This window comes from Mytilus galloprovincialis, chromosome 9, assembly GCF_965363235.1.
Source record: "Mytilus galloprovincialis chromosome 9, xbMytGall1.hap1.1, whole genome shotgun sequence".
Lineage (NCBI taxonomy): Eukaryota > Metazoa > Mollusca > Bivalvia > Mytilida > Mytilidae > Mytilus > Mytilus galloprovincialis.
In genome coordinates, this window is record NC_134846.1 from 67733771 (window position 1) to 67877949 (window position 144179).

The 144179-nt window shown below is 32.6% G+C and overlaps 2 protein-coding genes across 3 annotated transcripts; one reads left to right on the forward strand and one right to left on the reverse strand.

Annotated features, from left to right (window-relative positions):
* Positions 1-23324: 23324 nt before the first annotated feature.
* Positions 23325-76784, forward strand: LOC143045735 (UPAR/Ly6 domain-containing protein bou-like). 2 transcript variants are annotated; one of them, XM_076218450.1, is made up of 4 exons: positions 23325-23462; positions 23596-23786; positions 49885-50046; positions 73724-76784. In XM_076218450.1, exons 2-4 carry the CDS (start codon positions 23729-23731, stop codon positions 73945-73947), a joined length of 444 nt encoding a protein of 147 aa, XP_076074565.1. In that variant the 5' UTR covers positions 23325-23462; positions 23596-23728; the 3' UTR covers positions 73948-76784. The 2 variants fall into 2 exon arrangements, with proteins under 2 accessions (XP_076074565.1, XP_076074563.1); XM_076218448.1 differs by having other exon boundaries at positions 23325-23786.
* A 30394-nt stretch (positions 76785-107178) lies between these two features.
* LOC143045736 (uncharacterized) lies at positions 107179-118446 on the reverse strand. The gene is made up of 6 exons (XM_076218451.1): positions 118015-118446; positions 115827-115853; positions 114466-114603; positions 112942-113077; positions 111553-111804; positions 107179-108884 (listed from the first exon to the last, which is right to left on the reverse strand). The coding sequence occupies exons 1-6, from the start codon at positions 118437-118439 to the stop codon at positions 108708-108710; spliced, it is 1155 nt and encodes a 384-aa protein (XP_076074566.1). The 5' UTR covers positions 118440-118446; the 3' UTR covers positions 107179-108707.
* Between the last annotated feature and the right edge of the window lie 25733 nt (positions 118447-144179).

Sequence of the window (144179 nt, forward strand, 5' to 3'; positions counted from 1 at the left end):
GAATGGGATCACCATACAAAGTCTATAAGAAATGCCCAAAGATAATTAGAAAACTATGACAGCTATTCCGAACACTCTGACAAAAAGGAACCATTCCAGAAAGCTGACAGAAAGGTGCTGTGTGTCAAAGGAAAAACAATCAAAAGATATTTCACAGTTTAGGTCAATTTCATTGTTGAGCGTAGAGGACACATTTATTTCCCTGTATTGGCGAACAGGATGACGCAAATATACGGTAGAGAATAGCAATATCAATACATCTATGCAAAAAGAGGCATTGCAGGTTTTTCATGGTGTGAAGAACATACACGTGTTCTTAGCGAACTCATACATGAGGCGAAGAGTTAAAAGAAGAACCTGGCAGTTTTATGGTTAGACCTGGAAAACACATATGAATCAGTACCACACAAATTGATAAAGATGGCAATGGATCACTACCACATTCCAGATCACACCAAGAAGATAGTTCAAACGTATGTTGGTGGATTACAAATGTGATTTACTGTAGATAAGAAGACAACTGGATAGCAGAAGTTAGAGAAAGGAATAGTTACGGTTTGTACCATTTCACCGATACTTTTCATTATGAGTATGAATATCATCATGAAGGCAGCAGAAAGAGAAATAAAATCAACAGTAGTATACCGCTGTTCAAAACTCGTAAATCTATGGACAAAAAACAAAATCCGGGTAACAAACCAAAACTGAGGGAAACGCATTAAATATAAGAGGAGAACAACGACACAATATTAAAATGTAACACACACAGACACGGACTAAGCATTAAACAAAATCCGATGAGAATAACAAATATAACATCAAAACCAAATACATGAATTTGGGATAGAAAAGTACCGTGACACGTCTTATAGTAATATGAATTCACACTAAAATATAAGAGAAAACAAACGACACAACGGAAACACAACGTAAAAATGTACACACACAGAAACGAACTATGATATAACAATGGCAATTTTCCTGACTTGGTACAGGACATTTTTAAAGAAAAAAAATGGTGGATTGAACCTGGTTTTGTGGCATGCCAAACCTCGCACTTTAATGGCAATGTTAAATATAACATTAAAATGACAACATAATATTACAGGACTATAACACAAATAAATATGAGAACGTATTAGGCAAAGAAACACATGAATAATAGATAACAAAAGGCATCAGGTTTAAAATTCAATACGACAAAAACGCGCCCGTCCACACAAGACTTACCAATGACGCCCAGATATATAAGTTCGAAAGTCAAAAAAAGTACAAAATTGTACAGTACTGAGGATTAAAAGTTGAAAAAGGTTGTGCCAAATACGGCTAGGGTTTCTGCTTGTGATAAGAACATCCTTATTATTTAGAACAATTTATGCTATTGCAAAAAGTAAATTTTATCAAATGAATATAAAAGATATACATGATAAAACTGAAGTCTTAACTCATTACAGAAAACAAAACCCGAATACATAATACAAAGACCAAAAAATACAGAAAATAGACACACCCGACTTAGTCCAGGCCTCAACGCAAAAAGTCATAAAAATGACGTCACATACGAAGTGGTGAAAAGGCACATAAAATTACGTCACATTTGAATTTCTGAAGTAGCACACAAATGACGTCACCTTTGAAAAACTATATCTCAAAAATAAGATAGATATGGATTGATTTAAGATTATAATAGAACTAAATACTGATATTACATTTAAACACAATGCACATTGCAATACTTATTAATAGCAATTAACTATATTATATATATTTCCGGTTTGTTTTGAAGAAGGTCCAAAGAAAGATTCAGGGATTTATCTACCAATAACAAGAGGGTGCATGGATTACTTTACAGTGACAACATCATCCATATTCAAGCAAAATGGACGCAGTTAGCACTTGAACAGGTAGTAACTCAGGCCATGGTGAAATTTAAGCCAAAGAAGTCAAAATCAATGATACTGAGAAAGGGTCACATAACAACGAAGTTCAAGCTTAAGATCCAAGGGGACGAAATACCAACAATAATAGTTAATCCTAAGAGGAATACAAGGTATCAAAGAGCAGACTTCGTATGACTCTCAGGGACTCAAAGGATAGCAAGATCAGTAAGGCTGGAATTCAGACATGAACTTGGCGAAAATGGTCAGTAGATCAAGTAGAAAGTATTCTTCATCACAAAGACATAGTGGGCACTGGTAGACAAGGCTTAGGAATGACACATTTCAAACAATTGTCAAAGGCAACACAAAAAAGAGATTAGCAGCATGGTGCAGTCAGAAATAAGACAAGTAGAAGAAGAATTAAGCAGGGAAACATCAGTAGACCTCAGCTGTCAAGGAGCATGGATGAAGTGGAACTTGCCAGAAAGAATTACATTTGCAGAGTTATGGAGGATGGAACCAATCAGAATTTCATTCATGCTTAGGTCCGTTTTCAAACTTACACCAATTAGGACCGATAGAAGAACCAAGCTGAAAGTTTTGTGGTGAAAGAGGCACTATGGCACATATAATTTCAGGCTGCAAGGAAGCACTGACACAGGGAAGATGTCGCTGACGGCACGACAAGATCCTAAAACATCTGGCAGAGATCCTTAATATTGCAAGAGGGAAGTTTATCAACAACAGAGGCAAAGCCGATCAGATTCGTCAGAGAGGAAGATACTGGCCATGTAACAAAATCGCAACAGCACTTCATGTTGGACAATGGCAGTGAATGGAACATGAGAGTTGACATTGGAAAGAAATTTGTTCCCTGAATGCGTACAGACAACCTTACACATTGTAGTTTGGTCACAATCGCCAAAGATGATAGTAGCAATAGAACTGAAAGTTCCTTGGGAAGAAGGAAAAGTACCCATAGTTGATGACAACATGTAGAAAGAGAGCGGTTGGAAAGCATGGCTATTTTTATCAGAAGCAGGCTGCAGATGTTTTCCTGCACATTCAGTATGGAGGATGCTACAGGCAATAGGAATGGTCGGAAAGGCAAAGAAGACAGCAGTAAGACAGCTAGGGGAAACAGCAGGACGTTCATCATGCATTATGGCATCGACAAGATGATCTGAACTGGAGGTCAAGTGCTGATCACCTCTACTGACATACCCATCAGAGGATGTAATGCTATAGGGTCGAAACATCTGGTGAAGATTGGAACCATTTAAAGACATTAAAACACCAGCAGAGAGCGACAGGGATTTAAAGAGGACAGAAGATTATCAGTTAAGGGTACGTGGTAGCAGAAAAGCAGAATACCACCATCTGTAAGTAAATAATCAAAAGATCATAATGATCTAGAAATAACTGGATAAGATGTCTTTACTTTCGCCTATCAATAAACATGAAAGGACATTTGAACATTATACCTGAACACTTGTTTTGTGTAGATATTAAAGCTTGTAAGCTCTGGTGACCACTGTTATAAAAACTGCTCCGTCAAGGTTATGTTCAACCTAAATCAATATCATCACTCCAAAAATCACGAATTTATCGATTGTAATTTATCAGATCAGCGTGTCATCATTAATTGCAAAGATTTGGAACCGAATGTTTCATGTATGGTTACATATTTTGACCATTATATATTTGTTCATTTCCGCCTTTGATTGTATTGGTTATAAACAAAATAATAAAAGGAGAATAACCTGATCCCTGTGGAGATCCTGATATCTGATACTCATAAATCGACAATAAACTGACAACGTCATGGCAAAAAATGAAAAGGACAAACAGACAAACAATAGTACGCATAACACAACATAGAAAACTGAAGAATAAACAACGCGAACCCCACCAAAACTTAGGGTGATCGCAGGTGCTCCGGAAGGGTAAGCAGATCCTGCTCCACATGTGGCACCCGTCGTGTTGCTTATGAGGTATTCTTTAGAACATTTACAGTTTAAAGCGGTTTAAGGTCCAAATGAGCAATCCATTACCAATCTGTTTGATTTTTTTTTTATTTCAGTATCAGATATTTTGAAGATCTCTTTCAATTCAAATTGAAGTAATCATACACTTTTCAGATATCTAGAGACAACATGAAGTTGAAGTTTATAATCAAGAGTCAACGTAATTTAGTAGATCTGACGTCTTTTTCTTGAAATCAACAATGAAAGTCATCAAATGCGCGATGATTGTTTACGCGCTCCTTTAATTTTTCTCAAATATAAATATACAATCTGTTATAAACTCCTTTAGTGGAGTGACCAAGCCAACAATTTTTCAACTTTAATGGACCACCCTACCTGCAGGCTAAATTATGACCTTTTGGAAAGAGAAATGTTTATTCTTTAATTTTTGCCTGGTCGTAGATTTGAAATATGGTGCATTTTTTTTTTAAATAAGGTCAAAGGTTAATGATTGAGTTTTTTACTATTGTCATTTTTTTTTTCACAAGAGGTTATAAAAAGTCTCCAAATAATATCTGAATTGTTACTAAACAAGAAATTCATTATGAAACAAACTGTGACACTTCATTTTCAACTTAATTTGAAAATTATGAAACCACCAAATGCACATTTTAAAGGGAATTCAGACAAGCAACAAAATAGAAGATGGACCACCGAATTTTAATTCATTTTCTTTTACATCACATGTACTTCTAAAGTTTTACGGCATTTATAAGAAGAATCGAAGTCAATTTGGTTTTTGTTTTGATGCATTTTTATTGCCAGTCACATATATTTCACAAGGCAATAAAATCAAATGAGTTTAATGATGGGCTTAAGTTTCAGCGTATATTCTAGATCAATCAACTTTTAAGGTTTTATGTGCCTTTGCCTTACAAAAGCACACATTGGCCCCTTAGAAAGAGTGGTTGTATGGGGTATTTTAACAAACAAAGGACATGACAACTTTCGAAAACCTGACAGAAGTCATCGTTTTCATCGTCGTTTTCTTTCAATATTGCTCGGTGAGTAAAATAATTTCTACAACCATCAGACCCTTCACATGAACAAATATTGGTATATGCGGATTTCTGTTGGTTGCATACGCAGTTGTTGTTGCAAGCTGTTTTCCCTTGTCCGTATACGTACAAACAAGGTCTTGATGGAAATCTACTGACAAAAGTCCCTCAAAGAAAACCGAGAGCAAACCGTTTCTACCCTCTTACTAACCAGAGTCATTGGAAATATGATCATTGGTTTAGCAATATAAGAGTTTATCCAAACTTGCGTTTGAAGCATTGCAACATGGGATATGCTGTAAAACGTGCTTTCACATGGGAGAATTTTCACAAGGCCGGCATCCTCTGTGGCGTCAAACTCATCATTAGCTTGTTTAGATCATCATGAAGATATCCGAACTTTCCCTTCGGATCATACAATGAGGCGATAAATGCACTTCCAATGTTAACGGTGATTCCTAATATCCCGTTTAAAAACTTATCGGACACAACTTTTTGGAATTTTTGTCCTCAATGCTCTTCAACTTTACTTGTTTTGCTTTCTATCTATTTTGATCTGAGCGTCACTGATGAGTCTTATGTCTCACGTTATAAGCCTGGTACCTTTGATAAATATTATCATAGCTTGGACGATTGAAAGAAGAGCAAATTTCAGCTTCAAGGAGATGAATTATATCACATTTACAACATTTCCACATGGTACCATCATCATGGTACAGAGTTGAAAGTATGGGACCAATAGGATATGCCAATATCCTGACTATAGTTTCATTCTCACGAACATTAGCAAGAACTAAAGCACGACGATCTATTTTTACTGGGTTTATATGTGCCTTAACAAAGTCACCTGATTTACACTTGAGTTTTGAGGTATTGGTCGTATCATCAAAAGTATTGAGAGGAGACCTCGGCATAGGACTGTAGACGACCTGGGGTTCAGACTCATTAGAGCAGCCTTCCATAAAAGATTTAACCATCTGGTTGCCACGTTCAAGAGATTTAAGAAGAGAATCATGCACATTTTTGTTGCTTTCATTTCTGTAGAAATACTAGTATTTTATCAATGGCTAAGGATAATCGGCAACGTTAAATGGATCTGTCATATTTGAATGCATATACCCTCTCAAATCAGAGACATTCTTCTTGTCTCGTGTCATTGTCGGTGGCTTGTTTTCTTCGTATTCAATTTCTGCATCTGTGGCTAAACCCGACCTTGATCTCATTTCAGAACTTAAATGCGCAAGGATGCATGTGTCTTGTAAGCATCCATCACAGTACAGCGGTTGTTTCCTTGTCAGTCCTATATAATGCATCTACTACCTTTAGAATCTTTAATAATAGTTTTCTCTGTAGCCATATCACTCCAGATACTATTTAAGGCTCCATGTTTATGTCTGATTTAAAACTCACCTGACATAAAGACGGATTTTACCGTTTCAGACAGATTCAACACATCCAATTTGTAGGCTGGTGTCCACCTAGCATACTTCGTTCGATTGGTAATGAAAAAGCATCGCAACATTGCAGCTACCATTTTCAAATGTAAAAGCCTTCCGTTCAGCCCTAATGTTCTGTAACAATATCTCAACTGCACGAAGAAACATATCCCAAAATGCGAAGGTTGATGATAGTTTACAAGAGTGTATTCTGCATTCTTCAAACAATGGCAACATATGTTCTTTGTAATTACAAAAAAAAACAAACTGTGCAATACCTTCAGCGCTTTTGGGTGTTTCAGCAAATGAACTGTGACATACATTTGGTTCAATATTAATTAACGATTTTCGTCTTAACACAAATTAAAGAATGCTTAAACAGTTGTTGGCATGACACGGGTTATGTTCTTCTCATATATGTTATGATGGTATGATACTAAACCCCTAACGGGAAGGATTGTGCCTGATGTTCATATGATGAAATCATAATCTTTCAGTCAGTTTAATTGAAGTCTGGAGCTGGCATGTCAGTTAACTGCTAGTAGTCTGTTGTTATTTATGTATTATTGTCATTTTGTTTATTTTCTTTGGTTACATCTTCTGACATCAGACTCGGATTTCTCTTGAACTGAATTTTAATGTGCGTATTGTTATGCGTTTACTTTACTACATTGGTTAGAGGTATAGGGGGAGGGTTGATCTCACAAACATGTTTAACCCCGCCGCATTTTTGCGCCTGTCCCAAGTCAGGAGCCTCTGGCCTTTGTTAGTCTTGTATTATTTTAATTTTAGTTTCTTGTGTACAATTTGGAAATTAGTATGGCGTTCATTATCACTGGAATAGTATATATTTGTTTAGGGGCCAGCTGAAGGACGCCTCCGGGTGCGGGAATTTCTCGCTACATTGAAGACCTGTTGGTGACCCTCTGCTGTTGTTTTTTATTTGGTGGGGTTGTTGTCTCTTTGACACATTCCCCATTTCCATTCTCAATTTTATTTTGAATTAAACAAAAGAACCATGATAGCTAGCCTCATATACCAAAGCTCATCCTCGAACACGTCTGGAATAAAATTGAGAATGGAAATGGGGAATGTGTCAAAGAGACAACAACCCGACCATAGAGAAGACAACAGCAGAGGCATCCTTTAGTTGGCCCCTAAACAAATATATATACTTGTCCAGTGATAATGAACGCCATACTAAACTCCAAATTGTACACAAGAAACTAAAATTCAAAATAATACAAGACTAACAAAGGCGAGAGGCTCCTGACTTGGGACAGGCTCAAAAATACGGCGGAGTTAAACATTTTTATGAGATCTCAACCCTCCCCCTATACCTCTAGCCAATGCAGAAAAGTAAACGCATAACAATACGCACATTAAAATTCAGTTCAAGAGAAGTCCGAGTCTCATGTCAGACGATATAACAAAGAAAATAAAGAAAATAACAATAATACATAAATAACATCAGACTACTAGCAGTTAACTGACATGCCAGCTCCAGACTTCAATTAAACTGATTAAAAGATTATGTCTTCATCAAATGAATATTAAACACAATCCTTCCCGTGAGGGGTTTAGTATCATACCATCATAACATATATGAGAAGAACATAACCCGTGTCATGCCAACAACTGGTTTTTAAATAAATGTGTTTAGTTCCGATGCAAAGACCCTATAAGTGAATCAATATTAACGCCAACATATGCAATCTTTAATGACCTGACAACAGTATCGTAACTATATCCCTTCTTAATAAGTATAGTTTAAGGTTTTGTTAGCTTCTTAAGTGAATACTGACATTTTTGTGCTTTATAAAGAATGTTTCCATAAAATATTGGATGTGAAATACCTGAACGTATAAGAAGTATGCATGGTGAGCTATATTTACGAATGATGTCCTTATACCGATGATAAAATTTAGTAAATGTTTTGACTAGTTTGTGATATCGAAAACCCTGGTGTAATAATTTTTCAGTAATTCTCTCGTTAAAATCTAAAACAGTTTTACATACACGAGCGAATCGTACAAGTTGAGATATATAAACACCGTAAGATGGTGACAAGGGAACGTCACCATCTAAAAATGGGATAATTAACGATAGGAAATGAGAAATCATCTCTTTTATCATAAATAGTATTAAGCTTTCCGTTAATGATATAGATATCACGATCGAGGAAAGGGCAGTGGTCATTGTTAGTATTAGCTTTATTTAAAGTAAGTTCAACAGGATACATTTCTTTAGTATACATACTGAAGTCGTCATTATTGAGAGCCAAAATATCATCAAAATATCTAAAAGTATTATTAAATTTGTTGTTTCGATGGGTGTTTGCTGATTTTTGTCATAAATTGTAACTCATAGCAATACAAAAACAGGTCTACAAGAAGTGGTGCATAGTTAGTCCCCATTGGCATTCCGATAGCCTGACGATATACGGAAACTCCAAAGCGAACAAAAATGTTATCTAGTAAAAATTCAAGGGCAGATATAGTATCAAAGCATGTCCAATTGACAGTTTTTGTTTGTTTATTGCTACTAAAAAATGACCTAAAAGAGTTTGAACATATATATTCACATTCTGACTTTTTAAATGCCCATTTAATTAGGTACGTGATTTTTTTCTTAATGAGAATGTGAGGCAATGTGGTATATAGGGTAGAAAAATCAAAACTGAATAGATTTAAAATCACCAATATAAGCATGCAATTTATCAAGTACTTCGAACGAGTTTTTGACACTCCAAAAGTAATTAGTTCCACTATTTTCGAAGGCCCTATTTGAACAATTTATTATCAGGTTTTTGATTGTACCAAGTGTACTGGTAAGAAGAATAGATAATTTAGTATTGGAACAATGGCTTGAAGACGAAATAAATCTATATTTGTAAGGTGTTTTGTGTAGCTTCGGAAGCCAATACATAGTTGGGACTTTCATTGTTTTGGTTCTGCTTGTAAAGCGGTAGCTAAAAGTTTATGTTTGTTACAGATGTCGTTTTCTGAAAATTGAGTTTTTTACATACATTTTACATACATACAGCATACAATTAATTGTCAAATGTTTGCAGAGCACGGTTTGACATATCTAAACATTGTTTCATAGTTGTAAATACTATCGCCATGTCGAGGCTTGTCAACTATAACCGGAGCATAGGCTACAGACGAAATTTCAGATTTAGCCCTTTGTAAGAACCAAAATGGAACAATTTGTTCAGTGCTTTCTGTAGAAAATGGAATCGAATCTACGTTTTGTCTCGAAAGGAGTCGCAGAAATACCAAAGACAGGACAGATATATCTCGGTTTTCGATGAAACAACACACCATCTTCCCATAAACATTAGAATAACGAGGAGGTCCATACCGTTTTGTTGTCTTGTCGAAAGGTAAACATGCTATAAGGTTGGTATCCGAATCATTCACGTCAAAGATCTTTCTAGTCCTCATTTAACCTTAATGGAACTCATGTGGGCGTTTGATGATTCGTTTTGATACTGAAATACAACTCTAGCCATGGAGTCAATATGTTTTTACCATCGATTGTTTCCGCATTTAAGTCAATATTTTCTGCTTACTCCTGTATAATACGAGCACCTTTTCTAAATACAGCAATACCAATATGTGCATAGGACATGTCTTGGATTCTGTCTATTTTCAAATTTGCTAAACTAGTCCGATATCAACGTACTTTAGAATAGGATGCACAAAAACCATGACAGTTTGGATTTTCAATAAATAAAAATAGAGCCAAACTCTAAAACTAACTGTAATGCCAAAGCAAGATGAAATGGGGTTAACATGTTTATGTTTTAAGCAAGTATGCATTCTGTTATTGCAAGGACTTTTCGCAATTTGTCGACAGGAAGTTTAGAAAGATTACTGCAATCTTTCAATGGGCATCAGAATAACGAGGAGGTCCATATCATATTCATTGAACTATAATGCAAAGTTAAAAATCCTCATTACCAAGTTAATTTGACAGGAATACTGACTAAGAATGGCTTCGAAACTTTACAATAGAAAGTTTAAAACATTTTAATTCGGAAAATCATTAAATTATCAATGTAATCTAAATTTACAAATGTTGTTACCACTTCCTTAAAATAATGCAGAGTGTGCTTTCGCTAAACTGAGTGAAAATGAACAAAATTTAGTATAAAATGCAAAATCATATGTCAAAAGACAACAAAAAAGTTTTTTTTTTTTCCATCTTGAAATTTGAAAAAAAAAATCCAAATGTCTCTTTTCTGTCCATTTTATAAAAAACTGCACCGCATGAAACGCTACGACCGAGTAAAAAAGTAACCTTTAGGTATTGGCTTTGCAAAAAATCGTTTTTAGTCTGCAGGTATTCCGGTCCAATAAAGTCGTAAAATAAGCACCTTTTTCTTTATCTGTCAACGTTTATCAACTGATATGATTTGTTTAAGCTAATACTCAATACTAGTTATTTTTATAAAAAAATCTACCTAAATATCAATTCACATGGTAATAAAAAGGTAAGTCTAAATGATTACTATTAAATTAGGTCAACATCATTTTTCTTTAAAGCAAGTTCAAAATAATTACTCTTTAAGATAAGTCAAAATGTTTTCTCCATAAGTAGTTAAGTCCAATTGATTCCTATATAAGTCAAGTCTACATTATTACATTATAATTCAAGTCTAAATGATTACTCTATGAGTTAAGTCTTAATGAATACCCTATAAGTTACGTCTTAATGATATCTCTATAAGTTAAATCTAAATGATTACTCTATAAGTTAAATCTAAATGATTACTTTATCAGTTAAATCTAAATGATAACTCTATCAGTTAAATCCAAATGATTGCTCTTAAAGGTAGGTCTTAATGAATACTCTTTACTTTAAACCTAAATGACAACTCTATAAGTTTAGTTTAAATGATTACGCTATTAGTTAAGTCTTAATGATTATTCTTAAAGATATCAAAATGATTACACTTTAAGGTAAGTCAAATTGATTACTCTTTAAGATAAGTCTTAATGATTACATTATAGGTTAAATTTGAACGATTACTCTTAAAAGTAAGTCTTAATGATTATTCCTGAAGTTAAGTCTGAATGATTACTCTTTAAGTTAAGTATAAATGATTACTTTATAAATTAAGTCTAAATAATAACTCTAAGTTAAGTGTAATTGATTGCTCTATAAGTGAAGTCTAAATTGATACTCTATAAGTTCAGTCTAAATGATAACTATTAAAGGCTAAATGATAACTCTTTTATAAAAGTCTAAATGATTTCTTTCTAAGATAAGTCTTAATAATTAATTTCAAAGGTAAATGCATAATTACTCCTAGAAGTAAGTGAAAACGATTACTCTATCAGGTAAATCTAAATGATTACTCTTAATAGTAACTTCAAGTTATTTTAAGGTACGTTAAAATGATTTCTCATTATGGTAAGTCTAAATGATTACTCTTTCATGTAAGTCTAAATAATTACTTAATACTCTTGATAGTAAGTCTAAATGATTACGTTATAAGGTAATCATCAATGCATTGGTAAAAGGCAAAGTGTTGCAGCTTGAAGTTCTTAAGCTCCTGTACAGACTTTCGGTGAAATAAGGTTTTTCTAGAAACACTTGTTACACCCACAGCTATTAGATGATTGTCATTTTTACCGAAGACATTATCTCCGCGTCAATTTCTACATACCCATTTCAGTGTTCTTTGTCAGTTATTGTACAAGTGATGTGTCACTGTGAAGTAAGTAAATCAACAACACAGAGCTTAAAGGTATCTAGACATAACCGGCTGTTCGTGTTTTTTGAATTGCACTTGACATTTATATGATATTGTGATCGCAAAAAAGGTTGTGTAATCACATTAACTGTACCAATTTTACTACACAGATGTGCTTTTCGAGAATTAATGTCTTTTCAGTGATGCTCGAGGCCAAGCATGGCGTAAGATGCTTGTCTTGCAGATGTTTATGGTTTCAGTTCAGGCTTTTCTCTCTTATTCGTTCATTAGATTTTCCAAGGACTTATATTGCAGCTAGCTAGCAACGATAAACAGTTTTTATAATAAATTTAATAAGGAGCAAAACGTATCGTTTTATTTTGTTTCTTATATTAGTTTGATGTTGCTTTATGAGATATAGCAGTAAGGTGCCCTATATTTTATCCAAGAGGAAAGCAAATAAGGTTGTTTCAGCTCCATTTTCAGTAGCGCAGTATCTTTGTATCTTTCTAAATTTCCCACTAACAGTGGCCTATAAAGTGATAAACTCATTATAGATGTAGATACCAGGATTAAAATTTGGTATGCCAGACAGACCCACCAGCTCGAACAAAAAAGTTAATAGAGCAAAAAAAGAGGTACGAAGTTTAAAGCTGATGATGGAAAAAGCTATCAAAGATCTTTTCAAGGACATTTGATTTGCGTCGACTATTAGTAGAATTGTTTTAATATTTATATGTTTACAGCAGAAGACGTGTTAAGATTTTCGTTCTCTGACAATAACGGTTATCGGAATGGACATTTTGCGTGTATTATTTCTAATTAAACAATAAATGAGACACATATATATGGTTCGTTTGTAGCATTGTGGCGGTAAACAGGAGTAGTGACCAACGTACGATACATTTATTATCAGACATTACTGTTTAATTATTAATAATTTAATTTTGGATGTAACGTGTCTTCTGATTTGCTGACGTTATTTTGTTATCAGGGTTGGCAATGAGTTCAATTTCGTAGCAGCTACGTAGCGCTACGTAGATTTTGACTATTGAACGTGGAGCTATATACTAGTTGCTACATAGATATTGATAGCAGCTACGTAGCGGCTACGATATTGAACTCAACCCTGCCCATAGACATAATTAAGTCATGTGACCGTCATCAACGTTTTTTCATGGTTTTCTACGGTTTAAGGATGTTTGCTCCTCTATTTTTTGAATTTTTGACAGATTTTCGGAATCCTCTGGTTTTATCCATGTATTGTCATTAAAATAATTGCCCACTAACCCCTATTTTTCTGTTCATAATTTTAAAACATAAAGTTTAAAAAGCCATATTTCAAAATCTTATAAAATCCTTGTTATTTTTTCATCGTTTTTGAAACAAAAAAGGTGCCAATGTTAAATGTAAGAAAAATCTAGAGAAAATTATTTCCGCCAAATTTCCAATGGCTTATATCTTGAAAACAAGCACACGGACCCTCTATTTTTTTCTACTTTTTAGTTTCTTAATTTATATGCTATCAATATAACAGTCTTTCAAAAAGCTTGTTATTTTTAAACAGAGTAGCGAACATCCTTAAAATGGAATTGAGAATTAAATTATAAGGAATGACTAATTTTTTTTCTGTCTATTCGAAATAACATAAAAAATGTGGAGCACACTGTTAAATAACCAGCTACGCGCGTTATTCAGTGTGCACCAATTTTTTTATTTTATTTCTTCATAGACAGAAAAAAATATTACAGTTATTCCTTAAATATTATCCTAATGACTGCTGAATAGGTCTGTAACTATATTTGTGTTAGGAGAGTTTTCACGCAATGAAGATTTTTTGTTCTAAAAGGGATGAATATGAATATATTTCTAAAGAAAGATAAAATATACAGAAAAACACCTTTAAAAAATTAAAAAAAAATAATTTTATTGTAAGCTATTTTCTGGTAACAGTATATCCTGGATATCTGTCAAATGAATGTTCCCGTGTCACACTTAAAATAATCTTTTTTATCAAGAAATTTTGAAATCAATCATATCGAAATATCACCAAAGAAAAGAACAGAAACATCAGAGATTCTGCATGAAAATATTAATATAATCTAGGAAGTCTTACTATACAAATCCTTGATTTGATGCAACATTTCCATACACATCATCCGCCATTTTGAAAAATCCCGAAAAATTCCCTTTTTTTAATCGATGTTTGACAGACTTTGACTTGAAATTAAACTGTTTTAATTAGTATTCTTCGCCAGATATATGTTTAAATATACTTAATCGATTTGCAAAGTTTGATATTTATGTACGGAATTTCTTTATTTGTTGTACAAGTAGACATGGGTATCGGTAATTTAGCATGGAGGCAACGGAGAAATGACGACAAAAGTGCATGTTTTTACAAGTCTAAAATGACAGACTTTAATAAAAAATTAAACTGTTAGGAACAACATTGTTTGATAGAACTATGTTTAAATATCAAGGATTGATTTGCAAAACTTAGAAAACGTGTCAGGTTTATGAGAAAATTAAGCTTTATTGAAGCATCTATGCATTTTATAAGGGGAAATATAACACAAAATGGCGGCTAGAATACGTCACAAAAGTCACGTGATGTCTAACTTAGTTGGATATGGTCACTTATGTCTTCTTTCGACCGTCATTCTGGTATTTATGAGGATTTTATTGGCTGTACGGGATGTTCAAGAACTCTGCAAATTCTGGTCAGAATTGAGACGATATAACTTCGACGCCTCATGTAGAGAGAGTGCCATGCTTTCTGCACGTTTAAAAGAACTCATGCAACACATATTGTAAGAGGCCTGTATGTGGCATGTTGCAAGGCAAAAACTCAGTCTCTATCCAGTATACCGCGCATATTCCATTGTCATTCCAAATTGTTCCTGACTTCATTCATGTTGACATATATTACATGGCCTATCTATTGTTTTTATTGTTAAACTTTATTTGTCTGAACATGCATGATATAGGCTACTCGAAGCTAGGCAACAATCTATTGACCAATCGATTTCGTGTTTTTTTCCAATTATTTTGTCGGTTTCTCATCGACTTAAGAGTTTTGATTCTCTCTTTGGCAGATTTTACACGATATTGAGATGTTGCGTCAAAGTTATGATCAAACAACTGAAGAAAATACTTGAAATAAGTTTGTTTTTTTCACCTTTACCTCATGGTTGCAGTAAAAAGTAAGGATACTAGTTTTTTTAGTTTAGTATGGTGTTCATTATCACTGAACTAGTATATATTTGTTTAGGGGCCAACTGAAGGACGCCTCCGGGTGCGAGAATTTCTCGTTGCATTGAAAACCTGTTGGTGACCTTCTGCTGTTGTCTGCTCTATGGTCGGGTTGTTGTCTCTTTGACACATTCCCCATTTCCATTCTCAATTTTATAGTATATCAATGTTTGTAAAATCGTTTAGCATGCAAGAGCTTATTTGGTTTAACTGAGACACCTTTTTAAGTTAATAAGAGGGAAACTGAAAAACTGTGCTGGTTATATATTCTAATTTTGAGTTGTCGTGTATCAGTTTTAATTTTCAGTAGAAAAATCATTTAGCTCGTATTGTTGTCTATGTGATATCCACAAGTTTTAGTTCAATTGTATAAACAAATATACGCGAAATATTCGCTTTTACATAACTAAATGAAAATAACACTATATAAATGTTGTGTGTCCAAAGCGTTTTTCTTGATTTATAATTATTAGAAATCTTAAAACAGAAACATTTGAAAACCAGGGATGTAAAAGAACTAGAAACGTATTGGTGCATATGACCGAAAGGGACCGAAAAATAAAAGCCAAATACAATGTACATCTAAGGTCAACTTTGCAAGAGGAAGATTCGTATAAATGTTAGGTTTTATTCAACGGGAAAATTTAGATTTTGTTCATGCTGATGATACCGCTAGAGACTCTTAGTCCTCCAGCAGCATAATTGACTTAGACTTAGTAAATGAAAAAAAAAAAAACCACACACACATTAAAATAGGCAATGGAGTGGATAATACATCTGAAAGTGATTTTGTGTGATGTTTTTACTGTTTTTATATGAAAACGAGAACACTGAAATCATCTTAGTAACTATCGAAATACAAACAATTTGTTGGATCAATTATCTTCTATGATCCACATTTAAAATATATCTGCGTCAACTCGAGATCACCTCCAGTCGTGTTGCTAAGTCTTTAGTTTTCTATGTTGTGTTTTGTGTGGTATTGTTTGTCTGTTTGTCTGTTTGTCTTTTCCTGTTTTAGCCTTGACGTTGTCAGTTTATTTTCGACTTATGAGTTTGAATTCCCTCTGGTATCTTTTGTCTTTCTTTTTCAACATAATGATATTTGCTACTGCCTAGGAATCAATGTAGCACTTAACAAATTTATTTTTTTCGACTTCGACAATCATAGATATGTTTTCATTATTTGCCATTTATCTACACATATTATTGAGAAAGTGAAGACGAGTCATATGCATAGAGTAAAAAAATGTGAACATTGATAAATGTCGAAAGTTTTGCTTTATTCTCACATTTTCGATGAACGAGATTTAAGTCAAACCTTTGAATTTTTAAGAAATAGGAATAAATGTAAAACTCGACATTCAAGAATATTATATCATAATCATTATAAGTCCATTAATGTAATGTTCGTTAAACCAGAATGTTTGTTCGCTGCTTGGAAATAATTTTAAACAAAATTACTCTTCTGTACTTTGTAACAATCAGCTCAGCCTGTGTTTCGAACTCAACCATTATAATTCCGTAAAACGATTCACTTAAATTCGATACTTCTACGCCTCAATCATGTTATTGTCTATACACATCAACTTGTGTGATGTGTTTTTCCTTTTCTAATGTTTAAATGTTGGAATAACTAGACATTTTTTGTCAGTAAGTCAATCATCTAGAATTTTCTTATGGAAAACACACATTTTGAAATTACTTTCACGTATTTTATTTTGACACCATGAATGAGAATTTTAAAATCGTGCAATAGAACTCTTATCAAACTGAATACTATTAATTTGCTTAAGTGGAGGTTGTGATTTGGTCCCTTAAATTACAAACTAACAGTCAAAACGACTATACTTCTTTCAATTTAAACTAACCGTTTATTTTTGTTTTGATAACTGATGATATGATTTTAAATGTTTTCTGGTCACTATTGTATAGAAATGAAGACAGACTACACACTGAGACGGATGTTAACGTGCTAGTTTAAAGGGATGTCCACAGTAAGACATATCACACTATCCGAATATATTGGCTACTGATCTTGTCTTACAATACTGCAAGATAGAACGTGCATAGCGAAAAATCAGAACATACCAATTTTCGAATTGTTAGTAAATGTTTTATAGTTTCTTTGAAATCACTGATGAGTCTTTTGTATACGAAACGCGCGTCTGGCGTTTATACAAAATTTAATCCTGATATCTATGATGAGTTTATATACGACCACTAGACCGATGCCACTGCTGGTGGAGTTTTAATTCCCCGAGGGTATCACCAGCCCAGTAGTCAGCACTTCTGTACTGACATGAATTATCATTGATATGGTCATATTTATAAATTTTCTGTTTTCAAAACTTTTAAATATTTGTAATACTAAGGCTTTTCTACCTCAGGCATATATCACCTTAGCTGTTTTTGACAAAACTTGTAGGAATTACGGTCCTCAATACTCTTCAACTTCGTACTTTATTTGGCCCTTTTAAACTTTTTTGGATTCGAGCGTCACTGATGTGTCTTTTGTAGACGAAACGCGCGTTAAATACAAAATTTAATCCTGATATCTATGATGTATTTATTTATTTATTTACATCGTTTTAACATTCGCATTCATTTAGAGCCCGAATAAACACATACATCTAATGATAAAAGACATATGTCCTTCTCTATATATCATACTATGTCCGTCGGTGATGTCTCAGTTGAAATCCATTTATTTTCATCAAAAAGATTTTTTTTTTTTTTTGGCATTTCAGACTACCTGTTGTAAATCAGATTTTGAGAATTATGTACCCTTGTGTTGATTCAATGCTAAACATGGAAAATCCACAGCCTTTATCCTTGTACTCTCATATTTGTCAATTTGATAACTGATAGATATAGGATTATTGCATGCAGTGCTAGCATTGATTTTCCTTAAAACAAATTTATTAATGTAGTTATTGGTAAAAACAGATAAAAATATGGACAAAATCGAGTACACCTTTTAAAGTGCGCTCTACTTTAGTGACTCAGCACGAGGCTTTTTGTAATTTACAGGTTAGTTAGAACTTTTTGTAAAAAATAAACACTAGCACATCATAGAAAAGCAAGTAAGTAATCTATGTTTCAAGTTTTATAACAAAATTCTCTGTATTAAAGGCTGTGGATTTTCTATAAAAATCTTGGTTTATTCGCCACAAAGTACTCTTTTTCTATTAAATGCAATGACATAGTAAATAATAATGCTTTGCATCAAGTTTATCCTTGGTGTATGTACAAAATGGCCTATCTCTATTATACATTTATCTGTAGTTTTGATACAATTGAAGTTCGAAAAGTTCGTACACAAATGGCCACAGAAGGGGTCATAAACCTTAACTAAATCTTTAATGGAATATAAAAATAAGAAGATGTGGTATGATTGTCTATGGGATAACTCTCTATTAGAGACCACAATGACGTAGAAGTCGGCAACTAGAAGTCTATATATGTATCTGATTCTTCAATTGTATATTTCTTACTTTAGTTTATACAAAAAAATATTGTTCTTGTTTCTTAGTCTTTTCAATAAGCTTCCTGTGAAGAGTTTTGTAGGTTTTCATGTCTTTCATCGTATTTTTTTGCTATGGTATTTTTTTTTTGCTAGGTATTGTAAGGTATTCTTTAAATTGACTTTTGTTTGCCCTTTTCGTATCTTATCCCTCTCTTTTCTATTAACTATCTATAAGCAGTGTTATTTTGTTGCAGTTTACTTTCGAATGATCCTTTAAGACGTTCTGTATAGATAATGCGTACTACACACTGTAAACTTTATATGAAAGAAACCTAACAGATACTTTTACAAACTGTAAACTTTGTATTTACGAAAGCTAACAGATATTGTGTTATATCAATATCTATAGCCAGAGTTATTGTAGGTAACAGTTGTGTTTTATATGTTTATGTTGCAGTTCATCTGTATCAACAATTACTGTAAGTTTATTTTGTGAGTAGGATATTTGTTATCATTTGGTATTTACGTTTCTACCCCCTGGATACGTCTGGTAGATGTCAACAAGCAACCTTTGGTAATTTTGTGAAACATTTATTTTCTGTGTTATATTTTTGCCACTGATTGTTTATCTTTCAGACATAGCTGATTGAGAAAGGTGATTGTAAGGTTCAATTTGGAACTATATACTTCTCCAATATAAAGAATATATTCTAAAGTAGAATTTTTCTGAATAGAAATTAAAGTTTAAGACAAATATTACCACAAAAAAAAAAAAAAACCACACTTGTTTGTGTCATTTGGCTCTTATGAAGAGCAGTTAGCGGGTTTGTACTAACATGAACAAATAGACGGATGCAACATCTGCCTACCCTCCTAGAGCACCTGATCGAGAGAACTCCAAGTTTTAATTAAGTGGGGTTCATGTTGATCAGTCTTTTGTTTTCTTTGTTGTGTTTTGTGTACTTATCTGTCTGTTTGTCCTTTTCTTTTTTAGCAATGGCGTTATCAGTTTATTTTCGACTTTTTGGATGTCTTTATGGTATCTTTCGCCTCTCATTTTAAAGCTTACACTTTGTTTTCAATTTATCAATTGCTGCAAATTGGGATAATATTTCAAAAAATATATCTACGATTCAAAGGAATCAATGTTTATTGTTGCCAATATCTGAAGTCTGGTTTAAAAGTTAATTTCCACAAGCTTCTATGATGGTTTAAAAAGGAAAAGACTGTGGCAATCTTATAATCTTTAGATAACGGTAATTTGAGTTTCTATTTTACTTATTTTTGTCAAATGATAATGCAGCATCATATTTACAATTAATTATAACCTTTATGCTCCTCCATTGACGATCTATAGAAACAACTATATACACTTAACCTAACTATGCAGCAAGCTCTGTTCGCTTCTTTTTTAAATAAAAACCAAAACATGTTATTGGCAAAATTTGTGCCACCATTTGTGGCGCTTTTTTATTTCTACTGTAATTCTAAATTTATTTACAACAACTATAATGATAAGCGAAGGTGGGGACCAAACATTTGCCCCTTCACATAAACATAAAAGAAACAGATTTAAAATAAACATTATAACAATATAAAACTAAAATACATTCTACTCAAGATGTAATAGCTAACAAAGTAACATAATGTCATGAGTCTTCTAAATACAATGCTTTCATAAACTTTCTCAAACTTTCTCCTGAGTTTTATTAGTTTAACAGGAGGTGGTTGGGGACGAGGCGGAAATCAATAAAATGAAAATTAATTGATTAATCCTTTGATCAAAATTTTCAATTAGTTCAAGATCAGCAAGAAATGCGTGCGCATCAAACTAATCAATATTCATGAGCAATCAATTTTAGACAATAGCCGAAACAACATCGGGTTGGACATTACACAAATGCTCTGTTCTTCGCATAAATGTGTTATTTATTTTATTCATAACCCTATTTTATGCTCCTCCATTGACGATCTATAGAAACAACTATATACACTTAACCTAACTATGCAGCAAGCTCTGTTCGCTTCTTTTTTAAATAAAAACCAAAACATGTTATTGGCAAAATTTGTGCCACCATTTGTGGCGCTATTTTATTTCTACTGTAATTCTAAATTTATTTACAACAACTATAATGATAAGCGAAGGTGGGGACCAAACATTTGCCACCGAATTGTGTCACAATTCCTAACCTTAACTACATTAAAGAAGTTATTAGTCAGGTTGACTGCTGTTTAGGTTATGAAATATATTTGAATATTAGAAGATACTAAAATTACAAGTACATCTAGATGGACTAGATGTGCACACAACTACTACGTAATACTCGTTTCATTTGTTTGCTACCTTGACCTATAATAGTTTACTTTTATATACTGTGACTTGAATGGAGAGTTGTCTCACTGGCGCTCATACCACATCTTCTTAAATCTATATATCGTTTACTATGAACTCTAACTATGATAACGTTGTAACCTAAACAAACTAATAACATCCTGCCAAAGCAAACTTACCAGGAGGATGTTGCAACATTCACAAAAGAGCCAAATTCTGCAAAAGTCAACGTTACCTGAGGATATTGTTACAACGTTATACAATGGTCTTTTGATAGGTTGGTAATATTTATAGGGAAATCCTGATTTAATGTTTCTGTTTTTAAGGAAACTACTGAACCAGGGTTTCCAAATGGTAAAACCTGATCTTGGTAAAACTGACGTCATCTCTTTGAAAGTTATAGGACGCCATCATGATTGGGTTAACCCTTTTGGAATGTCTATGTAACAGATAATTATGGGTTTAACAATAACCCCAGTTTAGTACTTCTTTCATCGTTTATGACAATAATATCGAATGGTATTTGTAACCGGAGATTTATGCGACTGGCATGACGACTGCAGCTAGCAATCAGGAGAAACTAAGTTTCGCCGCTTGTTTTTGGGGGAATTAATTTTTCGTCTACATATGACTTATAATTGGTGCTAGAATTAAAACAAGTTGAAGGAAACATCAAATACGAATTTGGAGGTCTTTCAAAGCCATTATTATATCGCCAAGGGAAACTATTCCTGGAAGTAGCTAACCATAATATTTTTGAATAATTTGGCATTTGTATGCAGTTAAACAATCATAAGGTACGCCCCAGACAATTTCATATGTGTGATTATAATTTATAAAACATTTGTTATCATCAAAACAAAAGTGCTTAATAAAACTGCAAATTTGAAATCCTACCAAAGTCAACTTTCATTAAGAACGTTGTAATCTTAACAAATAAAGGCAACAGTAATTTACCGTTGTTCAAAAGTCATAAATAGATTTAGAGAAAACAAATCGGGGTCAAAAACTAAAACATCTACTATGAGAAGAAAACAAAGGAATCGTGAACAGGAACCCTGACGTGCAACAAAAACAAACGCCAACATACATAGAAAAACAGTCAAACTAAACCAAAGCTAACCTTTTTGGAGGACGTTGTAACCTTTAAAAACAGTAAAATCCTGCAGAAAGTAATTTTTTCTGAAAGACGTTCTTGCCATAACAGAACATCAAAATTTTTCAAAGCCAACTTTTCATGAGACCTATGTTACCTTATTAAAACAGTCACAAAACAGCCAAATCCTGCCAAAGTCAACATTACCGGAGGTCATTGTTACCTGATTCATGTAAGACATTTAAATAAATAAAGGTGTGTAATGTTTTGAGGACTGTTGTTTGATTGTTTTGGCGAAAATGTTGTCTGTGTTTTTTTAAGACTATGTTTCTGATTGTCGTTTTTTCTCTTTTGTTGTAATGAGTAAATTAGTTTCAATTAGCAATGTAATTACTCCTTTAAAAATAATTACACTGCTAAATAAGAATTTTGTTTTGCATTTTGTCATGCCGTGACCTTTAATAGCTTGCTATGTGGTATTTAATTTGATACCTTTTGAAGGACGTAGGGTAACCTATAGTTGCTATAATTTACGTCATTTGGTCTCTGTTTGTTGTTTCATTGGCTATCATACCACATCTTCATATTTGTATAAACAAACTATTACGTAATAAACGCTCTGTTTTATATCAATTTTTGACTTTTTAATTTTGTGCTTTCCTTTTAAACACATAATTAGTGCAATGTTTGTTATAATATCATATGTTGCGATTCCAGACCTAAACACGATGTGACATTTCTAAGCAAACAATAGTGGCATGTCTTAATATAAAGTAGAAACTAATCATTGCACCTGCTGATTCTCCTATTGAAATGACTTCTATAATATTCTCATTTGTTCAGCTTCTGATTAATGTTTGATAATAACATGCAAGCATGTAGATAAGTTCATCCTGTTGACTTTTCCGCTGTCAGGCTAATATTGACAAACGTAATTATTGTTCAATATATAGAAAATTAATGCCTGTTTTCTACCGAAAATGATATTTTGATATAGGAATAAATGAAATACTGACATTTAAGTTACATTATCATAGAACTCATATCAATAAATTTATTTAAGGACATGCGACAACCATTATTAGTAGGTTGCAATTGATTAAATGTGCATTGATGAAGTCTCGTGATATTCTCGTTACCAAGCTGACAAATTCATTGTTATATAATTATCATTGATGAATGATTCGGTTCGATAAGATTTATTATTTATTTCGATAACTCTGATTATAAAACGCAAATTGTGAAAAGCAACATCAGTTCAGGTGAGTGGTGGATACAGTAAGACAAGAAAGGGATCAATAACGCGGGGTTATTTCTTAACTGAGATTGATTGTCTCTGGTCATGTGACAAGTTTTTAATGCTGTTCTATAAATTGAATTTTTGTGTTGTTTTAGATCTTGCTGTGCTGGAATTGGTATCTGAATTTAGATGATAGTGATATGGATTAAAAATATTACGAACTATGTTTAGTACATACTAACTGTATTATGACTATTGGATAATTGTTCGTTACTTATACAATGCAGAATGAAAGTCTACTCCTGCTACTTAGCTCAGATTTTATTATTTTTATTCTATGACACTGGTAAGTTCTTAATAACATATAATTATAATGTCTACTTTTTAAAGAAAATGTGAGCCTCCAATCGAGAATTATGAAAATTATATCAGGAATATGACAGTTGTCTCACGTTTGATTTTGTTTGGTTTTATGAACTTCCCAATTTGAATTAACACTGGAATTAGATATAATTGTTTATAGTTGTTCAAATATAGATAATATTAACATTATGCTCACAAATCTGTATCGTTTTTATATTATGTGCTTCACTGTTGAACCAATATAGCGAAACACTATTTTTTTCCCTTCATGGTATGCATTTTCTTTTTTGTTCTTTTTTGTTATGATTCTTCAAAACAAAACCTTTAAAACTACATTTGATTTGTGTACTCTACCACAACTTATAGTTCTAGCTTAAAGGAAAACAATGTTTTTGAAAGTCACTTTACTACGTTGTTCCTTTATAGAACGGCTTTATTTCGAATTGTACTATTGGCAAAAATGGACTTCGATGGATTTGGAGATTTTTTATGTCCTTTTTGTTTTATAGACCTAAACGTCGTCGGTCCTTATACATCATTGGCTTTCAAATATTCGGCTTTGAGCGTTTCTGTTGAAGGTAAATCCAGAAAAGCGTTTCGAACGCATGAAATTTAGAACGTGTTGTTTGAATTTTTTGCAAGTATAAATACATTTGTATTTATTTTCTATGTTTTATTTTGTTTCGAACATCCTTGTGATTGTTGTTAGCATATTTTTCATAATTAATGATACGAAAAGATACTCAAGACAAAATGATTCAAGAGTAAGGGCCATTTGCAGAGAAGAGCTAATTGCTTATTTTGATAACGATCGTGCTATTAATTGAGTGCATGAAAAGTTAAGATTACAGAGAATAATTCAAAATTACAAAATATATTTAACAACAGAAATATAGTGAGCTTTTCGTACAGCAAAATATGATCTAATGCGACACACGCATTGTTATACAGTTATGAAGACTTGTTATGGTTCTGCTACATCCTGTCGATACTTTTATTTTGTAATTGCTCAATGTCTAGCTTTTCTATTATTGTTTAAGATGTTTAGAATAGTTAAATAGAAACGTGGAATGTTTCACAAAGACAACCACACCAAAGAGCAGAAAACAGCTAAAGGGCCTCAACGGATCTTTAGTACATCGAGAAAATTATACACCCAGAGGCCGGCTTTAGCTGGCCCTTGAACAATAATGTATACTAGTTCAGCGTAATGAACGCCATACTAAACTCAGAAACATACAAATGAACCAATTTGAAAAAAAATATTTAAAAAAAATGATTTTAACCATTTTGGAGAAGCTAAAAGAACTATTAGATCGATAATTTGTGTTATACCATAATTTTTAAAATATTTTTGGGTGCTTCGTGCTATTCTAATGAGTGGAGCCGTTTCAAGCTGATTCTTATAGTTTACCCCTATATTCTGCTGTTACAAAACAAGTTAAACTTCGCCACATTCTTTATGTACCTGTTCATTTTGACGCATGAATAATGAGACCATATCTTCTTGATTTTATACAATACATACTCCAACACACTGTTAGATATAGATCAATATTTCAAATCTTAGAACATTTTTATTGATATAATTAAGAAGTGAATTGACATTCGATAATCCTTTTTGTAATGCATCGTTAGTCAGTACTCCAATCATTAGTTGATATATATATATTCCATTTATGACAAAGGTCTAGATGTGTTTTCCCAGGATGATTCATTTTAAACAATTGAATTATGCAAACTTTTTTTTTCAAACAAAATTTGTTGATCATGCTTTGCTTATACAGTTGAATAGCTGAATTTAAATGTTAAAAGCGAATTATATTGCTTTGCTATGTAAATCCGGTGACTATGAAAATACGACGTTTAAGCTAAATGGCATTTAATGAAATGGAAACCCATAGAAACGATCACTCATTCATTAAATTTCAAGATGCTGTATGAAATTCTGTTAAAAAAATGTATGAGCAGCAGCCAAAGGCATATAAAAAAGAAGATGTGGTATGATTGCCAATGAGACAACTATCCACAAAAGACCAAAATGACACAGACATTAACAACTATAGGTCACCGTACGGCCTTCAACAATGAGCAAAGCCCATACCGCATAGTCAGCTATAAAAGGCCCCGATAGGACAATGTAAAACAATTCAAACGAGAAAACTAACGGCCTTATTTATGTAAAAAAATAAACGAAAACAAATATGTAACACATAAACAAACGACAACCACTGAATTACAGGCTCCTGACTTGGGACAGTCACATACATAAATAATGAGGCGGGGTTAAACATGTTAGCGGGATCCCAACCCTCCCCCTAACCTGGGACAGTGGTATAACAGTACACCATAAGAACGGAACTATAAAAAATCAGTTGAAAAAGGCTTAACTCATCAGATGGACAAAAATACAAGTGGACGTGGTCCGGTATGTTCACCACAAAGCAAGCACAAAGGCTCATGGTGACCAACTATTTGATTGTAATTTCGAGAGAATTGCAAATATTCAGCTTTTCAAAAATCATAATAACAATATAAACAATCATAACAGGCGAACACGAATACATTTGTTTTAAAGACAAGACATTTTAGTTTGTCATTTGAAACTGCTGCTGCAAGATGAGCACCCTATACATCTGATGATCAATGAATCAAAATAACAAGAGAAGAGCGATCAGAGCAACAATCTCACGCCATGGCTAAAATTGAAAACGACAAACAGACAAACAATAGTACACATGACACAACATGGAAAACTGCGATATCGAGTTTTATTCATATCGAGATCACTTAAACTATATCACAGATCGGTCTACAACATTTTGACACAAAATCCTGACTTCAGATTCATATTGAAATAACACAATAGTCTTCCATTCCACATCGTTGACAAATATAAGTATTTTTAAACCCATAAATCTCCTTAGCATTTGTCATTTTATCTTGAATATCACTAGCGTTTACCTCAAGGTTATCAAATATAGAACTAAGGGCATACAATACTGTGTGGCAAGTTTGACCCTGATTCTTTTCCGTTTGAACTTGAAACTCCAAAAGAGCTGGATCTCTTTTGTGCAGGTTTTAGTATATCAAAGTTCATTCAGTTTTCAATCAAAGCAAAGTCTGTATCTCCTTGATTATGATTTTACTACTAGGACTCCTGACAAAATCTTAATTTATGACCACTAACAAAAAATAAAAAGATCGAAATTACTATATATATGATGATAATGTGCCCAAAGTTTGATGAAATATTTTGATAAGTTATTCAAGAAGATAGATAATATGTCATTTATATTTTAATTTGCGAACGAATTGTCCATTAACACATCTTCCAGGCAACGAAATGAATCTTAAAAGAAAACAATAACAAGTATTCTGAAAGGTCTAACAGGTTTCTTTTGTGTCATTTGTCGTTAACTTTACACTTTATCATGATATTTAAAATGACTTTCACTAAGGTACAATTCTTATTAGACAACCCAAATACTCTGTTTATCTTTATAGAAAGAGGCGAGACTTATATAAGGTAGCACAATACAAAGATTTTTTCACTCCCAATCAGACAACTTTAAACTGATGTAATTCATTTCATCCTTCTTTATATTCTATAAATGAGGTACCAAAAGAAAGAAGAAAGATTAATCTTTCAAATTGTGATAATTTCATTATGACATAATTATTACATAATCAATTGTTATGTAATTAGTAGCAATATTGTGATGTCCACACTTGAATGAATTTAGCGTCTTTGTTCTTCATAGCATCTCAAAATATTTTATAGATTCTTGTACAACACAGATTGACCTCCAAAACTGTGTCTCAGATTTCCAAAAACATCAATAGAATAAATTTTATACCCAATTGAATTTAGTGATCTCTTATGAATTGATGTTGCAAACTTCATTAAAGATTTACGAGAGAATGAAATACAATAGGAAAAATCTGAGACACAGTTTTGGAGGTCAAACTGTGTTGTGCCAGAATCTATAAAATATTTTGGGATGCTATGAATAAAAAAGAAGCTAAATTCATTCAAGTATGGACATCACAATATAGCAACTAATTACATAACAATTAATTATGTAATAATTATGTCATAATGAAATTATCACAATTTGAAAGATTAATCATTCTTCATTCTTTTGGTACCTCATTTATAAAATTTAAAGAAGTATGAGTGGAATTACATCAGTTTAAAGTTGTCTGATTGAGGATGAAAAATCTTTGTATTGTGCTACTGTTTAATAGATAAAATATACGAGATAGCGAAAGATCAGTCTATAAAGAGTTATTAGACTGTAACACAATTGTATATAACACAAATATAAGTCACCATCGTATAAAATGCATTTCCGCTTTAATAATATACATTGCGGATTTTGAAAGTATTTATAAAATTAACTTTTCATCATCAGGCGTATGCAAAAAACCAACACACCTTTAAATAACGAACACCATGATTAAGAATAATAATACGGTTATCTGCATTCTAAATGTACGTATTTTTGCATGATTTCAAATAATTGTGTCAAACCCTTTTTGTGCTTAATTTTTTTTCTTTCTAAAGATACATTTTCTATATTCTTAATCAAAGACTTGTATAGAATAAGATGATTACATAAAAAAACCTCCGTATCAGATTTCTTTAAATTATTTTTTACTTTAAAATGTATAGTCTTCATTTCTTCATGTGTTACACAAAGTACATACATTTTTGTTATGAACTCTTTCATCATATATTTCATTTAATCACCAATTTCTTAAAACACTGTGCGTTTAATTCTGCATGGGGGCCAAATTTTACTTTGCAAACAGTAAATCTTATAAAATGACTATACAATAGATAAACATGATAAAACTGAAGTAGTGACTTGCTACAGAACAAAAACGGATAAAATACGAAAATGCACTGTCTAGTTAGCCATAACCAGTAGTACGCTCAAAGTGATGTCACATAAAAAACGAGTTCCCAAAAATTAAGAAAGAATTTAAATGAAGTTAAAGATTAGATTTTTATGAGTTATCTAACGCTTATTATTAACAGTGAAAATTACAATATTTATTAATATTAATTGTAGTAGCAACTAGACAACCAATTGTATTATCTAGCTATATCGGTGTTCCTCTGAATCAAACTGTAAACCAAGTATATAGTGTAAATTTCGTTGATCCAGACTAAAATCTATCAAATGAACTGGATGATCAATTATCTTTACCATAACACATGAATACAACAGAAAAAAATAATAAGATGTACTACAAACTACAAACGTTAAGACATCGACAAAAATCCTATGACAATAACAAATATAACATCAAAACTAAATAAATGAATTTGGGATCGAAAAGTACCATGCCACGTCTAATAGCAATGCGAATTCACAATCAGCAAAACAGTCACAATAGGGAATAAGTCACGTTCGGTAATAAATATTACATTTATCTAGTTTCAGGACAATAAGTTGTGTGTTAGTATTTCAATTGGTCTGATATTGTACCATAATGTTCATACCATAAAGTAGAAGGTTGGGATTTATTTTAAGGGTTATGGGACAAACAGTCAAGGAATTAAGGGCCAAAAAGGGACCTAAACAACATGTGTTTCTAGTCATCAGTAAAATAAAGTTTAAGTAAACACAATTAGACACTGTGGAGATATATTTCATTTAATCACCAATATCTTAAAACACTTTGCGTTTTATTCTGCATGGTATCTTGCCAATGTATTAATACAAATATATAAAAGGTGTGTATTTCAGAAACCATTATATTTGTGCTTAAGCAAATATTATAAGATATGTTTCAAAACGCAGTGCTCATTTTGTTTGCTCTATTTATACATGAAAAATCAAGTGTTCCTCTTTTAGAGGTACCGCCATCTATGAAAGATAATACCATAGACATTACGATATTGTATGTTACTGATTTAGTATTATTTAACATGAAAATCACTCTTTTATATTCAGAAACCATCCCTAGATATCTATAATAGCATAAAGATATCCAGGTGTTTCATGAAATTGAGATCAATTGACCTTTTATTGAATATAAATAACAAATAAATGTTCAGAAAAAGTCTTTATTTTAAACACTGAATTGAACCTATTCAAAATTATATCTTATGATGACTATTCATCACCATTTTTAATGAACAATAAACTCTAAAACAAGATACTATTGATTCAGAATTGTGCAATATATAGTTTGGTTAATCATCAACAATTCAATAGTATACATGTATGCAGTTTTCATATTTATTATTCTGAGCAGAACATGATCTTTTAAATTGTTAAATGTCAGAATTTCCAAAGCCTGTAGACTGTGAACAGTTCATATACGTATCGATTTTCCATTGATAATCTGAGAAAACTGTATGCCTTGTTGAATTCAGCTTTGACTTTTTTTCAAGTTATAATTTCTATACAAAATTCGTTTCATCATTGTTAAAAAAATATGTTGACATAGTTACACTGGCCTACAAAAACAACTCGAAAGAAAATCTATGTAAATGAAGCCGTAAAGCATGTCTAATTTACTTGATACACCAGAACGAAAGATTCATCTTTGCTACCAGAATGTTTCATGTTGAGGATGCAGATTCCAGAAACAAGATGTATATTTAATCATCTGTTGCATTAGAAATAAACAACTTTTACATCAGATAAAGTGATCAAGGGCTAACGAAATGATTGATAAAAAATTTACATAATTGAATTTAAATACGAAAATGTATATTTTGCACAGTTGAAAGTAGGTATTTTGACTTTTTTCTGTGGATGTTTATTGATCGGACTCAAATCAGTGTCAGTCATAAAGATCAACTTAAAATTCAATTATAGAAAATAAACAAGGAATTAACTTCATTGGTATTTCAGAAATGTACAAATCTGTGTTTCAGACATATATCTCGCTTTATGTGTTACATTTGAAATGAAATGTAAGCCCTAATAGGAGAATTCGCATTTACAGGAACTCCTTACCCCGTAAGAGCATATGAGTCCCCCATCCATTTTTTTTGCGGGTTTTTTCTTGCTAAAAATTTAGTTTTTTACATGATAGTTTGAGGAATAATTATTTATTTTGTCGTTGGTCGTTTATTGTAATGACAGTTTATCTTCGATTTATGAGTTCGAATTTTCCATAGGTATGTTTCGCTTCTTTTTTTTTAAGAATAATGTGAGTGATACTTGTAGTTACTTACACATATATAAAAAGTCAGGTTGGTTTGAGTATCCCCCAAAATACTTAACATGCAGGGGATGTAGGGGAAATAATTATAAAATCAATTTTCAACATGCCAACGCTGAGTAAAGGTATATAGTCCAATCAAACTAAGATTTAACCTCAAACTAATTGCAACAGAAAATGTTTGAGTTCTTATCTATAGCATTACGCCCTTAATATACACAGAAAAAATGTCCCATAATATCTAACTTGAGGAAAACTCAAAATCATCATTTTTAGTTTCCTATGGATACCTCCCCAAAAATGAATCTTTTTTGGTCAGTCTTTTGTTGATTTTCTTGAAATTTATGTAAAGTATGATACTTTGATAGGGTTATAAGTTTATATTTGACTAAATTATATCATCTTCTGCTAATGAAATGTACAAAAAATGTTTACCTTGACATATTGAAAAATTCAATAAATGGTCAACTAATGAATTACGAAATCTAGATTATAGCTTGATAAAAGATATGAAAACACCTTTAGAGTTGTTTGTTTTATGTGTATTTTTGTGATTTTACTTTTTACCCTAAAGACCGCTAAAAAATCAAGAATCAATACATTCTGATGAATAAAAGCGGTAAAGATATAATTTTGTGTCAATTTTTATTGATATTTCTACTTTTTTTGCAAGAGTTATCTCCCTTTTCAATGCAAATCTCCATCGGAATTTTAAATGGTGATTTTTTTAGTCTTCCTCAAAAAAGGTTTAATGGGATTTTTTCTGTGTATATTTGGGTTACAATGCTAAAGATTAAAACTTAATTACTTTCAGGTTAGGGTCAAATTTATGCTAGATTGTATGGACTAATATACTGGTCAAACATGATACAAAAAGAAGAGTCTGTTTATTCTAGCTGTACAGTAACCCAGTATGAATGTGAGATGAATATTATTCTTCAACTAATGACTATTGAATATGCGCTTCCTTCCTAAGTTAAAATCAAGATTTTGCAAGTATTTTTTTATAGAAGGACCACTACAAAAATAATGGAAGTAAACCCATGTGGTCACTTACCACTTATCCTAAGATAAAGAAATAACGCAAAAACTGTAACAACATCATGTATATAGCGCCTTATCCATGGTAACAGTCAACTATATTAGCACATATTACATACATAGTATGCTTAGTTTCTATGACAATAACGATTGTTCTATCAAGTGAAGACTGAGAATTTAAAGAAGACCACTTCAAAACATTTTTAATTAAACAAAAGAACAATTTTCTTGTTAAAAATGACAACGGTTACTATCGTGTGACGAAGATTTGTTGCATACTTTAGAAACATATAACTTTATTTTAACTGTATGATTTCTTCGTTTAATGCATTCTACTCGTGTTGATTAATGTGTACGTAAAATCACAAAAATACTGAACTCCGAGGAAAATTCAAAACGGAAGCTCACTAATCAAATGGCAATATTAAAAAAGCTCAAACGCATCAAACGAATGGATAACAACCGTCATATTCCTAACTTGGTACAGGCATTTCCTTATGTATAAAATGATTGATTAAACCTGGTTTTATAGCTAGCGTATGTCAAATGTGTATCAAAGACTCCAGAATTTCCCCTACATAACATTAAATCCACATTATCAAGGTAAACACCATGGTAAATTAAATATAAATTAATATTGATATAAGTATTATAAAACATTAATTTGGCTGTATTTTCAAATGCCAGTAAAATTAAGACCCGATCATAAAAGTCTAATAATTCATAAATTCAAACTTTTAATACCAGGAAGTACTATGACTACAAGTAGATGTAGGGTATAGTTCAATGAGGCATCAAATCATCGACACAAATACCCATAAGCCATCTAGTTTATATATTGAATTAATTTTTTAACTATTATATTGGGGAAATAATTACAAAATAAATTTTCATGTTCGTGTGGTAATTTTCGTTACAGATTCAGATTACATTTTCATTTTACACTTTCTATATCGTGACAAGAGTTGACATGATTGAATGGAATTATCTCAGGACCTCGAATCTCATATATTTTTTGAAAAATAAAAATGCTATTATACTAGGATTATTTATATCATGAAAACAATAAATATAGGTTTTGATAAATGTTAAAGTAATGTAATGCTATAAGGAAATGAAAATAACATTGCACAAATATAAGTTATTTTAACAATATTAAGCGAATCAGTACTTATTCTCAAATTTGTTTGCTTATTCTGAGATTTTGTAAGAACTGGATGTGGGATACAGTTTTTTTAACAGGTTCTTAAAGAGGATTTTTCAATCTTCTAATTAGTTTTATTGAGATCTGGAGCTGGCATGTCAGCAACTGCTAATAGTCCGTTGTTAGTTTGTGTACCAGTATCCTTTTGCTTAGTATCTTTTGTTACCTATCTTGACATCGGACTCGGACTTCTTTTAAACTGAGGTTTACACTGCGTATTGCTGTGTGTTTGTTTATTCTACATTGAATAGAGGTATAGGGGACGGTTGAGATCTCATAAAACATGTGAAGATTTTTTCACCTGTTACAAGTCAGGAGACTCTGGTCTTTATTGGTGTTGTATGGTTTGTTTTTTAAACTTTAGTTCATTTATATGTTTCGGAGTTGATAGTGACGTCCATTTTCCCTGAACTAGTAAACATTTTTGTTAAGAAGTCACCTGAGACCCGTCTTCGGGTTTTCTTCTGTTTTAAAACATTCCCCATTTCCGTTTTCAATTTTATCATATACTTCCATTCTATCTAAATGTATTTGTAATATATTTAAATTTTGATCAATTGATGTCATGACAATCCTTTAATTTTAGTTTACATCAGGATACTTTTGAAAACTGTATTTTCAGAAAAACATTAAGTACCGATCTACCAACACGTGTAAAAATCAAACTGAGCAAAACAAATGACATGCAAGTTGTTTAGTTGCCGAGTTTCATTGACGTAAACCCTCTCATTTTTAAAAAATATTTTCATGATAAAAATCCACAGGAAAATTACCGCCAAGTTTATAAATGTTGACAATGAGAGTCACATCTTGTGACATGTTACTTTTTGCACCTCCGTCATATATTTGCGTAATTAAATTTCGTAGAGAAAAATCCAATGGAACATTAACACAAAGGTTATATATATTTAAATGTTAACACTATGACAATAAGGATCACACCTTTGTGTCATATTTTTGTTGACATTTCCGTCATATATAAGCATACTAAGACTTCTTTGACGTTATACCCTAACATTGTTTTTATTTATTTTCATGACAAAAATAAAATGGAAAATTACCACTAAAATTATGAATGTTGACAATAAAGAAATGAGAACCACACCTCTGTAATGGTTTTTTCTCATTTTTTTACACTTATATCATTATCATTAAGTGAAAAATAAAATATCTTCGGGAAAATGTAGCGCCTAGATTCATAAAATAACAGATAAAGCTGTTATACTGAAATTTATTCATTAATTTAAAAACAAGAATTGCAAATTTGTGTGAATAAATGAACTTGTTTATATAGAATCTAATATCTGGTTTTATGCAAATAAATAAAAGAAGTATTATTGTTAACTAAATATTTGTTTTATCATATTTTCACGTGCATAAATCAATTTATCAATTTATTTATTTTTAATATAATATTATTATTGTTTGGTAAAAAAGTGAGGGAAATCTTTTAAGGACAAGCTAAGGCCAGCCTCCGGGTTCGTAATTTTCTAGCTGCTTTAAAGACCCACTGATGGCCTTCGGCTGTTTTATGCTATTTGACATATTCCTCATTTCCATTCTCAATTCTCAAAAAACATAAATACATGAATACATATAGCGCTATATGTGACCAAAAGGGACTTAAAACGAAGAACCGAAACAACACAAATCTGCCCATATTGGTAACCTCCATGTTCACTACAGTTAACAAGTCTTCAACAGATTTAAAATAAATATGTATTTTTTTCAAGCAGAAACTATCCTGGTTTTTGTCTACAAACTTCAGCACTTATACTCTACATTATAACATATTGTAGTGTGACATGAAATGAAAACTTTCTTGATATCTTGTATACAAGAGTTGATGCGAGTTATCAGCTTTGTCATGCTGCTTTCAATTATTTATTCATTATTGATTTGTTTTTTACTGACTTTATAAAAAGAATAACTGAAAGATATTGTTTTGCCTGTATAGAGATTTTGTACAAACTTATTAAAGTTTCAACGTATTGCATATTGTATACCAGCCATTGGGCAAAATTCCAAATTGAGAGATAATGAAATATCACAACGGTTAAAAATATTTGACGTTCGTTCCAATGGTTTCTCTCTTTTGATTCCTTATAATTGTGTAAATGTACCATATGAGACAATAGAATAAACAATAAACCGTAATTTCATTATTTTCAAAAAAGATAAACATCCAGACAAACTATATTAGATTATGTGATGAGCGTTTCCTTCCTTTTTGCTTAAAATGGCTTTATTTCTTTACACATAGTTTCGTTTACCAAAGTCAAAACACTTGTGGCTAACATGTATTTTGTGTCTTAATTTCTAGATCCTGTGTTTTTGTTTGCACGTATATTTTTTGGATAAGCCGGGTGTAGTCGGTTGTTATGGTTATTGAACACTCCAGTATTTTGATCAAACTTCTGATTCCTAATAAAGGAATGCATCCCCCTCATGCATAGCTCTGATATCTTTCATGAGTTGGCTTTCCTGTGGGATGTTGTTGTGTTTTCTCAGCTCCTCAAAGTTTGTATAAGGATTTTGATTTTTCAAATATTTGACATCGAGTGTCGATCACTGAAGAGACATTTAAAATTTCCAATTGTGCATCTTTTGTATCAGATGTGGATACTTGAAAATTCCAAAGATCTTGTAGAGTACATACAATCTAACTCTCTTTCATCTTGTAACAGTATTAAAACATTTGACTTTTCTACTCTTTACACAAGTATTCCACATTCCAAACTAAGAGACAAATTGAAAGAGTTGGTATTGCTTTGCTTCATAAAAAAGAATGGCCAACGTAGATACAAGTATCTTGTCTTAGCGAGGGATAAATCCTACTTTGTAAAAGAACACTCTGATTCAAACAAAAAATTCTCTGAAACTGATATTATCAAGATGCTTGATTTCTTGATTGACAACATATTTGTCACGTTCGGAGGACGTATTTTTCAACAGACTGTCGGCATTCCAATGAAAACAAACTGTGCCCCTCTACTAGCCGACTTGTTTCTTTATTATTATGAGGCTGTCTTCATGCAGGAACTTCTTAGGAAGAAAGATAAGAAGTTAGCAATATCCTTTAACTATACTTTCCGCTATATAGATGATGTTCTTTCACTAAATAATTCAAAATTTGGTGACTATGTGGAACGCATCTATCCCATCGAGCTAAAGATAAATGATACTACAGATACAGTTAAGTCGGCCTTATATCTTGACTTACATCTAGAAGTTGACAATGAGGGTCGGTAGAAAACAAAACTTTAAGACAAAAGAGTTGATTTCAGCTTTCCAATTGTGAATTTTCCATTTCTAAGTAGCAACATTCCAGCAGCACCTGCATACGGGGTATATATCTCCCAATTGATTCCCGTGCTTGCATTTCCTAACATGATTTTCTTGATAGAGGGTTGCTGCTCACAAGGAAGCTATTAAACCAAGAGTTCCAAATGGTGAAGTTGTAATCATCCCTTCGTAAATTTTACGGACGCCATCACGAGTTGGTTAACCGTTATGGAATAACCGTTTCACAAATGATATCGGATATGTTCCTTACGTCGTAACTACAATTCCCTTCCCTATCATGAATGTTATCACATAAGCAACACGACGGGTGCCACATGTGGAGCAGGATCTGCTTACCCTTCCGGAGCACCTGAGATCACCCCTAGTTTTTTGGTGGGGTTCGTGTTGTTTATTCTTTAGTTTTCTATGTTGTGTCGTTTGTGCTGTTGTTTGTTTGTCTTTTTCATTTTTAGCCATGGCGTTGTCAGTTTGTTTTAGATTTATGAGTTTGACTGTCCCTTTGGTATCTTTCGTCCCCCCCCTTTTGTAGCATTTTTTACCGTTAAAGTTAGACTACTTTAAGATTCACTTATATTGTTTGACGAGGCACCAATTCCAGCACGTAGGCACAACACATATATCAGTAATTGAATAATTGCTCCAGTAGCTTGATGTTATAAGATATGCTCTAACCCCTTAAAGTTTTATTTGCATGTTTATCCTTTTCCCTTTTGGTAATGATGTTGTTTGTTTTATCAGACATACGTTTCATTATTGCTCTATCGGTATCTTCTAGTTTTAAATTAAAAACGTGTGATAATAATTAAATGAGCATATGTCATTTCGTCTCTTGTGGAGAGTTATGTCATTGGCAATCTTTTTTTATATGAATTAAAGAAAAAAAATGTTCAACATTTAATGTTTCGGCAATTATTGAACATAAGTTGACTTGAAGGCCGTACAGTACCCTATAGCTGTTTACATCTTCTTCATTTGAACTCTGTCCAACAATTGTCTTACAATAATACTATATATCCTTATATTTAAATAAATAGCTATTGGATAAAAAGTTAATTTATATCTATATCTTTATTTTTCTCAACCGAAAGCTTTATTATATACAACTAGGAATTCTAAGTTGTGACTTCCGTAAGTGCTTATTATTTTTTTTAATTTGATGTTAACGTACCGATAATCTTAAAGTCATATGACACGAGTGAGTGGTGAAAAATAATGTTTATCCAATTCTTGAACCAATGCATGTATATAACATAAACTTAGTCCTCTGTGCACGAAATTCTCATTTTTTACGCAAATATATCGCTTAATCGTCATTTTGTTTCTCTCTGTCTGTAATAATTTAACAAATATGGCTGCTCATTAAATGCTGTGTTTTGAAGCCGGAGTTTACTGATTGTCACCTTATAGTAAACAAATAACAAAAAGCATGGGCAATGAGCACGTGTTTAACATGTACAATCAGATAACTGTTTATTTTAATGACCGATCCATTGCGACAATTTTTTTCGTGGAGGGTTACGCTCAGGTCACTATGCATACGGAAAATATGTCGGCGAATTGCTTCCTTGAGGAAGCAATTAAAAATAAGTAAACTTCTAAATGTGAACAAATTAACATAAGTTGTATAATGAAAACTATCCATTTAGTTATAAAAAACATATGCATATTTTTTTTTAATTTGAGGATTCTTATGACTTTAAGCAATTCCCTCAATTTCGCCTATAACTTTCATAATGTTATGCTATGCCAATCCTTTAGCTTTACTGTACAGCATGAAACTCTTACAAACTGTTTTTTTTTATTAACCCTATGCCTCGGCTACCAACACGTGCATAAAAATCAAACTGAGAAAAACAAATGACATTCTGTTGTTTACTTACAGTTTTATTGACGAAAACCCTCACATTTTAAAAATTATTTACATAAGAAAAATACATTCGAAAATTACCACCAAGGTTTTAAATATTGGTAATATAGCAATGAATTCCCACCTCTGCTATATTTGTTTTCGCACCTCCGTCATATGTTTGCGTACTAAGATTTCATTATCCTATTTAACATTACTACCAAAGTTTTACATATTTTAATGTTTACAGTAATATGGATGATACCTCTGTAATATTAATATTACATCTCAGTCTTATATATTCTTCACGGATTTGGCTATACTTTTTGGACCTTTTCGATTATAGCTCTTTTATATAAGGTTTGGATTTCAAATGCTTTGGCCACGAGCATCACTGAAGAGACATGTATTGTCGAAATGCGCACCTGGTGCAGGAAAATTGGTACCGTTAATGTTGTTACTAGTAAGTCTCCTCGACGTTTACCCTCACATTGTTTTGATCTATTTCCATGAGAAAAATCAAATAGAAAATTATCACCAAGGTTATGAATTTACATTATAGAAATAAAAATCACACACGTTATTTTTTATTCATTTTCATTTTTTAACATATATGTAATACAAATGCACAATAACACCGATAGTCATAACATAATTGATAATGCTTCATACTGAAACTATTTAATTAACTTAAGATAAGAATTGCCAATTTGTGTGTATAAATGAACTTGTTCGAATAGAATTTAATTTTTGATATTATGCAAATAAACAAAAGTAATATTAGTGCTTATTAATTAATCTTTTTTTCTTTTTTATCCATGGTGTTGTCTGCTTATTTTCGATTTATGAGTTTGGATGTCCCCCTGGTATTTTCGATCTATGAGTTTGGATGTCCCCCTTCTTCTCCTCTTCTACCTATAAGACAGGTATACTATGTTACAAATCATGTCTATACCGATGCAAATTCTTCTAGCTGGTGATACATGTTTCTTTGACGTTGTTTTCTGATATCATATTTAAATCCTGCTTACATCCTGTTCTATATTGAACAAATAACTATAGTATAAATGACAGTCACAGAAAGTTGTTAATATGAGACATAAAATAATCAACAATTATAATATCCACACTGAAAGTTTGTTTCGTATTGGTTACTTCCATTTGTTTCTGCAGTTAATAACAATCTGCAACAATTTTAAATTGAAGCAGATTTTCCACACAATTTTTTTTTCTAAACTTATTCACACTTAATAATAAAACTCTATAGTATGTATTGTGATCTGAAATGAAATTTTTCTTGATATCTAATGCAAGAGTTGCTGCGAGTCAGCAGCTTTGTCATGCTGCTTTCAATTATTTATTCATTATTGATTTGTTTTTCACTGACTGTAGAAAAAGAATAACCGATAAATATTTGTTGTTTGTTTGGAGATTTTGTGCATGCAAAATTTATTAAAGTTTCAACGTATTGCATATTGTATATACTAGCGATTGGGCAAAATTCCAAGTTGAGAGATAATGAAATATCTTAACGGTTAAAAAAATATTTGACGTTCGTTCTAATGGTTTCTCTTTTTTGATTCCTTATAATTGTGTAAATGTACCAGATGCGACAATAGAATAAACAACAAACCGTAATTTAATTATTTTCAGAAAAGATAAACATCGCAGACAAGCTATATTAGATTTGGTAGTGAACGTGTTTTTTTTTTATCGTTGAAAAGAATTTATTGGTTGCATATTATTTCATTTACCAAAGTCAAAACATCTGTAGCAAACATGGACTTCGTGTCTTAATTTCTGGACGCTGTGTTTTGTTTGTACTAATATTTTGTCGGATAGGCCGGGTGTTCTTTTTTGATATGGTTATTGCAATCTCAAGTATTTTGGACATTTAAGGGTCATTTTTGTATTACGTAACACTTCTTATTTTCAACTAAGGAATGTATCCCCTCATACAAAGCTCTGATTTCCTGTCCTGGTTTGGCTTTCCTGTGTTGTATTTTTGCTATTTAAGCTCGTCTACGTTTGGATTAGGTTTTGAATTTTCAAATGTTTTGTCATCGAGGATTGATTACTGAAGAGACATTTGAAATTGTCAAAATGTGCATATTGTATAGTTAAATTGGTACCGTTAATGTAATATTCCTTTAAAAGAGGGACGAAATATACCAAAGGGACAGTCAACTCATAAATCGAAAATAAACTGACAACGCCATGGTTAAAAATGAAAAAGACAAACAGACAAACAATAGTACACATGACACAACAAAGAAAACTAAAGAATAAACAAAACGAACCCCACCAAATGGTTTTAAGGTTCACTAATACTCCTGTACTTAAGCGTAACACATATATCGGTACTTGACTGATTGCACCAGTAACTTGATAAGATATGATTTAACCTCTTAAAGTTTTGTTTGTATCTTTGTCGTTTTTCCTTTTGGAAATGATGTTGTTTGTTTTTAGTGGACATACGTTTTTTATTACTTAATCGTTATCTTTTTGTTTTCGATTAGAAAAAAGAATGCAATGATAATTAAATGAGCAATAAAAGAATGATCAGTGTCGACATTTAATGTTTCAGCAATTCGTCAACTTAAGTTGACTAAAAGGCTGTGTAGTGCCCTATAGCTGTTTACATCCTCTCTGGTGTATAATTGTCTCATCAGTAATCATACCACATCTCCTTATTGATATAAAAAGCCATTAGTTTTTAAGGTTAAGCTTTCTACCTGTATCTTTATCTTTTACAACCAATAGCGGTATTGTATACAACTAGCAACTCTAATTTGTGACTTCCGGAAGTGCTTATTCTGTTTTTCAATTTGATGTTTACGTACCAATAATCCCTTAGCAATTTCCTTAATTTCGCCTTCAACTTTCATAATGTGAAAAGCCAATTATAAAAGTACAATTTATATTTTACTGGAAATGATAACACTTTTACAGACTACTTACAGTGTTTGTCAACATCATTCACGAATCATTCGTCAGATTTCTTTAGAGATGTCATGGATATATTGTCCGAAAAATCTCATTACGCGTCTAGACATATTTGATAATGATATCATTTGCCTAATAATGCAAATTGAATGACAGAAAATTTAAATATTTACTGTAAATGAAAATCATTTCAGAAATATTTATCTGAAATGTGCAGAAACATAACTATGTCGAATTTATTGTTTAAAAGTCCGTACATTAGTAGTTTCTTTATTATGGTTTTGTCGTTTGTATATAACTTCCAGTAATGTTTGATGTTTGTTCAGTTTTTGAATATAAAAAAAGAAGATGTGGAATGATTGCCAATGAAACAACTCTTCACAAGAGACCGAAATAACACAACAACAAACTCCCACACCCGAAGGCGTTCTTCAGCTGGCACCTAAACAAATATATATACTAGTTCAGTGATAACGGACGCCATGTTTAACTCGAAATTATACATTGTAAATATTAATTATTGATCATAACTACCTTAGATTATATAAGTAGATATAGGAAGATGTGGTGTGAGTGCCAATGAGACAACTCTCCATCCAAATAACAATTTATAAAAGTAACCCATTATAGGTCAATGCACGGCCTTCAACACGGAGCCTTGGCTTGCACCGAACAAAAAGCGGCACATTTATGTTTTCCTATTCTTATAAATCAGTTTAAAAGCCATCAGACACCTCCAAGACGAACTACTCGGTTTCTATAAAAGAAGACAACGTTTCAAGTCAGGGATATGACAGTTGCTACCATTCGTTTGATGTGTTTGAGCTTTTGATTTTATCATTTGATAAGGGACTTTCAGTTTTGAATATTTCTCGGCGTTCGGTATTTTTGTGATTTTACTATTTTCTCTTTCGTCTTTCTCTTTGAAATTTACAATCTGCTCTTCAGACGACAACAAAATTTGATAAAGTGTATAAAAAATGTCACCTTAAATAACTATATTTTCCCTAACCTTTGTAGACCTTAATATACTCAATAGTTATACTATATGTATAACAGAGTATACAGGTGAAGGAATTTTGTTATGACTATATGATGCAACATATATTATAGGATATATTGCGAAAATTAAAGACGTAAAAGTTTCTTCAATCCGTGTATATTGTCGCCCAAAAATACATGGTTCAAATAAAACCCTTCTACAATTGTATGATAATGTATCGTCAATTCACTACTTCATTATAGAATCACTCTAGGTAATATTCCCATCTGAAGAATTGATAGTTTACCAATTATTATTTTAGAATGCAAATAATGAAATTACCCACAAGCCGAACATTTCGAGTAAAAATCTTTTTACCGTAGTTTCTTTTTTATATACAACTTAATCAATTAGACATAAATTTTGCTCTTCTGATTTCCCCCGACTACTACTTTGTGAGCAGAACAAACTGACTTATAGTGTTCTGCACGCTAATAATCCCAATATGCCTCATCGTGTATGTTTGGGAAATCTCGTTTAATCTTTTATATTCAGTATTTGTATTCGAGAGAATGATTCAGTGAACAGTAATGTTATAGAATTGTGTAAATGTCTTTTGAAGCTTATTTCTTGGACGGGGGATGTGGTGGTGATAATTGTACATCTGCCTGGTCCCCAAATTTACTATACTTTTGTACATGGTTTTGTTAAAATAAATCAGGCCGGTAGGTATTCATCTACTCGAAAATAAATCTAATATATTTAATACTGACATGTAAATACTTTTCATGCGCCATTTTCTACATTTGAAAATGCCTGTACCAAGTCAGGAATATGACAGTTGTTGTCCATTGGTTTGATGTGTTTTATCATTTGATTTTGCCATTTGATTTGACTTTTAGTTTTGAATTTTCCTCAGAGTTAAGTATGTTTGTGATTTTACTTTTTAAACTATATATTCTTTGAACACTTGTTTGATTGTAGACAATACAAATTGAAAATTAAAATTCATGTTCATTGTTACAAAATATTAGTCCTAAGCAACGTCTATAGAGATACCTTCTCGAAATTTGTCAATCTTTACTAGAACTTACAGTATCGTAGATTAAATTTGTATTACTATTATGTATTTTTTTTTACCTCCTCAGTTTAATAGATATAAGAGAAAACAAATAATAATGAATTGTAAAATTCTGTATATCTTTTTGTATTTCCTTTTATGCTTGTATTGATAAATTAAACACGTAAACGATAATTTTGTATAAATATAATTGAATGAATTATTTGTTTTTGTGGTGATGGCAATCCATATTTTGGATTTTTTATAAATAAAACCTATGACTCTTTGACTTTATGTTCACTTGGTGGGTTAACTCTTTTGTTTATAATCGTATATGACCTATGTGTCTAATATGGCCTCAGACAGACATTTTAATAGATTTCAGCAAAATTTCAATGAAAAGTAAAATCACAAAAATACTGAACTCCGAGAAAAATTCAAAAAAATCAAATGGCAAATTCGAATCCTCAAACACATCAAACGAATGGATAACAACTGTCATATTCCTGACTTGGTACAGGCATTTTCTATGTAGAAAATATAAGAATGTATTTTAAAAAGAATGTTTAAAAAGAATGTTTGTTGAAGAACAAACAACCCAGGACATTGGGACTCTACATCTATTCTGAAAACCAAATTATACGTTCATACCAATAGCCTACAGCAGCTTTATTCTCATATATACAAATAAAACGTCACAGAATCATAGAAAATTAGCGGAATAAATTGATAAAACAAGAACAGACAGAAACGTTACAATTCAATTACAATTCATGTGACAAGGGTATTAAGTATGATGTGAAATCAAGCTAAGAGAATATGATTAGACACTTCCGGAATCGTCTATGATCTATACGATCCTATAATATGCTGACAAACATTTAAACTAAAGACAAATCAGCACATATTTAATTTAGTAAATTTCAACATAATGAATAATAGCATTACAAAACAGACTTGTATGCATACCTTTCATATCGTCAAAATGAAACAATGAACGCTTATATCAGACTTTTTGTGTTTCAAAGAACGCATGAAAAATCTTAAGGCTCCCTTGAATTCCAAAAATCAAAAATCTTCAAATGTCTATCAAATATCTTGCTATTCATGTTTTCATATTTAATTAATAGTGTCTTTCTATGTTGTAATATTGTGCTCTTGATTAAAAAAAAGGGTGAAGATTGGAGCCTGTTTAAACTTTTATGCACGCTGCATTTTTTTTTACACCTGTCTAATTAAGGAACCTGTTGTTCAGTGATTGTCGTTTTTTGATATGGTTCATAAGTGTTTCTGTTTTCTTATAGATAAGACCGTTGGTTTTCCTGTTTGAATGGTTTTACACTAGTCATTTTTTTGGGCCCCTAATAGCTTCGTGTGAACCAGTGCTCCGTGTTATCCTGCCATACATTCCCGTTTCTGTCTTAAAGTCAGAAACCTTGTCAGTCAGATCTTAATGGTTTCGGTACTTGAAGAATTTGGCCATCTAAATAGAGCTTTAATAGTTTCTGCTTAATTTCTCATAATATATGTACACGGGACTATTAAGATATCGTTATATTGATACGACAGATGTCAGTTGTTGAAGACTGTAAGTTGCTCTCTAGTTGTATTTTGTTGTTGGATTGTTGTCTTGTTAACACATTTCATTTCATTCATCTCATTTCTGTAAACAGATTATGTTTCGTGACAGAAATTAATCTGAACCTATTGTTTAACAAAATCATATTTAGCACAAGTACAGCTGACTTACTAAAGATAGTCCACCAATTGACGTCAGCGGAAATAAGACACGGTATTTTCATATTATTTTTGAGCTTAAAAGTAAATTTTATTTGATCATTACGAAGGTAAATGATGAAATTATTACAGATGGAGGTCATTAAAAAACACTGAAAACGGAACAGCGTTGCTTCATTAATAATTTTTATTTACATAACTTGTTAACACAATCATCCACTGCTGATGGCTTTACGGTTATTAAAAAGGTTGTTCCTAGTAATATAATGTCATGTACAATACATGATGATGATTGAAGTCACCTTTTTCCAGACCAAACCAAAAATGCTTAAGTCTGGTAATTGGAAATCAATATTTTTCATCGCAATTTCGCGAAATCTTACCTATAGAAATACTTGATACACTATTTAACGGCGCACGTTGAAAATTAAGTTACACAATTAACTTATATGACGAAGGAATATTAATACCCATATGAGTTATATATTTTCTGAAAAAAAAATTTCATACAAATGTCTTGGTACAATCTTTTTTGAAGTTAAACTGTTAAACAGTTAAAAAACTAAATAAGAAATGCGACTAGTTGAAGTAAGTTATGATATCATGCAACCTGTATGATCTGGCCCGATTGGTCATGTTACGAAGTTTCAACAACGGATTGCCATGTTAAATTATGTAATTATTTCATCAGCAGGTGAGTCTAAATTAAAAATTAAAAATGTAAAGATACAATGGACAACACAAGACAGAATCAGCACAATAGGGAAACGGACATACTGATAACAAAGTCATGCACAAGTGTAAACAGCAGACAACATTTGACATCTTCTGTCTAAAAATAACTTAACTTAAAATCATATCTGCTTTTACAACTTATCCCAAGAGGATTGGATCGGTTTAACTTTACAAATACTTTAATTATGATAAATATGGAACATTAGCCTGATGACAGGACAAGATAAATGTACATTGGATATTTCCATTCTATTCATAGACAATTTACTATCAAATGAACCCAGACTAATTAATATCCGGAACATTAGATAAACTGTGGTAGCGCCTAGGCATTATATTATATTGGTTTAATGCTAGGGAGGTGTCAAGTTTAACCTAATGGACGATACCTAACAACTTTAAACAATTATCCGGAGATCACGTAACTATTTTAAGTGTATATAAATATTAGTTGTCGCATCGAAGTATTGGTTTTAAGTAACAAATGGGACAAGCAACACCTCTGAAATCGACATTATCCTCATCTGAGATTTTGTAACAAAATTTAAGGGTTTTTGTTCAAAAGTATTCTCATGGCTACACTAAAGCCGGTACAATAGTGACAAAGATCAGTGTTTATCACGAACAGCACTTTAACAATAAAAATACAAAGAGAAAAATATGTTGTCAGTGTAAAGTATGTTTCTTCTTTGCTTGAAACGACTTGTTTGCAAATAAACAAAAGCACAACTGTCATACAAGGCTTAGCTATCTACACAACTTTAACCAATCAATTCCATCGAAAAACGCCTGTACCAAACCAGAAATATGACAACAGATTTCTTTAGCGCAACATTAACACAAATCGCCTATTGTCTTTCTTTACGCTTTTTGCACTTCAGTGTTTCTGTTGTTTCGTTTTATTCCTCTTATAGTTGATGTTTTAAGCTCAGTTTTAGTTTGTAACCCGGATTTATTTTCTCTTCATCGATTCATGACTTTCGAGCATCGTTATATTACTGTTGCCTTTATTTACATTTAATGTTCATAACCAGGTTTATACCATAAGGTAAACATATTATTTTGCTGTCATAGCTTTGTATCTGGAAAATCTTTGTCATATCTAGAGATCTTTGCTCTTTCCGCGTTTGTAACAAAACTAAATTCGATTTGTCATCTAAATTTTACTTGCAATTGGAGGCTGGCTTGTCGTAGAAACTAACCTACTCCTCTGGGTTACCAAGTTTTGTACTCCAAAAGTTTTGTGCTTGAGTTCCACCTCGACGTAGTTTCCTCTTTAATGTTAATTCAGACTACTTGTATCATTCAACTTTATATTTGTACTTTGCCTTTGAAAAGGGTACGTGAATACTGTGTAGTATCGTAATTTTAAGATATTTTTTTTATATTGTACTGTTTGCTTACACTATTTTCAGAACTAGGTCTATCATTTATGTGTTGATATGAATTATCATTGATATGGTCATATTATGAATGAACTGTTTACATTACTTTGATTTTTTTTATACTAGGGCGTTTCTATTTCAGGAAAAAATAACCTTAGCTGTATTTGGCAAAACGTTTTTCATGAAATTTTAGTCCACTACGTTCTTTATTAGGCTTTTTTAACTTTTTAGAGTCGATCTTCACTGATGAGTCTTTTGTAGACGAAACGCGCGTCTGATCAAATACAAAATTTCAATCCTTGTATTTATGATTAATTATTAACAACCACTAGGTCGATGCCACTGCTGGTGGAGATTTCCAGCCCAGCCCAGTAGTCGGCACTTCTGTGTTAACATGAATTGTCATTGATGTGGTCATATCATAAATAAATTGTTTACAAACTTTAAACTTTTAAAAATCTTTAGTCCTCAATTTTTCTGTGCATATACTGATTTTGTGTCATGGATGTGTACCCCACATCTTTTGTATTTCTATGTTACTCTATAGATTAATCCAACATATTGACTGGCAACATATTATATGTCCTTTCTTTTCAAATATTACATAGGACTTGCCATTAATATAACTTAATAATGGAATACAAATAATTGCTACTAACGTTGTACGAATTTCTGGCTAGTAGTGTAATGTTAAATTTAATTTCAAGAGCCGAAAATGTCACTTTATTGAGGAAAAAAATTGTTGCCTCTATTTTGTCCTAAAACGTCCTGTACCAAGTCATGTATACGGCAGTTGCTATCACATAGTTCGTTTCCATGTATGTCGGCGTTTATTTTTGTAGCAGTTCAGTATTTCTGTTGTTCCGTATTGCTACCACTTTTAGTTGATGCGTTTCATTTAAATCGAGTTTTGACAATTGAACAGCGGTATATCACTATTGCATTTATTTGAAATCCTTTTTAAAGTGTAATGGAGTCTTAATTAAAATGTCTCTACTATACATGTAGTTGAATGTAAATATTAGTGAAATCATCTTCAAAGGATTATAATTATATAACATCATTTAACATCGCAAACCTATTAAGCATCAAGATTAATCAAACAATCAATTGATACGTGAAACCGGGAGACAAATGATCACCAAGTAACCAAAATGAAAATTATAGAAAACTTTCTATTAATTATAAGAGACACCTAAAACCTTATTTACACAAGATTTACTTTAAAATTGTATGGTTGCTACCATTGAAAAAGAAAGTTAAGTGAATCTTTACAACACATGCAGGAAAGCAAATTGACTTTTAAGGCAACTGAAATGAGAAATATGCAATTTGAGATGCAGCTTTGTCATAATTTTGATTGTCGATGGATTATCAATTCAATCACCTATAATAAACCTGGATAAAATGTTATCATATGATGGAAACCCGTATTTTATTCTATGCTATTCTTTGCAGGTTATTAAAGGTATTTATTACTTAAGTCTGGGATCAGAAGTTAAAACGCTTCCACAGTTTATTTCAAACACAAAGACAACTGAAAGGTTTTACAAATCGACCTGTTGTTTATATTCGCACGGTTTAATAACTTTTATGGTAATAAGTATCAACATCAAAGAATCTTTTCAATAGGCTTAAAATGAAGGTACTTGATTCGACAGTTGACAATGTTCTTAAAACAATACTTTTATGGGCCTTTTTAAGTGCAAAACTGTACATCAATGATTCATAGACCAATACAGACATATTTTTGATTTCCGCTTATAAATCTTTTGGTTTGTGGGGTCTATTTGCTGTTAAATGAAATGAAAAAAAAAACAAAAACATTTGTGTGATGGTTAGTTAAGGAAACGAATGTCGTATACTGATTTGTTTATGTCTTCATGTTTTCACTTGATGTTCTCATTAAACTAAAATACTCTCGAACAAAAAAAAACAAAAAAAAACGCATATGCATGTCATTATAATGCTTATTGCCACTTGCTGAACTACATGTATAGAAATTGTTAATGTTGAAAGTAGTACTAATTTCAACAGGTTCAATGACGTCATTACGTTTGTCATGTGTTGATTTGCTGGTCTGAACCTTCTTGAATTTTTCCTGAGGTGCGGTATTTGGAAGATTTGTGTTTTCTTTTAACCAGTGATATTTAGGATTCATCTAAAGGAAAAGAGCCGTGTTAACTATTCCATTCTGAATTTAGACAAACGAAAGCAACTAGGAAAGTTATAAGGCATGGCTGAACCTGGATGTATAAAAGTTATATGTAGTTTATGTTTCAGAAAATTAGAAGCTGCCCTGGATTTTGATGGGCATTTTCACCAGTCCATTCATTTTCTTTTGCAGGAATGAAAAATAAAATAATAGCAAAATTCATTTAAGTTTTTTTTATATTTTCTGATAATTTTTCTACACTTTCTGGATAAAAATTGAGGACACAGTTTGGACTATCAACTCATATTTTCCTAAACCATATAATACATTTCCGATTCATAAAAAATCAAAAGAGTTGATGAAGAGCTTTTAGAAAATCTATCTGTACACAAAGACATTCAATTAAGTAATGCATTCCGATTATGAGTTTCTGTACATTCCGATTATGAGTTTCTGTAATGTGATTCAACATATTTTTATTTATCTTTTACAGTTGATACTATAGACTGCTATGTGTGCACATCGCTAGATAAAGATAACAAACTGTGCATGGACGGATTTAAAAAGAACTTAGCAACATCGATCTATATATCTCGAAAATGTGACTTCGATTTTTTCAAGGCTACTCATTGTATAAAGCTCAAAGGAGTGAGAGGTATTTACTTTTTTTTAACATTAACGATCATTATGTCCATGTTATAATACTGTCAAATACAAACTATTTTTTTTCTAAATAATTGACGCAAGTCTGAAATAATTGAAATTGTAATGAATTATATTTTTCATGATCAAATTGACTTAAAACAATGCACATAAAGCGAAAGAGAATTGACGTTATAAAAGTCCAGTTTAGAAGACTTGCCTTCCTGTCTAGGGCGTATAACATCCACTTCTTCCTTTATTCAGACATATAACATTACAACCCATTTACCAAACTGACTATATGATTATAAAAAACAAAATTATATCCATAAGGAATTGACAGAGCAGTAATGCATCACGGTACCTCTAATTATTCTTCAATAAGAGGAAACAGCGTGGGATAAACGAAGGTTTGACATTACATATTTTAATGGCTAAACATTTGCAAGGATATAAAGAAATAAATAAAAAAATGTATTTGGTTGAATGGTAAATAGCCATGCTATTGAATAAATCTGGGTTTTATCATTGTACGAGAAAGCTTTTGGTCTGTTATATAACAGCAAAAAGTGTATTTATTACATCTTTGCATTTAACCGAAAACAAGACTATTCTAATTGGAATACAAACATCCGCGGTAATATTCATCTTATTTTAGATTTTTTTCTCACTGAAGTTTCTAATTAGTTATCAAAAAAATCAGGATTATAATTTAGTACGCCTGACGCGCGTTTCGTCAACATAAGACTCATCAGTGACGCTCATATCAAAAAAGGGTTAGAAAGCCAAACAATTCAAAGTTGAAGAGCATAGAGGATCCAAAATTCCAAAATGTTGTGCCAAATACGGCTAAGGTAATCTATGCCTGGGACAAGAAAATCCTTAGTTTTTCAAAAATTCAAAGTTTTGTATCAGGAAATTTATAAAAATGATCACATAATTGATATTCATGTCAACACCGAAGTGCTGACTACTGGGCTGGTGATACCCTCGGGGACGAAACGTCCACCAGCAGTGGCATCCACCCAGGGTGTAAATAGTTATCAAATGTACCAGGATTATAATTTAGTACGCCAGACGCGCATTTCGTCTACATAAGACTCATCAGTGACGCTCATCTCAAAAAGGGTTATAAAGCCAAACAATACAAAGTTGAAGAGCATAGAGGATCCAAAATTCCAAAAAGTTGTGCCAAATACGGCTAAGGTAATCTATGCCTGGGACAAGAAAATCCTTAGTTTTTCAAAAATTCAAAGTTTTGTATCCGGAAATTTATAAAAATGATCACATAACTAATATTCATGTCAACACCGAAGTGCTGACTACTGGGCTGGTGATACCCTCGGGGACCAGCAGTGGCATCGACCCAGGGTGTAATTAGTTATCAAAAGTACTGAATAAAATATCGTAAACTTAGATATGGACGTTTTTTCAACTTCTTCATTTTATAGACATGTTTCGTTACTTCAAGAGAAACACAATGAAAATGACAATACTTTATCTTGAATAAATCATAACTTGCAAAATAACATTTCGTTTCAAATAAATTCCGCTAACTAAATGAAAGCAATCACACGGGCTAAGTGTTGTAATCTTGATACATGCTACTCAATTTATTCGTTTTCCTCGATTCACAATGTAATGAGTAAAAATCAAGTTACATTTATTTATAAATAAATCAAAACCTCCCAAAATTACCCCCATTTCACCCCACACAATAAACCAAATTCTAATGTCGTTTGAGAGGGAATCAAGTCCCTAATTGTTAATGTATTTTGCATTTCACCAACAATTGCAGGGACCATGTTTTGAAAAGAACAAATGAACTGTAATTCCTTTGAAAATCTATGCAATCCAACCCATTATTTCATTTTCCTTATAAATTGTATTCAGTGTATTTGTTTGCCTAATAACTCATAACATTGTCGATCAAGATATCATGTTGTCATTCACAGTAACAAAATTATTGTCAAATAATTAAAAAGAAAGTTAATGATTTATGAAATATAAAGAATGATATTATTTAATCCGTTTCAGGCACACTGATATCAACATCTTGTTCACTGATTCATGTCTGTTATATAACTTCTTCATAAAGAAGGGATATACCAAACACAACTTCACTTTAATGAACTAATTAGACATGTGTTCACTGATAGATTTTATGATTTGCAAAGTAACTTTTCTGAGCGAAGTAAGAAGTCATTCAAGTCTGAATTGATGTTGTCGTTATACCTCATCGCAAACAGTGGTCACAAAAGCAATTAAATGAGTTCTAAAACTGAAACTTTGAAACGTTAATATTGTTTCAGTATGGTAATAATTAATTGGCTCTCTTAAGTACTGAAATACAAATGAAAACAATACCAATATCATTTGTTGACGGACGGTATTTCAGAATAATCGCACTAGATTGAGTTGTTCTTGATTCTGATTTTTTGTAAAATAAAGTAAAAACACAATAAACATAAATCATGTGTATACACACAGCCAAAATTTTATCTTCAACAAGTTTGGAAAAACAAAAGCTATGTCACGTCAGTTGAGATCATGAATACAAATGAAAAAGTTGTCAAACACATCAGAGGTCTGTTTTGTTCTTTAAATCTTTGATCGAAATTTTACATTTGATAACCGGTTTAATGCATAAACATGCAGCAAGTGGCGAATAGTAATCTCTCATTTATTGTTTAGAGTTTTTTAAAAAAAGAAACAAGATAGACAACGTATTTAATACCAAATCGTTACCATGATGAGATATATCTCAGCCCAGTTGGCAAAGTGGTCTAAAGCGCTGGATAGCATATATATATATATATATTTTTATATATATATATATAGCGCCTAGAAAATCAACCTAACAATGTTAGAGAAGGTCTGATTCTTAATTTCGTTTCCAACTGGGACTAGAACCTGTACTTTTCCCCATAGCTTTATTACAATAATGAGATCAGCTTTTGTTTCTAGAGATGTTACCTTTCTAGGTATTGCACAAAGACGACGATTACAACAACATATAAAGCAGTTTATAAGTGTACAGGAATGATCATCTACTCATTTCATTGGTATAAATGAATGCTTCTTTAAGCATTGCATTTTTCCGGACATTTGAGTTTTTCATTATTTCCCAAGAACAACCGATGCAAATAAACTTTTAAGCTAACAAGCACGATTGACAATCAATGTATAGCTAGATCTTTTTTCCTGAAGATTTTCTGTGCAGGTTTATCGATCGTTCTACTAAAGCAATTCATTAGAGCATTACGTCTTACGGCAGTCTGTATGTTAAAGTAATCTCATTTAATTTGAATCCGATCACTTGATTTCAATGAAGCGGTGTGCTGTTATATCGCATCACCGTTCAGTGTCAGGAAAAATGGTTAATCCAGGAATATTGATTCACAGATGTTGTCATACAGGTGCATTATCAGATTGAAAAAAATCTCTACAGGTTTTCATTTATATGATATGAACATTCGTTTTAAAGTAAGACCTTAACATTTAAATAGAATAAGACCAAATATAACACACACAAAATGTACATGTATGAGTATGTGTAAAGCTACAGTCACTGTTAGGGTACTGTTATACAATTCCCCCCCTAAATATTAAAATAATTGCTTTTACAATTTGTGGTAATAATTTCATTCACTGTATTAGGGCCTTATTTGGCAACGTTAAACATCTACAGGTAAATGCCTGTTGAGCTTTTAATAGCGTTTAATAAGATTCCTTGTGTAGGTTCAGAAACAGATCTTAAATTTATTATCATATTTTTGCACTCTAATCAGATAGACTCTTGCCATGATCTCTTTTGTCACAGAGCTAGGCAACCAAAAAGATGAAATATACTAAATTTATTATCTTGACTTGCCAAAGACATCCACTCATGCCATATAAAAGCAGTCTTTTGCGAAAAAGGGAACGACATTCTTACTTATTTAGAGTCTAAAAACTTTTGACATCTGATTAATAAATTGTGAATAAATTGAAGTCATAATTTACATTTGTATAATATTAATCAGTAATGCCAAAAAATGTGTTAAATATCTTATCAAATATATCTGTTTTGATATCTCGGTGGAAAACTAAATATCCATCTAGTAATTTGAATATTTCCAGTGTGCATGATAAATACCACTCCATTAGAACAGATTATTCTATATCCGATAGATTGTAACTAGATGTTATGCAATGAGGTAGTTTTTGAATTGCAATAGGCTTGTTGTTTTATACAAAGATTGATTTCGTGCAATTAATCTCAATTTTTGACTTAACATGAAAAACGAAAGTCTTTTTTTTATCAGCTTAACCCCCTTAAGGTATTCATTCTTCATTTAAATACACCAACTCTCTCGTAGTCTGTCAGAACTCACCTTTTTTTTTAATGTTTTAACAGCATATGGAAATGTATTCGATATCGATATCTTGAATAATATATTTCAGTGTATCTTTGGTATTTATTTATTTGAAGTATAGTTGAACATGCTAACAACAAAGTACGATACTCTGAATTATTAAGTGAGAGAGCTTCTTCTATATTGTGAATGATTATTTGAGGAAAACAACTGATTATTTTTAACTTTCTGTTGGCTTTCCTTGTACAAAGTATGAGTCATAAGAAATTGGAACATCATTGAGCAGACGAAGAATGTTTTCCCATAATCTTGTCTAATGGATACTGAAAACACTTTCTCCAAACAGAACATGTATATGATAAACAAATAAAATCAAGAAACTTTGATGATAACGGCGTCAGAGTAATATTTGTTCTAGTCATTTTTTTTAAAGTACTAGTATGATGTGTCCCTTTCCAATGACAATTTAAAGTTGACAAAGCCTCTTCTCAAAGGGCATACGATACAGTTACAGGGAAGGTAATGACGTTGCTAACGTTAAATGTTAATTTTGCGACGTCAAACTGTGACATATCCGGAAAAGATGCATGTTTCGGCTATTTTTCATGATTTTAACTGATTTAATTGATAAACGAGTATATTGACCCTTCTTTTGTAAATATCATTAGAGTTGATTACACATCATTAGTACCAATTTGAATGAAAAAGTCAACATTGAAAAGGAGTAAGTTCGGTAAGGGTTATTTTTTGCCCCGATTATAAAATTGAATTGTACAAGATGAAGTATGTTTTAAGTTGTCTTAAAGACATGTTAGAAAGTAAAATTGAACAATTTTTGTCAAAGTTTTATTCTCAAGCGTTGATGTCTAGATCCAATAGTTATCAAAGGTACCAGGATTATAAATATATATAACCAAAATAGGTTAAAATACGAGATTTTTTCAAAAATATACAAAATTGACAGGATTTGAAAAAAAAATTAGGACCAGGAAACATAGAGCGCAGGCGTCGACAAACTAAATATTCGAGCAAAATATCTCAAATGTCATTACAAACATTGTGTTCAAAGATCTTTTTTGTCGACGTATGCACTCTATTTTTCCTGTCCAATAATCTATGCAAAATATACCATTTTTCATTGATTTTTCGTAGAATGTAGAAATAAGTACTGTTTGTGACGTCATCAGTGGAACGCAGGAACGTAAATTTTCAACGAAACACTCTTGTCTTATCTAATCAACAAATTTTGAGTAAATATTTTAAAGTCGACCCCTTTTTATCTCTTAAAGGTGTACATGAAGGTATATTTTTTATTACATAATTGGATTAATTGCTTATAGGTAAAAAAAATAGCTTCTATGCAGATTTTCTTACAAAATTCAATATTGGATCGAAACTGAATCGTATGCCCTTAACAAAATAAGACTTCATTTCTCAGTCAGTTTTTATAATGAATAACAGATGGTTGTTGGATAAATGTCAATGAGACAGCAACCCAGCAGCTCAAATAATAAAAAAAACTATATAATTTGGATGCAGAATATTTATTTCAACGATGAAAAAGCTGGAAGATACCCAAGACTCAGGACATAAAAAAAGATTTTTTTGTGTTCTAATAACATCAATTATGTAGACACCACTATAGAATCTTCTTAACTTTCAACGGTTTAAAATGCTTATTGAATATGTGTAAGTATATTAAAAAGAGGTTTCTAAGAGAGATTAGCAAAACAAGCAGTACAACGTTGCTTGTAAGGACAGTTTAGGGTATCCAGTGGAAGAAAGACATACTATGTTATTCATATGTGTATGAAACTTCGGGGCAACTGAAATCAGACCTTGGATTGATATAGATTTTTGCTTTGCTTTGTGTAATTGTAGTAGTTGCAGGGTTTCATATAAATTGTCAATTACCTGTTATTTCTAACTAAAATTGTCCAAAACATGAGCTTATAGTTTTACTTGTTTAAACGGTTTAAAACGTCTCTATCATGTGTCCGCTACATTACTTGTAGATGACATTTTACACATTTCAATCTCTGTTTAGTTTTACTGAGTTCTCATTTTTTCAGATATTTGATAATCACTTGTTGCTTATTGTACATTTATGCATTTTTGAGGATGATACTTTCAGCCAAACATTTTGAATTAAGTCATGCACGCATGCAATCTTCTTTTTTTCAGTTGAGAAGTATAAACGGTAATCCTGTTTGAAGTATGGTTTCGTAGATTTTTTGTTTTCAGAATATAATTATTTTTCTGGATTTGAAGTCAACACATTTGAAAAATCCCTTTAGCGTTGTCAGTCACACTTGTGCCGATATTTTAAAGCTTCAAAAATAACGTTTAATGTCAGTCAATGATACATTGGATAGGGGGTGCAAAAGCATTGTGAAAGTGTAGGTTTTCATTAAAACAGTTTTTAGGCAGATCATAAAATTTTATCCCAACTTTCTTTAATTCAATACATTTTTTGAGATTAGAATACAAAAAAAAAAAGACTGATCACTAGAATGAACACGTCAAAAGCAATAAACTATAAAATTGCCAAATCCTAATCAAGTGAAAGGCCTCGGTTGTCAAGTGGTCAAATAATTAATACTGGGAAATCTATTGCAAACATATATTTGTATATAAATGTCTTCAGTCTACCAATGTTATATTTTGAGATCTAGTCGGGCTGGGGGCATAAGCAAGATGAACTTTATTTACAAACCATGCGATAAAATTGTACGTAGGTGAAATGACGTCGAACCCTGACAATTGAAAATTTTCAGAAAAAATCAAATGTTTAATATTTGCAACACATTATCGTCGTTTATCATTCATTTGGTATAAAACTAAGACGCTCGCAAAAGGGTCCAAAAGACTAAAAATACTAGTAATACGCGAAGTTGTAGAGCATTGAAGACCCCCAATGTGAAATTAACATTTCTATGTAGCAACATTGCAGCAGCGCCTGGATATTAAGTATATATCTCCCAATTGCAGTTTTTTTTTTATCTTTAGCTTTGTTTAAATGTACGTAATCCATACATCCGATGTTCATATTCTGAAAGACAAACACCATGATAGTAATTTTATTGACAATGATAAAATTAAAAATGATAATAACAAATACTTGATTGAAAACAAATGAATGCGATACGGTATACTTACTAATTTTAAAGCTATTCTGTGCCAATGGTTTTTTTAGATGTGTCCTCATTCTTATAGTTAAGAATAACGATATTTTCGACGTATGAGCTGTTTGTTGGGTTTTATCAATTAGATTCTACTATTGCTGCCGACTTCTATAATTGAAACACAATAAATTGTTCCAGTAAGTGGCTGACGGTATATTTGTCCTCACTTTTCCCGAAACGCTTCCGTAGAGACCTAGAAAAATCTTATTTTATGAGCTGACGTCCCATTGTATGGATCAGTAAATTAATGCGACCTAACACGCTAATAAATATAACAAGGCGTGGTTGTTTAAAATCAGAATTATTTCTGCTGTTAAAAGTGATGACGAGATACGAGATACTATAAGTATGTTATTTATTGTAATTTTGAATTAGAATATCTTGGTAAAAAAACTCTACTGAACTCCAAATTGATTGTGTGCTAAATGATTATCCTTTAACATTATAGGTGTAATATTACGATTGATTTTCCCCTATTAGTCTTTGTTAAATTTGCACTTCAAAGAAATGTGCAGAATTTATCTTTCTTTCAAATAAAGAAATAGTTGGCATGACTTAAGTTTTATCCTGTCCAGTACTATAGAAAAAAATGCACATAACATTTCATTGCATATAAGAAAATAACCAATGACTGGAAGTCAACCAATCAAATTTCTCCCCTTATTTAACCTGTGTACAAGCTTGAGTAACCAGGTAACTTTAAGTTAACCAAATAAATAAATACCCAAGACATATGTTTATGACATAAATATGTTTTACTGCAATAAAATGTAGGATTAATTACCTACAACTGTCAAATTCATGGGAATATTTTTTTCGACCTATTTTCATGTACAATCTGATGTGACGTACCATGATTTTATGTTAATTCACGCATGTACTGAGTTAGGAACATACCAGTTGTATTACATTTATCCCGATGGTTGATGATAGTTTTTATGGACTTCCTCTTTCCTTTATCTTTTCGGATTGTTTATATTCTTTTGACATTGTACTTATTTCATGAATTATACTGACCAAACAAATGACTTTAGTAATTGGTAGCAACAGTAAACGCGATTTCTAGGAAGTAATCTGAATTACAGAGACATGTAGCAATCAACTTATTTCATATTAAGTTGGTGTAATCATTTTGATGTGTGGTAATAATATTAGCATTGACCTTGTCATTAAAAGTATAACTGTTTTAACTCGGACAATAAAGTAATTCAAAATAACAAACCAAAAACTAAACTAACTAAAAAGGTAATGGTTGTAGTAGTCTGAATGCAATCGATTTTCACAATTAACTTGAATTGAAACTTCTGAACTCACTTGTAAGACTGCTTCAATAGTTTAGAAATTAACAATTATGCGTCAGCGATGCATTCTTCTAAGCCTGATGAAGCATAATATAAATAGAATAATTGTCACGGGTACGGAAAGTAGTTGTATTTCTACAGTGGAACAAATACAGCTGGTATAAGTATTATATAAACATAATTTGTCGTCAAAAATACATAAGGAAGTTAAAAGACTTATCATGACTTGTTAAAAAATAAAATATACAACAAGATAACATGTGTTAACATTTCGTTCTTACACACTAGTGTAACTGTTTTAAAGTCCAATGCAAAAATACTGAAATGACTAAAACAATTTATACTCCAGATGCAATATAGCTGCTTTAGATAATTTCTTTTAACGAATCGAAATGACAGATTGATTTGTTAGTAGTATCATTTTTCTATACATTTAGTTAAAGGATACTTTGAGTGTAATCAGAATTTAGTACTTCATGCAATATTATACAAATTCATGGACATTTATTTTTTTATATTACACATGTTGAACTTTGTATATAAGAAACATATCTTATCATTTACACCAAGGTGTCATTACATGGTATTTGATATCCAACATTTTTCGCCGTTTATCATAAAATAAGTTTAAATTGCCGAATTGACTATTATTGAAACATATCCTATTTAGTTATCCATAATATCTAGGTTTCATTTAATTGTTGCTCATCGGGCTAACACTCTCATAGATTCTAAAAAAAAACTAAGGATTTTGTACCCCATGAATGGATTTTTTTAGCTGTATTTTACAAAAACCTTTGGCCTTTGTTGAATCTTTTGTGAACGAAACACGCATCTAGCGTAAGCGATTCTAGTTCTTATATCTGCGATGAGATTTTTTACAAGTCGATGCTACTGCTGGCGAAGGGTCCCTCCCTGAAAGTATCATAAAGCCAAGTAATCAGCCCTTCTGTTTTGATATGAATTATAACTGATATATGATAGTCATTATCATGAATTAATGAAAATTAACCTTTTAGGAAGTACTAAGGATTATCGACCCGAGGAATAGATAACCTTAACTGTATTTGGCAAATCCTTTCGAATTTTTTCAAGTTTGTACTTTATTTGCCTATTTCAACTTTTTTGATTCGAGTGTCACGTCACTGATGACGGAGATGAGCCTTTTGTAGACAATACGTTTTGCTGGCATACAATATTTTAGTGCTGGTATCAATGACGAGTTTATAGACGGTTTATATACATATTTCTATTTTCAATGACATTTTCATATAACGGAATAGAACACTATATCAAAGGATTTGAAAATATGCCAATAACTCCAATTTATGATAACATTTAACTTTTTCTTTTGAATAACCTCAACTCGACTTATTTTTCAGATGGAAAATAAGGTTTTGATCAAAATGGTACTCGATTGATTTTCTCATCTATAACATAAACATACACCACATAAAAGCTTTCAAAAGATTTTTTTTTTCAAATTCAATCACTATTTGAATTAACAAAACATCCAAAAAAATCTTAATATATGTCTTCATCACCTTTGACCTTTCTCTGAATAGTCTATATATGGCAGTAGTTAATGGATCATTTATAATATACCTACTGCAAGAGGTTTATAGGGAAAACCTTTTAACTAAAGTGAGCATTTTTATTAAGTTCAAACGTGACGTCTGATATAATGAGCCAGTCTTCGTATACACTTATGTTGTTATCCAAATTGACGAAAGACAGAAAATTGTAGTCTATAAGCAATTAATTTAAGAATCTGCATTATTAAACTATGTAATAATATCTTCATGATAGAAAATTGGATAATAAAGCTACGTACAAGTACTTTAGTTATCAGCAATTAAAATTCTACCTTAAAAAAACATCTGACAACTTTGCCCTAAAATAGTTTAGAAAGTTCTACCTTGAAGAATAATCTGTCCGATAATCTAGAACAGATTTTTGCAGATCTACCCAAGAATTGATTTTAAAACAGTTTTAGACATTTTTTATCAGGAAAACAATCAACTGTTGTGGAATAAATCAGCAAATTGAGCCGAATTATGTTTTATACGCAATTTACTTCAAGGAATCAGTTACTGACTATAGTATTGATTTTAACTATAGAAAACTGTTCAATAATGTTATAAACACTGCAAAAGTTATATGTTAGTTTCGAGAAACCACACAAAAGCTTTATCCGCAATGGAAATCGTTCTTTTCACGGCTTTCACATCTCAAAAGTGTCATTTCACTTCATAAATATTAAGTTATAAGATGAAAACAGACAATATGTTTTATAACGATTTTTGAAAAACGTTGTTACAAATTTTCATTTATTATTTTCTGATGGTTAAACATTAAATCACATTACTTGCTACTAGCATTAATTAAAATGTATATAAAAGTTATATTGCAAAGAGGAAAAACAAATGCACCCACCAAAGACCAGGCTTTGTTCATTGTTGAAGGCAATACAGTTACTAATAGTTATCAATTTCTCTGTCATTTCGTCTTTTGTGAAGAGATTTCTCATTGGCAATCATAACACTTCTTCAATTTTGTATTACTTATAACATAAAAAAGATGCGGTTTGCTCGCCAAAAAGACAACTAGCCATCACATATAAAAAAGAAGATGTGAAAGACTACTATGAGCGACAATATGTTATCGTATTGTCTTCAACGTAGAGAAGACCCATACCATATTTCTTGAGTGTTGCTCTGGAAAATCATTGACGAATAATCCGAGTGTCCGGAAAAATACATACACTAGAAAATTAAGTTGTTTGCACATATTCATTTTTAAGAGTATTCCTGGTAACCTAAGTTTTGCTCTTTTCCCCGAAATGAACTATTAAACAATTACTAAGTTAATGGGTTCTATGATTGATTGAATGATGTATCGTTTAGTTGGTATCAAAATGGCACAGGATACCAAATTTGATACACAAACAAAAACAAAAAAAATGAACAAACTCATATACATTTATTACATATTAACCGGACAAAATAGCAACTCTAAATATTTGTGTTTACAATTCACTCGTAGAACCTTTTTATATGTATCATTCACTTCATTTGAATACTACATGTGCCGTCCATCCAAACCATCATCGCTATATCTGTATAAATAAATCATCAAGCAATATAACGCTGCAAATGTAGCGATCTTTCAGGTCTGGTGCTTACTAACGCTGTCGGGTCAAATAATAAATCTGCATTGTGCCAGAGATGATAGAAAATAATTTTGATATCGATTTTCGTGCTTTATTTTTCCTAAATCTACCGCAATTACATATAACAATGGCTTTTCTTCATAAATAATGAGATTTCTTTACAATATTATAAGGCAGCCAAATATTGGTTGATTAGAAATTGAAAGGTTGTAGCACGTGTCACTGGTCTGCTATATATCTTCAGGAAATATCCTTTAGTAGGAATTAAGGCAGGCTGGTAAACATTTGATGAATTGCAGTCGTATAATGGACATTTTCCAATATGGAAAAAAGAAGATTATTTTATAGAAGTTGAATAGGTTAACAGTATAAAGCAATCAGACTGATCTAAACGAGATTGCGGTTGCCGACTTCAATTGTTTTCCTGAAAGATATTTTATTAATATGTAAAGCTGACAAAAGAATAATTTAGGTTTACTGTTCGTCTGATAAAACAGGACAGTCAAAGTGTTTAGGTAAGAATTTAAGATGAGACAAGTATTTCAGGCCTCAATGTCAGTTCCTAAACAAGTATTAATCTAATCACTAAACTATTTGGATATAAATAAAAAGATATACGTGGTACAGGTTAACTATACAAATTAAAAACCAAACAATAGAAAACCATGAAAGTAAACAAAGAGATAAAGAAACGTTTCAATATAACACAGGTATATTATTCGATTTTTTGTTCTTAATCAGTCCGGCTCACATGTTGAGAATGAATTTAACAGAGACTTCCAAATATATGTCCAAATTTGTTTAAAGAAACTAAGATATAATCGAAGACGATCACTCGGATATTCGATCGTTTCACTTTTTAACCTCTATCAGAGGAATAATAAAAGCCACATAAAAGAACAGAAAATGAAACCTAGAGCAGAAAAAAACACTCAATTCCGATTTAATATCGATTCTATAGACGATACACATTTGCTTTGACTGTAACAATGCCATGCAATACAGAATAAAAATGCACAATAATAAAAAAATACTAGAATAAAGTTAAGATAAATGGATCATTTTAGTATGTGCTAAATATAGTAAATGAAAAAGAAAACCACAATGTTGTTTCACTTCCACAGTATAACATCCGTGTCAATATTAATCTTAAGTTGCAAACAATTTATTCCTATAACTGTTTGTCGATTACAATTAAAATTTACCTGCACAAAATTTAGACATAGTAGTACTAAATCATACACTCCAACCAGACGATACAGGAACCATTCCCCAAACCTCAACTTAACGAGAACGTATAAATTAAATCCTTCACACACAGTCAGACAAAACAATATGGAGACCAACACCACCCTACATTAAAAGTAACAAGGAAAATTCAAAACAGAAAATTCCAAATGAAATGGCAAAATCAAAAGCCCAAATAAAGGCAACATTAGTAAACTGCTGTTCAAAAGACATAAATTGATTGGTAGAAAACAAAATCAGGTTATAGTTGATAATACAATAACAATATTAACGTAATGATTACATTACTATAAAAGCTTTCATAAAAAAAGATAGGTATTTATGTAAAGCATTCTCCGCTTTCCTCCCCTACCACTCTCCTTTGAAACCAAATCTTTTTATTTAAAAAAAGTGTAAATTTGTGTTATGCTTTGATTTTTTGTGTCGTTTGTAACCACATGAATTAATCAGAAATTGATAGTCTAGTTATTTTTATTTCTATTTTGTGGGCGCTTTTTATGCCTCACCGTCGCTCTAATGATATCAGATGAACCAATCACTATTTACAATCTAGTCATATGCATGGTTTTACCATATTGGTTACATGAATAATTTTGATATTTTGATATTTTATAAAATTAGTTTTTGATATCATTTTGTACATGTGTATTCTTGTTTGATATTGGCATTTTATATTAAATGCTCATTTTCGACATACAATTGTGTTGGGTTTTATTTAGAGCGAACAAGCTCCTGTATGCCTCTCTGTACATGTATATTGTTGTTGTAACCGTGTTACATTGGTGGGATCATAAATGAAATTTATGAAAACTTGGTCAGAATATTATCACCAATTTAGGGATTCATTCGGTACTATAGTTCTAACCAGTGCAAAATTTACAAAGCACAGGTAATTCACATCGGGGTTTGGTTTTTGTCGTTATTATATCTTCGTGAAAAAGTCCATTTAGAGTCTTGTTATTATTGCAAATCTTTGATAATCGCTGGTATGGTTGATCATTGATATTCGCCGTGAATGATTACGAGAATAACCCTTAATGAAATGAGTGCTTCCGAAGTTCTTTTCTAGAATACTTTCATCATGAACGCTCAAGGTTAAGTTCATTAACTAAAAGACTTTTCTAGATTATGGTCGATTATATGGAAACTTATTTGTTTATAAAAATTATGAATATATTGACAAAACTTTTAGGAATTTTGGTCCTCAATGCTCTTCAACTTCGTACTTTATTGGCCTTTTAACTTTTTTGGATTCGAGCGTCACTGAAGAGTCTTTTGTAGACGCAACGCGCGTCTGGCGTATATATAAAATTTAGTCCTGGTATCTATGATGAGTTTATTGACCTCTTAATGCATTGTTTTTAAATTAGTTTAATGATTGACAACAAAGCCATTCTATCACATTATTTCAAAAAGATTATTGAGAGAAACAGAATGTTCATCTTAAATCCACACGAAAAGCAAATTGAGATAAATGTATCTCTTCTATAAAAACTACTTGTTAATATTAATATAAAAATCATACAAATTAAGTAAAACAAGAACGCGGGGAAAAAATCTTACATTCAGACGAAATCATAAATCAACACAAAAATCTGTAAAATATGACAGATACACAATTCTTTGTCTTCATCTGCCTTATTTTTTGGGTCCCCAATGCTCTTCAACTTTGTACTTGTTTAGCTTTATAACTATTTTGATCTGAGCGTAAAATTGAGAAAGAAAATGGGGAATGTGTCAAAGCGACAACAACCCGACCATAGAGCAGACAACAGCCGAAGTCCACCAACGGGTCTTTAATGTAGCGAGAAACTCCCGCATCCGTAGGTGTCCTTCAGCTGGCCCCTTAAAAAATATGTATACAAGTACAGTGATAATGGACGTCAAACTAAACTCCGAATTATACTAAAATTAAAAATCATACAAGACTAACAAAGGCCAGATGCTTCTGACTTGGGACAGGCGCAAAAATGCGGCGGGGTTAAACATGTTTATGAGATCTCAACCCCTAGCCAATGTAGAAAAGTAAACGCATAACAATACGCACATTAAAATTCACTTGTATGTTGTTTCGTACATAATGAGTCTACCTTTCGCATAGTAATAATGAAAAGTGGAATCTTTTTTTTTCAGATAGATAATGTTTAATATAATACTGTCACCAAGCTGGTGTTTATTTATTATATTATTGCAGTAAGAACAGTTATGATTTCGATTAAATGAATTCCAAATCCCCAATCACCTCTTTCATTTCACACTCCTATGTCAATACATATTGTAAAGATAAATAGAATGCGCTGTAATTCGTCAATGGCTGTACTTAATTACGCTTTGTTAACCATGTCCGGAATTCTCTTTCATATCTGTCTGTAATCGTATTCATATTTGTCAAATTAGATATACGACTCGACAGGAACGCAGAAACCTCTTGGGTATCGTTAGTAGGTGGTGAAAATGAAATGCATTACTGAAATGACTTTAGTGATAGATGTACATCCTTTCACCCCAACGAGGAAGTTCGCAGTCCATACTAGTTTCATCTGTATATTGTAATTGTTCGCTTAAATTTATTGTCAAATAAGTGTTCATTTTATTTTGCTTTTGATATTTAATAACAAAAGTAATTTCTATATAAAATGAAGACGAGACGTTTACTTATATCACCTTTTAGCGATTCATAAAGTATAAAGAATCGACATTTCCTCAATCTAGCAAAGCTCATTACAAACAGTTTGTAGACGACCTTATTCATTTGAACGCGGCACTTTAGTTTGAATACTTCACTTGTCGAGCCCTTCAAATTACCTTCTATAGACGTTAAGCGTATATGCACGCGAGCCAAAACTAATTCAGTCAATCAATGCCGTTGTATTGTCAAAAACTATTCTAGTAATAACTACACCGAATACGGATATTTTCATTAACCCGGAATTAATTTTGCCTTCATGACTGCCCCAATCATCCAATATTTTTTCTGCAAAGAAAATGAGATAGATCGATTAAGGCGAAGTGTACGTAATTAAACTACACAATGGATGTTTTTAAAATTTTACATGTAGATTCTGCTTGTAAAAATAAATCGGAAAATAAAATAAAAAAAGGGGGTAACCGTTTTCGTTTTTGAGATACGAGCTGTTGAAGTTAACAGCATCATACACCAAAATTACAAAGGATATATAGGGAAAATCGTGAAATTCGGCAGGAATTGTTACATTTCCAAGATTTTCTATTATATTAGACAATCGATTTTTTTTTAAATTTATGAGACGATTCTAAAATGTCTGAGGAATCGATTGGTGCAAAGAAAGTCCTTAGCAACCGTGCTACTTTTCAAGCTATACCCTGTTAAAGTTGAATCTTGAGTGTAAAAAAAACCAAAAAACAACGACAATGTTATTGACGTCGCCGCAACAGTTACGACGCTTCATATAGTCCTATACTTGTATGAAATATATACCGTTTTGTTGGAGTTCGTGTTGCTCGGTCTTAAGTTCTTTATGTTACGTTTTATGTACTATTGTATTGTATTTGTCTATTATATTCGGGTGCGTGCAGAGATCGCCATGCTAGAAAACGGTTGACATTTTCTTCATTATGAACTAGAACTATTTTCGACCTCGGTGCCTTATTTTTTGTTAAAATCTAAACACTGCGACGTGTTTTCAAAATCTTTGTTCTCATAAAACTTCATTTCATCAAGGTCTCTTCTCAGAATATCAGCCATCTGTCTGGCACAGGATAAGGGACGACATCAAAAGTTCAATGTAGGATAAAAAACTTAATTCACATAGTTTTTTCACTGACCCCCCTACCCCCCTTCTTAACTTAATTTGGGAAAAATTGATTTACCTATATGGATATATGTAAAATCAATTTTAGATTAACAAAACTTGCAGCAATGTTGACCCCCACCCCCAAACTATTCGATTTAAGTTTTTTTTTATCCTACATCGATCTTTTGATGTCGTCTCTAACAAATCAATATTTAAGTAAATTTAAGTTGTGTGGCAATTCTTAGTACATTTGGGTAAATTAATCTTATCTTTGTGCCGCATAAGCATCTCTATAATTCAACACATCCCTGAGCACGACATTATATATTTTATGCATCGCATGCGCTTCTTTTTATCACAATTCAGACCGGCTAGTAACCGTTGTATAACTTTACACGTCTGAAAACGAATATTTGCGTGAAACATTTTTGTATGATTTTTATTTCTGGAAATCAATCTGAAATCTACAACAGTCCATTTCCGAAAGTCGGGCTGGACCTTTACTTTTATGTGCATTCGGGATTTACACAAATTGTAACCCGAATAATTCAGTCGTATTTTTCAGCTGATGTACGAATGCTACATTTCTCGTGTGGGAGAAAATCGGACATGGAAAGGGCTTGAATTATTCGAGTTACTCAAATTGAAACTCGGGAATTTCTAGCTGTTCGGAATTCGCGGAAACAAATTTTCGGCATTACGGTATTGAATCAATAGAGATACCAATTATTTCTTTTAACAAATTCGAATACCAGTCAGTTTATAGGACTTCAGTTTGAAATACGGGCGGCAATCCATTCGTTTTATCCAATCAATTGAAAAGGGGGGGGGGGGGGGGTTCAACATTGATAGTCAAAAAGCCTTGAAATATTCAATAAAAACGTTGAATGTAAATTATATGAACTTAAAAATCTCATATTATAAGACTAGTAAACCACAGGCTTCTCAATTCTTGTATGATAATGAACTAGGTGAAAACCTAGAGCTGACCGAGTGCGAGATCCTCATGGATAATCATCGAGGTCGTTAAACACCCCTTGCAGTAAACTTTGGTTAAATTTTAAAAAAAATCGAAATGTAATAGTCTGAACACATTTCACCGCTCATTCCACTAAATATAAAATTGCAGTTACAAGATTAAAAAAGATTACAATTAAAAAAAATCAAATCACGACTACCCGAAATTCGGAAATAGAATTCCCGGATCCCGGAGTTCCGACAAAGGTCCTACCCCCCCCCCCCCCCCCCCCCCCCCTCGTAATTCTATATTCTATTCATTCTTAATCTTGAATTGAGACTTGATACTTCAAAATTACATTCTCTAATTTGAATGATGCACACAGGCACAATAAAAGAAAACAGATTTCGCTATATATCTCTTCGAAATTGGAATTTGTGAAAGAAGAAATGACATGTTATATTTTATCTTACATGTGTACTTTCAATTTCAATATGGTTCTAAATTTAGATTTAGTTTTCCCATAAATTGCGGACGGAATAGAAGACACCTGTTTATTTTCTGCACATGTAGAAAAAGTTGAAAACTGGGAGTTGAATGACATAATTTTTACTTATTTTAAGATAAATGTTAGAATTTTTAAGTTACTGAGTAATTTTTGGGGCATAATTACGAACATTTCAACGTCTTTTTGATTAAACAATTAAATTCATACGTCTTTCATTAATTATTTGTAACCTATTATAAAACTTTACGTTGAGTACTGTGTTTTTCGTTCAAGACTACGGCTTTTTAAAACGATATTGTTGGGTCAATTCAGGTTTCATTTTAATTAATTTGATATCAATAGAAGAAAATTTGTTACATCTTTATTTGTTTATTTGTTTATAATTTTGTTGTGAGGCGTTTTTTCTTTCTGTTGATATCATAAACACGAAATGCCTTCTCCTGTAGTTAGACGCGTCTAAAACAAAAACAAAAAACCAGTGTTTTTAAGTCAGGCTGCACACAGAACAACGTACAGAATGCTGTGATTTCTAATTGGAGTTATTGAGATAATTTCTATGAGGTTTAAGACAGCACAGGCGTGCTTGTTGGATTCATTATAGACCGCAGAAAGTAGTTTCTCTTTCGTGTGTCCTTTCTTGGAGTAAGGGAGATAACTTGCGTAACTAACGACGAACGTTTTTAATCCCGTATTCCGCTAGAGGCGTGCAATTACGTACACTTCGCCTTAATTAAATTGAAGAATTACTGCTAATAATAACTTATAAATACTGGCAGTAGTAACTCTTAACGTCATTCCTAATAATAAGCAAAATTCCTTTTTATTTCCAAAGCAAACGTGAACTCCAGACGGCTATACATTTTAACCACATATTTGCCGTGCGAGAGAGAGGAAATATACAAGTACTATCTTTAATAAAAAAAAAATACCGACGCCTTCCGATAAGAGCATATGCGTAAAGCCATCATTATTATTTCTTACTGATATTGAATATTTAATTACCCATAACCTGAAGGTAATATCCTAACAATTCTGAACATGAGCACATATACTTGTTTCTGAAACTTTCACAGACAAGTGCATGTGACATTGATGTAAAATAAAATATTCAACAATTATATGTCACAACAACTTGAAGTAAACGGGTTGAGAAACGGGATGACATGCCGTTGATAACTATATGTAATGGTAAGACTTATTCAACTTGGCCACCGATGTTCATGTATGATTTTTACAACTCTTCCACCTGCTGTGCATCATTTAGTATTAAGCAAAACATTCTCATCTAATGAATGTTAGAATCGTTTGTTATCATTACGGTCAAGTCTAACAAAATTGAGACAATACTGATATCTTTCACCGAAAAAATATATTTCTTTTTTATCCAATCGCTCACCTTTCTTTGTTTTCTGTTTATTCAGTTGATAGTCATTGCATTGGTCGAAATGAAAATTGGGTGGATTAAGTGCTAAACAAACTAATCAATCTTTTGACCTTTTTTTACTCGAAATGCCTTTGGATTATATGATATGTTCTTTAAACATTCTAACTCATATAATGCATCCATAGTTTTATTGTGTTCTTTAATCGTTAATATTATTAGATTCGGCACGTAACATATGCAGTATTTTTAAGACTACCCTTGGGCATCGTTAAATGTATATCTGCTGTTTACATTTATACTTAACAGTAACATTGTGTAACTACTGTTCCTTTGGGGACCACTGTGTTGCCAATATCTACATATAATATGAAACATAACGTATGTACTTATTGAGAGAAATGTCTACTTAATTTTATTTATATATCATACAAATGTGTTGCTTTATAATAAACAGATAAAAAGTCCAATGATATAGATTTTAATGAGTATTTGCTACGAAATTCTAGCATAGCAGACACAAGCTCCGGGAAACAATATGCCCTAATTGTTTAACCTTAACCAAATATCTAGAGAAGAACAAAAGAATTATACGTCATCAAGAGTGGAACATTTTATTTTGTTAATTGTCTTGTTTCTAATTTCAGTTTTCGAAAGTAACTGTTGCTAGTCAAATGTGGACATTGTATTTTAACATAAATAATTTACTTGGTACATTTCCTTCACCTATTTTTATAGAGCTGAACCCAATTTTAGGTTATTTTCTTTCAATTAGGAAGAGTTGTCAATAAATATTATCAGATTCTGAGTTTCCGTATTTAGGAATGCTTTGATGTTTGGTCTTGAACTTAGGGGTATAAAGTTGGAATCGTTTGTCAAGTAGAAATAAGTTTTTTATGTTCCAAAAGAACATGCAAAGGGTTTTATCTTAACACTCAATTAACATTTAACCTACAGTTGCTTGATGGAATCCAGGAGTTCAAAGTAATTAAACATATCGCAAGCAACTCAGTATATCTTTATCAATAGGTCGGACTAATTTCGTTGAATATATTTATCATCAGTGTAATTTTTAAAAAGTCCCAAAATCTTACTTAAATTTTAAATGCTAGTAGTAATGATTCGTACGTGTACCATCGTTTAGCATATTCTTGAAAAGGCATAGCATAGTCGAGATAATGAATTATGTGTACTCGAAATATGTGCGTTTAACACCTGTAATCAACCCCTTCCCCCGGAAAAGGAAAGAAACAAACAAAAGACATCATCCATTTGCAAAATTACGATTCCAAAATCGAGTTTTGAAATACAATCCCTTTAATGTATTCAAAAGTCTTGATAAAAGTAGAAGGACAATTTTTTTTTTTACAGCAAATATAAATTAAATTCCAAAACGTTTCGATGCATCATAAATAAATTTATGCTAATTTTCTTTACACTTTTATATGTTGTTGAATGAGATTCAATTACTATCTTATGAAAACCTGTTTTGCGTTTCACAAAAAACCTCAGAAGTAGTTAATACGACTTAAGTTTGACGAAAGTATATTGTATTGTCCAAGACTTTAGCAGGCCAGTTGGAGCTTTTTACTTTAGAAAAGTTGGATAACTAGATCTACATTGTATATACACAAATACGTTATATTGAATGAATTTAAATGCGAAAATATCGGGAAACTCGTGATTAAAGTAAATGAATGCTTTTTGATAGAATTGGATCTCTTTTATGATGGCAACTTTCCTTTTGCAAATTACGGTGTGGAACAACGACCTCTTTTTAAAAATAATTACGTGCATCCACAGGACACTTTTTAACTAAATTTTTATCTCAATTTAACTCCAACTGCTTTCAATTTTAAAACGTCAACTTCATTGATTCGTATGTTTAAGCTACTTAGAAAATTGACAATTACAGGCCTTAATTTTCAGTTGTCATTTTCTAGAAACAAATACAGTAGGCGTCTAAAAATCGGAAAAAGAATAATAAAAGCAGCTATTGTTATTGATATAATGGATCTTAATTTTTGATATTCATCCAGGAAATGGATCATCTAGATAAACAATTTGCACCAGTCTATCTTTTCCCTAGGATAATTCTCATGTCAGCACCATTAACAAATGATCATTTCGATGACAATGAAAGATTATCTATTTTTTAAATCTCTTTCAGAAACTGTTAATTTTGCATGAATAAGAGCTGAGTCAGAACTTATATTATTAATACATGTTACATAATTCAATGTTTTACTGTTAGAATTTGGCAATTCCATTGATCGATTAGAATCCTTATATGGAGCGCAAAATATAAATGATGGATTGTCAATTTACTAATATATCATTAATAACAATAGTGTTAGGCTCGGTGTCAGAACATTGTATTGAAACATGTTGCTAATATATTTTCGTATCAAGATAGTTTACATATAATTTACATAGGCAGACACTAAGGATTTTGTCAAAGAAGAAGATAAAAAAATATAAAAAAATACGCTGAAAAAACCCAATCTATTTGAAAAGCTAAAAGCTAAAAAGTCTTCGGTAGACGAAACGCGCGTATAGTGTACACAATATTCTATCTAGAGTCTGAGTGTGATGTGTTTATTTTGTGCCGCTAGATATATTTATTGTTTTTACTTACTTCCATGTTATCAAGGACGTAAATGCATATGCATAAAAGGCAAATAAATAGATATGCATATACGAATATGAAGTTTTTGTCTGCGCTTATCATTGTCCACATTTACTTTAATTCCATTTCAATTATATCATTTGCTGGCCATATCGACGATGAACTGTTATATTCCCAGTATCGTTTCACTTATTCTATATTTTACATAACCAAAGAGATTGAAGTTCATCCTGAAAATAAACTAATGGAAAAAAAAAGAATATTTAAGGCAAGAGTAAGGGCTATAACACCCTAAATTTACATGTTTACATTTCACGTAATGACCATATTTCGAAAATTCCTCAATCGTCCCATAATGACAGATTTAGTTGTGTACTTTATTTTGAACAATTTACCTTGTGTTAAAAGCAAGTTAACATTTGTCATTCTTTCTAGTTAAAACCAACAGTAGGATACCACTTACCAAAGTCATAAATCGATTGAGAGAAAACAAATCCGGGTTACAAACTAAAACCGATGGAAACACATCAACTATAAGAAGAAAACAACGAAACAACAGAATACTTAAGTTCAACAAAAAAAAAAAAACGACGATGCAACATACATAGAAAAGAATTAATCTACATGCAGAAGCTCTTTTCATGTCTCTAATGTAGATTCTGTTATATACAAACTTCATTAATTCTAAAAACAAAAAAAGAAATTGACCACAACTCGAGTTTGACCCTATTAGTCATCAAATTGAGAATGGAAATGGGGAATGTGTCAAAGAGACAACAACCCGACCATAGGATAGACAACAGCAGAAGGTCACCAATATGTCTTCAATGCAGCGAGACATTTCCACACCCGGAGGCGTCCTTCAGCTGGCCCCTAAACAAATACATATATACTAGTTCAGTGATAATGGACTTCATACTAAACTCCAAATTATACACAAGAAACCAAAATTAAAAATCACACAAGACTAACAAAGCCCAGAGGCTCCTGACTTGGAACAGGCGCAACAATGCGGCGGGGTTAAACATGTTTATGAGATCTCAACCCTCCCATATTCCCCTAGCCAATGTAGAAAAGTAAACGCATAACAATACGCACATTAAAATTCACTTGTATGTTGTTTCGTTCATAATTTTTCTCACAAATCTGTAAATCTATCTTACATTTTCTTTTGTAGAGGATGGAACAGAAATATTAGTTCGGCAGTGTGGTGACAATGATTGGGGAAGCCATTGTGGTGACATCATGTATACAAATGGAGACTCGGGTACAGAGCGAATTAATGGATGTTTAGAAACATGTGATCATGATGGATGCAATACTGCAAACCAAATGTTTACATTTCAAACATGTATATTCACGTTACTTCCTTCATTAATGTTTGGCATATTTCGGTTGTGATAATTATTGGTGCATTTAAAAAAAAACAGAGGAGAATCTTGTCACAATTAGACAATTGTTTCAGGTTTACGTTTCGAAGATAATCCAAGGATTGAACTCAGTATTATACAAATGGATTAGAGTATCTATAAAATGTCATTAACAAAGAGATTTGTACAAACAATTCTACCATTCGAAGTATGATGAAGGTCGACAGCAAAAACAACGAAACATCGAAGAGACGTCAAAAGCCAGAAACAGAATGAGAAATTTACTTTTTTATCTTCCGAAATTTTCAAATGTATCATATTTATAATCTATGCATTTTGTTGTTGTGTACTGTCATTGACACAAATTTGTCGTTCTTGTAATTTGTAATTATTTACTCACTTTACTAATAGAGATTGCAAGCTGAATAAGCCTGGTTAACGATAAGCTTTAAAAAGAGAGCTCAGTGTAAACATATTTATTACCGGCCATCATTTAAGAGTAGGGGATATAACACTCTATGTGTTATAGCCTTATTACTTCCCGTGTGCTTAGAGTAAGGAATGTGACGCAAGTTCAATAGTGTATAACTCTCCCGTAGCTTATAAAAGCATGTGTATAGTGAATATGTATCTGCAAATTTCTAACAATTGCAAATCTTCCTACGAATGTTTTATAATTTGACAGAACGATAAAACATCTGTATTACCTAATGAAACGGTGTTCCTCCTTTATCGCATTGTAAATTTTTTAGGTTTCTATTAGCAAAACAAAGACCTTACTTGCCTGTTCAAATGAAGGGCGTCAGTGTCTGGTGTTTGGTGTTTAAACCACGACGCCACAACTTAAAATTTTGTTTTGCATTATTCTAGTGAATCTCTTGCAAATAATGACTTTAGTACTTATACACTAGGGGGATATGCTACCTAAGGTTACAAGATTTGATTCCAATGATATTTCCAAGACTTTTTTGTACGACAATGATATCGGGAACCTTCTATTGTCATACAAAAAGATTTCCAAAAGAAAAACACGAACGTAGACCTATAGACGAAAGAGTGGTGCGAGGATATGCATTTGTGAGCTTTGTTACATATAAAAAAAAATATAATTTACTCAAACCACTTCGTTGAAACTGGTTTTTTTATGGATTGTCAGCAATGTGCTTTGGCATTGTCGGATGAAGGATAAATGCTCAGAACCGGATTTTTTAATCAATAAATATGAGTGATTAAACAAGGGGTAGCATACACTGAACACTTTTAATATTGATGTTCACACAGTTTCCCGATGTCAATTGAGATACGACGTGGAATAATTGAAGCTTATACTAAGATTATCTACCTATGTATACTGTTAGATATTAATATGTTCTGCATAATGCTGCACTACCTCATCAGTTAGTGTCGTATGCCGCCATATCTTGATGTGTTTTGTTTTTGGAGAATGTGTGTTCATTGCTGATCATTGACGGCTGTCTGTTAAATTTATTCACAATTTATATTATTGAAACGATAGTGAGCTTGCCATGTTATGCTGACACCTGTCTTTTGTTGGAGACTGTGTCTTGTAATCGGATTGTAGGTTTGCTGCTTTTTTGTTAACATGTACTCTTACGCAAAGAAGAATGGGTTATTGTTGACTCCTACTGTTTCGTTCTTAGAACGAAGATTTGAGTTATTTTCTTAGTTTAGTTTAAACATATTTTATTTGCTGAATTAAAGCAAAATGGATTAGACACAAGTAAATCATACTTATGAAGTCTTCTCCGTAATACAACATAAAGTTACAATAATAGTATAATATAATGGACAATAGTATAATATAATGGACATTTTTCTACAAAAGTAAAGATTTGCAAATTCTTATATGCATATATGGCCATGGCCTGTTTGTTCCATTGCTAGTTGAATTCTGAAAATCTTTTAATCTCTTGAAGTCCCATTTTGACATGTGCCTCTGCAACTAGCGGTGGGAGAAAACATAACATACAACTAACATATGTTTGTTGTATTTGTTTTTAAGATCAAAGATTTTCCAATAAATTTTGAAAGAGGTAAAATGGTTATTACCTAACCTTTTCATGTTATTGTTCTCCATGCACATGTAAGGGAAAATACTTAAATATCCACGAGACAACGATCAAACAACATATGACTACGAAAATCGAAATCCAGTTCTATGTACATGTTATTTATACAAACACTTATCAAAACAATGGTTGATTTTAAACGTCGGTATAATTCATTGTAAATGCGCCCCATTATTTTTTAGCTCATTTTTCTGTGGTTATCCAATCATAGCACCTGGTACTTCCTCCAATAATGCGAAGTACTTGTTTTTTGAAGGACTAATCTACTCCTCATAGTGATAGTTTACTTGGTGCACTGAGAAACTATTCATTACTGTCAAACGAACCTGATACTTGTCATTTAAATGAAATTGTGAGGTACAAGTCTGATGGGTTAGTATGTTTTGGGTTCAAGTTACGGAATAAGCAGCATATAGGCGAGACTGTGATTCAATGGTTAGTAATGAATACATGAACGCTTTTCCATTTTTGTCTGATAAATGATTTACATACTTTATACCTACTGAATAGGCCATAGCACTGTGTGTAACCCCTATGTTTTCCTGTTGTTTGCATATCTTGTTATATGATACATTTAGTTTTTGCTGAATTACATGCTTAAAGTTATGACAATGTTAAAGGAGTGCCATATTTGAAGAAGGTTGACACTTTATGATATGTAATGGATAGATTTTTTTGTATGTATCATCAATATATTTTATCACCAGTTGTTTGTCAAATATCACTTGTTGCTTGCCGTTATTCTTATTATGATATTAAATTGCGTCAAGGTTTTAAATTTGTTACTGTTTATTATTATTGCAAACGCGCACCTGTTACACAGAAACAATGATTATTTACTAATGAAAATAAAACTTTTTTATTTCGAACATTAAAAGAGCTTTTCTGAATTTACCTTCATCAGAAACGTTTAAACCCAAATATTATGAAGCCAAGGATGTGAGGGACCTACACAATTGATGAACTTTATGACCGAAAGTGACTAAAAAATGTAAGGCTGTGGGGGAGTTTGAAATTGAATTCCTAAATACTATCAAAACTGATCAATTGAGAATGTAAAAAAGCTGAATACTAAAATTTATGATAAAAGAGATGATTTTTCATTTCCTATCGTTAATTATCCATTTTTAGCTGGTGACGTTCCCTTGTCACCATCTTACGGTGTTTATATATCTCAACTTGTACGATTCGCTCGTGTATGTAACAATGTTTTCGATTTTAACGAGAGAAATTTATGTATTACTGAAAAATTATTACACCAGGGTTTTCGATATCACAAACTAGTCAAAACATTTACTAAATTTTATCATCGGTATAAGGACATCATTCGTAAATATAGCTCAACATGCAGACTTCTTTTACGTTCAGGTATTTCACATCCAATATTTTATGGAAATATTCTTTATAAAGCACAAATGTGTCAGTATTCACCTAAAAAATTAACAAAACCTTTGTAAAGACTTATTAAGAAGGGATATAGTTACGATACTGTTGTCAGGTCATTAAAGATTGCATATTTTGGCGTTAATATTGATTCACTTATAGGGTCTTTGCATCGGAACTAAACACATTTATTAAAAAACCAGTTGTTGGCATGACACGGGTTATGTTCTTCTCATATATGTTATGATGGTATGATATTAAACCCCTAACGGGAAGGATTGTGCCTGATGTTCATATGATGAAATCATAATTTTTCAGTCAGTTTAATTGAAGTCTGGAGCTGGCATGTCAGTTAACTGCTAGTAGTCTGATGTTATTTATGTATTATTGTCATTTTGTTTATTTTCTTTGGTTACATCTTCTGACATCAGACTCGGACATCTCTTGGACTGAATTTTAATGTACGTATTGTTATGCGTTTACTTTTCTACATTGGCTAGAGGTATAGGGGGAGGGTTAAGATCTCACAAACATGTTTAACCCCGCCGCATTTTTGCGCCTGTCCCAAGTCAGGAGCCTCTGGCCTTTGTTAGTCTTGTATTATTTTAATTTTAGTTTCTTGTGTACAATTTGGAAACTAGTATGGCGTTCATTATCACTGAACTAGTATATATTTGTTTAGGGGCCAGCTGAAGGACGCCTCCGGGTGCGGGAATTTCTCGCTACATTGAAGACCTGTTGGTGACCTTCTGCTGTTGTTTTTTTTTTCTATGGTCGGGTTGTTGTCTCTTTGGCACATTCCCCATTTCCATTCTCAATTTTAAAATCATATCAGTACCGAAACACTGTACACTGAGTAGATGATACCTTCGGGATGCACCAGCAGTGTTATCACAAACATACAGAGCCACAATTTACAAATCCTAAATACATGACTGTTCCATTTATCTACACAATAATTGCCAGTGTTGTAAAGTTTCGTATTATATTGTTATGGTAACAGATCTAACGAAGAGGAATGGCATTAACATTGCTGTTGATGTATGATCTGTGGTCGCAGTGCCAGTTAATGACAATATCATTTTATATAGTAGTGCTTCACGAGGTTGTTGTCGAATATGTGAATCCTCTTTTGTTTCATCAATAAAACCTTGATACATTTTCAGTGTATGATCTACATGAAGATGTTATATGACTGCAAATGAGAGAACTGTTCACACAAGACCAAAACAATGATTTATAGATATGCCTGTTATCGTACGGCTTTCAGCAATGGTTAAAATCTATACCACAAAGAAAGCTTTAAAATAATCCGCATTAAAAAAATCAGAAATTATTTCTGTTACTCATTATAACGCATAACAAAGTTGTGGTTTATGAACAATACACGATTATTGATTTATCCTAACATCTATATATTTTTAAACAAAGTTTCTATGAAAATGTGCAATGTACACATCGTTCAACTGAAAGAAAGTGTATGTGCATAAATTCTCTTCTTGAGAGAAATTCACCTGTTAATACATTTTCAGCTTTCAGAAACCAATATTCTTTGCTATTTGTTATTGTATGAATAAATACTTTCAAAACCAATTCTGCGATCATCAATGATTTGGTAAGTATACATATGAAAATAAGGAGATGTAGTTGTAGTATGATTGCAAATAAGATAATTTTCCACCATACGTGTAGTTCTAATGAAGTTGATGTTAGCAGTATAGTTAAGCGTTGATTTTATCTGGATGGCAGGTGACGTCACAAGACCAAACATGTATTAAATCTCAAAATGTAGCAATGACTTTTAAGATAAACCCCTTTATCATATCGTACCAATTAACTACTAGTATATTGGAATTATTTATCAACACCATACAATATGCAATATACTAGATCTTAGATGGATTTGTTTATTCTTTGAAGGTCCCTTTCGGTCATATAGCTCATGATAGTAACTATGATGAGTTTATTTATAATGGGTCTTCGTATTGATACATTACTAAGAGCGTTCCTGGTGAAGAAACACTAGCGACGCTAGACAAGCGTGTTGCAGGCAGGAAATATGTTAAGTTTTTTTTTAATGTTATATGCGTAAAACAAGTACCTCCGGTTTGAGAAAATACATTAAAATATGAAGAAGCATTGGAATAAAGTGTACAGCATGAAAAAGACGGAGAATTACAACGACAAAAGATATATTTCCGAGCTTTGGAGAATTGAAATTATTTATTTGCACCCATATTGTTTATGCTGTAAACACTACATATTGCGTCATAAAAAAGCATGATACACTAGTGGAGTGGTTTTGTTAGATAGCTTTTTCGAAGCCAAAGCCATCTAAAAAAAACCCAGAAGGAACATATTACCTTTTATCTGACACCCTATACATTTCTAGGAATATGATTGGTTAAAAGCAACAATGTGTGTATAACATATGTGGTCGTAGGCGTGGTTTATTTCAATACCCGAGTAGTGTTAGTCCCATTAAATTGTAAAAACAACACAGTGTTGAGGAAAATCTGAAAGGTTTCAACAGACGATTGAATTGATGATTAACAATTGAAATAAATTTATAAAACACGTTTAAAGCTAACAGCAGATGAAATTGTTGTCATTTGTTGCGTATAAACGTAGGTTCTAGTACTAGTATTGAAGACTTGATCCTTTGCTAGGCCACTAGTTTAGTTACCTTATGTCAAGATAGTCGGTGTGATAAATACGTTACACAGTGTTGTAGTGACCTTATACGATATATATGGGGTCAGTAAATTCAATATGGGGATTTGATCTTCGCTCTCGTACCCCATATCGAACTTACTGATCCCATATATATCGTTAAAGGTAACTAGCAAATTATGTAACTAATTATACTTGACCCATAAAAAAGATTTGAAAGGTAAATACGAATAGTTGTTGCATGGAATATAAAGAAGATCCCGACCGATACAAATGAAACTGGCCCATAGAAAAAAAAAACAATTCGAAATCAAAAGCAAAGACAACAAAATGAAAAGTAAAATTCAGTTATCTTTGGAAGATTGAGCAGTTAAAGCTCTTCTTGTGATCCATGTCGTGCTGCTCATGGCAAGCAAAACGTCGTTAACAAGTAGTTTGGGGAAAGATGACCAACAGAAAGAAGGACAAGATTATAACTTCAACAAATATAACATTTTCCTGGTAAGTAACAAGTATCAAATGACGTACAATATGGTGTCTGTACAATTGTTGAAGCGGGAAAATTTAATGCAAATAAAAAAGTTATCAAAGGTACCAGGATTATAATTTAGTACGCCAGACGCGCGTTTCGTCTACATAAGACTCATCAGTGACGCTCATATCAAAATATTTATAAAGCCAAACAAGTACAAAGTTGAAGAGCATTAAGGATCCAAAATTCCAAAAAGTTGTGCCAAATACGGCTAAGGTAATTTATGCCTGTGATAAGAAAATCCTTAGTTTTTCGAAAAATTTAAAGTTTTGTAAACAGGAAATTTATAAAAATGACCACATTATCGATATTCATGTCAACACCGAAGTGTTGACTACTGGGCTGGTGAAACCCTCGGGGACGAAACTTCCACCAGCAGTGGCATCGACCCAGTGGTGTAAAAAGTTATCAAAGGTACCAGGATTATAATTTAGTACGCCAGACGCGCGTTTCGTCTACATAAGACTCATCAGTGACGCTCATATCAAAATATTTATAAAGCCAAACAAGTACAAAGTTGAAGAGCATTGAGGATCCAAAATTCCAAAAAGTTGTGCCAAATACGGCTAAGGTAATCTATGCCTGGGATAAGAAAATCCTTAGTTTTTCGAAAAATTTAAAGTTTTGTAAACAGGAAATTTATAAAAATGACCACATTATTGATATTCATGTCAACACCAAAGTGTTGACTACTGGGCTGGTGATACCCTCGGGAACGAAACGTCCACCAGCAGTGGCATCGACCCAGTGGTGTAAAAAGTTATCAAAGGTACCAGGATTATAATTTAGTACGCCAGATGCGCGTTTCGTCTACATAAGACTCATCAGTGACGCTCATATCAAAATATTTATAAGGCAAACAAGTACAAAGTTGAAGAGCATTGAGGATCCAAAATTCCAAAAAGTTGTGCCAAATACGGCTAAGGTAATCTATGCCTGGGATAAGAAAATTCTTAGTTTTTCGAAAAATTTTAAGTTTTGTAAACAGGAAATTTATAAAAATGACCACATTATTGATATTCATGTCAACACCGAAGTGTTGACTACTGGGCTGGTGAAACCCTCGGGGACGAAACGTCCACCAGCAGTGGCATCGACCCAGTGGTGTAAAAAGTTATCAAAGGTACCAGGATTATAATTTAGTACGCCAGACGCGCGTTTCGTCTACATAAGACTCATCAGTGACGCTCATATCAAAATATTTATAAAGCCAAACAAGTACAAAGTTGAAGAGCATTGAGGATCCAAAATTCCAAAAAGTTGTGCCAAATACGGCTAAGGTAATCTATGCCTAGGATAAGAAAATCCTTAGTTTTTCGAAAAATTTTAAGTTTTGTAAACAGGAAATTTATAAAAATGACCACATTATTGATATTCATGTCAACACCGAAGTGTTGACTACTGGGCTGGTGAAACCCTCGGGGACGAAACGTCCACCAGCAGTGGTGTAAAAAGTTATCAAAGGTACCAGGATTAAGTCGGACATTTCAAATTTTCATCCGACGCACTATTATAGTAATCATTGGACGCATCGTGTACTATTCTGCTATTCTATCCAGGATACTTTTTAAATGATTCGAAACAGATCTGTTAATTATAAATGATCATTGCAGCGATATATACAAAAACGTCTCACTTCACAAGTGGTTCCGATCATTTGTCTTGGTAATTAGCTTTTATTGTTTACGGATTAGAGTGCAACCTTTGCGAAGTTATATTAGAATGTTTCTTTTACGTGTAAGAATATATCGGTGAAACAGAAAGATGGCTTTAATGTGTTCTACTACCATAACAAAACAATTCCAAGATTAACTATACTATACTCGCAACACATGCTTATACAAAAAGATAACTACCGTAAACGGGATTTAATATTGTGTCTTCAAATAAAATGCGTAAAAACAAAAATACCATATTCCAAGGCAAACGATAGACATTATCAACCAACGGAATGAAAGTTTGTTCTATATTAGGGTTGCTGCTCACAAGGAAGCTATTAAATCAACAAATAGTAAATGACCTTATATATATCATTTATAAAAAAACAAAAGGAAAACATCCCTTCAACCGAAACAAATATTGACTATTTCCTTTGAAAAGAACATAAAAATGTTGAAACTGCCCTCAATTAACGTATATTTAGCTACAATTGGAGCAGGAACTGATGACCTATTCTAATTTCGGTTTTTTAAGGTTTAGTGTAACTTTCTCAACCTTATGTTTATTTTATTTCTCTTTTAAGTACATAGTGCTCTTCGCCTCCTTATTGTCTTTCTTTCTCAATCTTGGGAAGAGTTCTTAAAAATTAAATGCACACGTTTTCTTCACTCTCCTCTTCATGTGTACTTCTAAATACAAATACACATGTATTGCAATTCAATCCAGACTGCAGATAACATTGAGCGCCAGACGGCAAAGGAAAGACAACTTATGTTGCATTGGTTTACATCTAAAATTCAGTAGTGTAAGTTACTAACAAATACCTGATATACACTATTTTATATTCAGTACGGACAAAATTGTGGCGTTAACATGGGACATTTCAAATCATTTTCAGAGCTACATATTCTTAAGATACTTTGACAAATAATGGTTTACTTTACGAACTGAGCCGTGAATGGACAGTTTTCTCATTGGCGTTCATACCTTAACTTCTTATATTTATGAGAATGGCTATTTCGATTGACCTACTGATTGGCTTCTTTGTGTAGATTTAAAAAGGAATCTGATTTGATTTGTGGAAATTGTCAAAACGTATCCTGTTCTAACATCAACGAGATTTTAAGATCAGTAAAGTTTTGTTGCATTTTTTTACAAAAAGCTTTTTTTTTGAAATGTCATTAAAACTGTTTATCATTTGGTTGAACATAGAATTATGAAAATTTTTGAGTGTAGGTTGAATACAAAGAATGCATGAAAATATTGGTCAGTGTTAATAAATCAATTGTTTATGACCAATCATTTCCCAAACCACTAAATATATCCGAATATTTAGTATTTCTAGTAAAACCATGAGGTATATTAATCGAATAATTTAAATAAAGAGACGGTAATCCTTACTAGACAGTCGATGGTTCAATCACCATTTGGGGCTCTTGGTTTAATAGTTTCCTAGTGAACAGCAACTTTATATTAAGGAAATTATTTAAGGACACAGAAGCCCGAGAATATCTTACCAATTTGGAGATATATACTCCCTATGCAGGCGCTGCTAGAATGTTGCTACATAGAAATGGAAAGTTCACAAATGGGAAGCTGAAATCATCTCTTTTTTCGGAAAGCTTAGTTTTCAACCGACCCTCATTGTCAATTTCCAGATGTAAGTCAAGATAAGAGGCAGACTTAACTGTAGCTCTTGTATCTTTTATCTGTAGTTCGATTGGATAGATCCGTTCAACATAGTCACCACATTTTGAATTATTTCGTGAGAGAACATCATCTATATAGCGGAAATTAGAGTTAAAGGATACTGCTAACCTCTCGTCTTTTTCCAAAGAAGTCTGTCGGTATACAGAGGAATTACTTTATCTTTGCAGGCTAGGTTCTAAGCAGCTATACGATCGGACACAACAGATATAGTTATGTCTGCCTCATATTTTTACTTACACCTAGAACTGTTCACTAAACAAAACATTACGACAAAAGATATGATTCCATCTCCTTAACAACGATCTTCCCATTTCAATGTAGTTACATTGCAAGAGGATTATATACAAGCAGATACATTTCGATTCCGCTGAAGTCTATCGCACTGATATATGTGATGTAAATTTGCTTTTTATTACCTAAATTGATGTATGTCACGCATATTTCTGTTGTAAGAATGTTCATGACCCTCAATGTCAATTTTCAGATGTAAGTCAAGATAAGAGGCAGACTTAACTCTATCTCTTGTATCTTTATCTCTAGTTCGATGGGATAGATGCTTTCAACATAGTCACCACATTTTGAATTATTTAGTGAAAGAACATCATCTATATAGCGGAAATTAGAGTTGCAGGATACTGCTAACCTCTCGTCTTTCTTCCGAAAAAGTTCCTGTATGCAGCCAGCTTCTTAATAATAAAGAAACAAGTCTGCAAGAAGAGAGACACAGTTGGTTCCCATTGGTATGTTGACAGTCTGTCGGCATAAAGAGGAATTACTTTATCTTTGCAGGCTAGGTTCTAAGCAGCTATACGATCGGACACAACAGGTATAGTTATGGCTGCCTCATATGTTTACTTACATCTAGAACTGGTCACTGAACAAAACATTACGACAAAAGATATGATTCTATCTCCTTAACAACGATCTTCCCATTTTAATGTAGTTACATTCCAACATAATTATACACAAGCAGATACATTTCGATTCCGCTGGTCTATCGCACTGATATATGTGATGTAAATTTGCTTTTAATTACCTAAATTGATGTATGTCACTCATATTTCTGTTGTAAGAATGTTCCTAGCAATAACTTCAAGTAGGTCAGCCGTTTATTATTTTGTCTTCACGTTTGTTTTTTATTGTTAAAACTGTCAATTCTGTGCCTGGTGATGAGTATTTTTACTTGAAAACATTATTTTACGTTAATTACCGGAAATCACATATAAAAATTATCAATTTTATTACTATCAATAGGTCTTAATTGGTATACATGTATTTATATCTAGGTAATTTGAAAACAAAGTTCCATATATTTTGCTTAACAACGCAATATATCCAAGTCAGGAAAACGGCGGCAGTTGTTATCTTACAGTTGGTTTCTCTGTGAGTTGCATTGTCATTTGATTTTTGTTGCACTACAGTGTTTCTGATGTTTCGTTGTTTTCTCCTTATAGTTGATGTGTTTTCCTCGGTTTTGGTTTGTGACCCGGATTCGTTTTCTCTTCATTGCTTTATGACTTTCGAACAGCGGTATACTTTATTACTACCGTTGACTATATTCAAATGGTACGTTTTTGGGGGGAGGGGAGTGAGACGGCATTATATATAAATTTCTTCGATTTTTCTATCGGTATTCAACTAACAAGTTCTCGTTTCGGAAAAATGTAAACAAACAAACTGTTTACCCTGTAAGATATGTAATTTATATTCAAATAAATTCGTAATAGATACCAGGATTGAAATTTAGTAACTGTGTCAGACGCCCGTTTAGTCTACAAACGACTTATCAGTGACGCTCGAATCTAACAATTGTTAAACAGGCCAAAAAATTGAAGAGCATTGAGGACCAAAATTTCCTAAAACATTTGCTTAATGCAGCTAAGGTAATCTATTCGGAGGAAGAAAAGCCTTTGCATTTAAAAAAATCAATGTTTTGTATTTGTTGAACGCGGAATACTGCTTTCTCAAAAGTTGCGAAGACAGGGCTATGAACCAATCAAATTAAGGTCATCACTCAAGAAATTTTACGGTCGCCATCATGAGCTGATTGGCCATTATGACAAAATTGTGTCAGAAATCATATCTGATATTCTTCCTGTCATAATAACCTTCCATCATTACCGAACTGAACAAAGAAATAATACGACGGGTGCCGTATACGGTGTAGGAAATGCTTACCCTTCCGAAGCACCTGATTTCACTCCCGGTTTTTAGTGGAGTTCGTGTTGTTCCTTATTTATTATTTATAACTGTTGATGTAAATGTCCTTTGGTTTTTTGAATCTTTGTTTACTCCTTGGTTTTGATTGTTATTGTCTTGTTAACAGTTTATTTTTAATGATGACCATATCAATGATAATTCATGTTAATCATAGAAGTGCTGACTACTAGTCTGGTGATATCCTCGAGGGAATAAAAACTTCTCCAGTAGTAGTATTAACCCAGTGGTTGTAAATAAATTCATCATAGATACAAAGCCATTCTAGAAGAATAGATAAACACTGTTTTTATCATGGAGTTAGCTCTCTTTTGCCAACATATATCCAATAAGAACGAACACTTTTTTTTAATTATTACAATATACTGGTTATTTTCACACTATGGAGTGTTATAATTTAAGGTAGTGTGTCTTAACTATTTTGGATTGTAAAATATCAGAACACAAGAGGTTTAGATTTTCCAACACTCAGTTAAATTTGCCACAAAATTTAAGTATTGTGGATTTTCATTTGATTGAAAACAATTTGTGAATATTGATTTATAAACTAATGTTTTCACAAGGAAGATTATTTTCGTTTGATTTTCGTTTTTTTTTATAACGGTATTGGCTAAAAATAGTATAATATCTAAATGATATTTTTTTTTACTTCTATGCTATAGCTGAAAATCTACAGTGACCAAACCTTTTATCCTATTTTTGAACATATCACAATGCATACTACATATTGGCAAGATATGAAATATTTTTCTAATTTTCATTTAAACACCCATGCAATACAAACTTTAGACCAATAATGCAGATTTTCTATCTGAAAATGAACAAAAGAAAACACTTCACAACTGTCGTGCGCTCTTAATGCTTTTCTAGAATTTCCAATTATTAACATTCACACAACGAATATATATCAGAAGATGTGGTTATAGTGCCTATGAATCAAGTCTCTCATCCACGGTACAATTTGTAAAAGTAAACACTTATAGGTCAAGTACGGTCTTTAATATAGAGCGTTGGCTCACACCGAACAGCAAGCTATACAGGGTCCCAAAAACGACATGTGTAAAACCATTCAAACGGGAAAATACAACGGTTTAATCTATATAAAAACCAAAAACGAGAAACACTTATGAACCACATCAACAAACGACAACCACTGGACATCAGATTCCTGACTAAGGACATGTATTATCAAATGCAGCGGATCTAATGGTTTAAATAGGTACCAACCTTCGACCCTATTTCAAACAAAAGTGTAACATCACAACATACAAAAGACACACTATAAAATATCAATTGAAATGGCTTAACGCAATTAAAAGACATATTAACACAAGTGAAAATACACTGAACGAATAAATTTAATCTATGACACAATCGGAATATGTTTACACCACACAGATGGCGTGCAACTACAGCAAAATGATAGGTGGACAATAGGAAAGCTGAAATCATTAGATATATAATCAATTCTAATTTGACTCGTCCATCTGTATCAGTATCAAAGTAAAGATCAGGATATTAAGCAGACCTACAAGTATCGTTTGTTTCTTTGATTTACGGTTCACTGGAATGTATGAGATGCAAGCAGTCACTGTAATGTAGGTTGTTGATTAATGTGATATCATCAATATTTCTCAAAGAGTAATTAAAGAACTTGGGAAGATTACATGTTACAAACCCGAATCTAAAAGATATAGACAAACCCATTGAAGGTAAACTGTGTATAAGGGAGTACACAAGCACATTGAAAAGTAGAGTAGGGATAATCAGAATACAATCAGTACGTATTTGAAAACTGACTATTTGTTTAAATATCTATCAGACGAACTCAGCAACTAGAAATAAAAGATAATAAAGTACTAGTATATAATCTGCGATGCATTTATTATTGGTAAGTGAGATTTTCATGACATGAATTCAAGAGTCCAAGTTAAAAAAACATGGTTTAAGGAAAAGAAGTAGTGTTTTTCGAGTATGGGAAATAATAGTGTTATTCACGTACAAAAAATAATAAGTTTTCATATAATTGTAAAATTGTCATGATTGTGATTGAAGAAGAGAGGCGAAAGATATACCAACGGGCATTCAATTGGATATTGAACGGTAATAATTTTAGAATTATAATCCCGGACCTGATTAAGTACTAGTATACAGAATCGCAATATTTCGTGCCATCACCTGCTGCAAAAAAGAACGGTAGTGAAAACTTTGAGTCGGTATGTTAGTTATTTTACTGTTTACAAGTTAAGGTTTCCAGTAAAAGGTAACTGGAACAACAACATATGTGTCGTGAAGATAGGATAAATCATAAATATCCTTGATCTTTTTGAAAGGATTAGATATCCATGTGCTCGTTAAACATCGTACTTTTCTGCATACAACGACAGTATTAATCCATTTTTATAACTTGTCCGATTATGTTTTTTTTCTTTTCTAGCCTAGTCCTGAACTATATTCATCAATAACTAGAAGTTAATATGCTGGGGAATTTGATACTTGTTGAGATTATTGCGGGAACATAACGTTCCAACTATTGTACATGTCTATTGTCGACGTCGTATTGTCAGTGACGTCGCCTTGGGCGGAAATACGTACTTGTATATTAAATGTAATGGCTGAACAGTTGTTGTAATATCGTTGCCTGGACTATCATCTATATTTATGGCACCTTGACCAATGGATCTCGTAAAATTGAAATCAGTCCAATCGGGGAACAGAAGCGCTGTTACCAGATTATTCCGAAGATTAGATGAAGCGAAGGAAAATTCGAATTTCGACGAAGAAGAAGTTATTGTAACACTCGGAAAACTAGTGCAAAAACAAACATTGTTTGAGGACTTAAACGAACAAATTCTAAAGTTAACAGAACCGGAAAATGTGGAAAATGAGAAAATAGATTCAGATGAATATTCAGTGGATATGGAAACAAAGATTTGCCACATACGTAAGTTCATACAAAATGTCCAAACACCACAGTCCCATCATATTGATTCACATACAACAACCCACACATTAAATCCAGAAACTATACCGTTTGTTCCAACGCACATCATAGCCAATCCACACAACGCACAGTCGTTTGAGAACCCGTCTGTACAAGCCAGTTATACGTTCAACACACAGCAAAGTACATTTTCGTCAGCTAGTAGTCACCGCCTACCAAAACTTTCGCTTCCAATATTCTCAGGCAACATCTTAGAATGGCAAACTTTCTGGGACTCATATGAGTCGGCCGTACACCTTAACTTGTCACTTACAAATGTACAAAAATTCAATTACTTGAAAGCACAGCTAGAACATGAAGCACTAGATTCTATAGCAGGGTTCGCACTAACAAATGTAAACTACGATGAAGCCGTCAATTTATTAAAAGAGAGGTTCGGTCAACAAGACAAAATCATAAATGCATACATGCAGGCATTATTAGAAATCCCTTCGCCCAGAAATCATCTAACAAGCTTACGAAGTTTTTACGATAAAATGGAAAGTTACGTCAGGGGATTAGAAGCTTTAGGGAAGACACAAGAAACATACGGTACTCTGCTTGTTCCAATTATTATGAAGAAATTACCCGGGGAAGTCAGACAAAATCTCGCGCGAGAATATAGAATACAAACTTAGGTATTACGGGACCTCCGTAAAAGCATTTTAGATGAAATTAATATAATAGACGCAGGACAAGAGATAGAGTCGACAAACCATTTGCCCACAACATCGTCTTTCTTTACCGGAGCGAAATCGGCAAAGTCCAAATCTTTCAAGAATATTGAGAAAAGACCTTGTTTGTTTTGTCATGAAATACACGCACCTACCCAGTGCAGTACAATAACCAACACAGAATCCCGTATGATGATAGTAAAACGTGATAACTGCCTCGGTAAACACAGAATAAATGAATGTAAATCTAAACACACATGTAGAAATTGTGGTAAGAAACACCATACAAGCTTGTGTAATGCACGTCCAACAAACAACATAAAACCAGTGAATGAGGTAAACCATAGAAACGGGAGTAGTAACTCAGCGCATACGAATTTCCACGCGAAAGATAACCAGAGCAGCAACCCGTCAAACCCGCCATCGACAAACGTTCAACTTGTAAATGAACTTCATGATACAGAAGAAGATACTATCATTTTGTATTCTCAATCGACAGAAGAATCGCGATCAAATGTACTATTAAAAACCGCCGTATCACAAGTAGGTTCGAATCAGCACTTTATCGATACGAATATTCTTTTTGACGAAGGAGCTCAAAGATCGTTTTTGACGCAGAACTTAGCCAATAAGCTCAATTTACAGATAGAAGGAACAGAGATAATACATTTATCGGCATTTGGAGGTGAAGAGAAAAACACGAGACACTTAGAAAAGACAACAATCTATGTGAAAACCGATGCAGGACACGTATTGCAAATCAAAGTACTGATAGTATCGATGATCGCCACGCCTCTACAGAATCACATACGTAATATTGATACACAGAACGGTTATTTACGTGGTTTGAAGTTAGCACACACGATGACGCAGCAAGATTCATTTGAGATATCGTTGCTTGTAGGTGCAGATCACTACTGGAACATTGTAGAAGACCATATTGTACGGGGAAACGGTCCGACCGCCGTGAAATCCAAGATAGGATATTTGCTTTCGGGACCTACATACAGTAAGAAAACTAACACGTCGAAAACTAGCATGTTTAATGTTTTAATATCACACAAAGATGAAGAATACAATTTAGAGAGATTTTGGAATTTAGAATCAATAAGTATAAATAGTAAGGAGTTAGACGAAGACGACGATGCCTACATTAAAGCATATCAGGCCAGATCAATTGAGTTCAGAGAAAATAAGTATTTCGCTAGGTTACCATGGAAACAGGATCATGATGAATTGCCTACAAATTTAGCAGTCACGAAGAGAAGGACAGAAAACGTCATTAAAAGACTTACCCAAAATCCTGATATGTTAAAGAACTACGGGAACATTATACAAGAACAGGAACGAAGGGGATTCATAGAGAGAGTGGATGAAACAGCTGAAACTCAAGAAAAAATACACTATATTCCTCATCATCAAGTACAGAAGGAATCAAGCACTACGCCTATCCGAATCGTTTATGACTGCAGTTGCCGCCAATCACATAATTCGCCTAGTTTGAATGACTGCCTCTTGGACATGCCGCCGAAACTAAACGACCTGACAAAAATCTTGATGAGATTTAGAGCCAACCCTGTAGCCATAACAACGGATATTGAAAAGGCCTTTTTACATGTTGGATTAAACGAAGATGACCGAGACGCTACGCGTTTCTTGTGGCTCAGTAACCCATCCGACCCAACAAGTAATCTACAGACTTACAGGTTCAAATCCGTCCTTTTTGGAGCGACTAGTTCGCTGTTTATGCCTAACGCTACGATACTGAAACATTTACAACGTTACAATAGTACAACAGCTACATTGATGGAAAGAGACTTGTACGTGGACAACATTCTGACAAGTTTACAGAACGAGGATGAAGCTAATACGTATTATAAGGAAGCGAGAACAATGATGAAGGAAGCCGGATTCAACCTACGATCGTGGACATCGAACAGTGAAAATATACGCACGCTAGCTAATACGGAAAATGTACTAGATACGGACATCAACACAAAAGTACTTGGTATGTTATGGAATAGCATATCTGATGATCTGATGTACCAGAAATGTGAGATTCAACTACTTACATGGGACATAAAGATCTTAATAAAAGTGCATACAGACAAACGCAACTGATTCAACATTTCTGGAAAAGATGGAAATCCGAATACCTTACGTCTTTACGTGAATTTTATAGGACAATCGGAAAAAATGAACAATTAATAAATACAGGAGACATCGTACAAATTCACAACGAATGTCCGAGGATAAACTGGAAAATTGGGATCGTAACCGAACTAGCCAGAGGTAATGGTGGACTTGTAAGATCAGCACGAATAAGGACCAGCACAGGAGAAACTACAAGACCGATCGCAAAATTATATCCGTTGGAAGTAACACAAACGATGACAAACAATTCTAACTTTCCAATTGGTGAACAGGAATATATGGAGGACAGACCGAAACGAAAAGCTAGTCTAAGAGCCCGCGAGACGATACAGAAGTGGATTCACCAGTGATGTTAGCGATGAACATTAACAATTACACGTTTTAGTGCAAAGTTGAATTTTATTTTATTTCATGAGAGACTTTAATTGAATTGAATTGAACTTTAACGCTAAATGTAATTTCCGTTTTAATATGATTTTGCTCAGTATTACAAAGAAAAACACAACGCGAGAGACAATTTCAAAGTGATATTATTTATTAATGGACAATTGAGATTTTTAGAAAATTGTGATAATTTTTACTTTTTCGCGGCCCCAGTATGTTGAGATTATTGCGGGAACATAACGTTCCAACTATTGTACATGTCTATTGTCGACGTCGTATTGTCAGTGACGTCGCCTTGGGCGGAAATACGTACTTGTATATTAAATGTAATGGCTGAACACTTGTTGTAATATCGTTGCCTGAACTATAATCTATAATACTTTTAACCTTCTGGGAATACACTCTCTGCATTGTTTACGATATCGATGTCTATAGTAATGGCATGAACAGCATGACTATACACAGCTACTTTTGCATAGGTACTATTTCTGTACTAAAAATCTGTAGTACTGGAAATTTACTTTTAATATTCAGTACTATTTTGTTACTTGATAATTATTGTAATTGTAATATTTAGGTACCTGTATTTTACAGTACTTTATTTGTACTTGAAATTTAGGTACTACAGATTTTTGGTTATTACCGTTACATTTTCAGCATTTTGAAGTTTTTCTATTTCAAATCTCTTAAAATTATGATTTTCCAACATGGAATATTGTATTATTTCTGTACCAAAATATTTAGTACAAATCAAGTACTGTAAAATACAAGTACCTAAATATTACAAGAATTTTAAAGTAAAGCAATAGTACTAAATATTAAAAGTAAATTTCCATTACTACATATTTTTAGTACAGAAATAGTACCTTTGCAAAAGTAGCTGTGTATGTGACTGAAGACGACAAAAATAAGCAATCTTAGGCTTAAGATGATTACCATGCGTATTTCATAAAGCAAATTCAAGCAGTCTATTCATATTTAAAATTTTCGACTTCACACCTAAAGATATGACAAAAGATAATTTCAACTTCTCAATTATCAATTGACGATTTCTCAGCATTAATATACCTTCTGTCCCAATCTCAATTCATACGTTATGATCGTGCGTGTTCACACTATACGGACTTTTTAGACAAGAACGTGTTCCTTACACAGAAACTGCCGACCGGAGTTATTAGAAGGAATGATTAAACATGATTCTCCTTAAATTTATGGACACCATCACGAATTGGTTGATCTATATGATGTGTCTTTGTCTAAACTACCTAAAGGCATTTTTACTACTATAACTCTTATAAAAAAAACTTCTTCTCAAAAATACGATTCACATAAAAGCAAAACAAAGCATACCGATCGAAGAGAACTCCCAGTTACTTAAAGATAATTTAAATCAAATTTCAACTAATAAATTCAATATGTTCAACAAGCCTAAAGAACTAAAAAATCAAGTAGCGCACATCCAACGAAATTATTGAAAGCCGTAATAGAAAGTCACAGAAAATCATGACCTTGGTCATTGATGAAAAACAAGTAAATTGTATCTACAGGATGCAAACCATCGGTTTTATATATATATATATTTTTTAACGAAAATAGGAAGATAACACAAGCCCTACATTATTTTAACGTTTACATAGATGAAAAATAATTTGTTTTCCTGCTTAGACTTCTAAGATTGATTAAACGAAATGTCAACGAGTTATAATCGTGTTAAATTTCAACAACAAACTTTTTTATGGACACTTTATGTTTAGTGTTTATCGGTTTGTAATATACAACTATTTTTTTTTTCTTTTAGTGTAATATTGATTCCAAAATATAAATCTTTGATCATGCTTCTGTATACAAATCGGTCTTATGTTCGTCATTAAAATTATCAATTTCAGTGTGTGTTCAAATAACCGTAGTCTAATATAATATTTCAATCTTTAAATTGTACTTTAACTTATATTGATTCCTAGTTAAAAGGGATGATAAACATCCTTAGTTATTAGCTATTTAGCTTCAAACTTACTTCATATTTGGTAATAATATTCCCTGTTTTTATTTCAAAGCTTGGTGTAAGCAGGCAAAAGTAATAAAAGATGTAGACGGACTCGAAACAAATTGTTTATAAATTATCCAGTTCGAAGACAATTTCAGATAAGAAATCACTATATAAATATAGAAATAAGAATATGTGGTATAACAATATTGATTCGAAGAGGATTGATAAAGATCACATATTTTCTAGCAAACATTTTCAAAATCCACAACTGTTTAATTTGTCCAACAGGGACACAACTAAAAGTTAATCTGTCATAAAAGTATGACTACATCCTGTACACATTCTTATGACTGATTTAGGTATAACACAAACAAACAAACAAATAATTTATTTGCCAATCATATCATGGCGCCCAAAATGAGCAGAATAATTACAATATAATTTTCAATCATAATATAAAGTAAATTAAAAATAGGTTAAACAAAGTACATAATATGATTGATTTTGATTTAATTGATTGATATAAAATATTAAAGCAAATAAAGTAGGCAAACACAGGGAATAAAATGAAGCAATTAAAACTCTATCAATCAGGTGTAGCACTGATCAGAAGGGAAATTATCTTTTTCAAGTATTTTTTTTTCTATAGGCTGAAGTTGAATTTATTTCAGGTTAAGTAATTTTAATTTAAATTTCTCAACCTGAATGAAATTCAACTTCTTGGGTTAGTTTTACATCAAATATCTAATAAAATCATTAGGCATTACAGGATATACCTTTGTTAACTATTTACACCATTTGGTCGATGCCACTGCTGGTGGACGTTTCGTCCCCGAGGGTATCACCAGCCCAGTAGTCAACACTTCGGTGTTGACATGAATATCAATAATGTGGTCATTTTTATAAATTTCCCCTTTACAAAACTTTGATTTTTTCGAAAAACTAAGGATTTTCTTATCCCAGGCATAGATTACCTTAGCCGTATTTGGCACAACTTTTTGGAATTTTGGATCCTCAATGCTCTTCAACTTTGTACTTGTTTGGCTTTATAAATATTTTGATATGAGCGTCACTGATGAGTCTTATGTAGACGAAACGCACGTTTGGCGTACTAAATTATATACTGATATTTTCTTCTTATTTTTCTGACAATTTTTAGACTACTTTCATTTTTTTCTTTGATCTGTATACAAATATGTTCATTCTATTGATGCCATCCGGCATGGTAACCTTTTCCCACGACGTCACAAATTTTTAAAATAACAAAGTACTATAAATCTATTATTTAAGAGAATCCTTTTCGTTTCGCCAAATAATCTTAAATCAACATGGATCTACTTCTTCTGGGCCATTATCAGACCAACTTTGGCAAAGATATATCATAAAACCAGGTTTAATTCACCATTTTCTACAAAAAGAAATGCCAGTACTAAATCCGGAATACTACATCAGGAATATAACAGTTGTTTCCCATTCATTTGGTGTGTTTGAGGTTTTGATTTTGCCATTTGATAAAGAGACCTTCCGATTTGAATTTTCCTTGGGGTTCAGTAATTTTGTTATTCTACTTTTCATGACTCAAAAGAATTTTGTCTGGTCACAGAAATATTTATGTACAAAAACCGATGGACAATGTCGTAATTCAGCTAAAATACCAATGTTGATGAAACATAATCAATCATGTAGAAATGTCAGTTTTGTCAAGAAGACATGTTTTGACATTAATATAATTGGATGAAATCCATAATAAAAATATGTCAATAAGCAACCTATAAAGTAACCACCTAATTTGAGTAGACAGACAGACAAGGTTAAATCACCATAGAAGGTAAACACCTAATCTGAGGAGACAGTCAGACAAGGTTAAACCACCCTGTAAAGTAAACAACTAATCTGAGTAGACAGTCAGACAAGGTAAAACCACCATATAAAGTAACCACCGAATTTGAGTACAGTCAGACAAGGTTAAACCACCATATAAAGTAACCACCTAATCTGAGTAGACAGTCAGACAAGGTTAAACCATCATATAAAGTAACCACCTAGTCTGAGTAGACAGTCAGACAAGGTAAAACCACCATATAAAGTAACCACCTAATCTGAGTAGACAGTCAGATAAGGTTAAACCACCATATAAAGTAACCACCTAATCTGAGTAGACAGTCAGACATTTTAAACCACCATATAAAGTAAAAAAACTATTATGAGTAGACAGTCAGAAAAGGTTAAACCACCATATAAAGTAACCACCTAATCTGAATAGACAGTCAGACAAGGTTAGACCACCATATAAAGTAACCACCTAATCTGAGTAGACAGTCAGACAAGGTTAAACCACCATATAAACTAACCCCTTATCTGAGTAGACAGCCAGACAAGGTTAAACTACCTTATAAAGTAAACAACTAATCTGAGTAGACAGTCAGACAAGGTTAAACCACCATATAAAGTAAACACTTAATCTGAGTAGACAGTCAGACAAGGTTAAACCACCATATAAAGTAACCACCTAATCTGAGTAGACAGTCAGACAAGGTTAAACCACCATATAAAGTAAACATCTAATCTGAGTAGACAGTCAGACAAGGTTAAATCATCATATTAAGTAACCACCTAATCTGAGTAGACAGTCAGACAAGGTTAAACCACCATATAAAGTAACCACCTAATCTGAGTAGACAGTCAGACAAGGTTAAATCACCATATAAAGTAACCACCTAATCTGAGTAGACAGTCAGACAAGGTTAAATCACCATATAAAGTAAACACCTAATCTGAGTAGACAGTCAGACAAGGTTAAATCACCATATAAAGTAACCACCTAATCTGAGTAGACAGTCAGACAAGGTTAAACCACCATATAAAGTAAACACCTAATCTGAGTAGACAGTCAAACAAGGTTAAACCACCATATAAAGTAAACACCTAATCTGAGTAGACAGTCAGACAAGGTTAAACCACCATATAAAGTAAACACCTCATCTGAGTAGACAGTCAGACAAAGTTAAACCACCATATAAAGTAACCACCTAATCTGAGTAGACAGTCAGACAAGGTTAAACTACCATATAAAGTAACCACCTAATCTGAGTAGACAGTCAGACAAGGTTAAACCACCATATAAAGTAAACATCTAATCTAAGTAGACAGTCAGACAAGGTTAAACCACCATATAAAGTAACCATCTAATCTGAGTAGACAGTCAGACAAGGTTAAACCACCATATAAAATAACCATCTAATCTGAGTAGACAGTCAGACAAGGTTAAACCACCATATAAAGTAACCACCTAATCTGAGTAGACAGTCAGACAAGGTTAAACCACCATATAAAGTAAACATCTAATCTGAGTAGACAGTCAGACAAGGTTAAATCATCATATTAAGTAACCACCTAATCTGAGTAGACAGTCAGACAAGGTTTAACCATCATATAAAGTAACCACCTAATCTGAGTAGACAGTCAGACAAGGTTAAACCACCATATAAAGTAACCACCTAATCTGAGTAGACAGTCAGACAAGGTTAAACCACCATATAAAGTAAACACCTAATCTGAGTAGACAGTCAGACAAGGTTAAATCACCATATAAAGTAACCACCTAATCTGAGTAGACAGTCAGACAAGGTTAAACCACCATATAAAGTAAACAACTAATCTGAGTAGACAGTCAAACAAGGTTAAACCACCATATAAAGTAAACACCTAATCTGAGTAGACAGTCAGACAAGGTTAAACCACCATATAAAGTAACCACCTCATCTGAGAAGACAGTCAGACAAGGTTAAACCACCATATAAAGTAAACACCTAATCTGAGTAGACAGTCAGACAAGGTTAAACCACCATATAAAGTAAACACCTAATCTGAGAAGACAGTCAGACAAGGTTAAACCACCATATAAAGTAAACACCTAATCTGAGTAGACAGTCAGACAAGGTTAAACCACCATATAAAGTAAACACCTCATCTGAGTAGACAGTCAGACAAAGTTAAACCACCATATAAAGTAACCACCTAATCTGAGTAGACAGTCAGACAAGGTTAAACCACCATATAAAGTAACCACCTAATCTGAGAAGACAGTCAGACAAGGTTAAACCACCATATAAAGTAAACATCTAATCTGAGTAGACAGTCAGACAAGGTTAAATCATCATATTAAGTAACCACCTAATCTAAGTAGACAGTCAGACAAGGTTTAACCATCATATAAAGTAAGCACCTAATCTGAGTAGACAGTCAGACAAGGTTAAACCATCATATAAAGGAACCATCTAATCTGAGTAGACAGCCAGACAAGGTTAAACTACCATATAAAGTAAACAACTAATCTGAGTAGACAGTCAGACAAGGTTAAACCACCATATAAAGTAACCACCTCATCTGAGAAGACAGTCGGACAAGGTTAAACCATAATATAAAGTAACCACCTCATCTGAGTAGACAGTCAGACAAGGTTAAACCACCATATAAAGTAAACACCTAATCTGAGTAGACAGTCAGACAAGGTTAAACCACCATATAAAGTAAACACCTCATCTGAGTAGACAGTCAGACAAAGTTAAACCACCATATAAAGTAACCACCTAATCTGAGTAGACAGTCAGACAAGGTTAAACCACCATATAAAGTAAACATCTAATCTGAGTAGACAGTCAGACAAGGTTAAATCATCATATTAAGTAACCACCTAATCTGAGTAGACAGTCAGACAAGGTTTAACCACCATATAAAGTAACCACCTAATCTGAGTGGACAGTCAGACAAGGTTAAATCACCATATAAAGTAACCACCTAATCTGAGTAGACAGTCAGACAAATTAAACCACCATATAAAGTAACCATCTAATCTGAGGATATAGTCAGACAAGGTTAAATCACCATATAAAGTAACCACCTAATCTGAGTAGACAGTCAGACAAGGTTAAACCACCATATAAAGTAACCACCTAATCTGAGTAGACAGTCAGACAAGGTTAAACCACCATATAAAGTAACCACCTAATCTGAGTAGACAGTCAGACAAGGTTTAACCACCATATAAAGTAACCACCTAATCTGAGTAGACAGTCAGACAAGGTTAAACCACCATATAAAGTAACCACCAAATCTGAGTAGACAGTCAGACAAAGTTAAACCACCATATAAAGTAAACACCTAATCTGAGTAGACAGTCAGACAAGGTTAAACCACCATATAAAGTAACCATCTAATCTGAGTAGACAGTCAGACAAGGTTAAACCACCATATAAAGTAACCACCTAATCTGAGTAGACAGTCAGACAAGGTTAAACCACCATATAAAGTAAACACTTAATCTGAGTAGACAGTCAGACAAGGTTAAACCACCATATAAAGTAACCACCTCATCTGAGAAGACAGTCGGACAAGGTTAAACCATCATATAAAGTAACCACCTCATCTGAGTAGACAGTCAGATAAGGTTAAACCACCATATAAAGTAAACACCTAATCTGAGTAGACAGTCAGACAAGGTTAAACCACCATATAAAGTAACCACCTAATCTGGGTAGACAGTCAGACAAGGTTAAACCACCATATAAAGTAAACACCTAATCTGAGTAGACAGTCAGACAAGGTTAAATCACCATATAAAGTAACCACCTAATCTAAGTAGACAGTCAGACAAGGTTAAACCACCTTATAAAGTAAACACCTAATCTGAGTAGACAGTCAGACAAGGTTAAACCACCATATAAAGTAAACACCTCATCTGAGTAGACAGTCAGACAAAGTTAAACCACCATATAAAGTAACCACCTAATCTGAGTAGACAGTCAGACAAGGTTAAACCACCATATAAAGTAAACATCTAATCTGAGTAGACAGTCAGACAAGGTTAAATCATCATATTAAGTAACCACCTAATCTGAGTAGACAGTCAGACAAGGTTTAACCACCATATAATGTAACCACCTAATCTGAGTGGACAGTCAGACAAGGTTAAATCACCATATAAAGTAACCACCTAATCTGAGTAGACAGTCAGACAGATTAAACCACCATATAAAGTAACCATCTAATCTGAGGAGATAGTCAGACAAGGTTAAATCACCATATAAAGTAACCACCTAATCTGAGTAGACAGTCAGACAAGGTTAAACCACCATATAAAGTAACCACCTAATCTGAGTAGACAGTCAGACAAGGTTAAACCACCATATAAAGTACCCACCTAATCTGAGTAGACAGTCAGACAAGGTTTAACCACCATATAAAGTAACCACCTAATCTGAGTAGACAGTCAGACAAGGTTAAACCACCATATAAAGTAACCATCTTATCTGAGTAGACAGTCAGACAAAGTTAAACCACCATATAAAGTAACCATCTAATCTGAGTAGACAGTCAGACAAGGTTAAACCACCATATAAAGTAACCATCTAATCTGAGTAGACAGTCAGACAAGGTTAAACCACCATATAAAGTAACCACCTAATCTGAGTAGACAGTCAGACAAGGTTAAACCACCATATAAAGTAAACACTTAATCTGAGTAGACAGTCAGACAAGGTTAAACCACCATATAAAGTAACCACCTCATCTGAGAAGACAGTCGGACAAGGTTAAACCATCATATAAAGTAACCACCTCATCTGAGTAGACAGTCAGACAAGGTTAAACCACCATATAAAGTAAACACCTAATCTGAGTAGACAGTCAGACAAGGTTAAACCACCATATAAAGTAACCACCTAATCTGGGTAGACAGTCAGACAAGGTTAAACCACCATATAAAGTAAACACCTAATCTGAGTAGACAGTCAGACAAGGTTAAATCACCATATAAAGTAACCACCTAATCTAAGTAGACAGTCAGACAAGGTTAAACCACCTTATAAAGTAAACACCTAATCTGAGTAGACAGTCAGACAAGGTTAAACCACCATATAAAGTAACCACCTAATCTAAGTAGACAGTCAGACAAGGTTAAACCACCTTATAAAGTAAACACCTAATCTGAGTAGACAGTCAGACAAGGTTAAACCACCATATAAAGTAAACACCTCATCTGAGTAGACAGTCAGACAAAGTTAAACCACCATATAAAGTAACCACCTAATCTGAGTAGACAGTCAGACAAGGTTAAACCACCATATAAAGTAAACATCTAATCTGAGTAGACAGTCAGACAAGGTTAAATCATCATATTAAGTAACCACCTAATCTGAGTAGACAGTCAGACAAGGTTTAACCACCATATAATGTAACCACCTAATCTGAGTGGACAGTCAGACAAGGTTAAATCACCATATAAAGTAACCACCTAATCTGAGTAGACAGTCAGACAGATTAAACCACCATATAAAGTAACCATCTAATCTGAGGAGATAGTCAGACAAGGTTAAATCACCATATAAAGTAACCACCTAATCTGAGTAGACAGTCAGACAAGGTTAAACCACCATATAAAGTAACCACCTAATCTGAGTAGACAGTCAGACAAGGTTAAACCACCATATAAAGTACCCACCTAATCTGAGTAGACAGTCAGACAAGGTTTAACCACCATATAAAGTAACCACCTAATCTGAGTAGACAGTCAGACAAGGTTAAACCACCATATAAAGTAACCATCTCATCTGAGTAGACAGTCAGACAAAGTTAAACCACCATATAAAGTAACCATCTAATCTGAGTAGACAGTCAGACAAGGTTAAACCACCATATAAAGTAACCACCTAATCTGGGTAGACAGTCAGACAAGGTTAAACCACCATATAAAGTAAACACCTAATCTGAGTAGACAGTCAGACAAGGTTAAATCACCATATAAAGTAACCACCTAATCTAAGTAGACAGTCAGACAAGGTTAAACCACCTTATAAAGTAAACACCTAATCTGAGTAGACAGTCAGACAAGGTTAAACCACCATATAAAGTAACCACCTAATCTGGGTAGACAGTCAGACAAGGTTAAACCACCATATAAAGTAAACACCTAATCTGAGTAGACAGTCAGACAAGGTTAAATCACCATATAAAGTAACCACCTAATCTGAGTAGACAGTCAGACAAGGTTAAACCACCATATAAAGTAAACACCTAATCTGAGTAGACAGTCAGACAAGGTTAAACCACCATATAAAGTAAACACCTAATCTGAGTAGACAGTCAGACAAGGTTAAACCATCATATAAAGTAACCACCTCATCTGAGTAGACAGTCAGACAAGGTTAAACTACCATATAAAGTAACCACCTAATCTGAGTAGACAGTCAGACAAGGTTAAACCACCATATAAAATAACCACCTAATCTGAGTAGACAGTCAGACAAGGTTAAACCACCATATAAAGTAACCACCTAATCTGAGTAGACAGTCAGACAAGGTTAAACCACCATATAAAGTAACCACCTAATCTGAGTAGACAGTCAGACAAGGTTAAACCACCATATAAAGTAAACACCTAATCTGAGTAGACAGTCAGACAAGGTTAAATCACCATATAAAGTAACCACCTAATCTGAGTAGACAGTCAGACAAGGTTAAACCACCATATAAAGTAAACACCTAATCTGAGTAGACAGTCAGACAAGGTTAAATCACCATATAAAGTAACCACCTAATCTGGGTAGACAGTCAGACAAGGTTAAACCACCATATAAAGTAAACATCTAATCTGAGTTGACAGTCAGACAGGGTTAAACCACCATATAAAGTAAACACCTAATCTAAGTAGACAGTCAGACAAGGTTAAACCACCATATAAAGTAAACATCTAATCTGAGTTGACAGTCAGACAGGGTTAAACCACCATATAAAGTAAACACCTCATCTGAGTAGACAGTCAGACAAAGTTAAACCACCATATAAAGTAACCACCTAATCTGAGTAGACAGTCAGACAAGGTTAAACTACCATATAAAGTAACCACCTAATCTGAGTAGACAGTCAGACAAGGTTAAACCACCATATAAAGTAAACATCTTATCTAAGTAGACAGTCAGACAAGGTTAAACCACCATATAAAGTAACCATCTAATCTGAGTAGACAGTCAGACAAGGTTAAACCACCATATAAAATAACCATCTAATCTGAGTAGACAGTCAGACAAGGTTAAACCACCATATAAAGTAACCACCTAATCTGAGTAGACAGTCAGACAAGGTTAAACCACCATATAAAGTAAACATCTAATCTGAGTAGACAGTCAGACAAGGTTAAATCATCATATTAAGTAACCACCTAATCTGAGTAGACAGTCAGACAAGGTTTAACCATCATATAAAGTAAGCACCTAATCTGAGTAGACAGTCAGACAAGGTTAAACCACCATATAAAGGAACCATCTAATCTGAGTAGACAGTCAGACAAGGTTAAACCACCATATAAAGTAACCACCTCATCTGAGAAGACAGTCAGACAAGGTTAAACCACCATATAAAGTAAACACCTAATCTGAGTAGACAGTCAGACAAGGTTAAACCACCATATAAAGTAAACACCTAATCTGAGAAGACAGTCAGACAAGTTTAAACCACCATATAAAGTAAACACCTAATCTGAGTAGACAGTCAGACAAGGTTAAACCACCATATAAAGTAAACACCTCATCTGAGTAGACAGTCAGACAAAGTTAAACCACCATATAAAGTAACCACCTAATCTGAGTAGACAGTCAGACAAGGTTAAACCACCATATAAAGTAACCACCTAATCTGAGTAGACAGTCAGACAAGGTTAAACCATCATATAAAGTAAACATCTAATCTGAGTAGACAGTCAGACAAGGTTAAATCATCATATTAAGTAACCACCTAATCTGAGTAGACAGTCAGACAAGGTTTAACCATCATATAAAGTAAGCACCTAATCTGAGTAGACAGTCAGACAAGGTTAAACCACCATATAAAGTAACCATCTAATCTGAGTAGACAGCCAGACAAGGTTAAACTACCATATAAAGTAAACAACTAATCTGAGTAGACAGTCAGACAAGGTTAAACCACCATATAAAGTAACCACCTCATCTGAGAAGACAGTCGGACAAGGTTAAACCATAATATAAAGTAACCACCTCATCTGAGTAGACAGTCAGACAAGGTTAAACCACCATATAAAGTAAACACCTAATCTGAGTAGACAGTCAGACAAGGTTAAACCACCATATAAAGTAAACACCTCATCTGAGTAGACAGTCAGACAAAGTTAAACCACCATATAAAGTAACCACCTAATCTGAGTAGACAGTCAGACAAGGTTAAACCACCATATAAAGTAAACATCTAATCTGAGTAGACAGTCAGACAAGGTTAAATCATCATATTAAGTAACCACCTAATCTGAGTAGACAGTCAGACAAGGTTTAACCACCATATACAGTAACCACCTAATCTGAGTGGACAGTCAGACAAGGTTAAATCACCATATAAAGTAACCACCTAATCTGAGTAGACAGTCAGACAGATTAAACCACCATATAAAGTAACCATCTAATCTGAGGAGATAGTCAGACAAGGTTAAATCACCATATAAAGTAACCACCTAATCTGAGTAGACAGTCAGACAAGGTTAAACCACCATATAAAGTAACCACCTAATCTGAGTAGACAGTCAGACAAGGTTAAACCACCATATAAAGTAACCACCTAATCTGGGTAGACAGTCAGACAAGGTTTAACCACCATATAAAGTAACCACCTAATCTGAGTAGACAGTCAGACAAGGTTAAACCACCATATAAAGTAACCATCTTATCTGAGTAGACAGTCAGACAAAGTTAAACCACCATATAAAGTAACCATCTAATCTGAGTAGACAGTCAGACAAGGTTAAACCACCATATAAAGTAACCATCTAATCTGAGTAGACAGTCAGACAAGGTTAAACCACCATATAAAGTAACCACCAAATCTGAGTAGACAGTCAGACAAGGTTAAACCACCATATAAAGTAAACACTTAATCTGAGTAGACAGTCAGACAAGGTTAAACCACCATATAAAGTAACCACCTCATCTGAGAAGACAGTCGGACAAGGTTAAACCATCATATAAAGTAACCACCTCATCTGAGTAGACAGTCAGACAAGGTGAAACCACCATATAAAGTAAACACCTAATCTGAGTAGACAGTCAGACAAGGTTAAACCACCATATAAAGTAACCACCTAATCTGGGTAGACAGTCAGACAAGGTTAAACCACAATATAAAGTAAACACCTAATCTGAGTAGACAGTCAGACAAGGTAAAATCAATATATAAAGTAACCACCTAATCTAAGTAGACAGTCAGACAAGGTTAAACCACCATATAAAGTAAACACCTAATCTGAGTAGACAGTCAGACAAGGTTAAACCACCATATAAAGTAACCACCTAATCTGGGTAGACAGTCAGACAAGGTTAAACCACCATATAAAGTAACCACCTAATCTGAGTAGACAGTCAGACAAGGTTAAATCACCATATAAAGTAACCACCTAATCTGAGTAGACAGTCAGACAAGGTTAAACCACCATATAAAGTAAACACCTAACCTGAGTAGACAGTCAGACAAGGTTAAACCACCATATAAAGTAAACACCTAATCTGAGTAGACAGTCAGACAAGGTTAAACCATCATATAAAGTAACCACCTCATCTGAGTAGACAGTCAGACAAGGTTAAACTACCATATAAAGTAACCACCTAATCTGAGTAGACAGTCAGACAAGGTTAAACCACCATATAAAATAACCACCTAATCTGAGTAGACAGTCAGACAAGGTTAAACCACCATATAAAGTAACCACCTAATCTGAGTAGACAGTCAGACAAGGTTAAACCACCATATAAAGTAACCACCTAATCTGAGTAGACAGTCAGACAAGGTTAAACCACCATATAAAGTAAACACCTAATCTGAGTAGACAGTCAGACAAGGTTAAATCACCATATAAAGTAACCACCTAATCTGAGTAGACAGTCAGACAAGGTTAAACCACCATATAAAGTAAACACCTAATCTGAGTAGACAGTCAGACAAGGTTAAATCACCATATAAAGTAACCACCTAATATGGGTAGACAGTCAGACAAGGTTAAACCACCATATAAAGTAAACATCTAATCTGAGTTGACAGTCAGACAGGGTTAAACCACCATATAAAGTAACCACCTAATCTGAGAAGACAGTCAGACAAGGTTAAACCACCATATAAAGTAACCACCTAATCTGAGTAGACAGCCAGACAAGGTTAAATCACCATATAAAGTAACCACCTAATCTGAGTAGACAGTCAGACAAGGTTAAACCACCATATAAAGTAACCACCTAATCTGAGTAGACAGTCAGACAAGGTTAAACCTAAACAATCATTACATTCAAAATAACATACAATGAAATAAGCTGAGAATCAATTAGGTGTGGAACCACGTTTTATAATATCCTTTTTCTGATATTACATTTATTTCTGTCAAAATACATCAGATAACTAACGACAGGAAAGTATGATAGATCTAGACAAATCATTACTACTTCGATGAAAGGTCAATAAACCTCTTCAACTGATTTGGAATCAGCATATCTTCATTTCCTGCTGAAAAACTATTTTCAGTGATTATAAATGATACAGCAACCAAACTGGACAAGGCAGCATAAAATGACTTTTGAAAGATAAAAAAGACTATTCTTCAATAAAAATTAACAGCACCAAATGTAATGCACCAGATGAGCATTTTGACAATAAATGTCTCTTCAGTGATGCTTTATATACTTTAAAAATAAAAATAGTTAACATATGATAAAGCTCAAACAACATTTAACTGTAAAATAATACAATGTTTCAACGAAAACAAAACTACACAAGTTTAAGATATGGTACAATGTATTTGGCTTTCACAAGCAAAACAAATGGGTCATATGCTGACATATAAAAGTGCAATTATTATGACGTTATATGAAAATAAAGCACCTAAAATGTCTTTAATTCAACATACTTTGATTTCACAATTGTTTTGTCAAATAAATGGTGCATACCTCTGTTTTAATAACATCATACCTATTATTAGGTTAGACACTTTCAATTATTATTACAAGTAAACTTTATATGTTAAAACTATTTGGATACATAAAATTCTTAGTGTTTGTAACATCCAGTCAAGTACTGTAAATTCAGAAATTATTGCATTTATTATTGCAATTTTGTCATTTTAAACTTAAATGCGATTTTATTTTTTACAATTTTGAGAAAAATCCTGTTTAATTCATTTTAAATATTTCAAAATGCGAGTTTAAATTATTGCGTTTACATCTCTGTCGCAATTTTCCCAATAATAAAAACCTTGCATTAATTTCTGAATTTACAGTATATGCTGACGACTTCACTTTTATTAGACCTTTTGTTTGATATGATTCACCCAATAATCACTACACACATACTGAGATAGGTTAATTTGTTAACGGGTGCCACATGTGGAGCAGGATCTGCTTGCTAACCCTTTTGGAGCACTTAAGAGAAGACGCTACTAAGTTGTAAAACTTGTGTCTGATCCATTTGTCATTTTGAACGATAAAATAAGTTTAAACTAAAACTTAAGATCACCACCAGTTTTTGGTGGGGTTCCTTTTGCTTAGTCTTAAGTTTTCTATGTTGTGTCTTGTGTACTATCGTTTGTCTTTATGTTTTTTCTTTTTTATCCATGGCGTGAGTTTATTTTCAATCTATGAGTTGAGACCAGTAGTCAGCATTTTGGTGTTGACATGAATATCAATTGTTTGGTCATTTTTATAAAATTTTCGAAAAATTAAGGTTTTCCTGTCCCCAGGCATAGATTACCTTAACCGTATTTGGAAAAACTTTTTGGAATTTTAGGTCCTCTATGCTCTTCAACTGTTTACTTGTTTGGCTTTATAACTATTTTGATCTGAGTGTCACTGATGAGTCTAATGTAGACGAAATGTACGTCTGGGGTATTAAATTATAATCCTGGTAACTTTGATAACTATTGAATGTCACTCTGGTATCTTCACCCCTCTTTTGTTACATTCTATATTTATTGTGCCGAGCAAATAAGGTAAGTGTTGTGCTTATCTGGATGATAGTATATGATTCATCTTGCATGACAATTATCTAAACTGCCTGAATGTTCTGCAAGCTCAACCAATATATCATATAAATCAAAGGTGTCACTTTATTTTAGATCAGTTTATTTTACTATACAATCAGTAAATTATATACTGTTCTAAAAAACGTAGACAGCAACTGTTTCACAATAAAAACTTTTTTATAAAGATTTACAGGGACAGTGATTATTGACACTAAATTGTGGTTCCAGTAATTGTTAACATGGAAGAGTCAAAAAATTTACATGGACATGAAATGTAGAGATTTACTTCTCAAACTGTAGTATTATTTAATCTCCAAAATGCCTCCAGTAACTCATCACGATCTTTTTTTATCAGCATATCTTTTGGCTCTGAGTATGAAATATAACTTGTCTTCCTTCCAACATCTTTTTCATTTAAAATATCTACCATATGATCAACACTACACACTAGTAAGGTAAAAGTCACCTACAACATAAAATACATATTTAAAAAACAAATTTGGATGAGGAAAACTTAAGTTGGAAAAGACAGACAGGCAGACAAGAGGAACAATTGATTCTCCAGTAGCCTATCATCTACCAAGGGGCATACAAAAGAGATACTATCAGTTTTCATTATGATGTTTCTAAAAAAAATAATTTCCTCTTTTGATTGATTCACATTTTTGAATCCCATGCACTTTTATTACTTTTTGTAAAGTATAATATTGAACATAATTGAAGCCTGTATTATGTGTTTATATCTTCGTCCTTATGTCTTTAATGGATAGTTTTCACATCAATTGGCAACCTTGCCAAATCTCTTTATTTTTATATAGGGGTTAACATCACCACATATAACCTGTTCATTGAATCTATTAAATCACAGTGAACCAAAATATAATTTGGTGCATCCCCACACTGCTAAGTAAGATTTTGAAAGCGGGTTGATCATTGGAATAAAAAAAAAACCATAAAATAAGGAGAAGTCATGTAGTTGGGAATGGAACAACTATCTACCAGAATGTATTTAAGCAAAGAAACAATCATAACTGACAGAAAACCAACATCAAACAGATATTGGATTTTACATAGTCATGTTTAATTACTGACACATGCACAAAGTTTGATAATTGGTGATAAACAAATATTTTTTATTTTGTTGTATCATAATTTTCTTATGTCAGATAATGTAGCTAGTTTAATAATAATAATAATAATAATAATAATAATAATAATAATAATTCTTTATTTAAAGAGGGTTACACAGTTAGCTATAAAGCTAATCTTCCCTGAGGCCCTCATGAAATACAATGAAATATAACAAACAATTACAATAGTATTGGCATTAACAATATCATAAGTTTGAGTAAGTGTGTGAAAATTATTATGCGTATAAAAAACGCACAGTTTAATGTTCCGTCAAGTAATTTTTTAAATCTTTTTTGAATGAGCTTGTACTTGAGGTTGATTTTTTCAGGGGTATTGGTAAGTTATTCCATAAAATAGGAGCTATTGCCCTTTATAGTCAATTTTTAACCATTTTAGTAAATCTTAGTAATTTTTTTCAAAAATCTTTAACCCTGCCACATTCAGTATGTGTCTGTCTCAAGTCAGGAACCAGTAATTCAGTGGTTGTCTGGTTTTTTTTATTGTTTGTTCCGTATTTTGAACATAAATTAGGCTGTTAGTTTCTTGTTCGGATTGTTTCATATTTTCAATTTCAGTGCCTTTTATATAGCTGACTATGACGGTTTTTAAAATTGTTGAAGGCAGCACAGTAACCTAGTTTTTAATTTCTGTGTCATTTGGTCTCTTATGGAGAGTTGTACATGTCTCATTTGCAATCATACCACATTTTGTTATTTATATACATGCTTTTTTGTGCATTTATTCTTTTAAGGGTGTTTTTATCTGTTTCAAAATAATAAACTTTTGATAAACTGTTGTAAATTGATAGTATATAAATTAAGGAATTAAAAATTTATAACTAGAGGCTCTACGGAGCCTGTGTTGCTCACCTTGGTCTATGTGAATATTAAACAAAGGATGCAGATGGATTCATGACAAAATTGTGTTTTGGTGATGGTGATGTGTTTGTAATGAACATTCTTACTGCTTACAATTATATCTATCTATAATGAACTTGGACCAGTAGTTTCAGTGGAAAATGTTAGTAAAAATTTACAAATTTTATGAAAATTGTTAAAAATTTTCTATAAAGGACAATAACTCTTTAGGGGGTCAATTGACCATTTCGATCATGTTGACTTATTTGTAAATCTTACTTTGCTGAACATTATTGCTGTTTACAGTTTATCTCTATCTATAATAATTTTCAAGATAATAACCCAAAACAGCAAAATTTCCTTAAAATTACCAATTCAGGGGCAGCAACCCAACAACGGGTTGTCCAATTCATCTGAAAATTTCAGGGCAGATAGATCTTGACCTAATAATCAAATGTACCCCCATGTCAGATTTGCAAAGATATAAGCCAAAATCTACATTTTACCTTGGGCCTATGTTCTATTTTTAGCCATGGTGGCCATCTTGGTTGGTTGGCCGGGTCAACGGACACATTTTTAAACTAGTTACCCCAATGATGATTGTGGCCAAGTTTGGTTAAATTTGACCCAGTAGTTTCAGAAAAGAAGAAAAAACTTAACAGACGACGACACTGGACGACGACAGACAACGACGGACGCAAAGTGATGAGAAAAGCTCACTTGGACCTTCGGGCCAGGTGAGCTAAAAATCAGTAAAAAAAACTGTTCATGTACTTGTTTTTGAATAATAAGATCTTGAAATTTGGCAGGCAATAATTTTGTCCAGACTTTTCATACATATTACATCTGCACCATTTTTTTCTTTATAAAATAATGAAAAATAACAAAGATTTTATAACACTTTCAAATATGTTTTTTTAAACTATATATGTAAGAAAATTATGAAAAGAAAAATATGGGTTAGTGGAACATTTTTTTAATGGCACTACATCGATAAAACTAGAGGATTCTAATTATATGGCAAAAATTTAAAAACAAGAGGAGGAAACATCCTTAATATGAAAAGCATATAGTTAAAGTTTTTTGGATGTTTGTGCATTATTATATTCTGAACATTTGAATGATAATACATTCACATTTAAATACCTGTGTTCCAACAACAATCATGCCACTCAGGTATATTTTCCCATTTTTTATACATTTTTCTCCAAACAATTCATGGTCCACTACAAGTTCAGCACCATGTTGCCCTAGGAGCTTTTTACAAATTCTTTTATAGATTGAAGGCTGTTGATCAGTACTGCCATCATTGTCTTGTTTAATATCTGATGATTCTGACAATGATGATGATGAAAGACTCTCTGTAGTATCTAAATTCTCAGTTGACAACTTTTTTACCTATAAAAACAAGTTAATATTAATGATATGGTTCACTTTTAGCTTGTATTAATACAAACTATACTGTATTACCAATCTGGTTACAAGATTCCAACTGTTAAAAATAAATCCAATAAGGTGTGGTCAAAATTTCGTCCCATAAATTATTCTTGAAATCAACAGTATAATTTTGTGACACTTAAGTAATGAACAAATAAAGCAATGCAGTTTGAGGCTTTCTATACTAATTAACAAATTATTTGAAAAGAGCCATACCATGAATCATCATGATCATGATAACAGGATGACATATTAACATGATTAATCAAGTAATGATTTCATGAGTTTAATACCTTTTCATATGAAAGTTATCATGACTTACAATTTGCCTTAGCTGTAATGTTCAGCCTCTGATCTATTAAAAATGATGTAGTGTAAAAAAGATTATGTTTATATATCAAATTTAATACTAAGTTCATTTGAATCAAACATTTGGCTGCCTAACTGACAGTACCCTACATCTCTAATATCTTTACTTACATTTTGTAGGGCGAGTCAGTAGACATCTCTAATATCTTTACTTACATTTTGTAGGGTGAGTCAGTAGACATCTCTAATATACATTTTGTAGGGTGAGTCAGTAGACATCTCTAATATACATTTTGTAGGGCGAGTCAGTAGACATCTCTAATATCTTTACTTACATTTTGTAGGGCGAGTCAGTAGACATCTCTAATATCTTTACTTACATTTTGTAGGGTGAGTCAGTAGACATCTCTAATATCTTTACTTACATTTTGTAGGGTGAGTCAGTAGACATCTCTAATATCTTTACTTACATTTTGTAGGGTGAGTCAGTAGACATCTCTAATATCTTTACCTACATTTTGTAGGGTGAGTCAGTAGATATTCATATAAGAATCAAACTTTGGATAAAAAAGAAGACTTTTGACAGTGAATTTGTTCTATTGATCATGTTGATTGAATACAAAATCCTGCATTGATATGGTATTCAAACACTCTAATGAAATTCATTACATGTATACATAGATATAAAAAGATGTGGTTTGAGTGCTCCATCCAAGTCACAATTTACCTTTTATGGTTATAAAAGCCTAATTTTATAATGCACTTATTAATAATTTTGTCACTACTTACATCCACAACTGAAACAACATTTACAGCTTGATAATCACTAGCTTCCATTAGGTTACAGGGTAAAATAACAACATTTGCCTCTGAGGATACATTTTGTTGAAGAATATTTTTATCTGTTTTCCAGAGTGATCCCTCACTGAAAATAATTGATTAGAATTTATGCTTCCATTCTTATAATGAAGAAATTATTTGTGTGATTTCATCAAACAGCAACTAGATGTTTAAACACAAAACAAACAATATAGATACTAAATTGAAGAAATGTTAAAAAGTTATAACATTTAGAACTGCTTCAAGGAGCTGATATAGCTGAGCTGCTCAACTTTGGCAAATTCTGATGAGTCTCATTTTATTGATTTTTATTTTTTTCTAGTGTGCTATTACACCACTGTCTCAGGTCAGGAGAAAGTTGAGTTTATGTTTTACCTCGTCACATTGTGTCATTCCCAGGTCAGGTGCATATATAATGTAGCACAGACTGACAGTAATAGTGGTTGGTTGCAGTGTGCCATATCTGTTTTTTTTGTTAATTGATTTAAGCATAAAATAATGTTAGGTTTTCTTTTATTAGTGTTTCCCATTTAGTCATGCAAGGGCATTATATAGCATACAGTAAGAAGTTTACTCATTGTTATAGGCTGTGTAGGAACATAAAAAAAGAAGATGTGGTATGACTGCCAATAATGACACAGATGTTAACAACTATATATCACTATCCAACCTTAAACAATAAGCAAAACCCATACCACATACATGTTGGATAGCTATAGAAGGCCTCAAACAAGCAAATTAATGGCCATATGTACATGTATGCACAAAACATCCACTTTAAACTCAACAAATATAAAACAAGAATGTGTCCATAGTACATGGATGCCCCATACGCACTATCATTTTCTATGTTCAGTAGACCGTGAAACATATCTGATATCATCTGGGAAACAATTATTCCATAACCGTCAACCAATTCGTGATTGTGTCCGAAAATTTACGAAGGGATGATTTCAACTTCACCATTTGGACTCTTGGTTTAATAGCTTCCTTGTTGGCAGCAACCCTCTATCATGGATATCATGATAGGTAATACAAGCTCAGAAATATTGTATCAATTTGGAGATACTCCATATGCAGGCGCTGCTGGAATGTTGCTACATAGAAATGGAAAATTAACATTTGGGACGCTGAAATCATCTCATTTGTCAAAAAGTTTTGTTTTCAACCGACCATCATTGTCAATTTCAAGATGTAAGTCAAGATATGAGACAGACTTAACATTATATCAAATAACTGTTACCATTATTTAGTGATTACAATATCCAAGGTTTCATGGATTGCTTAAAAAAATCCTTATTTCCAGATATACATGTTGTACTATGATATATATGGACACCAAATGATGGTTTCTATTAACTTTCATATAATTGGGCTAAAATATTGAGGTTTGGGTAATCTTTTTTTAAGCACATGGACAGGTGTCCTGTTATAATAATTCATAGGACAGTAAGATCTTAACCTTATAAGTACCTTGGGTTCAGGTTACACATCTTCACAAAGTTGCAAAACAAATTAACAAATACTCTTTCTGGTACATTCAACAATCCTTGTTTACTTCTCATGATCTGTATTATATGGTGTACATTTCTCATGAATTGTTCTATCAGTCTGAAAAATATATTATTTCTTATGCAGCAAAAATACTGCAATCTGATTGGTTAATTACCCCGGTGTAAATAACACCCCACCCTGGTTCACCCCGGGATAAATAAAATTTTGCCAAAAATTTCAGAATTTTTTATTTTTTTTTTTGCCAAGAAAAAAAAAATAAAAAAAAAAAAAAAAAAAAAAATAATCAAAATAAAATGTTAAAAATTTAAAAAAAAAAAAAAAAATTTCAAAAAATTTTAAATAAAAAATATTAAAAAAAATTTTTTTTTCCGGAAAACTCAAACATGTCAAAGAACACAAAATTTTTCTGATTTTTTCCAAAAATGAGTAAAAAGTATTTTACAATGCGCAGCAACAAAGACATTGAAAAAAACGTTACACTGTAAATTTTTCATTACCATTTTTTCAATTTTACATCCTGGTTTCAAAATGAGTAAAGGAAATGTTCATAAGAAATAAATTCTATCTAAAAATGCTATGCCCTTGTTTGTTTACTATGCAGACTCTAATCAAAGCCTATGTATTTATCGTTACCAGTTTTTAATATTTATATCATTAAAATAAGCTTTAATTGTATGTTAAGTTGCTAGAAAAGTGTGTTTATCACACCATGTATATATGAATGTATAATTATCAGAGAAAAATTTAAAATATGTTTGATTTTTTTCCCCTCTGAAAATGACTGGCATGTTCATTTGTATAAAATGTATATACACATGATACATGTTCATCATAACACATATGCATGTAACATGTGTATAAAAACGAATGAAAATAGATTAAAGACCTAGATGCACAGATTGCTTCTTACACAACGGAGAATGCTCTATACTAAATGTTAAATATTTCAAATTGGAGATGTAAAAATTCCCAAAACAATTCCATAATACATCTTGTACATGGAGCAGATGCACATTTTCAACATGCATGTTCATGTACATATATATGTAACTTTCCTGTGAAGTTTCAGGGTTGAAAAATATCAGAGGAGTAGACCTTGTAACAAATTCTGAACCCACTTTAATCTTTCTGCCCAACAATTGCAGCATTGCCATACTTTGAACAGCATGGACAGGTTTTAGACTTCACCCAACCCAAACAAAAATCATATTACCCAGAATTACCATTTCCTGAGTGTATTGCCCAGCATTGCAAAACCCACAAGGGTCTTCCTACCCCAGTAATACTTTGACAACACGAATTTACAATATTATACTTACCCTACTGTATAAGGCTTTAGTGTCTCCCTGAAAATAAAAGCAACAAAAATATGAATATATATCTTAAAATACATACATGCATGACATGTACATGTACATGTATAGCAGATGAGCATACATGTAAAAAAGAAGATGTGGTATGATTGCCAATGAGACAATTGTCCACAAGAGACCAAAATGACACAGACATTAACAACTATAGGTCACCGTATGGCCTTCAACAATCAGCAAAGCCATACTGCATAGTCAGCTAAAAAAGGCCCCGATATAACAATGTAAAACAATTCAAACGAGAAAACTAATGGCCTTACATGTACATGTATTTATATAAAAAAAAAAAATGAACGATATAAAACTACATGTACATGTAGTTGGTTAGCATGGAAGTCTATCTTATATTTCCAAAAAAGTTCATTTATATATAGGTACAAAATGTATTGCTATGAAAAAATTGTGGTTGTACATGTTATTCCAAGTACCAGTAGTGAGTGCAATGGACATGAACCTTGAGAATTTACTTCTCTCAGCATGAAGGGTCATGAATTTAGATTGGTTTTCTGTTGACTACATATTATTCACACTACATGTACATATGCATTGATCTATGTAACTGTAAAGTATACATGATAGATATTTATGTACATGGCATTAATTACATAATGTACACTTGCCATGTGGTTTCACCGTTTGTGTTGCAGCGCTGCAGAAAATACATACATACATGTAAATGACATACATGTACATGACATACATGTACATGATTTAAAATGTTATATTTTTATTGGTAATTTTTTAAAGAGAATTAATTCTCAATTCAAAGTACAAATATGTACATGTAATTCAAATTTAATCAACCAGAATAAAAAAACAACAATCCTTATCATGCTTATACAGCTGACTACAACAATATAGGCAGTACAGTAGTTTTGCTCATTGTTGAAGGGTGAATGGTGACCGGTTTTGGGTACATTTGCCCTGTGTCTATTTGCCCTGTGTCAATTCGCCCTCAAGTTCATTCACCCTTGTTTTTTGTTCTCCGTACTTGTCTTTGATGGATTAATGATAAAAAAAAAACCATTTTGTTTTGATAAGCTTAGAATTAATAAAAACATTGATCATGTTGATGTAAGAATTGTAAATCATACACATGTAAAAAAGACTTACACGTTCATTTATTATTATACTCTGATCATGACATGTCTGAGACTGCTATAATTCAGGGTTCTCGCTAAGGATTTTTGAAGGCGAGTCCAGGGACTCGTCATTTTTTGCCATGGTGAGTCCAATAGCAAGTAGAAGATATTTTATTACAATATAATGTAATATTTTAGTCTCCAGGACCTAACAGATCAATGAAATGACATTAAATTAAGATTGCTTTTAAACTTTTGCTATAAAATGATGATATTTATGTTTATTTGTGTTCAGTTTATACAAAATATTTCAATCTTAATGCATCTGTGGACTCACCAGTTTTGAAAATGGTGAGTCCAGACAGATTTTGATGAGTCCAGAATATATACATCATGTACATGTACAATATGTAATACATGTGTTATAAAAGTCTCAGTTACATGTAAACTGTATAAATTGTCTGAATTGAATGACTTTGTCAACAAACATGACAATTGCAAATATCAGTTAAGATAAACACATTTTATTCCAGTATTCTACTATGCAAATCAAAAGGATAATTATTGATTGGTTGCAGCAATACAAATATTTGTCGAATTTTTCATCAAACTTGTGCCTTGAAAGCAGGAAATGGTCTAGTGGGACACAGGAAATAACAAAAAATTGAGAATTGCTTACATTTGTACGTTCATAGTGTACGTGATAGGGGAATCTGACAAAACAGTTTTATTACATGTACATGTAGCAGGATCTGGACTCTTTATCATGTCTATCATTTGGTCTTTGTGGGCAAGAGTTGTTTGGTTGGCAATTATAATTTATCGTCTTATTTTTAAAGTCAAACAAATCCTTGCACATACAAGATGGATTGTATTATCTCACTGATTGATGTTATCTTAGTGTTCAGTGTCAAATATTTCATTCATGTTCAGGGCTAGTTCATTATTGCTAGTGATTAATAATGTCTCAGTCACATTGAAAACTCAAGTCTTTACTTGCACAAGAACTGAAATTATCAATGCTTAAAATACCAACAAATTTAGATCATATATACCTAGTGTTTATAAATGTATCACTTTCCAAGTTACTTCTTACTTTTTCTGCCACATCAATATTTACTTCATTTGGAGAAAGTCTATATTTTCTACAATAATCTACCACTTCCTGGGTTGAAAACGAGAAATCTAAACTGTCATGTATACATGTAGTATATTCTTTCTCTTTTTCTGTTAATGGTTTAAACATATCGATATTGCTATACACAATATCCAGCAACTCAGACAGTGGTATAGACTTCTCACAGTAAAAAATGCCTAAAGAGTGAAGACAAGCGACATCCCATTGCGATGTACTTGAAGGCAATAGTCCTTTGCATTTGACTGTATACAGTAAGTCTTCGTCGTCATCCTCTGAGTCCGATTTACGTTGTAATTTTGATATTTTTCGTACGCGATTTCGTATTTTCCGCTGCTCAGCCATTCCGGAAGTAAACAAACAATGCATAAAAGAGAACCAAGTTCGGAACGGAACTACACGAAAAAACGGATTAGAAAGAAGACTTATAAGATAATGATCGATAATAATAATAATAAATACTTTATTTAAAGAGGGTAAAATCAGTTAGTACAATATTAATCTTCCCTGATACCATCTGAATAATTCAAAATATACAATAATATAATATATACATTTACTTGGATACTTTTTATGCAAAAGAAAAGGCGAAAAACATACAGAATAGGTTCATGAACATATTTTGTTAATGTCATATGTACAAGATAAATATATGGACTTTTATCTAATAGGTAAATTTCATCTGATAATTGCATTTTTAGTTTAGAAACAAGAAATTATAAAAACTGTGTTTGGACTGTTCTATCGTTTCTATCTTTTTTTTTTTATTTGAACAGGAATACTGTTCCAAAGAACTGTGACAGGAGTATTGAAATGTTTTTTTTTCATAAAATTTGTCAGTCTCGGACGTGGTATGAAAAGACAATTATTGTCCGATGAAGGCAAAGAATATCTTGCATTACCATTTTGGTTATTATTAAATAATTGACATAGATAATCATGCAGGTGTAAGACTATCTTATACATTAATACTCCTTCGTGATATGTGATTCTTGATTGAAAAGTCAACCATCCTAATTGTTTAAATAAAGTTTTTGATGGTGTGTCATATGCTTTGTTAAGAATTATTCTGGCTGCCCTTTTTTGCAATTTTAACATTTTTCCATATTAAGATTACATGTTTCAGTCCATATTGTACAACAATAATCAAAAAGAGGAAGTACATATCCATTATAAAATAAACATAAACCTTTTTGTTGAAATAAACTCATCATAGATACAAGTACTAAATTGAATACAATGCTTTAATCGATTTAGTAAACCTAGTCTAGTACTAATCACAGTATGATATTCCGTCCTCTTATAGTCTTTTAATAAGAAATAAATATAATTTATAGCTCGATTTAGATTCGACAAGGAACATACTCTTAGCTCTGTTTAGCTTTTCTGTGAACAGATTTGTCAGCAAAAGCACTTTAAAATCTCTGAAAAAAACCTCGGTATCATTGTTTAGAGGGCAGTGTTCGCTATCTGTATCTGTATCTGTATGTGTACGTTGAAGAAACCAATTCTGGCTTTTACTCAGCGGGAGAGAGAGACACCTATTGGCGGTGTTGGAAAGCAGACTTGAAGCTCTCAACTGTATCTGCGCATACTATACGGTCTTCCAGTTGGTTCCAATGTTGTATGCTCTTGACAAAGAAAGAGTTCTTATATGGATCCGTGTTGCTAGGGATATTTTCTAGTGCCTTCGTATTGTTCTTCACTGAATTTGCCACTATATTGGCACTTAAAAAATTGTCGAATGTTTTAGGTTTTACTTTTGACAAGAAAATCGTCGGGATTAATAGCTGGGACCAACCCCTCAACCAATTTGTACAGAAATACCAGCCGTTGACTTGTTCTTCTTGTTTGTAGGTTGTCTAGTTCTAACTCGTCTAGCATTTTGGTGACCAACCCATATTCTCTAGACCTATAGTCGCCTGTAATAAATCTAGCTGCTCTGCGTTGTATTCTTTCCAATTGATTTATCAGCCTTTATTTTTAATTTTACATTCAATATGATTCTCAATCTAAAGTCTTTCACTATAAATTCAGGCACACTACCAATCCAATCATACAATAGCACAGTAATATACAAGTAACACAATAAAAAACTGTCTACAATTGAGGAAACATTCATATTAATATAATGTAATATACAGTTATACTCCCATTAACGATAACCATCTCATAAAAGGATGGGTGGGTGGGTAAACATAATAACGAATGCTGCTACGTTGAACTATAGGCAAACTTTGAATAACTTTATTTTCTCAAACTAACCCCTTAAATAATACTTAATCATGCTTTTTACAAAACTCATGAGGGCATATACCCGTAAAACCGGCATTACGGGTATATCCCAACCATCCAATCAAATTGAACGTAAACACACACCATGTGCTTGATATAAACACACACACACACGTGTTTATAGTAAACAATAACTTGACCGTTACAACGTCATGTGACTTAATACTTTTAATAAATATATATATTATGGCACCATATTCCATAGTTGATCGTACTAGTGATATATATGCGGTCTTTTTGCAATCTTTTGAGCACTGAGAAGCGTAGATTTCTTCTTAAAAAGCCGAGTGTCGAATTGGCTTTCTTGGCTACATTTGAGATATGCGTGGTCCATTTTAGGTCTTCTGACATCTGTAGGCCTAGGTATGGGTTGTATTGGACTTGTTGTAGTACATGTCCGTCTAGGCTGTACATCTTCTGGCTTTTGTTCTTGATGCTTAGTATATAGCAATTAATTGCATTAAAGCGCAAGCCCCAGTTTTTGGCCCATACCTCTAGGTTTTGGAGGTCTCGCTGTAGGAGTGTTTGGTCATGTTGGCTATTTATGTTCCTGTACAAGAGGCAGTCATCTGCGAAAAGTCTGACCGATGATTGTACTGCATCTGGAAGGTCGTTAATGTGGTAGGGGAAGAGAAGGGATCCTAGTAATGTACCTTGTGGTACACCGGAGTCAACTGAAGCTTCTTCTGATTCCTCTCCGACAGCTTTCATTTCCTTTGGGTTAGTGGTCCTCTTATACCGTATTCATTCATTTTGTGCAGCAGTTTGTTATGTGGCACGGTGTCAAATGCTTTGGAGAAGTCCAGGATAGCTACATCAATTTGTTTTCCTGCGTCAAAGGATTTCATGAAGTCATGTAGTGTGACAAGCAGTTGGGTTTCACAGGAATAGCCTGACCTGAAACCATGGTTTAGTGATTTGTAAGTACTATGTGCTTCTCTAGATGTTTAAGAATATGTATACAGATAATATGTTCCAGTAGCTTGCATGGTACAGAAGTTAGTGATACTGGTCTATAGTTTTCTTGTGCATGTTTATCTCCGTTTTTGAAGACACTTGATATATTTGCGTTTAGCCAGTCTCTTCATAGTGTACCAGTGTTGATGGATTTTTGGAATATCTTTGTAAGTCCAGGTGCTAGTTTTTTTAGCATTCTTTTAATATACGGTTTGGTATGCCGTCTGGTCCTGATGCCTTGGATGTATTCAATTTTTTTCAGCAGCTTTTCGACTCCATCTGGTCTTATGTCTTAAGGAGGTATTGTGCTTTTTATATGCTTTGATGTTTTTGGCAGAGTTTTGTCTTTATCTCTTGTGAATATTGAACTGAATTGTTTAATCAGTAATTCTGCTTTCCATTTGTTGTCATTTATTAGGTGCCCATTGTTTTTAAGGGGTGCTATTCCTGTGTTGTCCTGTTATCTTGATTTAACATATTTCCAGAAGGGTTTTCTAGCCCTTCTAGGATTGTGGTGTTAATATAGTTCCACTCAGCTTTCCTGATTTGTCTCTTACATTCTTTTTGAAAATGTCTATAGTTGGTCCAGTTGTTAGTTTTCTTTGTCTGTTGATATAGCCTTGTTTTCTTTTTAAACATGTTCCTGTTTTATGATTGATCAAGGGTAGACTGGTTTTAGATCGGATGAGTTTTGATGGTATATGGTTGTCAAGGTTCGAATAAAGGTCTGTCCCATAAGACAGACCTTTAATCGAACCTTGGTTCGTTATGCTATGCGTTTAAGCAGCGGGGGCATAAAAATTCAATACTTATAGATACTTATTATTGAATTAATTCCTCACCAATAAAATAAAGAGATGCTCTATATCACCCATGCAATTTGTAAAGCTAAAATATAGCATTTTCTAAAGCAAGATTTTGATTCAGAAAAAGCCGAGCTACCCAATTTGCTGATATACTAAAAACAGCTGCTTCAAAAGCTTGTATTCTAAAAAAAAAATGAAAAAAAAAAAAAAATATAAATATTTGGATTCAGATTTAAAGAAGAAAAGAAGATTTTTGATGGATAAAGGACATTACTTTCTAAATATTCTTTTAATCCGATTATAAGAGGATCATATTTCAAATACACCAAATTGCGAGATATATAAAAAGATATTTTAAGCAACAGGTTTTATATTAGCTTAATTACTTAAGGGATCATGATCCCAAGATTGAAATGTTTTCAATCTAACTGTGTGTCCATAACATCTCATACATGTATGTCCTAAAATGTCACTCGGTTGTCTCTACAGCTGATGGAAAATACTTTTCCATATGGGAATTTTAAAATTCTATTATGAACTACAATTTCCATTAGAACATTAGTTAAATTGTTATTTCCCGTGATAATATTTATTTTTCCTTTTTTATTTTTTTGGTTAGTGTATATTTTAATTTTCCTTTTTGATTTTTTTTCGGAAAGAATAAAGTAAATATCTACCTATGAAATAACTTAACGAACTTACTGACGTGTATAATAACAGGGATCAATTTATAACATTTTCTTTTCGACCAAAAATATGCACTATATTTCTATTACACTTTTACATTCGGAAGTCTTTTCCTGTGCGTGAATGATTGATAAAATACATTGCTTGTATCGTCGAAGATTGTCTAGTTAAAACATTTATTGTCCAGCGACAAGTCCTACTAATCGATGATCGCTAAGATGTTCAACTGATTCAACAGAAAAATTAAAGTGAAAATGCAGTGCACAATGCAACGGAAGTCGTAAGGTACGCCGTAAGTGAAATATCACAGCTAATGACAAGAAGTAAAATAGCCTATATGATGTCGTTGGGACAGAGGGTGGACATCTTCTATGTTTTATGTGATAAAAATACAATGAAATTGAGTTAAATATCTACGTCGTTTGCTAAAGTCCCGTAGTACGCGTCTTGCGAGTTTTGACAGTGTTATATGTCAGAAAGCTGAAATATGGCCATAAATTAATATCGTTATACATGTACATGAGTTATTCTGTTTTTCTCCATACTGACATACCAAGGACAGGTACGTCGCCACATGCTGAGCTGAATTTACTTACCTTTCCAGAGAACATGATACAAATGTATCACCTGATGTTGTAGTCACTATGAATGTTTTGAACTGTTGTCACGTTATAAAAAAACCAGATGTGGTATGATTGCCAATGAGACAACTTTCCACAAGAGAAACCTCTTTCTAAACTATTAACATCTTTTTCATAAGCAATCAAAGACGAGCTTCAAAAATATTGTGTAACTGCTTAGTCTAGGTGGCGTGAATCAGATGTAGATACTAAAAATTACAAAGATCTTTTAGAGTTCATACAATCACAGACTCTATCATCTTACAATAGTATTAAAGCATTTGACTGTTCTACACTTTAAACAAGTATTCCCCATTCCAAACTAAAAGACAAATTGAAGTATTGCTTTGTTTCATAAAAAAGAATAGCCAACGTAGATACAAGTATCTTGTCTTAGGGAGGGATAAATCTTACTTTGTAGAGGATCACACTGATTCAAACAAAAAAGTTCTCTGAAACAGATATTATCAAGATGCTTGATTTCTTGGTTGACAACATATTTGTTACGTTTGAAGGACGTGTTTTTCAACAGACTGTGGGCATTCCAGCATGATGCTTCAGCTTCAGCTGAACCCAATTGTAAACTTTCAATTTCTATGTAGCAACATTTCAGCAGCGCTTGCGTACGGAGTACATATCTCCCAATTGAAACGATATCCCCGCGCTTGTATCTCCTATCATGATTTCCTTGATAGAGGATTGCTGCTCACAATGAAGCTATTAAACCAAGAGTTCAAAATTGTAAAGTTGAAATCATCCCTTCGTAAATTTTAAGGACGCCATCATGAGTTGGTTGACCGTTATGGAATAACCTTTTCACAGATGATATCCCCTTCCCTTTTCGTGAATGTGACCTACCGAATAAGACTATTTACCGGGTATGTAATAAAATTAGCAACACGTCGGGTGCCACATTCCTGATCCGGAGCACCTGAGATCATTCCCAGTTTTAAGTGGGGTTCGTGTTGCTCAGTCTTTAGTTTTCTATGTTGTTTCTTATGTACTATTATTGGTCTGTTAGTTTTTTCATTTTTAGCCATGGCGTTGTCAGTTTATTTTCGATTTATGAGTTTGACTGTTCCTCTGGTATCTTTCGCCCCTTTTTTATCCAATCAAATTTTTTATGTAAAGTCATGTTCTCTGGTAGACTAACCGGAACTTGCTCCACAGGTGGCTTCATTTGTGTTACTCATTGCAAGTTAAAATGTTGGATTATATTAGTAAATAATATGTGTGTGCCAATCGAAGGGCAGTTCAATGGATATAGTTTTTGGAAGTATAATTAATATCTTAAGTTGGCCAAATGGCACTGTGCTACAGGTACTTTTTACTTTTAAAAGTCACTGTGTGCTGTCCTTCAGTAGGAGATAAGGATTCATTTTTATATCAAATTAATTTCTATGATGTGAAAATGTTTTAAAACAACGTTAACGTCAATGAAGTATACTCATTTTATCAAATAAAGTAGCTTCTATATATTCAACATGTGTACTTTTCAAAAGATACATGTGTTAAATTACATTTAAACAAATTCTGTTAAAGATGAAATCCATTTTCTAATTCAATGCCCATGCTTAACAACAGTACGCAAATCATATTTTGATCAATTGGAAAAGTTGATAAGAATTTTAGGTAACTTTCAGGCTCTTAAAAATTAAGCAACGAATATATATGCATCCTTCTTGTAATTAATAAACTTTAAAACATCTGTCAAAACAAAGAGATGTACTTTTATTAAACAATTGCCTTAAAAACTGACCCCTTTATTATCTTTCTATCTTTGTGTGCAATTTTTATTCCGGTTGGAATCCACATTGCCGTTTTTTTTATACTTTAGAGAGCATTTCTTTCCAACACAAACGATGCAAACGGCTAAGCGAGCACATTTTTGATCATTTCTTTCAAACATACGTTTGCAAAGTTTGCATAAACTTTGACACACTATGGCCGCATTTCTTTCTAACCAAAATTTTGTAAACGTTGTGTCGCGTTTGTTGTTTTCTAAACGCTTCAAAAGTAGAAAAAAATACATCGTTTAATTAGTCTTTACTGACCCTGTTTGAACTTTCAATAATGCATGCACATGTTGTTTGTAAACAGACTTTTTACAATCGTAGAAACAAATACTTCGTTTAATCAGGTTGAAGAAAGAAACAAATGTAGCGTTTGTACTAACAAACGATCGCGACAAACGACAAACGACAAACTGCAGACGCACTTTTATCGTTTGCATATTTTGTCAAAGTTTATGTAAACTTTGTAAACATACGTTTGAAAGAAATGATCAAAATATGTGCGAGCTTAGCCGTTTGCATCGTTTGTGTTTAATAGAAAGAAATGCACCCTATGCAAACGCTAAAAAATGCGTCTGCAGTTTGTCGTTTTATTAGTACAGACTCTACATTTGTTTCTAACTTCAACCTGATTAAACGATGTATGTGTTTCTACTTGTGTAAAACTTCAGTTTACCAACAACATGTGTATGCATTATTGAAAGTTCAACCAGGGTCAGTAAAGACTTATTAAACGATGTATTTGTTTCTACTTTTACAGCATTTAGAAAACAACCACAAACATGACACAACGTTTACAAAATTTTGGTTAGAAAGAAATGCACTCCTATTCAGTACTTGGCCTTAATAAATGTATTATATATGTTTAATGTTTTAATCAACTCATGATCAATCATTCAAATCATGTTAGATATTTAAGACTTTTCTTGAAGTCATAATTAAAAACTAATTATTCTGCCCAAGAACGGGGACTGTGCATAGTAAATCAAATTATTTTGTCGTTTTTAACAAAAAAATAAATAATAATAAAAAGAACGTATATAAAAGACAATTTCAAACAAAATTGTGTATGATTTAATTGACAGTAAAGTAACAAAAAGGTAATAGTTTGTGAATTCACAAGACTTCACAATTGAACAAATGATTAAAGGGTAGTCAAGCAAATAATTTTAAATCTCCACATAATTTAAGTAGAAATATTTATCTTTCTCTCGAGATACACACTATATGTACACACATGGTACATGTACACACACTTTATGATTATTGAGAGTACGTACAGTACATGTACTACTTCCTTGTACATCTGTCAGCTAATTTTATTACTTCAGTTGTCTCAACTAATATTAGTTATTAGTTAGGTATGTATTTATAGTAGTATTGAGTCATTATACTATATCGATTTGTCATGTGTAATTTGAAGAAGTATCCTTGATGTTAGCTATAAGGTATGTGTTTACAAATATACCGGTCGTGTTTATCATGTTTATTTTTGAGTAATGACAAATCAACCATGTCAACTTTTCGGAAGAATAGGGACACCAAATAATCGTGTTATCTAAGACAAACCAGGATATAAGACTGTATGTTACCCTCCATACGGGTCTTTTAGTTAATATATTGCTGTCGCATTGACGTTCATTTCACGTCTTCTTTTATTTTATTCATATCTACAGGTCAATATATCGGAAACATACATTATTGTCTTTAGACTTTAACGCGTGATTACAAAATTTATGTAATAAGTACTATAACCTTTTTCATGTACGTTAAAAAATAAGGCGAAATGTTGCTCATGGCCACTCGTCAGCAAAAAGAGAATTTTTAAAGGGCCTCAGAACAAAAACGTCCTTAATTACATTCGTCTTATTTAATTATAATGTATTATATATAAGACACCTTTTTTTTTAAAATTCATACAGCATTTCAAATAGTCAAAAAAGATATCTGTTGAACTTTTAAAAAGGACTTTGAAAATGAAATAAATATAATTCGTTGGATGTCGGATATGAACTGATTGATAATTTAGTCTAAGATGAATGTTGTTTTTTGTATTGGTTGTTATTGGCTTTGAACTATCTGTCAGTAACTGCGAGTACTCTAAGATCTATATTAAGTGTCTTTTTGTTGTAGGGATGAATTATTAACAGTACCCGGCCACGTCCACTCTATGTTTTTGTTTTATGTATTTATATTTGTATCCATCTGATGAGTTAAGCCTCTTCAACTTATTTTTACAGTTTGTTCTTATGTTGTACTGTTACACCACTGTCTTAAGTTAGGAGAGGCTTGGGACCTCGTTAACATGTTTAGCCCGCCACATTCTGTATGTATGTGCTTGTCCCAAGTCAGAAGCCTGTAATTCGGTGGTTCAGTGTCGTTTGATGCTGTGTTACATATTTGTTTTTCGTAATTTGTTGGTACATAAATTAGGCCGTTTGTTAACTCGTTTCAATCGTTTTACATTTGTGATATCGGGGACTTGTGAAGCTGACTGCGGTATGGGCTTTGCTCATTGCTGAAGGCCTTACGATGACCTAGCGGCTGTTAATTTAAGTCTCATTTGGTCTCTTGTGGAGAGTCGTATCATTGGCAATCATACCACGTCTTCTTTTTTTTTTTAATACACTAGTAAACGGGCGATCATTATATGTATATTAATAAGAAAATTTTATTTCCAAATAAATGGCCCTATAAAGAGCTCTCATGACATTACATACAAGTACATAAGACATTAAATACTTAATAATAATTATGCATGATTTTTATTGATAGCAATGGATAGAACAAAACCTTTAAAGTTTCGTCTCAAACACAGGAAATCAATTGATCAAACCCAAATGAATATTTCATACAAATGTGGGGAGTGCGGATTTAACTTCGGCGCAAAAAAAGATTTGCAAAAACATTTATCTAAACATAGGGAGGAAAATTCATTAATTCTAGAAAGTTCCTTACCAAAACTAAGTAATTGTGAAGCAAAAGTGTATGAATGTGATATATGCGACAGGATATTCAGCGAAAAAGTTTACCTTAAATTACATACCAGAATACATAAAGGATTCAAGCCATACAAATGTCCAGATTGTGATGGGAGATATAACGATTGCATCGAATTACAAGACCATCGTAAGTTGCATGCGTATGTTGAAAAAACTAAGACATCAACTAAAACTGTGAAAGAAAAGAAAACATCAACTTCGGAAGTAGTTAAAATAAAACCAACCAATGAAAATGAAATGAAGTACAAATGTAAATGTGGAAGACGATATTCAAACTTAGTAAAATATAAGTCCCATGTACTAGCACATAAGGACCACCCAACAGACTTAAAGTGCTATCTGTGTGAAGCTACATTCAGCAGAAGACGAGCTTTACAACTGCATTTGAACGAACATGCTAAAGAAGACCATACAGAGGTGTACAAATGTGATAAATGTGACCAGAGATACTTTTCTAAATGGTGGTTTGATAAGCATAATTGTACAAATGTAGAAAGTAAATGCCCAGAATGCGGAAAAACGTTTAAAGATAAGTTTCGTTTGAGAAATCATATGATTTTTCATTCAAACAAGAAGCCGTTTCTTTGTCAAGTTTGTAAGAAGAGTTTCCACTTGAAGCATCAATTAATAGTGCACGAACGAATACATACTGGAGAACGTCCATTGTCATGTAACTTGTGTGGTAAAAGTTTTAACCAGCTAAACGTGTTAAATCGACATGTCCTTAACATACATACAAATCATAGATCAAAGAAATGCCCCCTCTGCGACAAAGGGTTCAATAGTGCTGATCAGTTAAAGAGTCATATGATAGTCCACAATCCTGAACCAGTATTATGTGCCTTTTGTGGAAAATGCTTTAAAGCTGTAGTACATTTGAAAAATCATGTAAAAAGATGTAGACTTAATCCAAACCAAAACACGAAGAGTCTGATTACTTCAATAGAATAGAATGCCAAGAACATATATTCGGAGCTTTTTATAGCTGACAATGCTGTATATATTTTGCTCATTGTTGAGTACCTTATGGTGACATATACTTGTAAACGTTTATGTCATTTATCTCATTAGAAATGATACCACATATTATTGTTTTATAAATCGTTAACCTAAGATCTTGTAAGGCAAATTCAGCATGGTCGTTGTTATATTTTATAGTCCTTCTTTGTTTCTGTACTACTCTTCTAAGCTCTTCATAAAATTACACATCACGACTGTGTGATATACACTTGTATCAATTTTGTTGAATGGAATACTCAAATTATTTGTGTAGAATGTATGTAAATATATCAATAAACTGTTGACATAAGTCTCGCCTACATTTAATTTGGATATAGTTAAGAAGGGATATAGTTACGATACTATTGTCAGGTCATTAAAGATTGCATATTTTGGCTTTAATATTGATTCACTTATAGGGTTTTTGCATCGGAACTAAACACATTTATTTAAAAACCAGTTTTTTGCATGACACGGGTTGTGTTGATCTCGTATATATGTTATGATTGTATGATACTAAACCCCTAACGTGAGGGATTGTGCCTGATATTCATATGATGAAGACGTAATCTTTCAATCAGTGTAATTGAAGTATGGAGCTGGCATGTCAGTTAACTGCTAGTAGTCTGATGTTATTTATGATTATTGTCATTTTGTTTAGTTTCTTTTGTAACATCTTCTTACAACAGACTCGGACTTCTCTTGAACTGCGTTTACTTTTCTACATTGGCTAGAGATATAGGGGGAGGGTTGAGATCTCATAAACATGTTTAATCCCGCCGCATTTTTGAGCCTGTCCCAAGTCAGGAGCCTCTGGCCTTTGTTAGTCTTGTATTATTTTTTTTACTTTAGTTTCTTGTGTATAATTTGGAGTTTGTTATCACTGAACTAGTATATATATTTATTTAGGGGCCAGCTGAAGGACGCCCCCGGGAATTTCTCGCTGCATTGAAGACTTATAGGTGACCTGCTGTTGTCTGTTATATGATCAGGTTGTTGTCTCTTTGACACATTCCCCAATTCCATTCTCAATTGTATTGTAAATGTTGAAATTAAAATTGCAATAATTTAACATGTAAATTACTATTATGCACAGTAAATGAACCATGACTGAAGGTAAAATAGGGCCTATAATTTTATAGGAAAAGATATTGCAATGCTAATACAACTACCTACATTTTATACATACAAAATATAATTTATTCATCCTACGTGGTTTCCCTTAATCTAAGTTAGTTTACAAACTTTAGTATGTAATATATTTTAAAAGTTTCTAAAACCACGACTGAGGGAGCAGGGCGAAATAATCTTGAAAAATGAGATCTGCGAATGCTTACATACTGTAAAAAGTTAAAAAACAAAAGTTTTGAACTCGGAGGAAAATTAAAATTATAACGGAAAGTTCCTAATCAAATGACAAAATCAAAAGCTCAAACACACCAAACGAATCGATAACAAGTGTCATGTTCCTGACAGGGCACAGGCATTTTCTTATGTACAAAATAGTGGATAAAATAGTTTTATAGCTAGCTAAACATCACACTTGTATGACAGTCACATCAAGTTCCATAATATTGACAAAGATGTGTAAACAACAAACAGACATAATAGGTAAAAATGTTAATGAAAGGGAACATCAGTTATCATTGATCTAATCTTAATCACTATAAAAACAAACAAACAAGCACTTTAGCAAAAATGAAAGACAAGAGTACGACATTTGTAAAATAGCACAATGACGGGATGTAAAAGTACAGAGCAACGTCGTATAAATCAAAGAAACAGAAAAATGCATAATGAAAGACAAGAGTACAACATTTTTACAATAGCATAATGACGGGATGTATAAGTACAGAGCAACGTCGTATGAACCAAAGAAACACAAATAGGCATAAATACAAAGCATATTTATTACCCATGTTAGCAACAAATAAAGAAAAGAATAGAAAAATCATTATAGAACAAGAACACAATGACGGGATGTATAAGGACAGAGTCACGTCAAATTGATATAGTCTAAAGTAGAAAAAAGGACGAAACATTCTTTGACATTACACTGGTTCATCATCTTTCTATTCTGGTGATTTTTTATAAAGTCTGTGTGGGAGCTGCAAGCCCTTGACTACCGGAAAAGCTGGGAAATGTATATCTAATATGCAGATGAGGTTAGTATATTGCAACTAAGGTAGGGAAAATTGATAATTTCAAAATTAAAATCGTCTCGTTTGTCATAGATTCTGGTACTGAGATGACCGTGTATACCAAATTCGAGGTACAAGTAGAAAAATGCGGAGGAAGCTGTATCTGTTTCTTTAATTTCTAGTTATGGGGGATATACTAATTGATCCCAGTCAGAAAAGTTTAGATTGTAAATGGGAAGAACATCATCAATACTAGTATATCTAAATGACCTGACTTATTTGATCTTCTTGATCTTCACACGACTCTGAGCGAACTCCGATACATATCAAGATAAGAGGTCGTAAAGTAGAGGCAAACATTTCGTTCCCATAGGACTGCCAACATTTTGTTTAAAAAGTCTACCTCAATAATCAAAAAATATGTTGTCAATAAGAAACTCCAGCATATTTTTCCTCTTTGTAACATGTTTTATCTTTTTGTTCACTATTAACAAAATATGCCGTATGATATCCCAACGGAACAACTGCATACCAAATATCAATTATTTCTCAATTGGTTTCCCTTAAACTTACCTAATCAAAGTTAAAATATTTGAACTATGGAATTATTTAAAGTCTATAAACCATGATCGTGGGAGACGGAGCAAAGAATCTCTATTGAAATAAGATGTGATAATGTTTATACAACTGCATATCAAATATAGTACACTTATCATAAGTCACTGTTATTCCTATTAAACTGAGCGCATCGCAAACTTCTCATCTACACTACTTTGGCTCGTTTGTTTTGGAGTTAAAGTGGAATTAGCTGTCAAATTCATGTTCACCATTTTTACTTAAATTCTCACATTTGATATATAACATACTAAAAGGAAAATCCAAACGATAAAATGTCTAAAATATACAATTTAGGATGCATACTTAGGCTCGATAATGTGTATCAATATTTCGTGTGTATTGTAGTCTATACGCCATCTAATTAACCATCGAGGTGACCTCTGATGACTGTCGTATAACCCGATGTACACATGTATAGAGATATAAATATTGAGCGTACACGTGTAATTGACTTTTTCTAAGTCTCTTTATTTTCATATTATAGGTTAAAATATAAGTAAATCATCACTCACCTGTCATTCCGCCTGTGTAAAAATTTTCGCTTCGTCGACGACCTGTATATTGAGGACGAATACCTATCCCGGTAATAGATGGCTCTATTGACATATAAGGGGGAACCAATTGTTCGTACTCTTGGTGTGGCTATCATGAATCAGGATGAACCACATGACGCGGTTAAACAGCTTTTTTTCTTTTTGTATTTGAAAGAATGTATTTTAGACTCTGCGACCAGTAGCCCAAAGGTGAATTAATTCCCCCCCCCCCCCCAAAACAACGACGAAGGCAAAGAATGAGTTGTAGGTTATAGCAGACGTACTTTCGAAAATTGAACGTCAAAATTGTGCCAGTAGAAGGGAATTGTTGGCTATTGTTTTAGCAGTGAAATATTGTCAGTAGTTATTTGCACGGGATCTATTTCACAGTGAGCACTGACCATGGAGCTTTAAACTTGCTGAAGACCGTTAAAAACCCTGAAGGTCAATTAATACGTTGGTTAGAAATATTAGGACTCTCTATTGATATATATTTTATGAATATTTCATATAATGCTTTTATTCCAAAACCAAGTTTTTGTCAAAATATATCTAATTTTAATTGTGGGCTTAGTGATTATCACAACATAATTTCGTTTCAGTTAAAAGGTTTTGTGTCTAAAATTAAAAAGGAATTTATAAATTACAGAAGTTTTAAAAGTTTTGATCAGGAAAAATTTGTACATGAACTAAATTGTGTAAATTTTGATAATCTGCTGTCAGTTGATGATGTCAATGAAACGTTTTCAAATTTTCAATCTGAATTTGTTAACATCATTGACAAGCATATACCAATGAAAAAAAAAAAAAGGATCAATAGTAGCACCTGCACCCTTTATGAATAAAGATCTAAGAAGTGCAATCTACAAAAAAAAAAGAATGTACAATAACAGATTTCTTATAAAACAAAAGTGATGCCAACTGGGCGTTGTACAGAAAACAGAGAAATACTGTAACAAAAATAAAAAAGAGTTCAATTAAAACATATTTTTATGCAAGAACTGCTCGTGGTCCAAAATCAACAACATTTTATTCCACTATTAAACCATTTTTATCAAATAAAAATATTAAATCAAACAATAACATAATTTTATATGAAAATGATAAAATTCTCAGTGATCCTAAAGAGGTATCAGAAATTTTCAATAAATTTTTCATGAATGTGGCTAAAGATATAGGAGATAAAAACATTAAAATAGACAGAAATCATCCAAGTATAATAAAAATTGAAGAATATAAAAATTATTATAATGAGTTGAATTTTAAACCTGTAACAGGAGAGTTTGTGAGTAAACAAATAAATAGGTTAAATTAAGAAAAGCCACTGGATATGACAATATTTCACCAAAAATTATAAAATTGGCACAGCCAGTAATACCAAATCCTATTAAAGTCTTAGTAAATAAATCAATTGAAAGCTCAACTTTTCCTGATAATCTTTAAGCTGCTCAGGTTTCCCCACTTTTTAAAAAGAATAACTCTCTTGATAAAGAAAACTTTAGACCTGTATGTGTGTTACCATGTATTTCTAAAATTTATGAAAGAGCTATACATGACCAACTAATGGAATTCTTAAATAAACATTTTCATCCTCTTCTTTCGGCGTTTAGGTCAGGTTTTGGTTGCCAAACTGCACTTATTAAAATAATAGAAGACTGGAAAAAAGCTCTGGACGAGAACAAATTTATTGCTGCAATTTTGATGGATCTATCTAAAGCATTTGATTGTTTACCGCACGATTTACTGTTACTTAAATTGGAAGCATACGGTCTGTCTAAAAATTCTCTAAAATTTTTAAAAAGTTATTTAGAAAACCGCAAACAACGCATTAAAATTGGAAGTTCTTACGGTGAATGGGATCGTATGTTTAAAGGCGTACCACAAGGGTCAATTCTTGGTCCAGTTCTTTTCAATGTCTTCATAAATGACATATTTCATTTTGTACAAAAAAGTATGGCTTAAGATCGTTTCGCTATAATGCTGCACAAATCTGGAATGAGCTACCGAACCATTGTCGAATGGAAACATCTTTGGACCAATTCAAAATATTGGTACAAACATGGGATCCAAGTAACAGCTCATGCCAGTGCAGTGCATGCATATAGTGTTTAAGCCTGTTTTATTTTTACTTTTATTTTTTGTGTGATTATATGATTTGTGCAATCCTATTATTAACTTGTGCTATGTTTTAAGTGTACTATATGCTTTTAACTTATATATGTCATTTATGGTATCTTACTATGCATTATATGTTTAAAATTGTGTTGTTTAATGACTTTTGTATGTGTGTATTGTATTGTGTGTGTGTGTGTATTGTATTTTGTTATTAAGTCGATTTGAAAAGCTCACTAGAGCTTGTGTTGTGTAGTTTATTGAATATCGACTCTAAATAAAACTTTGAATCTTAAATTCCATCTTAAATAGAAGAGGGGCATTATGTGTTCCAGTCTGTGCATCCATTATGTTTCAATGCATTTCAACTTTGTACTTCTTTGGCTTTATAACTATACACATGGAAAAAAGTATTGCAACACCTTGATTTTTTAAACTTTGAAAAATCAGCCTCTTTTTTCGGATGAAATATAATAAAATATTTGTATAATATTACTGAAACATAGTTTATGATAACATTGGCATTGAAACGAACAAAAAATGTTTGAAAAAAAATGATTTATATAACCACAATTTTAATAACAAAATGAAGTGTTTTTTGTACAAAAAAATGCATTTTACAACTTTTACTGTAGTCGAACTTTACAATGTCAGACATTTCAAAATTAATCTTCAGATGACTGTTCACATCATGGTTGATCGTTATACGCCAAAGAATTAGTACTTTGTGCGCAGCCTCCATTCTAACGGATAACCGCATCTAAACGTCTTCTGATTCCGGTCAAAAATCGACTTATTTGTTGCTAAGGTAGCAGCAACCATTTCTGATGAAGGGCATTGTTTATTTCATGATGTGTTTGAACTTGGGTGTCCTATCGCGCACATTCCGCCCAATAGTGTCCCATATATGCTCGATATGGTTCAAATCCGGGCTACGATCCGTCCATGGAAGATGAACCGAATTCCATTGGAACAATGGATCTTCCTCCACGATGATTATTTTCAACTTTAACGAGCTCTGCACTACATTTGATACGGAAAACTGTGTGTCTGTTCGTAAGCAAAGGGCTCCGAAATGGTCTTATCGCACGATAACCAGTAGCGTTGAGTCGATCTCGAACAGTTCTTGTTAAAAGGCTCCTGTATGCCCACCACTCTTTTTTTCGGATTGTATTGTATGCAATGGGTTTCCTTCTGACCAACCTTCATTATGCTTGATTTCCCCTAGCAAATGGTATAGGGGGTCTTCTTTATCTCGGAAGGTCTTTAACATCGTTTAGTGCCTTATTTTTATTCTCAAAACGACTTATAGTGGAATGGTGATGACCAAAAATACGTGCAGTTGTTTCAGCGACATCCCTGCTTCACTCATGCTGATAATCCGCCATCTTGTTGCAGTTTAGAGTTGTCGAGGACCCATTACAAGGTGTCAATCACATAACTTTAAAAACTTGGTTATTTAAAGTGTTGAAAACAATGAGGATGAAAACATCTGTTTTGCTGTTTACGGGTACAGTAGCTGCATGTGCAGATACAAACTTATCGAGTCGATATTTATTGATTAAACTCAAGTGATACTTAAATAATGTTAAATTAGTTCTATTTTACCAAATTATATTACAAAAAAATAAAAAGTGTTTTTTTAATTTCAATTTCAATTTGGTGTTGCAATACTTTTTTCCATGTGTATATTTTGAACTGAGCGTCACTGATGAGTCTAATGTAGACGAAACGCGCGTCTGGCGTACTAAATTATATAAATCGTGGTATCTTTGATAACTATTACACCACTGGGTCGATGCAACTGTTTGTAGACGTTTCGTCCCCGAGGGTATCACCAGCCCAGTAGTCACCACTTAGGTGTTGTATCAAATATACGGTCATTTGTTTTAAAATATTTTTTTTTACAAAACTATTACTTTTTCGAAAAACTAAGGATTTTCTTATCACAGGAATAGATTACCTTACCCGTATTTGGCACAAATTTTTGGAATTTTGGGTCCTCAATGCTCTCCAACTTTGTACTTGTTTGGCTTTGTAACTATTTTGAACTTAGCGTCACTGATGAGTCTTATGTAGACGAAACGCGCGTCTGGCATACTAAATTATAATCCTTGTACCTTTGATTATTAGGTTAAAGTTTATGGTCATGGTAGTTTTTTTAATGAAGTTGTGGTCATATCAAGTTCAAATAGAAATTGAGAATGAAAAAAGCGAATTTGTCAATGTAGAGGCAACAAATCAACACAAGTTTCATGGCCCTGCAACAGAGTTTTGTCGGTGCCATATAGTTTTACTCTTGTTCGTCATTCCGTCATTCTGCAACAAACCATTATGCGGATTTTCCTTATCAAAACGCCTTCGGATATTGGGCTTTTTTTTGGTATGCGAGTTTACTATGATAAGTTTCAGATCAAGTTTAAGATTCGTTCTGCTCCGCTAATTTCTGCCAAAATTACGGGCTTTGTACTTTGATAAATTTTTGAAAATCACTGTTATATGGACTTTTTATATAAACGCCTTCAGATATTGGGCTGACTTTTGGTATACGAGTTAACCATGATGAGTTACAGATCAAGTTTAAGTTTAGTTCCGCTCCGCTGATTTTTGCCAAAATTAAGGGTTTACAACTTCGAAAATTGTTATGAGGACTTTTTTTTCTAAAAGCCTTCAAATTTTGAGCCGATTTTTGATTTATGAGATTTCTTTTTGTGACGGGGCAATTTGTGTGGTTTTGACACATCATTCTTATAATGTTATATTAAATTTTATGCAGTTTTATGCACAATATTTTGTTTCATTTCAGGATGTTGATGCAATGTTCCACAATATTGCTGATGTTTTGAAAGTACTGTTTTTACTTCCACAGTTAAATAAAATTAATAGTTTTTGAAATCTTATGAATTTATATACTGCTCTATTTAAAAATTATATACTATTATTTCCACATTTCATTTTGATTTAGAAAGAATTGATTTGAAGAGTTATTAACTGTAAGGATCAATTACAATTACCTTTTATTATATTTTGCCTTTTTTTAATTTGTTATTGCTACACAGTAATTCACATCCAATGTATTTGTATTTGACACACTTGATAAAAAATAATATAATTTTTTTATCCTAAATAAATATAAATTGGTAGTTTGTGCTTACATTCTTTGAGTGCAACATAGAATGTTTTTTTTTACAGATTTAAAATCACAGATTGAAGGTATTTCTTCATAGAAAAAGTACAGCAAAGAAGAACTGTATGGGATGTGAAAAAATGGTTGGAACCGTTTATAGATGGAAGCCACAGTTTTAATGACTGTTTCCACATACATGATGTTCACTTAGATAAAGGTAAACAAATAGTTTCATCTATCAATAGATTTTTATTTTGAGAAATAATAAGAATTGTTTCCCTTTTAAAAGTAATACTTTTATTTCATTATGTACAGTAATATTTATACATAAATTAAGAAATAATTTATGGGAGCTTGAATTTATACTGATTTGACCACTGGTTGGCCCTTTTTGCTTTATATTTTATCATGAACCATAACTTTCCGATTCATTATGTGATAGTCTTGTTCAACTTGTAATATAAATTAAAACAAAATAGGAAAAATTGTTTGGCACTATAAGAAATGGAGTAAAAGTCTACAGAAACTAATAACCCTAACAGTTATTTAGAAGAGAAAGACAAGGATCGATTGGTAATATTTAAGATACAAAATAACTTTTGTTTAATAAGCTTGTGTTTTATGTTTTAATCTTACTTGTTGCAACTGATAATGAGCAATCAATTTTATGTATATGAGTCTCCTGAAAAACAACATGTATTAATTAATTGGTATTGATTTTTTTTTATATTTAAAAAAAAAAAAAAATGATTTTATGCCCTAAAAAGTATTAGGCAAAAAATTTGAACTTGAAAGACTAGGCAATGTTAAAAATTAAAGAAATATTTACTGATATATTATTATATAAAACATGGATTTCCAAAGACATGCCAAGACCAGTTCCTCCAACCTGGAATTCTGAGCTGGTAAGGCAGCTGGATGTTGTTTAAAAAAAACTGCTCAAAAGTGGGCTTCTAACAGCAGAACAATGGTGGCACGAGTTTTCTCAGGGTGGTGATAAAGAGGTATATATATAGTTTGACCGTTTAACTAATAAATATACTTAGTTAAGAATACTGTTGTTCAATATTCATAATTGATGATGAGTAAACATGTTAGAGCAAAATTAGCATCTTTTGATTGAAATATGCTATTTCCCAGAATGTATGAAAAAACAGTGCATGATAATTTGAAATTTAAGTTGAGAACCCATTGCTGGAGGTCTATCTGGACGGTCGTGTGTTAATTGTACACACTGCGATACTAGGGATATTACAGATGTAAATTACCAAACATAACATCTTACCATAAGGTCGATTGATTTTAAGGATGAAAATGAAACTGAAGATACCTCTACTCCTTCCAATTGGTACATGTATGACAGTAAGACCTCTGATGAATTTAAACAACCCACTCTGACAAAGCTTGTAGTGGAGACGGCAACATGGGATTGTTCTGCTGAAAATAAGAAATTATCTTTGTATCAATGGAAGAAAGATAGTTGGCGACGATGGGGAATGTTTAGTTTTTGAAGAATTTGGACATGGAAAGTCAGGTGAAGAACAGTGGTTTTTTAAAGAGCTGCAGAGATTAATAGATATAAAAAGAACCAAACTGTTAGCAAGAGGCGTTGAACACACCATTTAAATGTTCCTCATTAAGATCCAAAACAGCAAAAAAAGAAAGAAACTAAACTAAAAATGCATGCTGACGATCACAAAATCAAAGACGATGGACAAGTGTAGGAAAATATATCCCGAGAACTGTGATGACATTGACAGATTTCTAGGATTGGATATAATCAATAATTGTATTCCCTCGTCATTTGTGGATAACTGCCAGGAAGCTGTGGACACAGCAGATATGGATAACACAATTCTTCAGGGGTTTTAATCCAGAAATTAAGATTACCATCAACGTGAATGGAATCATATTTCAAATAATGCAATTGTACACAATATCATGAATCATTTAAAGAAACATGGACTTAAAAATGTATTTAGTCATCAAAAAAGTATTATGGAATCATGTGTAGATATTAATGATATTTGTGATATTGATAATACTGCAGATGATTCCGGATTTCCAGATCAAGCTATAAATCAGAAATGATCAAGAGCAGTTTTGAAACTGAAATTGATTTGAATATTACATGCACTGAGAGTAGTGCTGAAACACCGCAACCAGAAACCGCCAGTGTTGTGTCACAGAACCTTTTGGTAGATTGACATTTTTCACCTTTAAAGAAATATAAAAATTTCATGGAATCATAAAGTTACTTGAAGTACAATATGAATTAAACATATAGAATACATCAAATTAATAAATTATCAAATCTAAATAAAAAAAAAAAAACACAGCCAGTACATCAAAAGCATTGCATGTAGATCATATCATAGAAAATAAAAAAAAAACCATTTGGAAAGATAAAACTTTTCAATTATTAAAGGTGTTGATGCAAGAAAAATTGATAAAGATGTTGTCATACGAACAAATATAGGAGTAACAGTCCCAATTTTAAAAGAAAATATTAGAAAGTCGAATTTACAACATTGTATTATATAGGTATAATTTTGGTTGGTTGTGGAAATGATGCCTTGTCCAGAATACATACAGAAGCCTTCAGAGAGAATTAGGAGTTTATGATAAAAACTGTCAGATCTTTAAACCCAAGCATAGATATTGCTGTATTAGAAATTTGTCCAAGACGGAATGTTAATACAGATGTTTATAATACTAATTAATATAGGATTTCTACAGAACATAACTTTATAATCATCAAACTAACTGATACATTTGTTTCCAGAGGCGGCGATCTTGTTTCTACTTACTATCACCGTGATGGCATACACATTATTAATCAAGGTAAAATTCAGTTAGAACATTAACAGGGTTGAAAACATCTTTATCCGCACAAATAATTCTCAATCCAATAAAGAACAGCATTGCAAACGACAAAGCATTGTAAATACATTCAATGGTATTTGCTTTTATGGTAATCATTATAAAGACTATCACACATTTTACAAGGAAGCTAATAAATCAAGAGTTCCAAATGGTAAAGTTGAAATCATCACTTCATAAATTTTACAGACGCCATCACGAGTTGGTTGACCATTATGGAATACCCGGTTCACAAATGATATCGGATATGTTCCTTACGTCGGAACTACAATCCCCTTCCCTTTTCATGAATGTGACCTACCGAATTAGACTACTTACCGGGTTTGTGATTACATAAGCAACACAACACGACAGGGTGCCACATGTGGAGCAGGATATGTTTACACTTCCGGAGCACCTCAGATGACCCCCTGTTTTGGTGGGGTTCGTGTTGCTAAGTCTTTAGTTTTCAATGTTGGGTCATGTGTACTATTATTTGTGTGTTTGTCTTTCAATTTTAGCCATGGCGTTGTCAGTTTATTTTTTATCTACGAGATTAATCTTAGCTCAAAACATAAAAGTGACAGAAACAAACTTTATAAAAAAAACTGTCTTGATCTAAAATGTTAAAGAGGGAAGAAAGATACCAGAGGGAAAGTCAAACTCATAGATTGAAAATAAACTAAAAACGCAATGGCTAAAAATAAAAAGACGAACAGAGAAAAAATAAAACATAAGCCACAACATAGAATACTTAAGACGAAGCAACACGAGACCCACCAAAAGCCTTGCGGGTGGGGGTTAAGGGGGGGGGGGTGATCTCGGGTGCTCCGGACGGGTAAGCAGATCCTGCTCCACATGTGGCACCCGTCGTGTTCCAATGCTGAATGCCTTAATGTTAGACAAATTTTATCTAAATTTGACGAGTTTAAGAATATGATAAATATAAACAACAGATATTTAGATTGAAACAGTCTTATAACCTGATATTAACAATGAACAATGTTAAATGCAACACAACACGACGGGTGCCACATGTGGAGCAGGATATGCTTACAGTTTGTTTTAAAATTATGAGTTCGACTGTCCCTTTGGTATCTTTCGTCCCTCTTTTAAGTGCCAGGATACAAAATTTTCAGATAAGACCGCCAGAGTGAGGAGGATGGTGGTCTATTAATTTATGTCAACGATTCTATTGCATTTAAAAATAGATCTGATTTATCATTAAACACATAAGAAACTTTATGGTTAGAAACATTAGAAACCAACAGCGAGACGTAATGATGTAACACCATATGAACCTTTGGTCTCTCCTGCTTGAGTGGGATATCTTTTTCCTTTGAAAACACCAATTTAAAAGTAAAAACGACACATCCATAGTTTGACACTCAATTAAGCGTGCATTGTCTGAATGTACTGTCACAAAACTGTACTTGATTTGGTCCCGATTAAGGATTCATCAATAGACAAGTTTTGACACGGAGAATAATGTGTTTTCGCTTTTAGGTTGAAATAGTCAACGATGAGTTTAGATTTTGCAAATGGATCATAACTTGGTGAATTTCTAGGCGGTACCTTTCTATTGTCAACAAGTTGCAGGAATTTCAACAAAAGTTGGGAGCGATTTCGGGTGAAAACTTTCTGGTACCAAGGAGTTGACTGACTGGAATGTTTTTCTGATATTGTTGCCTCTCTGATTAAGCCCATATTAAAAATCACAGTAACGAAGGCTTTACACTCTTTTAATGTTAATAATGTTAATTTTTCTTTCTTACACCAATCATGAACCCAGGATTTTTTGCTAATATTGTGCTGCCTTTTTGTAATACAATTTCTAGCGTACCTTGATATGTAAAATAATGAGTTTCTTTATTTATTTCTTAACAACCGTATAATGATTATTCACTGTAATTGTAGTTTAAAATTTCACACTTGTAAAACAAAATCTGTGTGTGTTTATTTTTCTTCTCTTTTTTTTGTGGTGTGATAAGAAGGAACAAGTTAATAGATGCGTAAACACATGCATTCACTGATCAAAAAGCCTATTTTTTATCATATTTAGTTGAGTTCCAATTAAAAATTGAAAACAACACGTTAAATAATTTCGTGCGTCCGAAGCGATTTTCTGGATTTACCTTCATCAGGAACGCCGAAGCCAATCATTTGAAATCCGAGAGATGTATAAGTACCAAAAGCGTTGAAGAGCTTTATGACAAAAACACCTAAAATAAATAGCCAAATTTATCTGAGGTCGACTTTGCATGAGGGAAATTAAAACTTATTGTATTTAAAATTTCAAAATTTATTAAGTCAATTTAGAAAGGATTGTTATAAACATGTCAGTACCGAATAATCTTTTTGACGATGCAATACTGAACAATGCGTTTTTCCATGATAAATGCAATACGTTGAATTGATCTTTGGCCATATTTCGCGCTATTTTGTGTTTGTGTAGAAAGTAGCTGTAACGCTCGGACTTTTAATAATAGATCTCCTAAGATCACCAAGAAAGCAATCTGCTGAACCGTGTTCACGAGTAATGTTTGCGTATTTCACTGGGCATTTTTTTTTAAGTATGACTGGTACTAATAACGAGCCGTATTCTTAAGATCACCAAGAAAGCAATCTGCTGAACCGTGTTCACGAGTAATGTTTGCGTATTTCACTGGGCATTTTTTTTTTTAGTATGACTGGTACTAATAACGAGACGTACTCTTATGTATGTTTCTGTCCTGTCGTAATAAGCTCTGATGTGTGAAAGCGTATTGTTTGGTGCGGGTATGTCTAGTAGTGCCAATGTATAAGTTCAATAACTGTGATGTAGTATGTATGCGTAAGAGCAAATCCAGCAATGAAGTATGACGCTTCTCCCTCTAGACTAAGTCAAGATTTAAGGTAATTGAACTTTTGAACTTCGGTTAGTGTGTTGTGAATTGCTGAATCAAAAGAATCCCAAAATAATTGCCATTCAAGTATGTTTCCATCAAATGTTGGTAAGTTCAGTGTGAAAGTCGCTGCTGTTGGCGCTTGAATTTGAAAATAAAGAGGTGAAATTGAGGCCTATATTTTGCGAGTCATCTCTGAAGTTACATGCGGGGCCAACATTTTAAATGGGTTGCAGTGTGTCATTGTGAGGCGAAAAACGTCTAGCGCTGGATTTAAATTAGATTTTTGAACGTGATTTACGAATTATACTTATTTTTGTCTCACAGTTAAATTTATACTCGTCTGAGTCAAGTATGTCTTGCTCTATAACCTCCTCTAGTACACTTTTTAAAATGTTCTTGTCCAAATCCTTTAAAATATCTTGCTTCCATTTTCGTCATATCTTCTTTAAACCATAGAAACTGCACTTCTGTGTCCCGATCGCATAGATTTAACTTTGTAGTCATCTTCTTCTGGTCACGGTGCCAATATCGATATTGTAGTTTTACTAAAGCTGCATATATATTAAGAAAGAAGTCTAAACTTATGAATTTGAATTGATGACTGAAGTAAAAGATAACGTCATAAGTAAACGACGTTATATATAT

Excerpts from the sequence above, each read along its gene's own strand:
- LOC143045735 (XM_076218448.1), top strand. The coding sequence starts at position 23,729 with ATGAAAGTCTACTCCTGCTACTTAGCTCAGATTTTATTATTTTTATTC. Across the intron at positions 23,787-49,884 it reads ATTTTTATTCTATGACACTG|TTGATACTATAGACTGCTAT; the intron begins GTAAGTTCTTAA and ends TATCTTTTACAG. Across the intron at positions 50,047-73,723 it reads AAAGCTCAAAGGAGTGAGAG|AGGATGGAACAGAAATATTA; the intron begins GTATTTACTTTT and ends TTTCTTTTGTAG.
- LOC143045736 (XM_076218451.1), bottom strand. The coding sequence starts at position 118,439 with ATGGCTGAGCAGCGGAAAATACGAAATCGCGTACGAAAAATATCAAAA. Across the intron at positions 115,854-118,014 it reads GATACATTTATAAACACTAG|GGAGACACTAAAGCCTTATA; the intron begins GTATATATGATC and ends TTTTATTTTCAG. Across the intron at positions 113,078-114,465 it reads ATGTGTAACCTGAACCCAAG|TGAGGGATCACTCTGGAAAA; the intron begins GTACTTATAAGG and ends AATTATTTTCAG.